Here is a 118,120-nt window from a genome sequence, read left to right as displayed (position 1 = left end):
CCAGCAGCAAGATAGCAGCCGGTGGTGGTGGGTAATGGTGGGCATTCCTTCCCCAGCCTCTGCTCATCTCTACTCATGCCCATGGAGGAAGCAAAAATTGCCCTTCCCTTCTCGGGTGGGTGGGCCTGGGCTTGGCAATAGAGTCTGGCTCCCTGCCATATGCCAGGTGGGCTGGCCAGCCCCACCCCCCGTTCCCAGACAGGATGACATGGTAGGGCATATTCCCGCACTCTGCAGCCCCACGGGTGGGCTGGACACAGCGGAGTGTGGTTCAGTCCCACCCAAGGCTGGGGCTCCCGTCATTCCTGGCTTGGTTTGGGGGCACAGTTCCTTCTGCCGGTTGGGGCGGCAGGGCAGAGAAAGGAAGTCCGAGAAAGACCGGCGAGACCACTGGGTTCTCTTGGGGCATGGCCTCCGGGCCACAGCATGCAGCCCTGCGTGACCACTGCCTGGAGTCCAGCCAACCACGAGGGATGGGCGTGCGCCCAGGGGAGCTGTGCACGTGTGCGTTATCCCCGTGCTTCAGGGGCTGTGACCTGCACGAATGGCAAGTGGCAGACGAGCTGTGCTCCCAGAAACCATCTGCCCTCCTGTCACCCGTTACAGGCTGTAGCTCCCGTAGGAGGGGGTAGCTAAGGTGCTCGCAGCCGCATGGCACGAGCCCTGGTAAAGTGCCTGTAACGCAGCATGGGAAAGAAATCTTCTGCTTAATGGCCCTGTGATTGATCTGGAGGGCTCTGGCCGCACTCATCTGGTGCTGAGCAGCCAGCGAGGGGGCGGGGTGACGGTAGCTGTGGGCAAACTACCAGGCTCCACATAAGCTAAAAACCCAGAGGTACCACACTGAGCTCCATGGGGTGCAGCCTTTGCTGCCAAGAACGTGGGGCTTTGCAAGGGTGAGAGCAGAACAAAGCGATAAGCACCCGGGGGCCTGAAACTGGTAGTGAGAGCCAGCCTGGGTGGCCTGGCTATGACCATTTAATGCACTGCTTGCCAATCTGCCCTTCCCCCCACCACCCTCAGCACTCCTGTCAGGCCAGCCGTTAGGATAGCACCAGCCTCAACCAGCAGGGAAAGGAATTTCCATTGCTTAGCAAAGACACTGTGTCCTCCGTAAGTCCACTGTAGGCTCCTTGTTGTCTCAACTGGGTCTGACCACACCCGACTGCCAGGCAGGAGAGCTAGAGGAAGGACAGCCAGCCAGCCCGTGCCAGCCGCTCAGAGGAACAGAAAGGAGGCCTTACCAGTATATGCTTGGGCCAGAGGGAAAGTCAATGGGGGAAGTCAGATGGTTTAGGTGCAATGGGAAGGATCCTTAGAGACGGGTGTGAAGCTAACATGTGAGGCCCATGCAACCTCCCTGCCTCCAACAGGCATAACCATCATCCCAGGCCTTCCCCTGCCCCATACCCCTTTTTTGTTTGTTTTGCAGGCCCCAAACAAACCCCACTCAGCCTCATTTGGGCAATGACATGGGGCTGTGGCCAGAAGCTTCACACTCCTGCAGCCTGTGACAGACTAGTGCTGTACAAGGACACACAGACAGCAGAAGTCAGCATATAGCAAGGTTTCACTGCCAGTCAGCGGATGCCATTAGTACTTTATTATTACATGGCAGGGGAACCGCAGCCCCCACTGAAGTTGGACAATCTGCAGCGGCTGCATCCAATACAAAAACATGGCCCTTAAATACAAAACACACATTGCTCTGGTGTTCATCACCCAGCACCAAGCTCTTACCGCCTGAGTTATATATTAATATTCCAACTATACAGTATTTATAGCGAGAAGAAGAACCATTAAAAGAGAGGCAAGAGTCAGTCACAAAGGTTAGTTGTACAATAACGAACGAACAGAATGGAGCTGGTGTGCATTAGAGAAGAGAAACCGTTTGTAACTGGTGAAACGGACCGTTTCCCCTGCCAGTGGGTTTTGTTGCTTTCCCTGTGGAACAACGTCAAGTCATTTGGGTCCCGAGTTAAAAAGAAACCCTGTCAAGTGCATATCACTTTCTGTCCCAGACAGACTCCTTACCACCTTGGAAGGGGAAAAGGGAGGAGAGAGAGAATCAGAGGGATTCTTGGATCAAGCGTGCCGGCATTCTAGCGCAATGAGTCGCCGTTCACTCCCACCTGCAGTGGCGTGAGCATTGCTTCTTTGTGGGGAGGGGATCAAAGGGAGGTCTCGTGTCCATAACAATGTGGGCAAACTAGGTTGTACTGGCTCATCCCTAACCATCTTGTTGACTAAAATAGAACTAACATTGCACACTTGAGGGCAAGTCACATTACCATGCTAGTGGGGCAGACTCCACAGAGCAAAGTTATGGGACCACTCCCATCACAACCCCACCCCATGGTCATACCCCATTGGCCAAGGCTTTTAAAGCTTCCCTGCCCCCACACAATAATTTGCCAGCACGTTTTAGGGTGTCTTCGTGGAATGCCGGGGGTGTTCTTCACCTCCCGTGCCCAGGCAAATGGAAGTCTAACCCCTCAGGCTTGCTAAACCCAGCCCGAGGGAGATCGTGGGGCTGCACGATCTCATCCCCGGCCATGTAACAACGGTCCCCTGTGTACAGCTCAGACAGTACAAGGACAACGGTGAATGCTGTGAGACTTGGACCCATCAAACTCACATCCAGTTTGTTAACGTGGAAGACCAGGCTCCCACAGGAGGCAGTGGGGATTAGGACTGGGCCTTAGCAAAACGTGCATCCTCATTCATCGGTCCACCCAACCCTGTGCTGAAAGCAAGGGCAATAAAGATTCCCTGTACCTGATCAAATAAAAGGCACTGACCCGGGTGAAAATCAGCACCCAGAATAAAAGAGCTTCCTGCCACACGTGGCCGTCCTTAATTCTACACCCAAACAACAGCATCCATCTGACACGAACCAACTCCTCAGCCTATCGCTGCCTGCGTGCCACGCAGCGAGGTGCCTCTCCCACACACTGTCACATCCCCGGCAGATGTGACACCACACACGGCCCTGCAGACACTGCACCAGCTCCACCCTCACTCCTTCTCCTACGTTCAGCATCACCCTGCTCGCTTCAAGCACCACCACTCTTGTGGCTGAGGCCAGTCTCTGGGCCGAAAGGCTGAGCCCACAGTCAGTCCGGCAAAGGGAGCCATTACCACGTCTGACTCTGGTCTAGATGCTCCCTGGGTGAGCTTGCTGTATGGACTCCCCAGCTCCTTTCCCCAGCCCCACAATCCTCACGGCAGGCGGGTGATCGTGGGATTGCTCTCTCCAGCAAGCTCCTCGTTTCTGCAGGCTGCTCTACAGAGCTTTAGGAAGGAGGCTGTCGCGGCCTTTCAGCCAGTGACAGGCATCCTGGAAGCTGGAAAGGATGGCTTTTATTAGGCCCCTTGTGCCCAGGAGGACACGCCAGACACAGCTCTGTAGGTCCCTACTGTGTACGGGGAAAAGGGATCCCATGGAGATGAAGAAAATCAGCTCCTTTGGGGTTGGGGGTCGGTTCCATGGAAGGTCGCGCTCATGTGCCTGGGAAAGCACCAGCCCCACACAACCAGACGCCAACAGCCTGCTGATGGCCAGGTTGCCTCTCCAAGCTTCACCCCACCTTGTCTGGGAGGTTCACGACCCAACAGGAGAAAGCACCTTCCAGTCTCCTCAAATCTTCGTCTCAGAGACACAAGGGTTGAGCACGGGGAAGGAATCTCGTATCCTTGCCAGCTCCATGGCACACAGTTGTCCAAAGACCTTGCTGTACCACTCGGGAGACCGGCCCCTGCAGGGAGAAGAGTGCAGAAGGAGGGAGTGATAAGATGGAAGAAGTAACTGTCAAATTGTGGAGAGAACATGGGTTTCCATGAACAGCAGGGACTGTTTCAGGCTAACAGGGACCTAGGCAGGGTCTTATTATTTCCCAGCTAACTGCACGATGCAGTTAGCACCCGCCGCACTGCAGCCTGCTGGTGTGCCTCATCCCAGGAGTGATGGGATGGGATGCCTGGAGCCAGCAGCTCCCAAGGAACTGGCTTGGAATCCCCCAGCTTCTCACACACAACCACCTGGGCAGCCATCTGCTGGGACCGACTGTGGGTCAAGAATGCTCCTGGAGAGACTGGAAACCATGACCCTGCAGTTACTTGTCTGTCCAGCACCCTGAGGACCTGCTGGGGAAAGCCAAACAGCTGGAGGATCCCCTATAACCTTTGAGGTCCTACAGAACTCTGACCCTTCCTACTTTCCACCCTTCCTATCACAATGGCAGTGCAGGGTATGACCTCAAGGTCCCATTCTCCCACCACCCTCTCTGTGCCTTCTACCATGCCTCCCCCTTCTGAGCTGGGTCACCTGCGCTCTCTCACCCATCAAATCCCTCTAGACGAGGCTGGGAAGTCACACACTCTTCCTGTCTGTAGTGTCCAGGAGCGTGTGTCTCAGCCATGACATGGATTTTATCCATGGGCGCTAGGGATGCACCATCCCCGATTCACGGATGAGGGAAAGGGTAATTAAGGTCATACACAAAGGCTGGGAATGGATCTCCTGGGTTCTAGTCCAGGGCTCTTATCCACAGCCCACCCTTCTTACCCTAGGCGATGAGCCTTCTCCACCCTCTACCACTCCCACCCTTGTGTTCTGCTGTACCATGTCGAAATTACTCCTGGGGCAAGGATCACTTTTTGTTCTGTATTTGTACAGCACTAGCACAATGGGTCCTTGCCGTGTCTCCTAAGTGCTACTACAGCAGAAGTAACAAAAATGTTTCTGCCTGTGAGCCCTCTGGCGTGCTTCTGGGAGGGGTGTTAAATAATCACAGCAATTCATGGAGGGGTAGGGAGGACTAGCAATGGTGCAGGTATATGGCACTGTACGGAAAGGAATTACACCTCCCAGCCCCCTTGCAGGTAGGGGAGTTTGCTCCCTGTTGTGCAGATGGGAAGTTGAGCCTGAGAGGTCACAGTGAGTCACTGCCAGAGCCAGCACTGGTACCCGCAGGTTCTTGTGCTCAGCAAACACCTCCCACCAGACCAGCCTTGAGCAAGGAACAGATTCAAAGGCCTGAGCAAACGTTTGCCTTTACCTGAGATCAGCTCTGCAGAGGTGGGTCACTTTGGAGCGACCCATCCCACATGGTTCAATCAAATACTGAGAGGTTAACACCACAGCCCTGACCCCTCCTTCCACCTGCAGCATCCCGTGCTCCAGCGACTTGGAGGCCAGCAGGCAAGCCCCTTGCGGTAGGTCCGTGCACCACTTCCTGGTGGGAGACAACGAGCAAAGCCAGGCAATGATATGCCCCACAGGGACAACAGGGCACTGCACAGCTTACTCATTCACTCACACAGCTCGCTGCTCACACAGCCCTGAAGGTTGGCGGCGCCACCACTCACTTGAGCCCCCGCCCGCATCACCTTCCTCAGCCCTGCCTCCGCCCTACGCACAGCTGGTGATGGCATCGTTATTCACACCAGCTCTGCCATTTCCCTCGCTCCCCCCCTCACCCGTCACTGACGGACATTTGTAGGCAAGAGCAAATGGGACCATTGCCCACTTTGGTACACAGATCAGGATGACCAGGACAGAGCTTAGAAAAGGAGCCGGCGCAGACAAAATGTGGCATCAGGCTACGGTAAGCAAAGCCCGTCGTCGGAACTCCAGACCTGCCCCAGCCTGGAAGAGGCATCCAGGCAAACACACGAGCAGCTCGGCACAACCCTCTGGGGTTTCACCTGCCTCTTTCAAGTGGGCGGTGTCATGGGGCCCACGGGGAGGATGACAGAGCCGTGAGGAAACGGCTGTACAGCCACGTGGGAAAGCTTGGCTGACCCAACTCCTTTGCAGGCCCTGAGGCCTGCGTTTGCGACAGTCCGGAGTGTCTGTGCCAGGAAGGGAGAACTTTTTCAGGCTGGGGCCATGGACCCACAGAAAAATCAGCTGGAGACCCACAGGCTCCCCACATAAGGGGTTTAGTGCATGGGAGGGGTTGGGGTGGGGAGCTGGGGTCTGGGCAGGAAGCAGGTTGCAGGAGTGGAGCTGGGCTGAAGACAGGGTGCAGGAGTGGGCTGGGGGTAGGGGAGGTCTAAGTACAAGGCAGGTGCAAGGGTGGGCTGGGCCTACAGGGTCTGCATGGGCTGTAGGGTGTGGGAGCATGCTGGGGGTGGGGGATCTGGATGGTGGGGAGGGTGCAGGAGCAGGTGGGGAAGGGGGGTTTCAAGGTGTGAGGTCTGGAAGGGAGAGGGTGGAGCAGTCGGGGGTGGGAGGGGACAGGGGTGCAGGTGCCCACTTGGCTCCACGTAGCACCACACAGCTTTGCGCTCCCCACCTCTCTCATTGGCTGCGATTTGGTCAATGGGAGCCCTGGGGAGGGCGGAGCCTGCACTGAGATCTTCCCCGTAGCTCAGAAGCTGCTTCCCCCCAACTGGCAGAGCCCGTGGGAGCCTGCTGGTGCCGGTGCTCCAGGCTTGGTGCCCCCCATGTGGCTGGAGTGCCAGCATTGGCTCATGCCCTGCCAGGGGGTGGGGCCTCAGTCCAGTTCCTCACCCCGGCCTACAGCACACAACACACCGCTGCGAGCAGGAGGGCTGCCCCAGCGAGAACAGGGAGCAGGCTGCTGCAGCCGCCCTCACCTTTACCGCAGCGGGGCCGCCAGCAGAGAAACGCTTCCCAGCAGGAAATGAGCCCCCTTGATCTGTGTCTGCCCAAGGCACGTGCAGGCTACCCAGCCCCCAAGCACAGTATGCTGTCTCTGACAGAGGGAGCTCCCCCAGCCACAACCCTCAGGGCAGCCGCTCCTCAGACCTCCAGGGACCTGCCCAGGGCTGCAGTCTGCTTGGATAAACTGGGGGTGGGCACTGTGACCTCCCTTGCGTATAAAGGCCTGGGACAGTCCACTCCAGGCCCAAACAGCTCTCTGCATGGATACGGAGGCTGGGAGCGAGGGGGTCTAGGCCAGCATGGAGGAAAGGTGCATTCTGCCCAAGCGCTGCTCCTCCCCTCCTCACCTGAGCACAACGAAGTCCCTGCGGGGATGGGGCGCCATGCTGTCTGTGACATAGTGATAAACCTCCATGTTCTTGTCCAGGGCCTCGATCACGTTGCCTTGCAGCAGGTCCTCGTCCCAGAGGTGCCGCTCCCGCAGCACCCGCTGCAGCACCATGGCGGGAGGGGCCTCCATCTCTGTGGAGACCTTCCACAAACGCAGGGGGTGCCCATCCCCAACCTACAGAAGCACCAAGTCGAGGAAGTCAGGCAGGATTTCAAACCAAGAAACTCACCGCCCTTCTGTGGGGCAGTGGCACTGACTTATGGGGGCTGGTGCGTATGTGCAGCCTGCCCACTACTGGATGCAGCAGGAGAGGCCCACTCAGGCATTAGCAGCTCACTGGGCTGGGTGAGCCAGCGGGGAGAATCCATCAAAAGGCCTATATGTCTGAGCAAGCTCAGCCGCAGTGAGCATAAAGGGGATTCTTTACTGGGACTGCTGGCACAGAGCACCCCGCGCTCGTCTCGTTTCTCCAGCTCCCCAGCTTCTGCTAACTAGTGTCATCACAGTGGTGGTCTAGAACAGGCAGCCACAGAAGGCACTGTTGACTACAACGCTCGTCAAAGGGTATGAGGTCTAGCTGACTGAGCAGTTTAGCTGGCAGCCAGGTCGTGCGTATCAGTTGCTCACAACAAAATCTATCAAGGCACAGACCGATCAGCCTCCAGGTCACTCCAAATACACCGGCCCACGAAAACCTGTCCGGCAGGGATGTTACCTTTTTGCAAGAGAGCTCTGTGTTCTGGGGCCCTGGGGTGCTGAGCCACCCTTTGAATCTCTCCGATGACTCTTTGAGGAGGGTCTGCATGCTGTCTTCCAAGGAACCCTGGACATTCTTGCCCTCCCCCTGCAGACTTTGGCTCATCAGCTCAGCCAGGGAGAGTGGGTGGGTGTCTGCTGCCACGTAGGAGTTGCACAGCTGGAGCATCATGTCTTGGGGTATCTAGAAAACGAAGATGTGATTAGACTTAGGAGCTTAAAAACCCAAGAGCGTCTGCTAGGAATTGCCCACCCACTGGGCCTCCTGAAATCTCTGTGCAACAAACCTTGAGCTCACCCCTCTGACCCACCCTGTGCTCACACGCCCATACCAACAGCCCAAATAATGCTACACACCCACCAGCACAACAGACTGGGTCCAGTGACATCAGAGCTTATTGGGTGCCTTCAGGCCTCCCCTACCTATCAGCTGATATACGTAATCCGGCCTGGAGTGCAGGGGACAGGACTAGACCACCTACTGAGGCACTTTCCAGTCCTGCACTTCTCTGATTTGATGGCCCTTCACAGAGTTTCCACAGAGCAGTCCATGAGTAACAACAGTGACTGGTTTCAAAGGAGAATCTTGGCTGGTCCCCGGTGACCAGGTGCCGGTGGGTGTCTGGGGAGGGTTACACGGGGATGAAGGCAGACTCCATGGGGCGAGCTGAATACCCCCAGAGCAGCATTCTACGCAGACCGGCACCCTGTCTGTCGGACTGGCTCCTGCGGTAAGCCAGCCCCCAGAGCACACAGGGAAAGGGCAATGGCACCAACTACTTCTACACGCCTCTTCCCGGAGCCCTTCCGCAGTCATCTGACTTGCCGAGAGAAGGGTTCGGGCATTACCTGATCATAGGTGAGAGAGGAGCTGCCGCCGGCTTGCTTCTGAACAGCAATGGCAGACTGCCCAGGGCTCAGAACTCAGCTCATTCCCCCACCCAGCCAGCCACGGGTCTGCTGCGTGACTTGGGGCAGGTCACTTTATCTACCGTGGGCTTCGCCTGTACCATGGGGAAGGCAGCGCTGCCCTACTGAGCAGGGTGCTGCGAGGATAAAGTCTGGGTTTGCTTATGCTGTACAGCGACGGGGAGCCAGGCGAGTGCCTAGACAGAGCAGTGTCGTTCACTCCAAGCTGCAGCCACCCACCTGGAACAGCTTCTTGCAGTCAGTGATGATGTGGGAGAGCCCCTGGGTGGCAGCCATGTTTTCATTCAGGTCCTTCTGGTCGGGCTTTCCCATGGTGCCTCTCTTCTGAATCATCCTGCCCAAGAGGAGGCAGACGAGTGAGACCCAGCAGAGAGAGACAGGCCATGAGGGAGCTAGGAGTTGGGGCTCAGCCAGGGGAACCCCATGCATCCTTGGAACAGGGAGTGGTACTGGCAGGGGAGGAATCACCATATTGTACTAACTGCAAGGATGGAGTCCTAAGGAGAGTCCTTCTGACACCTAGTGGTGGGATAGCAGTACTGCAGCATCCGGGGCCTGTCGTTTTCCATCAGAGCTGGGCTCAGTAGGGTCCCATGCTTCCTGCCCTCATGTTGGCAACCTCCCGCCCACTGGTGAGCACCTGTGGCTATACTGCGAATGGCTGGCTAAATACAGAAGCAGCTTCCCCTCCCTTGGTGTGCACACCTCCAGATCAACTGCTGGTAGTAAGCCTCACCCTTGCTGACTGAGCTAACCTTGTTATCCCCACCCTTGCTCTGGCTTATTTATACCTGGCCCTGCAGATTTCCAGGACCAGCATCTGATGAAGTGAGTCTGTGCTCACGAAAGCTCATGCTCAAAACTTTTCTGTTAGTCTATAAGATGTCACAGGACCCTTCGTTGCTGTTACAGATCCAGACTAACACGGCTACCCCTCCGATACTTGTGGCTATACTGTCACTGTGGTGACTATGCTGTCCAGTGTTTTACAATCCGGGAGGAAGATTAGGCTGCAAGCTGCTTGTGGCCAGCCCAGGCTTTATGTCTGTTGTGCCTATGGTGGGTCCCTGACAGTGCAGTCGCCCCTGGAGTGACTGGCAATTCCTGGTCTTGAGAGTTACAACCTCGGCTGGAAGGTCCTTCTCCTTAGTGTGCCCCTTAGGAGTCCCAGGCAGCACTTATGAAGAGCACAAGCAGAGGGAACCCACTGGGAATACAAGTCCTTTTCCCCTTTCATCTGACCCAGCCCTCGGTGTAGGTGGCACAGTGAGTCCTGTCAAATGTTAACTGAGCCAGCCAGGGTAGCCCTCAAGCCATGTCTGTAGTAAGGAAAACAGAGAAAGGGGTCGTGGAGGGGAGGGCTGGGGTTCTGAAAGCCACATTACCTGGGTGAGGTGCTCTCCTTCTTAGACACGTTGAGGTGGAAGATGGATGGGGCCAGACACACCGCCAGGTTCCCGGATGTCATCTGGTTCTCCTCAGCAGATGCAATGTCACTCAGGAAGTACAGCAGCGTCTGCAGCACCTCCCGGTTCTCGTCTGGCATCAGGACGATGGCGGCTTGGACAGCTTGCAGCCTCTGCTCTTTTGGGACAACTGAAAGCAAAAAGAAGGGGCCTGTGGTCAGTCAGACTCGGGGACCCTACACCTTAAGGGATCCTCTAGACTTGGCTGTTTGGACCAAGAGTACTCTCTTTGCCTCATGCAGAAGCAGCTGTCAAGACAAAGGGCCCCAGAGCACCCAGCCTCTCAATGTGGGGAGCTGGTCACAGCAACATTTATTCACGAACCATTTCACAGGACAAATCTCCCCTGGTGACATCTCTTCCCTAGAAGCCTGTTCAGAGTGCCTGGGACTGAGTCTCTACCACATATTCCTTGGGGGTAGCACTGAGTCACAACTCAGAGCTGTGCAACCACATGCCAGCCACCACATGAAAGGTGCCAAGCAGTGGGGCCTGAGGAAAGGGCCCAGCTAGCGCCCTGATTGAGGTCCCATGCTCTGAAGCGCCCCTCACTGCTCTGGCGCGGCACCCTTGTCAGGGACCGATCCTGGACCACAGCCAGTTTTACTCTGCCACTCCTGGCAACATGTTTGGAATGGGGTGAGGCAATACCTGTGGGAAATCCCCCAGGGAAGCAGAGGTGGAACAAAGTAAAATGGAGGCTGAACCCAGCAAACTCTCTCACTGACTGTCTCTTCCCTCTGCCCCATCTCTCAGGCAGACTCCTCTTCCCTGATTTCTCTCCCAAGCTAGGCAGCCCAGCAGCCAGCTTGTACCACCTCCTGCTGTTTTCACTCAGCTCCCTGCTGAGCCTGGACTTGCTTCAAACCCTGGGGCCCTGCCTGGCTCTGCCCCAAGAGGGGCCTTTGGTGGCACTTACACTGATAAATCTGCAGGAAGGTGTCCGTAAGCTTGCTGGTGAAGATGGGCTCTGGCAGGTCCCGGAAATATTGCTTCAGCAGGTCAGCCACATCATAGGCCGACTGCCCTTCGTAATTCACATTCTCGGGGGAGGCTTCATTCATGTGCCTCAGTGCCTGGATCCGAGACTTCACCCCTGACTTCCGGAAAATGCCAACCTGCCCCGGAGAAACACAGAGTCCAGAACAGCCAGCCTAGGCGCCCCATGCTCCAGCCAGGGGGCGTAATCAGCTCTGTCCAAGGCAGGGGCTGACAGTCTCAGCACAGCTTCTGCTCCCAGTGAGAAGTTGGGACAACCCACCCCAAGGAGCCTCAGTGGTGCCCATCATGAAACAACTTCCCAACAAATCTGGGCTCCCTGCATCCCGGTAAGGAGGCCCTGAGCAAGGGAGGGTTGAGGCGGCAGCAGCACCTAAGGGCAGGGTCTCAAATCACTGGCTCGGTGAAAGGCCATGAGCTCTGCTCCACACCTGATGACAACAACATTGTTGCCCTTCCAGAGAGGTCCACTGCTGTGCGTGTGGGAGGGAAAAAGGGGGGACCGGCACCAGGGGAAGCATCTGGCTTGGCCGGCAGAGACAGAGATGAACACAGGGACATGCCCCAGTTTATGGCAATGACCCAAAGCTCATCAGCTTTGCAGGCCTTCTGAGCATGTGCTCATGCCCAGCCACCTTCAAGTATCCCCTCAGTGACCAGCCCATACCCCAGTAGGTGGTGCTGGGGGAGAGGTACCAGCTGAAGCCAACACTGGCTCCTTAAATAAAGTGCCGTCTTTCTGCACCATTAATAGAGCCACAGCCCAGGGCAGGGGTTGTGGGCAAAAGCAATGAAGCAGCACAGTTCCAATGCAGCAGTAGGCTCCTATGACAAACACCTCTGCCTTTCCCCCTTATGGTAATTGGAAGGCACACGCGCAATGCCCCCCGGAGCTAAGCCAATAGGGCCAAACCCAGGGGTTGCCTCCCTCCCTCTTGCACGCTGACAGAAACACAGAGCTCCCCAGAGAGCAAACAGCACGATGGCCACGCCTGCATCTACTGCAGTGCTTTGGCTGCACGGCAAGGTCCCAGCCTGCTGACACAAGGTCACACGAGGGCAGCTGAGGAGCGGGCGCATCAGGGCTGTACTGCAGAGAGCTGGTCCTCACCTGGTCCAGGCACTGGCTCCGGATGTAGCGCATGGCCTGCTGGATGCTCTGCGGCAGAGGCTGCCCTGTCCTCTGCACGTTGATGATTGGAGGGACTCCAAAAACCATTTTGTCCCTGTAGTCGGGGGCTTTGCTCCTCTTCATGAACTTGGGCACAGTCCTGTGGGAATCAGGGAGATGGAGGGCAGACGAGCCTGTCAGAACACCCTCCATCTGCCCCGGGCAGAAGCTCCCAGCAGCAAGCAGGAGGCACAGCAGGAGTACATATGAATTCATCACATGCACACGCACACCTCATATGAATAGGCACACACGCCGCAGGCACACACCCCAATGCGCACAGGCCTACAGACCACATACGCACCCATGTGTTCCTATACAGGCAAGGCTCTCTTGTAATGATACTCTCAGGTACGACAGAACCTCCCCCTGCCCCCGCCCCCCCCCCCCCCCACACACACACTATAGTCTCTGATAACAAGAAGTCCTGTGGCACCTTATGGACTAACAGATATTTTGGAGCATAAGCTTTTGTGGGCAAATTCTTTGCCCACAAAAGCTTATGCTCCAAAATATCTGTTAGTCCATAAGGTGCCACAGGACTTCTTGTTGTTCTCGAAGCTACAGACTAACCAGGCTACCTCTCTGATATAGTCTCTGGCGTTTCTCTCGCACGCTCAGTCCCCAAGTGCTTCGCAAACTAAGCCCGCTCAGCGCCACTGAAATGCAGCAGCCAGGGAAACTGCCTACAGCAAGCTCCTCAGGGAGCCCAAGCAAGCAATGTGTCATGTCCATCCGGTGTAAGGAGGGCTTCCCCCATCCTCACCAGACCCACCCGGGATTCGCTGTCTGCCACAGAAGGCTGAAAGGCCGAGTCAGCCCTGCTGGGATCTGAAGCTCTGGTTTCAGAGAGTTCACGCTTGGCCCCACTCAACCATCCTCTCAGTTTCCCTTCCCCACCCCCGTGCTTCCCCCCCCACTCCCCGCTCACCACGCCCAGGCCTGCTTGTGCGGCACAGAGTACTTCTCCATGATGGCGGTGAGGCGCAGCAGCGAGCACTTCTGCAGCAGGTTGAGCTGAGCAGAGGACTGGCGGTTGATCTCCAAGGAGGCGGAGTTCAAGCTGGGCCGATGGGAGTTCTGGAAACTGTGCCAGCGTAGCTTCCTGCAGGGGACAACAGGGCGAGGGAGCGAAAGGCCGCACTGGTAGCCATACTGCTTCCCCAGGAGAGGAGGAGGCCTGCTTCCCACGCTGCCCGGCGCTCCCAGGAGTTGAGGCTGGGTCCAGCCGTGGGCACCCTCCTCCCGCAGGGACTGGAATGTGAACTACTGCAGGCCGTGGGAGGGAAGGGCCCGTTACAGTGTCCAAAACAGCCTTTCTGGCTCATATGAACCTGGCAGGGCAGTTCCATGAAGAACCCCAGTGCTGCTGAGCCCAAGGATTTGCAGACCTACTGTCCTGGGGAGCTAGGGAGGAGCAACGGTGGCACGGATTGGAGGCCAGGAGCTACTCCTTCCCCTTTCCCCTCAGTGAAGTAGACAACACTGGCAGAAGAAAAGAGCCCCACTAGCTACACAACCCTACCTCAGCAAAGCCACCACTCGCTACAGCCACCACCCAGCTCATCAGGCACAGGGAGCCTGATTTCCACAGGTCTGTACAATGCCTCGTGGCAGAGCCAAGACCAACAACTATCAAAGATGATCTAGACGGTGCTTGGTCCTGGACATAAGGGCAGAGAACTGGACTTGATGGCCTCTCAAGGTTCTGTCTAGTTCTAGTATTCCATGATTCTACCACCTAGCCATCCTGCCAGGTATTTATACCACAGCCAGCGCCGGGGTACCAGCGTCGAGGAGAGCAACACAAGCCGGCAGGCCTTTTGCAGAAGCCTGCATTTGCTTTGGGTGGGACACTGTGTTGCATTACTGTGAAGCAACATCCCCATTTGGCCCTGCATCTTCCCAGAATGCTGTGAAATCAGGGTGGCCCCCTTCCTCCCTGCACGCCGCTCACTTTTAGCAGAACAATGGCAATCAAGCACACAAACCAACTCTCTGTAGGGAGCTTGCTGGTAAGCGCCACACCTGCTGCACTTCCCCAAGTCTGTATCATTCTGAAAGGCCCCAGGGCATCCAACAGTGCATCTGGTAAATCTCCAAGAACCAGGGGTGTGAGTGACTTGCTCTGCTGACTTGACTGCAGCTCTGTTTCCACACTCAACCCCCCACCAGCAGAGGATCTACCCCTCACTATCAAATCACACAGGTGCCAGTTAACTCAGAGCAACCAGGAAAATGAGCAGATAACAAAGCTGTTCAGAGGGATCTTCTTTCTAGCTGGCCAAACCAGCCACTCTAATCTGTTTAAAAGCAAACCTATGGATAGCAATTTCCTGGTTTCATATTATTTCAAGTCAAAGTGACAAAGCACATCCTTCTGTGTTTGACACTGCTGAAACTGCCCATATGAAAGTTGTTTCTCCTCATTGGCAGTAGCAAAGGGTAGCTGAGCATCCTGGACCTTTGCAATGCTCATGGTGCTTGCCTCAGGCCTGCAGAGGGCACCAGAGACTCAAGCGGAGTTCTCCAGCTCTCCTTCGGCACCCAAAGTTGGTCTCACGCAGCGGCAGATGGAGCAATGGCTTCTGAACAAGGTCACCGTTTGCTCCATGCTGGCCCTGTACAGGTTGAACCGCTCTGATCCAGAACTCTCTCATCCAGTAACGTACATAATCAGGCATGATTTTAGTTAGCTGGACAACCACTTATCATGGGTGTGGCCAAGTTTCCCGCAGTCCCATAAAGTTTGTTGACAGACACCAATCCTGTTATTTAACTCTACTTTACCCCAAACGTTTTCCACAAGCCCAGTAAACAGTGGAAGCGTTGGTAATGTGCTACACGATATTGACCTCCCATAGTTCGGCAAATTCTTTCATCCGGCACCAGTCAGGTCTTGAGGGTGCCAGATTAGAGAGGCTCAACCTGTACCAATGAAAGCACCCGTGCCTGCAGATGTCACAGTCAGTCCATGCCATCCTGCCTATCTCGGGGACCAAGATCACGGTGACGTTTCCTCCTCCCCCGAGTGCCTGTGGCTCAGGCGAGCTGGGCAATACGCAACCATCAGGGTTTACCCAGACGATGACACTCGATCGAGGGTTAAAGGGGGGCTCACAGAAGAAGCAGAACCCCTCACACTGTTCTCCAGTGGCCTCTTGTGACTGACCTACGTACAAGCAGTGCTGAGGCAGCGGATGCGGCTCGCTCCCAGCTCTGGGGAAGACTGGATTGCAAACTGCAAGCAAAGGCCTGCCCATATCCTCCCAAGGTGAAAGGCTGGCAGCACACTTAAGGCCAGCTGGTTGTGCCCAGGGAAAGTATGCTCCAGGACTAAGCTCTTCACCTGATATGCACCTGTTGTTACAGGGACACTGAGCTACCAGGGATGGGGGTGTCAGAGGAGTCAGCGATGCATCCAACCCACCTACCTGCAAGGTCTCGTGAGGGACGCTCCCACACCGGAATCCCTGCGCTCTCTCATCTCAGTCTCCTCCGTCTCGTTCAGGGAGTTGCCTGTGCTGTCGAAGTCGCTGGCAGAGGTGCCCACGTCGGACATGGACTGCTCTTCAAAGTTCAGGTTGGAGGGGAAGGCAGGCTCCCCTCCTGAGTCTGTCTCCTCCTCCCCTTCTCCCTCTCCCTCCCCATCCAGATCAGGAGTGAGCGCTTTAGACCAGAGCTCCACCTTCCGCTGCAGTCCCCAGACGTCCTGCAAGACGTCATCGAGGTTTCTGTAGATCACTTCCCTATCCATGCTGAAGAGATCTTCGCTGCTGCCAAGCTCACGCATGTTGTCGTACACGCTCGCCTGGCTGCCCACGGAGCTGCACGAGCCCCGCCTCTGCCGGCACGCAAAGCCCCGTGGGGAGGAGTCATCCAAGCTGCTGCTGCTGCTGCCACCCACACCACGCCCAGAAAGTCCCACCGCTTTGTTCCCAGGTTTCCAATGGGCCAAAGGGCTGCCATCGAGTGGACACAAGCTTTCAATGGAGAGAGATTTGGGGAAAGTCCCCGGCTTATGGTCCCCAGGGAGGTGGATCAGGCAGTCGCCCTTGTACACGTGCCGGTGGCCCAGTTCTCCAGCAGCCCAGTTGGTGCTATTTTTGAGGGCCGTTTCATAGTCCTCCAGATAGACCCCACCACTTCTTCCTTCAGAGCCCGGCTTCCTCTTGCCTGAGTCTGACTTGCGATTAGTCCTATATCCCATTGAGAGAAACTGTCTGTTGCCGTGAAAAGAGGACGAAATCCCTCTTTTCGGGGAGGTGGTCATGGCAGCAGTAAGTACTCCATTGGCAGAATCCCACCCTGGTTTGGTCACTGTCCCACCACTAGTGGCATCCTTCACTTTGGAGCCAGATTTCTCTTTGTCCTTCCTTCGGAAAGACTCGATCCTTTTTAGGAAGCTACGGGACCTCCACTTCCTGGGCTTTTCCTTAGAACGCCCATTCTTGGTTGGGGATTGGCCTACCAAGGAGTGATCACTCAAGCTTTGGCTGGATTTGGTGATGTTTGGAGAGTCCCGGCTAGGTGACACGTCAGGCGGGGTGACCGCAGTGCAAATTGTGCCACCGGTGCTGGTATTGCTATGGAGCGAAGTGGCTTCCAGATTGGTGCTGAGGTCTGTAAGGATGCTCTCCCGGCTGGACGTCTGCCGCATGCTGGAGTTCAGCATCTCAGGACTCTGGGAGAGAAAGTCGACAGAGCCAATTCTAGACCACCTTTTGCTTTCCCTCTGGAAGGCCCATCGGTTGCTGATGGCACAAAGATCTTCTTCCTCTGAGTCTTCATTCTAAACCCAAAATACGGATCACAGAGTAAGGCACAATCAGCTCTTTCACCCAGTCTGAACACCTCTCCCTGAGTTTTGCATGCCTCCTCACACCCATCCCCCATTAAGGACAGCACAACTGATAGTCGCATAACTACATCTTCTCTTGATGGGGACCTGTGCTATGCACCATACACTTTAAGAGACCCAAGAAACACACTCCTCATTCTATGCAATTGCTCTTCATAGCAGAGTCATCAAAGATCCATTAAGTCTCATTTTGTCCATTGTCTGGGGGCTAGCACAGGGTTGTTGTCTACAGGAAGCTCTTCAGAGCTCTGTCCATGCCAGTTCTACATCTTTACTAGGGGGGGATCCAGCCAGTTCCCAGGGCCACAAAGCAGGGGGGAAACCACTGACTCCAGAATTTGTAAGTGGCCTGATGTTCTGCCTGTCTCTCTCCTGCCAGGAGTCAATGGAGCAGCATCTCAGCAGAAGCACACCACGGTGCTGTCATTAGAAAGCACTGGCATTTCCACGCAACCAATCCCAGGGCCTTTTACACTTAGAACAGAGGGTTCCTTGCCACACAATGGAATGAGTCCTACAAAGGACAGACTGCTCCGAGTACAACAGCGGGAGGGGACAGATGGAAGTGGCTGCTTTCTAGATACACTGGCTGGTGTGAAAAGGGTTTCTGGGGTCACACACCCAGGGCTGGGATTGAAAGGCTCAAAGCCTTCCCAAGCCAACATACAAATCGGGGAGCAACGGAAGCCAGTCTTCTAGTGTCCTCCCAGCAGCTGTTACATACGCTAAGTTTTCAAACTGGCCTGCGCTGCTTCGAGGGATGGGAGGCAGAACGTGTTCTTGGGCACGGGTGGGGTTATGAGAAGCTGCTCTGCCTTCAGAGCTGGGCACTGGAGAGCGGCAGCTCCTGGCTGGACACCATGACATGCCACCCTTACTTCTGCAGTGCAGCCATCAGCAATGTGGCCTTCAGAACTGAGTGCCCATTCAGTAGCCACCACCGTTGGCTCTGCCTTCAGAGGGGGCAACCATGCATGTACTTCTGTGGTGGGAGGGGTGGAAAGAGGGGGCATGAAGGACTACAGACACAAACAAGGGAGGCATGACCACACAAGTTTGAGAACCACCAGTCTGAGAAGCGTTTCCTGTAGTAAGGAGCACCGTAGAAAGCACTCAGAACACCATGGACCTGTACTCACACTGAGACACCAAGCACGCAACATATGCTACAGTGGGAAAATTGAAACAATTTAGTGTAAGTCCTGCTCCAAAAATAGGGAAAAGCAGGCCAAAATATTTTAACCATTTCCTCCCAAAAGCCAATAGTCACAAAAACGTTTACCAAAACTGTTACCAGTTTTAGCTGAGTGGTAACCACAGCCACCCAGCAACAGAGGGCTATGGGGCTGGGGGTATGTTCTGAGTTAATAGCAGCAATGTCTCCTGAGAGGGAATGCCATGGCAATCAGGTGCTGTCAAAGCCTGTATTGGAAGTACAGTTTGAGGGACAGCCATGATTTTTCTCCCAGCTCCACATACTGATTTCTTGTTCTGGTAAATCATGCAACATCTTTACTAAGTCCCATTAGATCTATCCCCAAATCCCACTGTCCAAGTGACATTCTATTTTTAATGCAGCTACCTCACTACTTAGCGCTTAGCCAAGCTAGCGCAAACAGCTTGAAGCTATCCACTCAGCCCTGACCTTCTTTCCACCCTCATTTTCTCTTTTCTGTGTTCTGCAGAACCAACGATCCGGACACTGGAACAATGTTCCAAAAGCAAGACCCCTTCCTGCAATTCTGGACAGGTGGGGACCTTTGGCATTGAGGGGCAGAGCCTGCAGCTGCCACAGAGTGCAGGTGGGAATGAAAAACATGAAACCACAATAAACAATGTTTTAAGAGAAGCATTTTATTGTCTGAGACACATGGATAAGTTTTAGTCCGTCCCACCCCTGCTCCCTGAAGGGAATGTCCTCTCTAGGGTTATATTTCTTCACTGATCCATTCTACCAGACACTTGCTTAAGGAAATCCCTTCTAGCTCATGTTTAACTCAACGGCACTGCATTATGGCGGGTCTGGAAGCAGCTGCAACCAGACCTCACTGATGATTACCAGATGAGGTATCTGCAGTAAGTCTCCTGGTGCTGGGAGCTCACCTCAAATCAGGGGTCTCAGATTGAATCTGCATGACCTCACATAAGAGGCTTGCTGAAGCAGCTGCTCCAGTGGTCTGAACGGATACAGTATGGATCTCATAACGTTATACTGACACATGACAAATGGGGAACACAAAACTGGCCATGCACAAGGACAAGCATTCAGCAGAACAAACCAACAAAGGAGGGAGGAGGAAACGGGAAAAAAAAAAAATCAGGAATTTTCCCCATGTAAGCCTCCTTCTGGCATCTGGAGTATGACGACAAAAGTAGTTATTCATATATGAGAAGCAGAAGCAATGCTGGCAGGACCCCAGAGAGCACGATTTGAAAAGACAGCCTGAGCCACACGTCCCTCAGTACCTGCTACAGCAGGGTTCTCAAACACTGTCCATGCAGGAGTGCACTTGAATCTACTAGAGAGACTGTCTTGTCAGCCTCCCCCCACACAACACACACACCCCTGCAGGGAAGGAGACCACCTCCTCGGCCTTCCCAGGACTTCCTCTTCCCCCATTCACAATCACAGAACAGCCTCATGGAAACGACAGTAACTTGCTTGCATAGGTACCATTAGGAAAGACTCCACCCGAGATTTTCTTCAGTGTCATTTAGTAGGTGTAATACAGAGGCTCAGCATTGTCTGACAAACCACAGAGTGCACACTGACCCTAGCCTTCCACCTCTACCCTGCAGCAAGCAGGCAGGAATTCTGGACAGCTGTGCTCCTCCTGTCTTCCAGGCTAAGCACGAAGACCCAGGACAGAGCAGAGAAAGGCACCTGACCCTGGAATGATCCACGCCTACTTGCATGAGCAGTCAGTGTTGGAAGAGTTCGTTTTTAAACACAGGCTCACTGCCCCGTTCCTGTGCATTTGCTTTCCCCACAATGCCCCGTAGCCTTCTTAATACCCTAGAATCCTCACCGCTTACCTGTTTATGCTGAAAGTGGACTTCCAGCTTCATAGAGGCACATGTGTTCAGTGTCATCAGCCTCCTGCGAACAAACAAAAGACCTTTTTGTCTGGTTTGGTTTTGGGCTTTTCTTGATGCAGTTTTTTCTCCCCCCATTAAGGGCTCTTGTTGGAGCTTTGTCACCTGTCACCAAACAGCTGGGGAGCAAGCGGATGCCTGCAGCTTGCAGAAGGCCCCAGATCATTTCCAGCCAAGTGCACATTCCACAGCTGCAGTGCTTAATTTGTGCCAGAGCTTGCCAGGGTTGAGTCCCGGCACCCCTGGGCTTGGCAGTTCATAGACCCTGCACCCCTGGGCTCGGTGCCTCAATTATTAATGCAAAAAACCTGCCTGTGCCCCAGAATCTCTTTCTTTACAAATTGAGCACTGCTCAGTGGGCGCAGGATGGAGGGTCTTTATGAATGGGAGGAAGTTTCTCTGGATTCCTTCTTTGTCCCATTTCCCAAGAGTGAAACAGAGCCACATGTGCCTTGGCATCTCCCCTGAAGAGTTCAGACCACTTCAACATGCCCGTGGCCTGAGTGCTTTAACCTCTTACCAGAGCTATTTCACAAGTACCAAAGCCAGAGAGATGCCCCACTCCCTCTTGGTCCACGTCCCTGGGCGCTCTGGCCAACTTACAAGTACCTGCAGCAACTCTGGTTACACCCAAGCTTTCTATCCCTGTGGCCAGCATCAGATTCAGCACTCACAACTGACTACATCTACCACTGCTTCCAGCTGTGCATCGCTCCCCTTCCCACGACTGATTCGTGTGGATCATGGCTGCTTTCTACTTCCTTTTTTGACTCAGGTACCAGCAGCCACTTCCTACTCTGTTTGAAGTTTCTTACCCTTTTCCTGGCTAAAAGTCAACCCAACCCCATTCACTGCTGCTGCAATGTGGCTGGGCCTCAGAGCTGTTCTCGATCAGGCTGGTCCAGGCAACTCTGGCCATGCCAGGGAGGGCAGGGGGCTGATTTATGCAGTGAGAATATCAATATGTCAGTGTGACAGTGAAGGGATTACAACCCTTAAATACACAAAACAGCCCTTTCCCCACAAAACAAAACAAATCCACCCTTTGACAGTCAGAAGAGCCCTTCTCCAGCAGCACCGCCGAGCCCGGACATCACACTGATTTTCAGATTCCAAATAAGAGGATTTAGAAATAGGAACCTATAAATACCTGCAGATAAACATGCGTGAGTGTGAGTGGGGCGTAGGTCAGTAGGTCATTTGGTTTAGTGCTCAGGCCATTTTTACCACCAGAGCCCTCAAAATCTTCAGTCCGTCCCTAAACATGTGTTTAGCGAGCAGGCAACCTGTTCTCTTCTGCTCCAGAAGACTCCAGGCCCGGAGTAACAGGGCGTTCTGCCGAACATGATTCAGAGGCACTTGTTGAGCTTTGGGGAACAGGTCAAGTGCAGCACACAGGGAAGTGACTTGGCAGAGGTGTGTGGAAGGGAAAGACAGGGATGTGGCATGCTGGGATTGAAAGGCAAGGGAATAAATGGAATAGCACGAGATGTTGCAGCTTAGGATGAAGGCACATCAACAAAGGTGGGCAGGACCCAGCTCGGATGCTACAGGTCAGGAATGAGGTGAATTGAGAGGGTTTCAGAGCACAAGACTATGTAGTGTGAGTGACGGTGCAAACCAGGAGGCAGGTGAGTTGGCAGCATGTCCCCACTCCAGCTCGGTGTCCTTTCCAGTTTGCTTTCAACCTGTTTGCTCTGCCCCCATGATGACCTCAGGGTGGGATTCCCTCTAAGACACCCAGGTAATTTCTGCCCTCAATCAGGTTTCTGGGCACATTCCTATAACCCTCAGAAGAGCTACAAATCTGTCAGCCTCACTGAGCAGCTGGGAACCTATCTGCTCCCACTGAAGGACAAAGGCTAAACTTGGCAGCTGCTTGGCAAGAACTGTTAAGCTCCAGGCCCAGGAGTGACTCGCTAATGTGATGGAGAGACTGGAGTACACGCTGCAGTTTGTCAGCTCAGGCAACGGGAAACAGATTTAAATACAACACAGGGCAGCTCCTTGAAGAGGGGTATAGAAATCCAGACAGAGTCTCACCAGGTGGGGACATAAGCTGCTAGTGTGAACGAGAGCGCCCATCACGACCCTCTTGCAGCTGCTTAAGCAGCGATGCTACAGAAGCTGGACCCCTCTGCCACAGCTGGTTCCTCCAGAACAGTGGGGAAAGCTGGCTCAGCCACTGCCCCCAGGGTACCCGATCAGAGGATACTCAGAGAACTCCAGTTTCCACGGCCACAAACCCAACCCCTTTCATCTGCAAAGAATGGGACGAAAAATAACCTTCTATTTAAAGGGGAAGGAAGTGGCAGCAGGAGGTGAAAGGAAACAGCAATGAACTGCGTCCCCTCACAGAGCGGTTAATGAAATGCTCTGAGGAGGGGGAAGAGAAGAAGCTGGCTGGTTTGGTCTCCGTCTCTCCTCACATGACCCTCTCGCCTGTTATTAACTTGTTCAGAGCAGTCAGCTAAACAGCTCTGACATGCAGCTGACAGCGGATTATGCCTCACTCCTTTTCCCTATTGTTTAGATTCTGGGCAATTTAATAACAGTTTCCCCAAGGAAGCTAATCCTATAATGGGCAGTGTCCAAGCAGGGAGGTAGAGAGAAAAGCCACCAGGTGGGGAGGCAAATCCTCATCATTAATTTAATTAAATCTCTGCTGGTCACTATTCAGGACACCTGCTCCCTTATCCCTCTGCATTTTCAAGGATCCTGAGAAGAAGGTAGGTGTCTATAAAGCACAGTGCAAGGGAGACTCCCAGAGCTCCCTGGGGAAGGTAGCTAGCCACCCAGTACTGAAGGGCACTAAAGTGCTATAGTTTTAAAGCGGTTTCCATAACAAAAGCTACGAACCAGCCAATTTATACTCAGTCTGTATTGTACACATGGAAATTTAGAAGCAGGGACGGCCTTTGTAACATAATCAAAGGGATCCGAAGGGGGTTACATGTGCAGATTCTGCCAACAGAGGGGAATTTGACACTGAACATTTGATCCTGAAAGAAATGCAGGCTATTCAGCAAAGAAACACGAAGTGACTGTGCCAGAGAGAATCAGAGCTGGATCAGAGCTCAGGAGTCCCTGGCTTCCACTTCTGAGCTGAAACCAATGGACACTGCACCTCCAGGTGAGACTCTGGACAGGAGTTAACAGATTGCCAAATTAACAAGAGTTCATTAGCACCTCTATCAATACTAATATACATGGTACACCAAGGGCTTGTCTACACAGGGATTTTTCTTTTTTCCTCCAGAAAAACCACTTTTTTCCCCGGGGGCGGGGGAAGCGGGGGTAGAAATAAAACTATGAGTCCACACAACAAAGCTGTTATTCTGGAATAACAGGGCATTTAACTCAAAATAATATCTCCACCAACTCAAATGACTTTTGCCAACCCCCACCCCTCCCGCTTCAATTTTGAAATTGACTCAATGTGTACTAAGCAGAGGTAATTACGACTTAACTGGCCTCCAGGGAGACATCCCATCATTGCTCTTATTTCAAAATTGGGCTCTCTAGTGCAAATGCTCAATTTTGAAACGCTCTTGTAGCGCGAACGCTCTTTTCAGAAATAACTTATTTCGACATTCTAACATTGAAATAAGTTATTTCTGAAAAACTCTGCTGTGTAGACATAGCCAAAGGTTCCAGGACACAATTGCTACATATTCGGCAAGGTAACTCAGTCGCATGAACTATTAGCTATCTCACTGTGAAATCCTGGTGGAAACAAGGCTCTGTTGTTTTTACCACACCTTAGTTAGGAGAGATCCACAATAGGCAAGTGATATCGGATTGTTCTCTCCCAACTGTCTCCTTGTAAAAACTACAGAGCCTTGTCTTAACTTGGAGCTGACAAGCAGAAAGCTAACAGTCACTACTTATCCCGCTGTTCAAACCAAACCAAACCAAACCACCAGGAAAACACAGGCAGGCAAATGTTTGTGGTTTCCCGTAGGGCTCAAACTCGTATTCAACTGATAGTTCCAAGGGTTGGTTAAGACTGGAACAAACATTCACTGAAGTTTTCCTCGCGGGGCAGAAAGTCTGTGCTGCAGCATGCTGAGGGACAGAGACAGAGGCTGTGTTCATCAGAACATAATGATTCCACGTATGAGGAGGAACATCTTCTGCAACGGCCTTCTTCCAGGGCAAGGGCAAAGGGATCGACTGGGCACTTGGAAGCACAAGCAGTGGTTTTATCCCAAGCAGGCAGCTGCGGTGCCAGACGCACGCCTGGCCTGTCACCCATCTGGAAATAAGCCAAACAGCCTTTTGCTTTGTCCCTTGTTGGCTGGAGAAGAAAGTTCAGAAGCAAAGGGACTGAACTGAGGACCTTTTGTCGGCAGGAAGATGAAAGAGAGCGGGAGCAGGAGGGGAGCACACATGTTATGGGATTTAATTTTATCAGAAAAGCTACTTCATTTCCTTTTCTGACCTAATCAGCTAAATGCTGCCTGTAGCCACCCTGCATCCCCCAGAGATTACTGGATAGCTTTGGAAAGCTGGCGCCAGGCAAGCCTGTCCAAAAGCCTTGGTTCTGCTCATGCCACCCACCTCGTGCTCCCTTCCCAAAGGCATTGGCAATGATGCAGGCTCCACTATGTAAAGCAATCACCTGAGCAAGCAGAAATGACCTATCCCAGGTTATCAGAGCGAAACAACTCCACAAACTCCTCAAGCCACCTGAATGCTAATCCATAGCTGGAAACAAAGAAACATAAAAGCTCTCACAGGGCTGGACCGTCACCCAGGAACTTCAAAGCTTTCATACAGCCTCCAATGCCCTGGCAAGGAGAATCAGCTGTGATGCACTCCCAGGAATCACAATGGGGGAGTCCACCCTCCCCATTACATTATGGTAACAGCCTAGCAGAAGTGTCTCCATTACTCCTGTGAGTGAAAAGGCACTGACCATCCCCCCCACTCTCCTTTGCAGGTACGGGGTCTCGGCAGGGACCCAGCTATGGAGAGGAGCATGGGAGCTAAAAATCCTGCATCAGTCACAGTCTTGGACTGGACTAGGCATTTATAGTCACAAACCACAGGGGATCTGACAGCCCCTCTCCATTAAGTATTCCCTTTGGGTCATCATAGTGGTATTAAGAGTGTCCATCTTAAGAGGGGCCAGGCCACCTCCTCTCCCAAAAAATGTATGAACATAATCCAGTGCTGCTATTTTTGACCCTGTTGGTATAGAGAGGGAGAGAATGTGTTTTGCTGCAAAGGACTCTTTGAATCATAGAACCCTAGGGCTGGAAGGGACCTCAGGAGGTCATCTAGTCCAGCCCCCTGCCTGAAGCATGACCAACCTCAATTAAATCATTCCAGCCAGGACTTTGTCAAGCCAGGACTTAAAAACTTGTTGGGATGGAGATTCTACCACCTCTCTAGGTAATGCATTCCAGTGCTTCACCTCCTTCCTGGTGAAACAGCTTTTACTAATATCCAACCTACACCTCTCCCTCTGTAACTTGAGACCATTGTTCCTTGTTCTGCTGTCCATCAATACTCTAAACAGCCTCTCTCCATCCACTTTAGTGCTATCAAATCACCCCTCAGTCTTCTCTTCTGCAAATATGGCCAAGTCCATCAGCCACTCCTCATAGGTCATGTGCTCCAGCCGTCTAATCATTTTCATTGCCCTCCACTGGACCCGCTCCAGTGCGCCCACATCCTTTCTGTACTGGGGGGCCCAGAAGTGGATACAATACTCCAGATGTAGCCTCACCAGTGCCAAAGAGAGGGGAGTAATAACCTGTCTAGATCTGCTGGAAATGCTTCTCCTAATGCACCCCAATATGCCGTTAGCCTTCTTGACTATCAGGGCACACTGTTGACTCATATTCAGCCTCTCATCCACCACAATCCCCAGGTCAGTTTCTGCTGCTCTGCTACTTAGCCAGTTGGCACCCAGCCTGTAACAATGCTTGGGATTCTTCTGTCCCAAGTGCAGGGCTCTGCACTTGTCCTTTTTTAACCTCATCAGATTTCTTCTAGCCCAATCCTCCAATGTATCTAGATCACTCTGGACCCTTTCCCCACCCGTCCCCTAGCTTAGTGTCATCCGCACTGTAGTTTCTCTTCCCTTATGTTTGGGAGGGGATGATGATGTTAATCATGTAACCTGTACCAACACTTTTTCAAAAGGAAATTCTTACTCAGAGCAACCAAACTGTTTATTCAATGAAAGAAAATTAATCTACTAATAAAAGAACTCAAGAGAGACAAGGTGGGTCTAATCTTTGATCAGACCAATTTCTGTTGGAGAGAGACGCACATCAAACTGCAAACAGCTCTTTTTCGGGTCTGGGAAAGGAACTCCCAGCCCCAGGGCAAAATTCATGGTGGAACAGAGTACATGGTAACCACTCAATTAACTGAAGAGAATCTACTACCACAGAATAAACCCACCACTTCGAGATCCGCTGCAGAATGTATCCACTTTCTCAAAAGCCACTGCGAGAGACAGCTGACAGGATCTGATATTCATGTAGCATGTTTTATTTTTCAAAAGCTCAGTAAATTACACATTGAACATTTTCTTTTATTTATCCAAGACATGTACGAGTCGGCCAGGTGAAATTCTGCTCACAGATGGCGTTCCTGGTGCAAGCAGCCCCGTCATGAATTCAGTATAAGTCGAATAACAACAATGAACAACCCCCACTCATACCCTACAATCTGTAGAGAAGATTTTCAAATAGTCTTCAATTGTTAGAGAAAGTTACAAAGCACTATTAGTGTAACGAAAACGGAAAAGTAACAGAGAGGAAGCTGTGCTAGTCTATACACTATCAAAACAAAAAGCAGTCAAGTAGCACTTTAAAGCCTAGCAAAATAGTTTATTAGGTGAGCTTTTGTGGGACAGACCCACTTCTTCAGACCATAGCCAGACCAGAACAGACTCAATATTTAAGGCACAGAGAACCAAAAACAGTAAACAAGGAGGACAAATCAGAAAAAGATAACCAAGGTGAGCAAATCAGAGAGTCTGTCCCACGAAAGCTCACCAAATAAAATATTTTGCTAGGCTTTAAAGTGCCACTTGACTGCTTTTTGTTTTGATAAACAGGAAAGTGTTTCATTTCTTTGTGGATCCCTTACTGCACAGGGAGAAACACAGAGAAGCTAATGGCAACAGAGTAGACAACAGACAGATGGTTCAGACGCAGAACAAATTCTTCCTTGAGCCTTTGGCTATTTTCACATCCCAAGCCAAGAGGAATCTTCTTGAAAAGTCTTGAGACCTTTGGTTAACTCCTGTGACCACTTGTTTTTCACCCCAACTGACTTGGTGTCATTTCTGCTCCCTTTTGCATCTGGGCAGAATGGCAAAGGGAGGTGGCTACGCACCTCAGGCATGAGCACTCCGCACACTCCCTGGCCAATTCTGAAGTCCCAAAAAGTCAAGCTAAGACAGAGAGACGTAGCCAGACACTGAGGTGCTCACCCCAACTACAACCTTTCGGGATGGATAGCCAACGGCCAGACTCTGCACGTAGCACTTGTCTCCCTTTCAAGCACAGCCACAAGGCCCTGGGATTACATAGGCACAGAATTAAAACATTGATAAACACACTAGACAAATCTAGTAAGGGTTTTGATGGGTTTTTTCCTGAAGATGCTTGTACAAATGGAGAACGTGAAGCTGAAAGAGACCGAGTGACTACAGTAAGTCAGTGTCAGAGGCAGGTTAGAACCTAGATCCTCTGACCCCAATAGGCCTGTGCTGTCTCCCATCTATGCTACCCCTTTCCAAGAGGGTCTCAGTCAGCTCTCAGATTCGGATGAGCCCTGGGGCTGGCACAACACAACACAGGGCAGCAGAGACTGGGGGTCCCTAGGGCTCCTCTTTTCTTTGCACGGGTTAGCTGAGTGTGGGGGAAGCTTTACCTGCAAAGGGATTTGAGGGAATCCTGGTCCAGAAAGCTGTGGTCTCTCTTCACCGATGCGATATCAATAGGGAACAGTGAATCTGAAGGGGAGAAGAGGGGGAGGAGAATTACTGTCATATCCTCTGCATCAGCGGTTCTGCCAGGAGGCAAAGCGGGCGTATGCGGGAGAGGAGGGAGAGAACACAAAAATGGTCACACTGGATCCAATCAAAGGTCAATGTCGCCCAGTGTCCTGTCTCCAACAGTGGTCTGTGCCAGGTGCTCCAGGGTGAATGAACTGAACAAGGAATCATCAAGTGTTCCATCTCCTGTCACCTATTCCCTGCTTCTGGCAAACAGAGGCTAAAGACACCATCCCTTGGCTTGATAACAGCCATTGAAGGACCTGTCCTCCATGAATTTATCTAGTTCTTTTTGAATCCTGTTATAGTCTTGGCCTTTACAATATCCTCTGGCAAAAAGGTCCACGGCTGGACTGTGGGTTGCACAAAAAAAATAAAATACTTTTTTATATTTGTTTTAAACCTGTTGCCTATTAATGTCATTTGGGGGTCCCTAGTCCTTGTGCTGTGGGAAGGAGTAAAAGAACACAGAGGAGGTGTGACCTGGAGAAGGGACGATCAGGGAGGAGAATGGAAGAAGACAGTGAGCACCTGGTGAGAGACGGGATTAAAGCTTGGGTGCTCCATTTGCATGCCACACAGAGCAACGATGCCATGGGACAACCTCTGGACACTTCCTGGGATGGTAGAGTACGAGGCATAAGAGCACTGCCCTTCCCAGAAGGTAGCAAGCACTGCAGCACTGTGTCACAAACAGCCTCCATCTGCTGTGAGAGCTCCAGATGGCCGGGGCTCATGGTGCACACACCAACAGTGCAGGAAGGAGGCTGGACAAACATTCCCCACTGAAGGGACAACTTGCGGCTTCACATTTAACAGTTCCTTGGAGGGCGCCGGAGAAGGAGAAAGGGGGACAGATCCAGAAGCAGAAGAGGGGAGACGCAGTTGTGCATAGCTGCCACGGGGATGGGCAGAGGAGAAATGCAGAGATAAAAAGGATGAGTTAGGTAGAGATGGGGCAGGAGCGAATGAAAGCTGGCAGAAAACGAGCGGGTGGCACCAGGGAGATGACCCACAGCACAGAGGTATAATAAGCAGTCAGAAATACAAACCCCATTGCTCAGCAGCCGCCCATCTCACCTGCTTATTCTCAGACAGACAGTTTCCTCCCTGCAGGGCAAATACTCCACGGCTAAATGAGCCTGACCTGAGCTGCTTGGAGCCGAGCACACCTCCTGAGGAAACACTTTCCTTTTTTTTTTTTCTTTAAGCTCTCCCATCTGATTATACTGACAGATCCGCCAACAGAGAGAGACAAACACCAGCCTGCACAGCCCTCACTCACCCACCCTGCTCTTCTCTCCTGCACCCTACCACATCTGGAAGGCAGCCCGCGGCCACACCCCTCAGACTGGGAAGTTCTAGCACCGCAGAGGGTCGACCTCTCCCTGTACAGGGTCTGACTCCCTGCTGGCACCTGGCCAGCTTTCTGAATGTGCCGGAAGGATGAAAGCAGAGGGGAGAAGAGGCCACCAGGAAAGGGGTGGGGGAAATGGGTTACTGTATCCTACCCCTCTTCAGACAGCCACTTCACGCTTAATTTGTTCAGCCTTCATATTCTTGAATGCTTGGGTATTCGTTGGAAGCTTTATATTAGCAGGTGCCTGTTATGTGTGAGCACTCAGGTAACTGAACAGCTTCCCAGCGGCTACCCAAGGGAGGGGGTTGGAAGACAGGGAGTTATTCCAGCTCAGGGCAGGAATCACTGATGTTCTTGGACTAGTTTCACATAGCAATGGTAACCACAGCACTATTCTCTCTCTTCTTGCATGGGAGGATCTCTCACTGCGTGAGCAGTGGAGGAATTATAACCCCTGCTAAGTGACTTGCCCAGGGTCCCACAGTGTGCCTGTGCCAGAGCTCAGAACAGAAGTCAAAACCCCCGACTCCTGTGTATGTCAGTATTGTGAGCTGTACCTGTTAAATCACACTCTCTCAGAGTACACAGAATAAGAATATTTTTACTACAGGCACCTGCCTCGAGAGCACCACTGTCAAGGGTGAGGGAGACACAGAGATCTGGACATGTTTTTTGGTGGGTGGCAGATAACCCAAAATCACCTGTTAAGCCTCACGGCACACTGCCGAACAACCAACTTTTGGAGCCGGACAAGAATGGCTCAGGCAGCAGAGCTTCACTCTGAAAACGCACAGCTCCTAATTGTTTCCAATGGGCCAAATCGAGACCAAACCCAAACAATAAGGCCTCTGTTGCGTGTAGAACACCCGGCTGTTTTACGTCTAGTAGCCACTGCAGTGATGTGACACATCAGGACTTCCTTGCAGCCTGCATTTGGAAGGGCCCCCAGCTGAGAGTGACTAGCGTGAATCTCTTTCATCAGCGTTCACAGCGGCCACAACTTTGCCTCAAAAGAAAAATCCACATCTCCACCCACAGGAAGGAAAAGAGCAGAGAGCAGTGGGGAGGGCTGGGGGAGGGAGACTTCATAGCTGTGCAGCAAACTCTCCGCCAGCTCCTCTCCCACTGCTAACCCACCAGGCTTATGTCAAGCAAGTGGTATGGAATGTGCACAGCAGCTCCAGGACCTCATTCAGCCTCCTCCAGACCCAATTCAAAAGTCGTGAGTCAAGTCTCAGAGGACAGACGAGCTGGCTGGCATCCTGGCAGGGGGCGGAGGGAAGCTAGCAATGCATAGAATAGTCATGCCTTTCTTTGTCACGTCTATCACGAGCGTCATCGCTCGTATCTACAAGCCTCCCAGGTGGACTAGACCTGAAGGTCCTTAGAGAGCCACGTGGGAATTCTCTGCTCCTTTCCCACTTCTAGGAAGCTCTGCTGGGGACATGCATAGATACGTTTACTCTATTACTGCGGTGTCCAATACATTTACCACTTACCACATGTGGCAAACAGGATACCGCTCAGTGTGGCAATTCCAGCCCTGGAGCCACATGAGGTTCTTGGAGCCTTTACATTCGGCACCTCCTAGTGCCACACGCAAGGAGTGTCATCTGCCACTCTGCGTACCCGCTCCACCGCTGGTGGGAGAAGTGCGTGGCTGCAGCAATGGCTCCAGCCCCAGCTGCTCCGGTGGTGGCCCCAGCTGCTTTGGCAGTGGCGGCGAGTTGCTGGCATTGATTTAGAACGGTGGGGCCGGGAATGCCTGGCTCTGGGGGAGAGGGAGGGCATTTATTTAGAGCAGGGGGTAGGGACTGGCGAATATGGAACGACAACAACCACAAGTGTGGCAATCCTTGAATTACTATTGGACACCTCTGCTCTATTAATCGTGAGGCCACAAGCCTGGCTGTAAAAGAAGCTGTGGAGGTTGTAACACAGGGCTGAAAGGAATACTGAGCCCCCAGGAGCTGGAAGAAGTAGAGAGAGAGGAAAACCAAGAGAAGCTGAGGAAGGATGTAGAAGGCTTTGTTAGACCAGCACTGAGTTTGGACTGTTTATTGACAAACGCCTGTGTCTAGAACTCAGGTCTTGTCTCCCTGAGCACAGGCAATCGGATCTGGGCCCAGATCCCAGAAATGCGGTCAGTCTTTACACTTGGAGGCATACTGAGGGTAGCCTTAAAATAGAAACTAGAAACAAGGCGGCAGCCTGTAAAGCTATCAGCAAGAAGGAGAGAGCTCGTTTTGTGTGTGTATGTTGCTGGGAGGGGGCAAGTGGAAGTGTCCCAGCTGAACAATGGCTGGCTTTGCACACTGCCTGGAGGCCAGGCTTCCAGCTATTGTTCTAGCCTCCTCCTTCCTCAGGCTAAGCTGAGCCAAAGCTGTGATTTTTCAGCCTTGAATGTCTCCAGAGGGACCACTGGCCTTCACCATGTGTGTGAAATACACAAAGCTGGGCCCAGAAGCACACTCTGGAAGGTATCGGAGGGGTAGCTGTGTTAGTCTGGATCTATAACAGCAACGAAGGGTCCTGTGACACCTTATAGACTAACGGAAAAGTTTTGAGCATGAGCTTTTGTGAGCACAGACACACTTCATTAGATGCTGGTCTTGGAAATCTGCAGGGCCAGGTATAAATAAGCCAGAGCAAGGGTGGGGATAACAAGGTTAGCTCAGTCAGCAAGGGTGAGGCTTACTACCAGCAGTTGATCTGGAGGTGTGAACACCAAGGGAGGGGAAGCTGCTTCTGTATTTAGCCAGCCATTCGCAGTCTTTGTTTAAGCCTGAGCTGAGGGCGTCGAATTTGCAGATGAATTGTAGCTCAGAAATTTCTCTTTGGAGTCTGGTCCTGAAATTTCTTTGCTGTAGGATAGCTACTTTTAAGTCTGCTACTGTGTGGCCTGGGAGATTGAAGTGCTCTCCTACGGGTTTTTGTATATTGCCATTTCTGATATCTGATTTGTGTGCGTTTACCATACCACAGTCACTCTAACTCAGGGACCAGTCCATGCAACAAACCTCGTTGCCAGCTCTGCCCACATATCTACACCAGCAACACCATTACAGGACCTAACCAGATCAGCCACACCATCGTGGGTTCATTCAGCTGCACATCTACCAATATAATTTATGCCATCATGTGCCAGCAATGCCCCTCTGCTATATACATCAGACAAACTGGACAGTCTCTACGTAAAAGAATAAATGCACACAAATCAGATATCAGAAATGGCAATATACAAAAACCCGTAGGAGAGCACTTCAATCTCCCGGGCCACACAGTAGCAGACTGAAAAGTAGCAATCCTACAGCAAAGAAATTTCAGGACCAGACTCCAAAGAGAAATTTCTGAGCTACAGTTCATCTGCAAATTCAACGCCCTCAGCTCAGGCTTAAACAAAGACTGTGAATGGCTGGCTAAATACAGAAGCAGCTTCCCCTCCCTTGGCGTTCACGCCTCCAGATCAACTGCTGGTAGTAAGCCTCACCCTTGCTGACTGAGCTAACCTTGTTATCCCCACCCTTGCTCTGGCTTATTTATACCTGGCCCTGCAGATTTCCAAGACCAGCATCTGATGAAGTGAGTCTGTGCTCACGAAAGCTCGTGCTCAAAACTTTTCTGTTAGTCTGTAAGGCGCCACAGGACCCTTCGTTACTCTGGAAGGGTTAATTTGCAAACTATACCACACATGGATGTGGGAAAACCTACACCTCTGAGCAATGCAGTTATACTAACCAACCTCACAGTCTGGTTGGTGCTATGCAGATGGAGGGGCTCCTCCCCACGACACAGCTGCTGCCTCTTGGGGAGGTGGGTGAACTACTATACTGAAGGCAGCAGCTCTTCCTTTGGCATATGTAGCATCTGCACTAAGCCAGGGGCACGGTTGCACCAGGGCAGCTGCATCTCTGCTACATTGCACATGGACAAGCCCTAAGAAACACTCAATGTCTGAGACAGTCAGCTAGACTCATCCAGCCACCTCTCCAAACACATCCTTCCTTCAGGGACCTTGCAACAGAAGAACGCAGCTCCCAGCTCAGGGAGTACTTTGCTTCTGCACACTGAGGCTACGTCTACACGTGCAGCCAACATCGAAATAGCTTATTTCGATGTTGCGACATCGAAATAGTCTATTTCGATGAATAACGTCTACACGTCCTCCAGGGCTGGCAACGTCGATGTTCAACTTCGACGTTGCTCAGCCCAACATCGAAATAGGCGCAGCGAGGGAACGTCTACACGTCAAAGTAGCACACATCGAAATAGGGATGCCAGGCACAGCTGCAGACAGGGTCACAGGGCGGACTCAACAGCCAGCCGCTCCCTTAAAGGGCCCCTCCCAGACACAGTTGCACTAAACAACACAAGATACACAGAGCTGACAACTGGTTGCAGACCCTGTGCCTGCAGCATAGATCCCCAGCTGCCGCAGAAGCAGCCAGAAGCCCTGGGCTAAGGGCTGCTGCCCACGGTGACCATAGAGCCCCGCAGGGGCTGGAGAGAGAGCATCTCTCAACCCCCCAGCTGATGGCCGCCATGGAGGACCCAGCAATTTCGACGTTGCGGGACGCGGATCGTCTACACGGTCCCTACTTCGACGTTGAACATCGAAGTAGGGCGCTATTCCTATCTCCTCATGAGGTTAGCGACTTCGACGTCTCGCCGCCTAATGTCGAAGTTGGTGCCGCTACTTCGAAGTAGCGTGCACGTGTAGACGCAGCTTGAGTGAGAAAAGGGCATTCATGACCAAAGACAGTTAATTGGCGTGAGAAAGAACTGTTCACTAACACTCCTGTGCCGTGGCCAGTTCAGCTGTATGTGCCTCCCCACCTCCAGCAAGAACTTATTAAAATATCTGGAGACACTGTCATCTAGTCCCCTGTCTCTTCCTGGCTGGGTCAGGCATCTTGGGAACTTTCTAGTAGTGCTGCCTGAAGGCCAGAGGTTCAGGAATGCAGAAAGGCTGATAACAAGACTAGCCTTCCAGGCCTCTATCAAGTTGGAAGGCTTGAAGTCATAACATATAATCAGACAATTAACAATCAGCCCCCTCCATCTCTTCCTCGGTGTTTCAGGTCGGCTCCAGCACTCTTGAGAACTTCCCCTGCAGTTGCTATCTGCCTCTAGTTAAGACACACGTCAGGCATTTTTGTGTCATCCAAACTGGAACGACGAGGGGAAGCCTGGCATGAATCGCCCACGGTCTGCTCAGACCATAACATCAGTTCGACTCCCCATCCCAGGCACCAGATAGCCAAGGCTCTAAGCACAGCTGTCAAAGACACCATTTTCATAGAACACAAAAATCAGATAGTCACTACCTCAGTGACAATGAACACAGAGCAGCTACTGCCAAGATAGCAGCCTTCCCTGACTGCACGTAAGGCTGCTGTTCAGACATCCCTCCAGACCTAATCAACCAACCGCATTCAATCTTACCCTGAAGAACATATCTTGACAAGGAGCAGGATGATCCTCTGGATTTTCTCTCATGTCCCATTCACCCAAGGCTGATAATATAAGGAACTCGTCAACACTGCTTCGAGCACTGACCAAGGGAGCTGTGCACAGTCTCTCTTTGCAAGTTAAGTGCTGTGTCATGGGTTCCCTCAGTCTTCTGACTAATGGAGCCAGGATGGCAGCTCAAGACTTGAATCCCAACCTGCTGGGTGGCAGAACTGGTGGCCTTTGTGCACACAGTGCAGAGCTGTTTTGAACAGCATGCTCTTAGAAACACAAGGGCACTCTCTTTCCTGTGGCACTCCCCCAAACCAGAGGTGACACTTACCTTCATAAAGTTGTGCATACTGAGGAAATCCCGCAGCACGCAGCCAGTCACAAGCTTTCTTGGCCTCGACTTCTGAAACAAAGCAAATAACCAGTTTGAGGATCTCAACTTCATTAACTCCAAAGTATGGCAACATGCACTAGGGTTTGGGCAAGTCCAAGCACTCCTGGGCTTCTGAACATCAGAACTACATCTGGATCCAAGCCTGGTGGCCTGAACCCATTTTCAATGCACTCCAGCCAAAATGAGTATGGGTACATGACATGCAATACGTAAAACCTACAAATCCCACCTTGGGAGCATTCATTCCACAAGCACTAGCTAGCACCTATGCCTGGGATGGGAGGGCTCAGGAGATCAAATCTACCCAAGCATTAACGGATTCCAAACTAGGGTCTACTCGTATAGCATTAGAATAAGGTATGCAATGAGAAGGACAGTGGACCCCCATCATCCCGTTTCCACTTCTCTGCTGCAGAAAGATGGTCTTCTCCCATTCTTCAACAGAACTTATTCTCCCTTAGCTGCAGCAAAGAGAGGGTGGGTAGCTGACCACGGAGTTTGGCCATCAGGACCGGACTGCAAGAACTGCTTTAATCTCCTGCTGAAATATTTGGTTTCTAAACTCACCAAACTGGGAGAGACTTTGCCAGGAGAAAGGAAAAATCTTTAAAAAAAATACAGCAGGGCTCATTCAGCTTTGGGGGCTGTTTGCCGAGTCCCCAGCAGGCTTCCACCACAAACGTCTGGAAAAGAAAGTTTGTCCTTCAGCAGCCCCTGGTAACTCTCTCTCCAAAACCTCTGCATCTCGCTGTCCCTACTACTCCTGTCATAGGCTTCTCCTCAGCAGAGAGGGTCTGTAATCCTCATAGGTTTATGGAAACATGCCCATAACAGATTACGGAGCTACCTCTGTGACTGGCTGATCAGTACTTACTCACACAAGCTGTCCCACTGAACCCAAAGTAAGGTTCAGCGAATCCGTCCCAAAACTTAGATGGCCGAACTCTTCACTTAGAGCCTAATTACTTAGAGGGGAGGACTATCTCAATAGTCTGAGCACTGCCCTGCTAAACCCAGGGCTGTGAGCTCACTCCTTGAGGGGGCCATTTAGGGATCTGTGGCAAACAGATTTAAAAAAAAAAAAAAAAAACAAACAATCTGTCAGGGATGGTGATAGGTCCTGCTGTGTATGAGTGCAGGGGACTGGACTTGATGACCTCTGAAGGACCCTTCCAGCTCTAAGAGACAGGTATATCTCATGAGACTCAATGGGATGCATATCTCCCATTCCGCCTCAGGCTGAGTAGGACCCTACTATATTAGCAACCCTGCTGGAATCAAGGGGACCAGCTATGGAATTAGGTGCCACTTAATGTGAGCAAGGGGGATGGAATCAGGCTTCTGCATTTAGTATGTATGGGGCATACAAATTCTGACCTCCAGACCCCCACTTAAGCTCCTGGCCTGTGATCTGATTTTCACAGCCCCAGATACCTTTAATGGGAAGCACTCAGAAGACATGAAAATTATTGCACAGAGCAATACCCCAGAGCACCACCAGCCAGAGAGCATTTGTCAAACAGAAATCAGGGCAGCCACAAGGTTCTCACAAAGCTCAGTAAAGGGCCCAGCTCTGAGTGACTAACAGTGCAATGGGTATTTCCTTATTCATGGCTTGAAAATCCCCTGGGGAACCAATATAACAGCTGACACTCTGTGTTCCAGGCAATTTGTAGAACCTTCAGAACTTGAGGTTTCTCAGTCACAATCCCCTGCAGCTCAAGGAAACCGTTGTCTGATGTCAGTGGTCATCAGACTGCTGGGAAAGACTGAAGTTTAGGATCATGACCAACATTTTTCACAACAGAAAAATCTGACCAAAAATTCACACAAATGTCTTCTGGCCCACTTTTCCCTTAACAATGTGTGTGAAACTTCATAAGAGGGGGCCAGCACCATCAGCTGCTTGGTCTCAGGTTCATCCGTCTCATTCAAAATGTTGAAATATGTTACTGTTTTTAGGTATGTTTATTCACATTTATAATCCCGATAAAGTTTTTACATTCTACACAACTCACTTTCTTATACATGCCAAATTTTTTTTTCATATGAACTTAACCAAAATTTCTGTCAGCTTGGATTACGTTAGACAGGATGAGATGCCTGCTAAGTGCAGGGATAAAAAGTGGGGCCCAACACAAAAAAATTGCTCACCCCTGCTGTAGATGAACAGTTGAGGTGAGAGGAACTTGAAATGAAACACCCCAGGGCGGATAAAAGTGAATGACTTTAAAAAAATGGATTTTTTAAATTTAAATTGGATTTTAAAAATAAATTAATAAAATACTATGTCTCATTTAAAAATGAGTCACAATTAAAATGCATTATAAACATGCTAAAACTACCCTTGCAGTCTTATAAAAATGATTCATTGTCTCTAGTACGTACAGCCTAACTACCCAATCTTACTTCTTGAAAATTCTGGGCTTTCAATGTCTGTTTCTCAGCAGACTAAAAGTACCACGTGCAAAGAAAGACAGGAACTGCATGTGATTGTTTTTGTTCTGTGCTTATGTGGTAGCTGACCTTGATCAAGCACAGCAGAGGAGTTAGTTAAGACATTGTTGTAAGACAACATAAAGGAAAGGACAGAGACAGCACAGAAAGGAACAGTGGAGTAAACCAGAGGGAAAAATGGAAGATGTTATTCAGCACAAACACAGAGCTTCCTATATTCCCCCACTCTTTTGCCACAGAAAAACTGCCATGGCTTCTGGGCAAAGGAGAGACTCCATCTGGGACTATTTTAAAGAAATTTGTTCCATGGGTAATAAAGGAAAACATGTCAAGTCTAAACTGCACAAGAGGATGATGCAGGGCCAAGTTGCAAGAATAAGAAAAATTGGGAGAAAACTTTTTCACTAGGAGGGTGGTGACGCATTGGAATGGTCTGCCCCAGGAGGTGGTGGAGTCTCCATCCCTGGCAGTGTTTAAAGTCTCGGCTCGACATAGCCCTGGCTGGGCTGATCTGATGGGTTTGGTCCTGCCTTGGGCAGGGGGCTGGACCTGATGGCTTTTTAGGTCTCTTCCATGTGGATGAAGACATGGATATGGCTGAGTGGATCAACTGATTCGTAACTGAAATAATTCATTTTGCAATGCATCATTCTTCAAGACTGTCTCTATGCCTTTAGTATACGTGTGATTTAACAAGCAAATTCCCAACCTGTTTGCTGTGTTGGATGGTGCTAGATAAAGAAAAAAGTTTAGGTTAGATAATACTTATGACTTAGGTAATACCTATGGCTTGTTTAATTAGTTATCTAGGTTCAGAATCTATCACCCAAGTATGCAATACAGAAAGCTGCAGTAAGAGAAATCTAGAATCACCAGTTGCCACTGTCATTTTCTTGCGTTATATTACAAAATACATAGCCCTTATTTTGGAACTTGCCAGCCACAGATCATAATGGTGATGCCGTAAATCTAGTCCCTATTTTACTTTAGCATACCTCAGCTTTTCCTTGGGGAACCCAATCCTATACTTGTTTTCTCAAAAAACAGAAGTGCCAGTGAGTTCAACGGGGCGTACTCCAAAATCAAGTGCACTCTAAACTCAGTCAGTCTTAACTTTTTTGGTAACGTAATTTAAAATCAATCTACCCTGAGCCCAATGACATCAACAGCTGTGCAGAACCACTCAATACATTATTATAGAGCCGTGGGGGTGGGGAGCAAAAAATACACATTTCCCTTAGAGAATGAATGGACTGAACTGGACCCAAATTTTGCAGCTGCTTGTAACATTGGGGTGGAACCAAAAACCTGAATTCTACAAGAATCAAAATCCAAAAATTTTCGATCTAGATTGGATTTTTGGCACTTACATCCAACTGTCATTTGAATTAAGGTAAAGGGTCTATGGAAAAGTTGTTATTTTAATTCTGGGAAGGTTACTCTGGAAAACACGTTCAAAAGCATGTATGACTCCTCCAACCCACATCACTCAATTGTAAACTGTATAGCACAGGAGGCTTTAAACAGCAGCCCAAGAGCAAAATATAAAGTACTCGGAGAAGTTTTCTGACCACTCCTAAGGACCATGCAGCGTGACTTCTGCTCCCCGCCCTCTTGCACTGGAGATATTTCCAGATCTTAGGGAGGACAGTAAATCAGCATTTTATGTCCTGTTTTAAAAGGAGCAAACATTTACCAGCAACCTAAGGGCGCCATGCTTAGCTGAGCACAAGCATTGGGAGGAAAGCCATCAGGTCACTCCCAGTTTAACGCAGTTCATGCTCCAAATATCCTACCAACATGAAACCCTTGCCTGCCTTATTGCATATCCCATCCAAAATTGCAAAATAAAGAACATTTCACCTCTTTCCACTGCAGGGGGAAGAAGCTTTATAAAAATGTGAATTTTGAAACTCAGCTGCAGAAAAACACCCATGACCCATTTTCTTCTCTTTTAAAGTCACCATGCTGATAGCTCTGGAGAATGAATCTCTCTTCTAGCCACCTAAGAGCTGCAGCCCACATACCTCCTTACCCAATACACTTTACTCTGACTTGGAAGGGACCCCTATTAGCAGTGAAAGAGGAGCTCAGCCTCTCATTCAATCAAGCATCCCTCTGATGAATCTACTAACAAGGGGGCTAATAAAAGTGGCAGGTTTTGTGATGGCAATATCTCGCTACTAAAAACTAGACTGAGACCCTCCAAGCTCCCCGTTCATCAACAAACAAGACTATTGGCACTTATCGATATAAAGACACCTGATCAAGGAGAGATTATTTCCAAAAAGAAAAACCAAGAAGCAAACAGGATCCACAAGTCATTTTGTGGACCCTTTTTTAGGGCACTTTGCTGTGCTGCGCTTACCCCTTACAGCAGACAGATTGAACTGATAAAACAGCATTGCAGGACTGACGCCGGGCAGGTCTGATCAGCTATCCATGTAATCTCTAGGACTCGCAGGATGAAAAACAGCCACACTACAGTGTTTCCTTCAAATGCTATTCGAGCTGCAGACACAGGCAGGAGAAGGAAAGAACATGGAATCAAAGGAGTCTCTGCAGACCAAGGCAGGCTCCCTCCTGCCCCTCCAGAAAGGCAAAGAATGGCACACATTCACTATGCTGATCTGGAATCCAAATGAACTGTACTTCACATTGCCAATGAAAACGTGAAGTCAGAGTGTGACATTTCCTTCCCTTGTACTGCAGTCAGTCCAACATGCACTGGGAGGAGGAGGAGGGAGAAGAGGGGGAAACCTGCCTTCTAGTTTGCAAGAATGGAGCAGTCTGTCATTTAAATTGCTCACCCAGCGATGGTGCATTCTTTGCTTCCCCCCAGACAGTTCCTCTAAGAACGTGTTCCCAAGATCTGCTGCATAGGAACCAGGGGGATCACAGCTCCACCAGCCTAATCACCTACAGTAAACTCCCTGTCTCCATCAGCCCCAGCACTGAGATGGTTCCAAATTGTTTCTGTTCAAGCCAAGTGACCGTGGTCAATTTCCTCTTTCCATCCCACCCTTTCCATGAAAAGTACTTTCCCACGGAAATCCTGAGAGGCTCTTTCCGAGCCACAAGAAGAATGGGTAGCACAATAGTTATGACAATGGATTCCAAACTTCTGACCACAGGAAAACAACATCAGAGCAGCTTTCAGGGAGATATCACAGGTGAACACGCTACAGCATCAACAAGGATTGTGAGACTTCCTGCAAGTTTTCCAGACACATTTGTCTCTCTCACCCACACTCTACAAACTCTGCAAGTGTCTTGAAACTACGATCATCTGAGCAGCTCACTGTCACCAGGTCCAAAACAGGGACAAATTCTTATCTTCATTACACCTGAGTAAAACCAGAATAATTTCTCTGGGCTTCAAGAAAGCCAAGGGAAGCATTAGTGTCCAAGGCTATGTCTACACTAGACATAGAAGTCAACTGCCAATATGCAATTTTAGCTGTGCCAGTTGCGTAGCTAAAAATCAATTTATCTGCAGTCAATTTCCATGCCTGTCCACATGGCAGAAGGTCGATAGGAGCATTTCTCCCGTCGACCTTCCCTATTTACTTGCCTTTCGCGAGGAGTATGGGGGTTGACATCAACCCCTGGAAGCGTCATTTCATGCATGTGTGAAATGAAACCTTGGAAGATCAACCCTCAATCTCCTGCTGTAGTCTGGCTCTAGCCTAAGTGAATACCCTTCAATCCAAGCAGCCCAACGCCTGCTCTGCAAGTCTCTCTAAAACCACGGTGTCCAATACACATGCCACTGGCCACATGCAGTGAACTGGACACCGTGGGGTGCTGAAATGCAGCTCCTCAGAGCCACACACGTGGAGTGGCCTCCCCTCAATCCACACATGCCCCTCATCACTTGGCGGACAAGTGCATGGCGGCAGTTGCAGCTCCTCCTGCAGCCACCGCCTGGCATGCATGGTCCCTGCTGCGGCACAGCAGCTCTAATGAGCCACTGGCAGTTTGCGTAGGGCGATGCCTGGAGCTGGGAGAGGGAATTTATTTTGGGCTGTGGGGAGGGGGTGGATCCTTGAATTTCTATTGGACACCAATGCTCTAAAATATCCACTTATTCCACAAGTCCCAGAAAAAAAAAAAAAGGAGATTCTGATTTACAAGAGAAGCCATATAAAGAATCCCATTTTTGTGATTCCCAGTGCGTCCTGTTTTCTGTAAGCCCACATCCCAGAGTTCTTGATGCAACCTCTCTCTTTATTTTGGATACTACCAGGGCTGAAACTGTGGTCCGGTGCCTTCCAGTTGCTCCCAACAGAAAGGAGGCTAGAGAGAGACACGGAGACGGAGTTCTCCAAGTCAGACAATGGGTCCAGTTTCAGTACGTTACCTATGTCACTGATGGACGTGTCAAATAAAAGCCCTGCCCAAGACCCTCCACTTCCTTGTAAACAAACAATAACTTGTTAAGTTATACAAAAATATGCCTGGATTTAGTCCCATTTTACGTTTTCCTGGTACCTTTTCCATTTCAATTAAAACAGAGGTTTTATTTGTAATTCTTCCCACTAGCACACTGGGACTCTAAACACAGCAGCACCAACCTACTGAATGAGATGCAGTAAGGGAAAGCGACTGGAAATAAAGTGCCCTGTTAATATAAAAATCACTTCTCAAATGCAGCACAAGTGACCTGAGAAACGCCATTGTAATCACAGTGGTTATCAGCAATGGAGATTGATCTTTTTTGTTTTGTTTTGCTCTTGGCAAACAGGAATTTCATGTTGGCGTAATCCACTGGGAGATGTGTGTCACACCCACAGCTGCAGAGCTTAGGTCTTTAACTTGAGCTGTAGTAGTTCACACATTTACCTCTGGAGGGCCTCAGTTCAAAACTTGGAGGGCTAGCCATGACAGTGCACATCATCCTAACACACGCACTTGACCGGCACAAAGAAAAAATACACTGAGCGTGCACAGAGCAATCTTATTACCTCTCCTCGCCAGCCTTCTCTTGGTAGGATCAGTTGGAGATGCAATATGAAATTTAAGGCCCGCATCTATACCTCTGGGAGCTGCAGAACATAAGATACAAACCAAGGCAAAGACTGGAGCAAAGATGGCTTTAAATCACTTTTGCATCTTTGGGTTCTGGGCAGCTGTGGGCCAATATGTCCCACACAGAAATTAGAACAGCCACACAGGTTGCTCAAAATTACAGCAGCCTTAAAGGGAAGTCTTTACGTTGTAACACTCTGCAGAGTCAGGCATGAAGGAGACATCACTTCCCCTGGCCCATTCACTTTACACTGGCACGTACAGGAAGAGACGTGCAGAGCTAAATATGCAGCAGGGCCTGCCTAAACTGTGCTTATACTAAGACAACTCTTCTCTAGCCACTGGGTAAAGTAGCAAATACCAGCCAGAGCAGGGGGCAGACTCTCCCCCTTAGTGTGTTTGGGAACCATGGGAAACCCCAAGCTACAAATGACTACTCAGCCCTGTCACAGAGAGACAGCTTGAAAAATCAAAGGGATACAACAAATGGTGGACTGATCTAAAACCAGCAAGTTACAAGCAGCGCAGGCAGATTTAATTACTGCTCGAAAACCATTTCCCAGAGCTCTGCACCTCCTCTCAAAAAATCCCCAAATGACCACGGTTCCAGAATTTCAGAGCAAGTTTCCAAATTCCTCATAAAAAAACGTCTCACACAGGCAATTAGTGTGTGAACAGAAAACCACATCACAAGATGCCCACAATGGAAAGCTATGAAATAAGATGCTGGACAGATGCAGAAGGGAATGCAGGCTTTTTCTATTAGACTCCGTCTCAGCTCCAAAGTTAGCATGTGCAGCACTTTGGGATGCATTTTCTTTCCGTTCCACTTTAAAATAAATGATTGCATAATAAGTTAAACATGCAGAAGTGGAACTTAATTTCTCTCCCTAGTCTATAAATGCCTTCCAATTTATTATGGAACCTACAGAAAAGTCTGGTATGTCTGCTGGGCCATGAAGAACACAGCTGTTTCTTAAGCAGACTGGGCTCTAAAAAAGCAATTTCACACATAGGACTCAGATCCCTACTTATGCTAAACAAACTGGGACAGATTCATCCCTATTGTGGCTGAATTTTGCCTGTGATGCCTAGTTTGGTTCTCACTAATGCTGCTTCAATCTCATGGAATCTGACACTCATTAAATCACACGGGTATAAGAGAGAACAGAATTTGGCCATTTAAGTGCAGAATGCATTCATCTCTCCCCTTAATATGGATGGTGTGTGTGTCTGGGTGTGTGCGCATATATTTATAAATAGGTAAACTGGAGAAAAGCAATACAAGACGTATCATTTGGAACAATCCCAAGCTGGCTCCTAGGAATGAAGTATATACATTTAAATAGGCATTTTTCAGCAGTAATGCCATCAAGGATAAAATTCAGGTAAACTGAGGTTCACCTGCTTTTCATCAGCAGAATGTGGCTCTTAGCTTAAATTAGTTAATCCAGCCCAGGTCTTTATTTAAAAAAAAAAAAAAAACACACCATTGTGTTTTCCAGCTTCAGTTTCTATAATTCTGTGATGCTATTCCACAGGACTGACTCTCCTCTTTCATACAACAGTGTTACCCAGTGTAAGGGAGAGGGGAAATCAGCACCTATGACTCTAGGGCACAGCAAGAAGTGAAGAGGAAGCCAAGCAAATTGAATTATTCCATCCCTTCCCGTCAAAAGCATGTAACATAAAGCAAGTGAATAGTAACGCGAAGTCTTGTTGCACCTTACAGACTAACAGATTTATTGGAGCATAAGCTTTCGTGGGCAAAGACCCACATCATCAGATGCACAGCTACCCCTCTGATAGAAGTGAACAATGATATTCTAACGCTACATACTTCCAATCATGTTCTAAGCCAAGCAGCTCCCTCTCTGTGCTCTCACCCCTAAGGTTTGCAAAACCCAGCTCTCATACAAAGCTGTGTAGCGAGGAGTAATTTTTCAGAATGGCAGAGGCATGCCAAGCTTATCCACCAGCCCCACCTGAATCGGAGCCTCTGCAGCGTGGCACACATCACTGACTTTGTGATATAATTGATTTTGTCTATTTCATGTAACTCCCAGTACAATCGGCCAACCTCCTAAACGTTAACAGCTGCCAACTTGGATAAGAGTATGGAGACAGGAGTGTGAAAATCTACTACTGGACACTGTCCCAGACATGATGGGTTTCCATAATTAACTTTCACAGTCATTAGGCCTTGCAAGCTTTGGAAACTGCCCTGCTGCGCTGCCAACAAGGGATTGTTCGGATGCCTCCACCGCATTCAAATCTTGAAGTAGTCCGCCTGTTTTTTGACGGCACTGATTCTATCACAACCGAGGAACCCCCGAAAATCTAAAACACTAGCAGGCAGAAAGGCAACAGAGCACAGCCACAGCCTGGGGCCTGACTGGGAGCTGGAGCTGGAGCAAAGGAGGAGAGTTCACAAGTCAATGACAGCCCCATTTGAGACAGTTTCTCAATGGATCACCTTACTGTTTACATCCCAGACATTTACTATACGGTGCAGTATAAACAAGAAGCGTGACTGAAGGGAAGGACTGCTCTTTGAGTCAGTTGAGGATAAGAGCAATCTAACTAACAGACAAGTGTGTGTGTGGTGTATGTATGTGCCTGTTTGTGTCATAAGCACATTCATCTTGCGGGGAGGTGAAGGAGGTCCCTCCTTCTGCGGGACCCTTATTTCCTTCTCAGCATCCTTCACTAAGGTCCCAGATTGTAGCTACACATGTTCCAGGGTGCAGAGGGTGCATACTGCATTCTCCGAAGATTAGCCTCACCGACCTGTAGTCAGACTGGCCACGCTACTCCCTGTGATCTGCAAACTGCAGAGGCACGAGCCTCTTTCTTTGCAGCTCCACTCGGGGGCAGATGGAGGGGATGATTAATCACTCACCAGCTCTTTGATTTTCAGTCAGCGGAAGACTCATCTATTACAGCATGCAAGCATCAAATGACTGTTCAGAGGCCAAAGAAACTTCACCCCAAAACTCTAACGGTGCCCAGTTCCTGGGCTCTGTGGGTACAGACTCAGAGACCTTACAGGACTCTCCATATAGCTGGCACGCTCTCCTCTGCACAGAGAGAGTAGAATGAAGGATCCTACCAAGGTAACAAGCTCCTGTTCGGTTATCAAAACAAAACTTTCCAGAAAGGACAAGGTACTTGCTTACCCACAACCATCTGCTGCCACAAGTGCTTGGCCGGACCTTGCAGACGTTCTGTTCCTCTCTTGAAGTGTTTGTTCACCAGTTATGTGCACGTGCCTCCTGTTTGATTCTTCCATGCCTCTCATGTCTCCTCTCAGTTGCAGGGGTATGTTCATTTGTTGTCTCAGTCTCACACAAGTCTTTGCGAGCTCCGTGCTTGTTACCATAACGCTGACATTAGAAGTAAAGGGTGATCTCACTGCACTTTCTCTGCATTAGTCTCCTCACCTGTATAACAGAGGACTACTGTGAGGCTGGAGAGTGCTCAGCATTATGGGCTGATCACATTTGATTTGGAAATGCAATTCTGCCTCTACACAGAACACTGTTTCCTCCACATGCCCAGGCAGGCAGGTGCAGCTCCTGTCACTGAAGCCCTTATTTCACTGCATGGCTACTCACTGAGTTTGCTGTCCTCTTTCGTCGTCTTTTAAAAGGAAAGGATGTTTTGCACAAAAAGCGAATGTTATCATGAAGGTAGACCTCATGTCTTACAAGCACTGAAGTCACAGTGTGTTATACTAGTGGGGACTATGAGATATGCAGAAATATATAATACAATGGCCACTAAGACCAAACTCTGCCCTGCTGTGCAACTCAGTGCCATAACTTGAGATTTCCCACGTTGTGTGTTTAAAATCCCAACTCCAGTGATGCATTAGACTTTAACTATACAGTAGTCCTTTGAACATCTGGCACGTCTTACACTAATGTGCCTCAACAGCCTTTTAAGCCATAAGGGCCATATTTACCTTTGTGGGTGCAGCTCCCATTGATGTTAATAGGAATTGCAAGTATATTTTTCCAAGGGCAGAATCTGCCCCCTCCCACAAATAAGTTAGCTCACACGCTAGACCTTTGAGAGGTGGATGTATGCTGTGTAGTTCCTCCTTGTTCAATATTTGACTCACTGAGTCAGTATATCTTAATATTCACCTTGACTGAAGCCAGTGTCTTCGTTCTGCGGCACTGAAGGTCATGGGAGTACTTATATCAACTAAACGGCAGAAACAATGAGGCTATGGCCTCACAGCTAGATGTGGTGGGGTGTGTGCTGCAGAAGTCCTGCTTTGAGGGAGACAGAGACGGAGCAGCTGTGGGCTGCCTTCAGTTAGGCTTCCTTTTAGCTGCAGTTATTTTCAATCTTCTTGTTTATTAGCTAAAGGAAGGAGGAAGTGGCCGGCCAGGCAGATGAGGGCGGGGGTTACGTCTGCTGTTGTGTGTTTTCACTTTACAACAGAGAACACACAGTGGACAAGGACAGACACTGCCAGACATGTATTTAGCAGGGGAGGTCATCTGCATAGGGTGAAATTCTATGGGGTCCCTCCATCGCAGGTAATTATATATACACATATCTCCCTCCCACCTATCCCACTTCCGCCCCTTTGTGCATTTTAGCTCTTTTACTCCACCTTGGCCACTGTCGGATGTGTCTGCTCACAAGCCTCAGCTTGCACCTGAGAACAAGAGTGTGGTGGTCACTTGGGGGTTAAACGTGATGTGCTTAAACTTTGCAGATGCCTAACAGATGTCTGGTGGAAACAAGGGAGTCTGAAGGGTGGTAATGGGGAAAAGAAAGAGGGGTGTACAACAGGCAAGACCCTGATCAACCCTTCTTTCTTCCTCCCCTTATTCAGTGCACCAGCTTTTCTCATTGAGATGTATGAAGCACCACGACAGAGAGACAACACAGATACCTCTCCCCCTGCCCCAAGGATGACAGACAATTCAAACCTCAGCTATTCTGAGGAGGGGTGTTTCCAAGGACCAGGACAACAGGACCACTGTGGTGCTTGGGACGAGTAACTAGAGCAAGGCAAACTAATAGTACTGGAGCCCCTCTGAGCTTTGGTTTGGTGGGATCATCCACCTCCTGCAATGCAGGATGTTTACATTTGCCTGGATGTAGATCTTGGGCCATGAAGTTATTGTTTTTCTTCCTCACACTTCAAGCCATCCCCTTCCCAAATCTTATGCTCAAGTTATTACACGGAGTCATTTAGGCTCTTTTCTAAAAAGTTACCTTGACTCTTTCAGTAAAAATAAAACACAAGTTTCAAAATGAGTTTGGTCAGGAAAAGAAAGAAAAACATCCAGCTGGGTCTAACCTAACCTACAACTCACACAACTCACTGCATTTGTGTCTCAGAAGAGATGAGCAACCCACATACCTCACCCCCCTCCAGCTTGCAGGCTCTCCCAGGTGAAAGTGGAGTGACGCACAGACACATTAACCGACTGGAGGGAAAAGCACACAGACACACACCAACTGTTCAAGTTCTGCTCTGGGTCGTGGCAACCACACAGATTCCAAGAATCCCTAGAACTGCGACCCTCACTGACTCTCTCCTGCTAGTCTCCATCAGATAGGAAGAGGTGCAAACGCAAATAGATTTAGGTAGAAATGCTGGAAAGGCATTGGAAAAATAAGGGTGAAAAACAACCTTCAGATGTGAAAGGAAATTACTATTCCCCGTTCATGAACCCGGAGGAAGCATAACCACCACAACACCCCCACGCTATCTACAGACACAAGAACTTTAACAAAACTGACACACAGTTGGCTAGACATAAATGGCACATGCTTTTCAAAATGGCCTCTAGTTTCTACCCTGCCACATACATCCCCCTTCCCCCACCCCACACACAGTGATCTGCATAGTCATCCACAAGCAGAAATGGCAGAATTTGGACTTTTTAGTATCCAATCTGGAGCCACTACCCTGTAGTGAGGCACCTTTGTTGTCATTTGACCCCACAACCCCAATGCAGACACATTACTGCACCTGCTAAGTTTTAGGTAACATTCACAGCGCTGACCAAAAGAGCAGAATCTTTCAAAGTGGAAGTGATGCCAGGTAACTCGAGGTACCTTCTCTCAAGGTTTAAGAAATAGCAGTGCCTCTGTCAACCTGACTCCCTTAAAAATTACACACCAAGGAAGGCATGAATACATACCTCTGATTGCAGCAGCTCCTCTACTATACACATCATGTATATAGTTATTTATAGTTAACTAATTTCTATACCTCTCAATACAGTATAAGGTGGGTGCTGTAATTACAGAGATTAAAGGCACAAAAGAACAAAAGGAGCTCCTGGAGTACTACACAAAACAAATGCACCCCCAAACTGTGCTTTTTGGAATTGCTCCCGCACTCTCCTGTCAACTGTCCTGCTGCTGGCTAAAAAGGCTTTGTTGGGAGTAAAGGACCCTACCCAGTAAACTTGGGGAGTTCCCTCATCTCAATGCTGAGATACTTGCACCTGAAGCACTTTGACAGTGAGATGATCCAGGATTGCACCACGGTCACTAGAGTTCAACACCATACAATCACCTTCTCTATGCTAGCAAGAAAATTAAACCCATAACTCAAACCACTTCTACCAACAGGAGCCACGGTTCAGACGTGGGGCAGGAAATTGTAATGCTCAGACAATCATTGGACCACACGTTGGAAATAACGCCTGATCCCATCCGAGTCTTGTTCACACTGACCCTCTCAACCTGTCTACACAACCAGTGGGGCTGCACCAGTGGTGATCATTTTTGCCAGACAGCATTACTGTATCCTATGTGGAGTCAGGACAGCGAGGATCACGCAAAGCCAGCCTGTGGGGGAGAGTCAAATCCAGGAAAATGATTTTGCTAGAAAGTCCAAATGAGTGGCGGCTCTGATTCTGGCCAGAAGTCATTGCACAGAACCGCTATCCTCTCTGTAATATGGTATTGTCAACTGCTCTGGCATCAGCAGAGCCAGGCTTCATACCAACCAGGCACACTATTTGAAGTCTCCTTGCCGTACTAAAAACCAACTGGCTTTTCTCAACACCACTGAAAATCTGGCACATTGAACAACTGCTTGATATTAAAATCCAGATATTAAAAAAACCAACCTGCTATTTCCCTCCATTTCATGCATTTGTTTTATTATTTAGAAAGTCGATGTTTGTTACTGAGAGAGCCCCATGGAGCATTAATACATGGCTGAGTTTTGACAGAACTGTAAAACAATCCAGTTTCTAGGCAAGCAATGTAAAGATTCCAACTAATTCAACAGGTGTTGAACTTGGCTCCAGAAGAGCTGCAAACCCAGATCACTATTTGCCATAACCAGCTGCTAATTTAAAACACCTTGAATGTCAGTATGGTTATCCAGATTCCATGTGGTCAATATGCTTTCGACACGACAGTGCAGCTGCTGGTGCCAGCATGAGCTGACTGTCCCATATATGACAACAGCTACCTAGACACACATTAGCCAGGAGCAGTGAAAGCTACATTCCCCACAGAGGAACAAGGGGCTACTTTAGGGTTCAGACCTGAAAAACAGTTTTCTCCCTTTAAAAAACAAACCAACAAGCAAAACAAAAACAAAACAACGTGCTGCCACTAAAGAATGTCTGCTCCAAATAGTTCTCCAGCTTTTTGGAACAATCTACCTCTTATCTCACCCATCCCTGCACTTCAGAGATAGAGGGTTTGCTTCAAAGAACATTCAGTTCATAGGAAGCAGGGGTGGGACTTCTTCTTCTTGCAGTAGCCTGCTACAGATGGCCTGTCTGCACCCTGATGACGTGGTTAAGACATTTTGATCTACAGGAAAACCTCAGGTTACGAATCCCAGAATCAGCAACTGACTGATCAACACACACTTCATTTGGAAACAAACATATAACCAGCCAGCAGCAGAGACAAAAGAAAAAACTATGGTACTGTACAGTACTGTGTTAAGCATAAACTACCAAAAACCCAAAGAGATCGTTTAACAAAAATATTTGACATGGTATGGAAATAGTTTCTGTGCTTATTTCATTTAATTAAAGTGATAAAAAAGGAGCCTTTTCCTCTGAATAGTAAATTTTCAAAGCCGTATTAAGTCATTGTTCAGTTGTAAACTTTTGAAAGAACTATAACTTCCAGAGCAATGAACAGCTTTCATTCCCAAAGCGTTCAAAACTCTGAGATTCTGCTGCCATCCTCTTTCAAAGGGGACTAGAATACAGCACATTAATTAATAGTTAATGAGCATCAGCAGCGTCCACACATAGTTTGCAGGAAACTAGCACAAGGTAGAATCACACCGGAAGTTGTTGTGAATTAACTTTTCACACAGACAAGTCCTACAATGTAACTCCAAACCCACCCCCATTACTTCCAGTGAGCTGTCCTCCAGTAGCCCAGACTGGCACTTCCATTGTCCATATCTTGCCTCCATCAGCTCCATCTGACTGTCACACCTGTACAATGGGAGCTAGGTGAAGAAATTTACCCCCAACTCTGCAGAGATTTCGGTCACTCCTATGCTACAAGCTTAACCTCACTCAGAGGTGTGAAAAAACGTGCTGCATGAGCAATGTAGCTATACCAACCTAAGTTCCAATGTAGACAACGCTGTGTTGATAAAGGAGTTTCTCCCGCCAACATAGGTACAGTCTCTCATGGAGATGGATTAAGTATGCCAACTGGAGAAGCTCTCCCATCATACAGTAGCGCCCACACTAAAGCATACAGCTCTGTGGCTACATCACTGTATGGATATTTAAGTTCTAGGACACAGGCTCAACTGCTAAGCGTGTGAGTAATCCCATCACGATGAAGTAAGATGTTTGCAGGACTGAGGTTTAAAATCATGTGTGCATGTTTAGCTAGTTACTGAAGCTTACGCTATGTCTACACTAGTGCAGGGTTGATCTTCCAGGGTTTGATTTCTTGTGTTTAGTTGGGATGCACAAAATCAACCTCTCAGCGGTGGCAGACGATCCTGTACTCCTCGCGAAACACAAGGAATAAGGGAAGTCGATGGGAGAATCTCTCTGGTCGACCTTTTTTAGTAGGGACGGACAAGTAAACCAAGCGCAGATAGGCTGAGTCTAGCTACGCAACTGCTGTAGCTAGAATTGTGTATCTGTGGCTGACTTACTTTGCCTAGTGTAGGTATAGCCATAGTCTGCCAGCAGCAAACACTGAGAGCAGAAATGCTTTCATTCCCTATAGGGGAGCCACACAATAGACTGCCTTTCAGAAGGTTGTGCTGTACGGTCTGGGAAATCGGCCAATTCTTCAGCATTAGCAGATGATATTTTAAAGTTGCTCAAAAATGGATTCCTAGCTCTAATGTTGACAAGTATCAGAGAGGGAGCTGTGTTAGTCTGTATGTTCAAAAACAACAGGAAGTCCTGTGGCACCTTATAGACTAACAGATATTTTGGAACATGAGCTTTCGTAGGCAAAGACCCGCTTCAACAGATGCATGAGTGGGGGGTGGTTTTCAGAGGGGTATTTAAAGAGTGGGGTCCCAGTAGAAGGGAGGAACAGAGCTGACAAGGTCTATTCAGTCAGGGTGGAAAAGCCCCATTATACTGGACTGCTGTTTTGTTTTTATCAATAGCATGTATGAAAACAGGAAAAACAGGTCAGATAAGATAGGGGGGATATGGCCCATTGTCAGTATAATGTGGAGATGTTAACACCTAGGGCAGAGAAGCTCCTTTTGTAAGCTGTGAGCCACTCCCAGTCTCTGTTTAATCCTTGGTTAATGGAGTCAAATTTGCAACTGAATTGCAGCTGAGAGATTTCTCTCTCCATTTCATTTTTGAAATGTCTTTGTTTCAGAACTGCCACCCTTAAATCTGCCACTGAATGTCCAGGGAGACTGAAGTATTCTCCCACAGTTTTCTGCACATTACTGTTCCTGATGTCTGATGTATGTACATTTATTCTTTTACCTAGAGAATTAATGGACATAAATCAGACATCAGGAATGGTAATGTACAGAAACCTGTGGGAGAACACTTCAATCTCCCTGGACACTCAGTAACAGATTTAAAAGTAGCAGGCCTAAAACAAAGACATTTCAAAAATCAAATGGAGAGAGAAATCTCTCAGATGCAATTTATTTGCAAATTTGACTGCATTAACCAAGGATTAAACAGAGACTGGGGGTGGCCCGCAGTTTACAAAAGGAGCTTCTCTGCCCTAGGTGTTAACATCTCCACATTAGACTGACAATGGGCCATATCCCTGCCCCGGCTCCCCCTTATCTGACTTGTTTTTTCCTCTTTTCATACATACTACTGATAATGGGCCTTTTCCACCCTCACTGAATAGACCTTGACAGTTCTGGCCCTCCCTTTTACTAAGACTCCACTCTTTAAATACCCCTCTGAAACCACCCGCCACCGCACTCATGCGTCTGATGAAGTGGGTCTTTGCCCAGGAAAGCTTATGCTCCAAAACATCTGTTAGTTTATGAGGTGCCACAGCACTTCTTGATGTAGCTCTAATGTTGCACATTGCTGCCTTGGCGCCTGCAAACCAAGGGCTCTAGCAAACACTCTGCCACTCTTTCGATCAGTTCTTTCTGCTATAGCACCCGATTGCTAATCTCAGTTTAAGGGATTCCCCAATACCCTTCCACAGATGACCAAGAGAAGGCTAGAAACCAAAAGGTCAACGTCAATTAAAAGTTAAAACGAGCGACAGAGGCTACATCTACACTATGGGGCTATAGAATTGTACTGTTCAGTACCATAGATATGCTGGCAGTACCCTGTAGTGAAGACGCAGAGGACAGCAATGGAAGGGGTTTCTGCTGTTGCTCTTGGAACTCCAGCTCCCTGAACAGTGGCAGCGAGGATGACAGAAGTATTCTTCCATTCACCTAGCTCGATCTGCACCAGAGGCTGGGTTGGTCTATTGAGTGGATTTTTTAATATCACTGAGTACAGTCACTATGTTGACCTAAATGTTAAGTGTAAACCAAGCCTAAGAAGTAAATGTAACAGGACAATTCAGATAATGGGACAATTGAGGTGATTAAAATCCTGCAACGTGGATGGAAGGAGACCCACACATTAGATTTCATCTCCCTTTTTATTTAGGCACTTCAACATGCTCCGTCCCTTCTCAGGTCTTGTGTCCACTTGTATTTTGTGTCTACTATCAGACCATGATTTGACAAACACCTAAGCATGAAAATAACTTTGCTTATATAAGTAGCCAAATGTAATCAGTGGCCCTACTCAAATAAGTAATATTGCTCATGCGTACAGTGAAAGCATTTGTAAGATAGTAAACTCCCACGAAAGTACTGTGAGCTCTCAGGGGCAGGGACTTGGACTTCCTTTAATCTGAAAGGCCATTATATAACTGCAGCACTACAGAATTAATAATTAATCATCCATCTTCTCTGGCAATCCTGTGGATGCACCCACTTTGTTTGGATACCATCAGCATTATTACTGCATCGGCCACTAATACAGTTGCTTAATTCTGACAGGTACAGCAGTTCTCATTGGCGCTGAGTAGAAATGAATCCCCTTTCCTCCTAGCTTCCTGCTCCCGTAACTGTCCCTCTCTCTCTCCCTCTCATTTCAGATGTTAAGTTTTAAAAAAATAAATCTTCCTGGTCTATAAAACTCAACTATGGCATAGTTGGCGCTGCAGTTATTTCTAAGGCTTTCTGCCAACACCAGCTCTTCTCCCTATCTGCTCCCTCTGCAGGAGGGAAAGGGGAGGGTCAGAAAGCACAGACAGTCATATTGGCATGCACACAGGAAGCAGTAAAAGTTTAGTAGAGCTGGCATGCGAAGGAATCAATGACCTTTTTATTGGTTGGGTTGACTGTGTGAGAAAGAAGTCCAAATATTAAAAGGTCTAGAGAGTCTTGAGCATGGAGGAAAACTACACACAATATAACTTTCATTGGATATGTTCTGTTGCTCCCATACCCACACCCTGAATTTTAGTGCCTCATTTTATCAATTTTTTTCAGGACTCACATCTGGTGCAGCAGCAAGCGGCTAATCGTGGCCCGTTTCTTAAAAGAGTATGCGTGGCAGAGGAAGTCATCTTGCAAGGCAGCAGCTGTAACTTGTTTCAAGAAGAGCAAATTTGTTTTTCCAAAAAGGAAAATTGTAGCATAAAAAAGGAATTAAATCTCCAATCCTTCCCCTACCTCACAGCTAAACACCACAATCAAACTAACAAGCAGCAAGAGGAAAAACTGTTTCCTAAAATGCCTTTTGCAGAAAAAAGGCTCATTTTACAAACTATTTCACCTCCACCTTTGAAAGCTGATTTGCAAGCAGAAATCTTTACAAGGGTGAATGTGCAAAGCTCAGGCACAAACAGACTCACCAGGGTTGAAATTGTTAATCCTGGCTTTGTTCATTGGAAACTGCAGATTAAATGAAGAAAATAAGACAGCATGAGCACCATTCCCCTTCATCAGCTCTTGCACTCAGCCTGCGCACCAGGCATGGGAGATGGGAGGGTCTGCAACCCAAATTCCTTCCTGAGGGCAGTAAACTGGAGATCTGTGTTCCCTTCCACCCAGGCCTACAGTACTTCACTAATATAATCTGGCCTTGCTGACCTCATTCACACTGAGCGCCACCTTGTTGGTTCTAGGAACTAATTGGATATCTGTGGCTTGTGCAGTCTGTGGGCTGAACTGTTTAAATAGCAGGGGCAGGAGTAGGAGAGAGAGAGAGAGCCAGAGCATATGTGCGCGTGTGCAGATTAACCATTTCAGGCTCTTCTCTGCCTGTGTTGCTTCCTCCTACAGCAATTCAAAGAACACACAGCTTCCTGGCATGAGGAAGTCGCTGCAGTAGAAAGCAAGTGTGCAGTGCAGCAAATAAATAAGGTGCCTAGAGACATGTCACATAGCAGGGGTCAGCAACCTCCAGCACAGGTGCCAAGAGTGGCACGTGAGCTGATTTTCGCTTGCACCGGAGGTGGAAGCTCAGCTCAGCCCCTTCTTCCCCATGCAGCCAGCTGCTTGTTCTAAACCAGGGGTCTGAAACTGCAGTTGTGGAACCACATGCGGCTCTTTAAGGACTTCTTTGTCACTCCTGACACTACAACTGCAAATTAAATAAAACCCTTCCTGATTATTTTTGATATATGGTGAACATCTAAAAGCCCAACAACGAACAACTCCTACCTAAATAGCAAACGATATGGGATCCTGACATGCTGGATAACTTCCCCTTTAAATGCGTTGTGTTTTGTTTTAATACGTGCAGTTCATTGTGGGATACAGGACCTATACATAGAATGCTTCCACCGCTGTGCACAGGCAGAAATTGTGGAAAAGTGGCATCACTTACCCCATAACCTCAGACAGACAGAACACAGCGCCATCAACAGCCTCAGAAACAACTCTGACATTGTCATCCAAGAAGCTGACAAGGGAGGCGCTGTTGTCATTATGAATAGGACAGACTACCAAAAGGAGGCTGCCAGGCAACTCTCAAATACCACATTCTACAGGCCTCTGTCCGATTATCCCACTGAGGAATACACAAAGAAACTACAGCATCTGCTCAAGACCCTCCCTATAAAAACACAGGAACAAATTTACACAGACACACCCCTTGAACCCAAACCAGGTTTACTCTACCTGCTAACCAAGATCCATAAACCTGGGAATCCCGGACGCCCCATCATCTCAGGCATTGGCACCCTCACCACAGTATTATCTGGACATGTGGACTCTCTACTTAGACCCTATGCAACCAGTACCCTCACCAGCTTCCTCAGGAAATGACAATCTATTGGTGACCTTCCTGAAAACACCATACTGGCCACCATGGATGTAGAGGCTCTTTACACCAATATCCCACACGAAGATGGACACCATACTGTCAGGAACATTATCCCTGATGAGACTGTGGCACAAATGGTGGCGGAGCTTTGTGACTTTGTCCTCCCCCACAACTATTTCAGATTTGAGGACAAACTATACCTTCAAATCAGTTGCACTGCTATGGGCACCTGCATGGCCCCACAGCATACCAACATTTTTATGGCTGACCTGGAACAACGTTTTCTCAGTTCTCGCCCCCTAGCACCCCTCCTCTACCTGAGCTACACTGATGACATCTTCATCCTCTGGACCCATGGGAAGGAGGCTCTTGAAGAGTTCCACCATGATTTCAATAGTTTCCACCCCACCATCAACCTGAGCCTGGACCAGTCCACACAAGACATTCGCTTCCTGGACACTACTGTGCAGATAAGCGATGGTCACATAAATACCACCCTATTCCGAAAACCCACGGACCGCTATGCTTATCTACATGCTTCCAGCTTCCATCCAGGGCATACTACACAATCCACTGTTTACAGCCAGGCACTAAGGTACAATTGTATTTGCTCTGATCCATCAGACAGAGACGAACCTCTATAAGACCTTTACCAAGCCTTCTTCAAACTCCAATACCCACCTAAGGAAGTGAGGAAACAGATTGACAGAGCCAGATGGGTACCCAGAAGCCACCTGCTAGAAAACAGGCCTCGCAAGGAACACAAGAGAACACCACTGACCATCACATACAGCCCCCACCTAAGGCCTCTCCAACGCATCATCAGGGATCTGCAATCCATCCTGAACAATGATCTTTCATTCTCACAGACCTTGAGAGGCAGGCCTGTCCTTGCCTACAGACAGCCTGCCAACCTTAAACAAATCCTCACCAGCCACTATAGATCACAAAACAGTAACTCTAAGCCTGGAAACAATCCCTGCAACAACCCCACTGCCAACTCAGCCCACATAGCTACACCACTGATATCATCACAGGACCTAACATCAACCATACCATCAGAGGCTCCTTTACCTGCACATTTACTAACATAATATACACCCTCATGTGCCAGCAATGCCTCACTGAAATTTACATTGGCCAAACTGGACAGTCTCTACATAAAAATAAATGGACATAAATCAGACATCAGGAATGGTAATGTACAGAAGCTTGTGGGAGAGCACTTCAATCTCCCTGGACACTCAGTAACAGATTTAAGGGTGGCAGTCCTGGAACAAAGAAATTTCAAAAATCAGATGGAGAGAGAAATCTCTCAGCTGCAAATTATTTGCAAATTTGACTCCATTAACCAAGGATTATACAGAGACTGAGAGTGGCTCTCACCTTACAAAAGGAGCTTCTCCGCCCTAGGTGTTAACATCTCCACATTGGACTGTCAATGGGCCATACCCCACCCCCAGCCGTCTTATCTGACCTGTTTTTTCCTCTCTTCATACATACTACTGATAATGGGCCTTTTCCACCCTGACTGAATAGACCTTGACAGTTCTGGCCCTCCCTTTTACTGGGACCCCACTCTTTAAATACCCCTCTGAAACCACTCATGCATCTGATGAAGCAGGTCTTTGCCCACAAAAGCTTATGCTCCAAAATATCTGTTAGTCTATAAGGTGCCACAGGACTTCTTTTTGTTCTCAAACACTGTATTTGTATGTTGATCATGTTGCTAATAAAGTCGTGATTTTAAATAAGAAAAGGAAGCTTGCGGCATTCTGCTGTGAAATGTAACATGCATTTTAAGAAAGAAAACAAATTAAAAATGAAGTAAAATTGGCATAATTAAAGTGGGTTTGGGCGTGAAAGTCAGGAAGACAGTGGTACAAACACACATGTAAAGTGTGAGGAAATAGAATATATAAAAAGTTTGTGAACGTCCAGCAGTAAACATGTATCTCATTACAAATCATCATGTGTGTTGTTCTTAAAAAAGTGGTTACAAAAAGTATTGTTTAATGTTATTTATTAAGGACCGTCTTGGATTCTCATACATTATGGCTATTGAACTTCTGAGTTTTTACCAAATTAAAAAAAACCAGGCTCTTGCTACGTTGTTTGCTGACCCCTGTTCTAAGCCAGGCCATCTGTGGATTAACAAAAGACCAGTTAATGCTGCCAGCCACCACCTAAATGGTAACGTTTTGCATCTTAATTTATTTATGAATGAAGGTGTTGTAAGTAGGACTCTCAATGACTTCAAAGAGTAACCCCAGCACTCAGACTGTAGACAGAGGTCAAAAGGTCAACTTTGGCACTCCACCTCAGAAAGGTTGCTGACCCCTGTTACAAAAGTTGTCCTGTATTGGCCATGGGCATGCACTAGAGGAGACCTCACCAGGCTTTACCAGGTCCATGCCCTACTGGCAAAATTTCAAACCTGAGAGCTTAGACATGGTAGTTCTATCTCTATCAGACACCAAAACGTAAGTTTTCAGAAGTTCTGAGCAGCCCTAGCTCTCATTTTTCAGACATGCCTCCCCCTCTTCTCTTCCCCTTGCTCTCACCAACTTGCAGCTCCCTTACGTGGAACTGGCCTGGGAATCTCCAATGTTCCACTGTGCCATAATCAGGAGCAGGCATATGAGTGGAGACACAGAAGTCTGGCCTATTTAACCAAAGACTGACTAGATAACTCTCTCACCTCCACTTTCTGAGTGGGTTTTATTAGGAGAATTTGTGCTTTGAAAAGGAAGGGAGGGGCAGTAGAAGCCAGATTCACACCTAGAGACTTGGGCTGTGCCCACGCAGAGCACATCGCAGTCTGGCTCCCTGAGCATGCACTTCTGCACAGTGGTAAAGGGAGGTCAATCCACCGAGGGCCACAGTCTATGAAGGGCGGATGATCCAGCAGTTCAGGCACTAGCACCTGGAATTCAGAGACCCAGGTTCATTGAGTTCACTGAAGAATTTACGTGTGACCTCTGGCAAGTCACTTAATTTCTGTGCACCTCCATTCCCCACCTGTAAAATGGGAGTGAAAGCACCTCCCTGTCGCCTGTGGTGTTACGGGATACATTCTTAGAAGATGATGAGGTGCTCTGATTGTACAGTGAGGGTGGCCAGATGAGTGTTTTAGAGTGACTAAAACAACAGATGTGGGAGGCTTCAACGGAGATGAGATTCAGTTGGGTAGCAAAAAAACGTATTCTTTGCGACCTCTGATTCAGTGTTTCTGGCATATACAATGTACAATAGGAGTTAAACTATCGACCATTTTGTGAGGGGCACTATGGAGGATGATGTGGGACAGGCTGGGCTAAGGTGTAAATGTATCTGCTCTTCAAAGGGACGAGAATGACCCCATCCAGCACACGTGGCAGCAAAGGACGTCCAGTGAACAACAGCAAAGGTGGCTGAGCAACAGTCCACGTTGCCAGGCACTAAGCGTCATCAAAAGTCAATTCCAAAGATGATCTCATGTGCTTGCAATGTAAAGAAAGTGCAGGGTTTTAGGCCATGGCTATACTAGTGTTGTTACACGGCACAGCTGTGCCACTCTACAAGCATTTGTGTAGCCACTCCATGTCAATGGAGGACTGCTGACCCATCGACACAATAATATCACCTGAACATGCAGCAGTAACTGTGTCAGTGGGAGAATCTCTCCCAATGGCATAATACTGTGCACGTGGGCACTTACGCTGTTCAGGAAAGTGGGTTTTTCCACTTCCCTGAGCAACACACATTCTGCAGATGTAAGTGGTAGTGCACACATGGCCCTAGAGAGAGAGAGAGAGAGAGAGAGAGAGAGAGAGAAGCTAGGACAACCCATCGGTCTCTGACTGAAGCCTCAATGATAGACAACTATATTGATAAAGTTGCTTAAAAGGAATCAGTAAAGCTACTTCATGGCTTGTCCATTTCAAACTAACTACTCCTGATCGACTCTACGTGTGAGCACCCCCCTTCTGAAATAAGATTGTCCACACATGCAGCTGGTCAGGAATAGCTCTTGTTCTTTAAATCCACAGCCTACCTTAATCCTAATTAACTTTCAGGTGTAGACGAGGCCTGAACACTGTAGGAGATGGGGATGAATCTCTGAAGTAAGTGCTCTTGATCCTGTTACGTCTGCTAATACAATCAGTCACTAGCAGGGAAAGACGACCAAGTCCCTTTACTGTCCCACTTGAAAACAAGCCAGGAGCAAAGGCAGCTCTCTCACTAGTAACAAATAATTATTATATTTAGATTTTACAGGGTTAAGAAAAAAAACGTCCTACAACTGACATGCAGTCAGCTCTGGAGGGAATGTGACCTCTGTTAAACAGTACACAGCGCTGTGGTACAATAGTTAAGGGCAGGATGTGAAAAAAAAAAAAAAAATCTACATCCAGCCAACAGTGCAGGATCATTTGACTAGACAGATTGACAATCAAACTGGAATTTGGCCAGGATGCTGGAACTAGGAGCATCCACACCAGTGTACAAGATTAATTCTCCGTGTTCAGCACAAATGGGGTAGGTGGAGTGGGGGGAGCATGTACTGATGGCGATATGGGGGGAAAAGGTGTGTGTCTAGGATATTTGTGATCCTTTCCCCCACTCCGTAAGATCTCAGAACAATTCTTCTGAGGAAAAGAGCCTTCCATGATTATCCCAGTCGGACCTTCCTGTTGTTCGTGCTCCAGTGGCGCCACAGAAGGAAACCAGACCGTAAATTTCCTACAACGAATGACAATCGGCTCCCTCCTGGATGTGGAGTCAGCCAATATTTAGGGAGGGGAAAAAGCGAGGAAAGAATCTTTCCTGGCTCCAAAGATGATGGAAGAGACAGTTTGTTCATTGGCCTGGAATGAGCTGAAATATTGCCCAGAGCGGAGAGGACTGAGTGGGTCTGGGAAGCCCAATGGCTCCTTCTCTCCGGGGGAAAGGTATAGAGTGGCCCAGACGCTGCTGCTGTTCTGCGGGGATGGAAAGGAGGAAGAGAGGAGCAGAGTGGGTGTGGGCATAGGGGAAAACAAGGCACAGAGGAAAGACAGCTAGTGGTCTAAGGCCTCCTGAGTGGGTGAGGCGGCAGCAGTCCCAGAGGAACCCCACCAGGAGGCCAGGGCACCCAGAATTCATTAATATGGAGAGACGGAGGAAGGCAGAAACAAATATTGCAGGATCCGAGGCTGGGCTTCTCAGCGGGCAGCCAGCCCTCCTCAATGCGCTCTCCTCATCTTGCAAATCTGGGTGCCTGGCAGCAGCACAGAATGGTCCTACTTGTGTCCGAAGTCACACGGTGAGTCATTCAGTCCTCCTGACTCTTGGCCACTAGACCAGGTGCCGGAGAAGACCAACATCTGCTGCCACAATCATCATGGAACCCAGAGAAGACAGAGAAGCTGGTGAGTGGCACCTGCTGCTGTATGTGAAACGATGCCAAATCCTCAAACAGGAATAAGACTTGGGCATTTCATACTACTGGCCAAGAGCTTTTCCTCACACTTTCATTCCACATCTCCACCAACTGTGCCAACCCCTTCACCCCCTACAGATACAGGCAGAGAGTATTAACGTATTGAGCCAACAGACAGTAATCCCCCACAAAGTCTACAGTTATCTATCTGTTGGTAATTACATCCAACTACAACTGTCCAGCAGGTCTCCATTCCCCTAGACCAGGGGCCAGCAACCTCCCCCAGACGGAGTGCTGAAATTTCACCTTTTTTACCTCTGTGAATGGTCCAAGTGCCAGTGATTCTTTTTAAAGTCACTAATAGTCCTACTTACAACAGCTTCATTCATAAAAAAAAAAATGAAGGTGCAGAGCTTTACTGTTTAGGTGGTGGTTGGTAGCATTAGTTGGTCTTTTGTTAATCCACAGGTTGTGTGGCTTTGAGCAAGCTCCCAGCTGCACTGGGGGGAGGATGGGGCTGAGCTCCCGCTTCACGTGCTGATGAAAATTGGCTCATGTGCCACTCTTGGCACACATGCCAGGGGTTGTAGGCCCCTGTCCAAGATTGTAGTGGTGATACTAATGCAGTGAAGAAGGCAAAACAGCCCCCATGCTTTTGGAGTGTTAGATGATGACCTGTGGGAAACACAACGGGATTCCAACATCCCTAAAAGACACATCAAAGCACAAACAGACAGATGCACTGGGTTAGTTTTCCTAGAGATACAACACCAGACCCCATGGATCACTGTGACAATTTTTGCGTATTGCAAGCAGGGAGCTAAGACTCTGCAGGCATTAAGGAGGCGAAAAGTGTGGAAATGTGGAAGCCAGAATAAAACCTTGAACCAAGGATGGCGCCCACTGAAAATGGATTGGAGCTTTACATCGTTGAACGGAGTCAGATTTGAGACCACAACCCTTTGTCTCCTTGCTCTATTGGAAGATGAAGTCTTGGAAAGAATCAAACACCAATGCTTCCTTTCCGTAATGGAGCAAACAGCTGCCCCTGGAAAACCAGGCCAAATGGCATTCAAAAACTGGCTCTGAAGGGCGTCACAGGATTTCAGAAAGATTCAAGGGTAACAATTTTATTTTTAATTTAAAAAAAAAACAGAAGCCTCCCTGCCAGGAATGCGGAGAACGTCAGGGAATATTCCAAAACAGGATGCAAAGAAAAGCTGCCCTCAAGCTCTATTACAGTCTCATCTTGGCCCAATTATCAGATGCTGAATTCTAATGGAAGCCTTGGAAACCAAGGACTGAGCTTAGCTGGTTGGACTCTGACTTTTCTTCTGATACACGAGAAATCAGCAGAACATCCTCTGCTCTGGTTAGTTTTTGGGGGGGGGGGGGGGAGGATGAAGGCTCTCACCATCCCCTGCCCGTCTGGCTTTCCGCTATCATGACCTTACCATACAATACATAATATTCTTTTATGCCTCTAGTGCCTTCCATTTAAAGAGCTGAAATCAAACAGGCCCCTTGGAAGGCTGTGCATTGTTCCTATGCCCATCCCACAGATAGGTAAAGTGAGGCACTGGGCGGGGACAGGACTCTCCTGTGGTCACGCAATGAGTCAGTGGCACACCCAGGCACAGAATCCAGGAGTGTTGAATCTCTACTACCCTGTTCTAACCATTAGACAATGCTCCTCAGTGCTTCAGGCAGCTTCCTTTGCCAGCTTTGCTAATTTACCAAGTATATGTATGCCTTCTGCGACTTTTACATCCCCTCCCATCTGCTCAGATCTGCAGGGAAGTTCTAGCACTTAAACTGGCATTTGAGGCCCTCCCACAGCTGCACACAGTTAAGTTCAGGGAAGCTACGAACCAGCAGGGTCAGGTCTAAGGAGAAGCCAACTTATAAAGGGGCAGGAAGCTCTTATTTGACACAGCAATATCCTGAAGAGCAACACAGGCAACTGAGACCAATTACTGGCACAGCAATGGCCTTTTGGCAGAAAGGAGCATGTTTTTTTTCCAGCTTCACCTCTGCCAGTAAACCTCTCTTTAAGTAAAAGAAGCTCCTTTTCCAGGATTAGATGTGTCATGTTTGGAGACTTATTTGGGGGGTTTTTGCCCAGTGGAGCATCAACAGGAAAAAACACAATGGTTTTGCCTATTCACACAGCATAAAGGGAAGCAGGTTGCATATGGAAAGAAGATGAATTTTCTGTGGTGAGACAAGGGCCACTGCATGGAACTCAGGGCAACAAGAATTTCCACATTTATTGCTTAACAGGGGTTACCTTCATAAGGCCTTGATCTTAAAAATCATGAGGGAAATTTCACTCAGTGATACCACCTCTTATCACTGGGGTAATTATAGGCCTGTCAGGCTGACATTGAGTCTCAGGCAAGATAATACAGGGCTGACACAGGATTTGAATAAAGAATTAAAAGAGGGTAATACAATCAATGTCAAGCAATATGGGTTTATGGAAAATAGATCCTGTCAAACTAATATAATATATTTTTGATGAGATTACAAGTGTGGCTGATAAAGGTAATAGTATTGGTGTAATACACTTCAACATCTGTCAGCTATTTTGAGTACTGCATGACAATTTGATTAAAAACTCAGAAAGATGCAAACTTAGCATGACACACTAAAGGGACTAAAAGCTGGCAAACTGATATGCCTCAAGATAGTGGTGTTTCTAGCACGGTGACGCAGGGATTGACATGAACACAAACTAAAAAAAATAAAAAATATATTAAAAATCTGCATAAAGTTTTCAGATGGCAAAAACATTGGGGGGCAACAGCTGGAGTTAGTGCATAGGAGCTACCTGGCATTGGTGGCCATAGAATGCAGGAAGTCAGACTGTATGACCTGATGGTCTGCTGGATTCTATGTCTAAATAACAAAGAGGACAGGTCCCTGATTCACAGCTTGGCAACCCAGGCACAAGCAAACAGCTCGTATCTTAATGCAGCTAAATGTAAGCATATGTCATTGGCAGCAAAAAATGTTGGTCACACTTACAAGATGGTGATTCTAACCTGCGAAGCAATGATTCTGAAAAAGATCTGAGGGGTCAGACTGGATAATCAGCTGAACATAAGCTTCCAGTGCTGCGCTGTTGCCAGAAGTCCTCATGTGACCCTGGGATTCATCAAAGGGAATCTCAAGTAGGCATAAGAAAGGTTATTTTACCTCTATATTTGATACTGGTGCAAACCACAGCTGGATGACTGTTACCAGTTCTAGAGCCCACACCTCAAGGAGGCTATTGACAAACTGGAGCAAGTTCATAGAAGAGGCAGGAGAATTATTAAAGGATTAGAAAACCTGCTTTATACTTATCAGCTTGAGGAACTCGGGCTACATCTACACTACCACGGAAGGTGGACCCATTCAGGACTGATCTTCCAGAGTCGATTTCGTGCATCTAGTTTGGACATGTGAAATCGAGCGCTTGGGAACTGCACTGACTCCTGTACTCCCCACAAGTAGTAAGGGAGGTTGAAGGGAGAAACTGTCCCATCAGCCTTCCCCTGTAAAGACAGACAAGTTAGCCAAGCGCAGATAGGTCGATTTTAGCTATGCAACTGGAATAACTAAAATTTTGTATCTGCAATCAACTTTCTACGTCTAGTATAGACATAGCCTCAAACTATTTCTCTTAACAAAGAGAAGGATAAGGAGTGACTTGATTATTATCTATAAACACCTGCATGGGAACCAGTATTTGATAATGGGATCTCTAATTTAGCAGAGGAAAGTATAACTTGAGGCAGTGGCTCGAAGATGAAAACAAAGTCACACTGGAAATGAGGTGTAAGGCTTTTTTTTTTTTAAAAAAAACAATGAGGGCAACTAACGAGAAGCTTATACACCTCTGGCAATTTGAAACTCAGGATTTCTAAAAAAACCTAATCTGGGAATGATTTGAGGGGCTACAGGAGCTCAGACCAGATGATCACAATGATCCTTTCCAGCCTTGGAATCTATGAATCAACAAAATTTCTTCTAGCAGTGGCCATAAACGAAGCATACAGAAGCAAAATCCTGGATGCCTCAGGAGGTCTGGGCCATCTCATGGCAAAGGGAGACACTGACAAGGCGGATCATACCTACCGTTAGAGTTTTGCCGTGGATCAGTGTAAGCCCTGCTAGAGTTAGAAGACTGTTTGTGAGGACCCCAAGCCTCCCTCCAACTCGGCCCCTGGACTTTCAGAAACATTTTTGTAAGTGACGGGTTTTTTGCTCAGGACTGGAGAGTTCTGGCTGCCATACATCAGAGTGGCAACACTCCATGAGAAGGGTACATGAAAGCAGAACAGAAAATGATCCATCTGAACAGCTATTCCCTTTTGTTTCCATGGCCAAAACTTGTATTTCCTTTTACCACCCACCAACATCTCTAGCCCATCTGCTCCAAGGTAAAAATGAGGCACAGAGCCCAATAAACACTGTTGGATCAAGAGAGCTTGGTATAATCAACAAATACAGGTTGAACCTCTCTCGTTCAGCACCCTTGGGACTTAACCAGTGATGGATGAGAGAATTTGGTGGACAATGGGAAGTCAATATTTTCTAGCACATTACCAACATATCCACTGCATACTGGGCTCGTAGAAGACATTTAGGGGTAAACAACAGCTAGATAACAGTACAGAACACCGAGAACCAGGACTGATGGCTGTGAACACACTTCATGAGACCACAGGAAGCTTGGTCACACCCATAAGTGGTTGTCCAGCTAACTAAAATCATGTCAGATTACAGATGTTGCCATATAAGAGTGCCAGATTAGAGAGGTTCAACCTGCATAGCCTTTTTAGCCAACTGGGGCTGCCAAACAGCCTGTGATAATTAGAAAGTTGGTCTCTTCCATGCTGCAGCTTGGCAGGATTTGACAGAATGCTGGCAGGAGCAGCAGCATGTTACTTGAAGAGGAGGAAACTAGAGAAAAAAATTGTAATTCTGGTCTCATCTAGTTCCCACTGACTTCAGGATAGACTGAAAACAGCATTTGCATCGTAATTCCTGAAGACAGGGACCATACCTTCTTATATATATTGTGCCTTGTTCTGTTCGATACCAGAGCTATATGAAGGATCCCAACATTTTTCCATCATTGAAAACAGCAGTACTCCCAGTACAGAGCCTTCCAGTGCTGCTTTCTCCTTGCAATTAAAGGGTTTCCACTGAAGCATGTTACACAGCCATACCTGATCTCATACTGAGATCATTTTTTGCATTTGTTAGGCCAGTATTTTAAAGAACCTTCTCTCCTATAGCAAATTCCATTCTTCCGAGCAGTCAGTGCTCATGGGTTTGTGCTCAGTGACACTACTGAATGGAACTCTTCATCTCAGGAATGTGGGACGCAATGTTGACACAAAAATGTAATTTGTGCTCAAGAAATCAGTCCTGCTTCAATTTAAATGACATCTGCAGCTACTTCAATTTAAAAAAAAATAATCACTGAATTCTTTATCTCTGTCCTACTTACAGCCAAACTGGTGGAGATGGAGCAGAATTAGTATTACTATGCAAAACTTGGGATAAACTGGAATTTAACACATAATTTATTAAACTCAGTCATGCTTGTGCTTGGGGAATAGCTGAAAGCTATTTGGAAGACTGGGAGAGAATTTGCCACTCATTCTGCCTTTTCCTCCAGAATTACAAATTTTGTTTTTCTTTTAATGCTTTGCTGTACTTTAGCACTAAGTGCTAAAGTGCATTGCATTCAGATGTAAAGTTTTAGGTCCTTGCTCAGCTCTGTGTCCCTGTCTACTTTGAATACCATTACAGGACCAGTGAGACTACTTGACTTAAATCCTTGTACTCTGAGGGGAGTATAAGTCATCTACAAGTCTCCTCCACTTCACTCTGTCTCGGGACAAAACTTCTAGGTGACTCCAGGAGCACTCTAGTTGTCCTTCAGTTTCAGTAGAACTTTTTCACACTGAGTTCTTTCCGTTTTCCTTCTGGGTTTCAAGTGAGAGCTTGACAGACTATGTTGGATGATGGTTTTCTGAGAGTGTGGTCTAGCCATCCCCACTTTTTTCTCTTGATTTGAACATCAAGTGGTTCTTGTCTTGCTGTTCCAAACCTCCTCATTTGTGACAAAGGTTTGCCATTTGATGCAAAGGATGTACCTCTCGCATATGTTCATGAATGTCTGTAGCTTGAGATTTGAAGAAGACTTTTTAGCAGGCCAGTCTCACGTGCATGCAAGAGCACGTTCTCTACATATGTAGAGAAGATCCGCAGTTTCATCCTCACAGATATTATGGGATGAAGAGTCTTGACTGATTTCCCCATCCCAACACTGATATCCTTATCTGTTCCTCCACCTCTGGTCATAATACTCCCCAAATGGGTGAAATACTCCACATCTTCCAGGTCACCCCCTCCCAATGCGATAGTATTGTTGTTGAACTGGCTGATCCTCCCTGTTTTGGTCTTTCCCTTGTTAATGCTCAGTACAGTCACTTTAGCAGTTTTGTCTAGTGTTGCAACCTTTTCTTCCATGCTTTCATGTCAGTGTGAAAGGAAGGTGACATCAGCAGCAAAATCAAAGTCATGTTTGAGAAATGTCCACTGAAAGCCCCACTGGTGGCCATCTGTTATCCTGCTCATAATCCAATACATTGTGACCAAGAACAGGAGAAGTGACAATAGACACCCTTGTCACACTCCTGAGAGCATGCTGAAGGATTCTGTCAAGACACCATTGTGAACAACTTCGCATGTCAAGGGTTCACACATTGAACGAATCAAGTTAATAATTTTGGATAGGATGCCACAGTGTTGCAGGAGTTTCCACAAACTGCCTCTATCGACACTGTCAAAGGCTTTTTAAAGTCTATGACGGTTATGTACAGGAGGGAATTCCACTCAAGTGACACATGATCACTCTGACAATTGCTATTTGGTCAGTACAAGATGTCTCACTTTGGAAGCCAGACTGTTCTTCCCTCAATTTCTGTCTTCATTCTCTCGAAGAGAATCCTCTTGAACACAGGTCCTGGTACAGACAGTAACATGATGCCCCTCCAGGTCTTGCATTCCTTCCGGTTGTCCTTCTTTAGAAGCTTGAAAAGGCAGCCATGTTTCCAGTCTTGTGGGATCTCCTCAGTGTCCCAGATTTTCCCAAATAGATTATACATCATGTTTACTGATATCTCACCACCTGTCTTGATTCCTTCTGCGGGGATGTTGTCTGGATCAGGTGCTGTTTCAGATGGGCAATAGCTTTTCTGATTTCTTCTTTTGTAGTCTGTTGCCGTTAATTTGGAGGTGGTAACTCCGGCGGCTCCATGTGGGCAGGGCAGTTCGGTAGCTCTTCAAGATGTTCCTTCTGTCTACTGAGCTGCTTACTTGGGTTTGTTAGCACATGCCCCTCCTTATCCTCTACTGGCTGATCCACTGGATGTCATGACCCAGCTAGCTTCTGTGTGATGTCATACAGCTCTTTCAAGTTTCACCATCCTGCATCTTGTTCCACTTGTTACACAAGGTTTTCCACAAAGTTCTTCTTGTCCTGTTTTACAGCCTTTGTAACTTCTCTGTTGGCTTCTGAATACCATCTCTGAGATTCCACCTTGGCTGCTCTTGTTTTGCTGTTGTTGTCTGTTGTTTTTCTGTCCTTTTGTTCCTTTGCTTTTCTCAGAGTTTCTGCTGTGATCCAGACTTTGTGACACCTGGTCATCTTGCCCAATGTTTTATCAAAGGTCTCTTTCCAGGCTGTTTTGGTGTGTTCCCAAATTTCTTCCACAGCGGTTTTATTGACAATGCCTTATTTGCGCCTTTGGAAGGCCTAACAGAAAGTTGCCTCTGCTTGCCTTCTGCATGTATGTCTTATTTGCTGTATCAAACAGATGCTTTAAGCTGTTTCCAATATTAACCTTCCTCTCCTCCTCTTATAGATGGGGAGAAGTTACTGCATTATGGCAAGACATATAGTATATTCAAACAAACACCAACCAGTGGGTAAGAGAGACAAGAAAATAGAGACTAGTCATTAGCTACAGACATTTCCATCTCTGCTCCCTGGCACCACACTGAAAAAACCCTTCAAATTACTGAATCGATCTGAACCTCGGACAATCTTGCAGACTTATCCTCCACCTTCCCATTGTAAATGGAGGCTCATAACACAAAGTTGTGTGGGCAGACCCTACCTGCCCCTTCCTTGCTGGTCTTGCCCAACCCTCAAAGCAGGATTCAACCTCTCTAAATGCTTTTCTTAGCCAGTCATCTGGCTAGCAGAAACAAGCTTCAGAAGAATTATATCTAGACTTGCTGCTTCTGCTGACCATGAGTTTCGTAACTACCCATCTCCAGAGCAAAATGGAGAACAGACAAAACTTGAATGAAATTGACAGGAAAATAAAGCCAAAAAAAGTGACAAAGCCATTATTGTAACATTCAGAGCCCCAATCAGCTTACGAGCCTGGCAAAGAAACAAAAGTTCTTCAATAGTCTTCAGAACACATAATTACATAACATCCCCTTCTATCTATCTGCCTATCTACGTATGCCACACTGCCAAGAGCCATTTACAGATATGGACTCTGTTCAATAAGTGACATGTAAGATTACTAGTAGGCAAGTTTGCTGAACGAGCTGGTTGGGTGTGTAAGCAAAGGAACAGGGATAACAAAGTGCAGCCCTTGGGAGTTCTGCAGTGGTGCCTTTGTCTCTAGTAGGCAGACGATGTCCGGAGACTAGAGGGACCAGGATACAGTACTCTATCTCGAGCTGGGCACCGGAGACCCTACCAGTCAGGAAAGCTGGAAGTGTCAGGATAAAAGACAGTTAGTTCATGGGGTGCATTGCTCAAGAGAGACCAGGAAGGAAGAACACCAAAGCACAGCACTCTGCCAAACCCTTGCTGCCGCTGCTGCCTGCAGCATCCCTCAGGAGTTTTGTGGGGCTGAATAGGTTTATTGCACAAGCATTTATTCTTTCACTTAAACCCAAAGGAAAACTTGGAGAGAAGCGAAGCATGCAACTTCTTTCCCACGGGCTGCAGCTGGCAAGAGCAAAAAGGTGTGCTCAGATCACCAAGGCTGAGCACCATCAGCTCTCCCTTCAGAGTGGTTCAGTTTGCTAAGCCACACCCAGTTCCTTTAAAATGCAGCGGCCCCAAGCCTAATGAAAGAGAAATGTAACCTGCAGAAATGTGCCTAACTGGACAGCTGTTTGGCAGCAGAGAACTCTGCCAATCAGGTAAGCCAGGACCGGAAAGGGCAGAGAGCATCTAAGTCCACACATGTCCATCTGCATGAATAATAAACTCTGCCAGTGTAATTCCCTTGCAGCTGCAATGAAATGTTCACCAGCAGCCAGCCAAAGGGTAATAGCTTAAGCTTCAGCTCCCTGTATTCAGGCAGTATCACTCCTAGTGTTACTCTTGGGCCCACATCCAGAATCTCTCCATATTCATGGAGGGGGCATGCTCAAGATGCAGTCCTGCGGGTGAAGAACCATGGCAATGTAGCCAACCCCAAGCACTTTCAAAAATCACAAGATGCGATTCTGAAGCCCAAGTGATATACTCTGGGTGCTTTTATGTCCCTTCTTATGCGTCAGCCTTTAGAACTTCATAGCTTTTCCCTGAAACCACTTTAAAAGAAAAGCTGAGTCTCATTTATCCACGTCTCCAGAAGCTGGGGCTATCAGAATACCAAATATCATGAAACTCACGCTAATATCAAGAGCGCTGGCAATACTGCAGCATGGTCACGTACAACAGTAACTTCCCTTCTTTGTGCTTTGTTTTACAAGACCCAAGTCTACCCTTTGATGGCCATGGGTATTTCAGTCCAAGCAAATTCACATCTGCATAAGCTTACCAGCTCATTTCCACTCCAAGAACTGCTCGTTCCCAATACACAGCAAAGCAAGCACTCAAGTGCTTTGCTTCATTAAAAAGCCCAAGTCTCACAGAGCCAGACCTGAGCAGAGCAGGCAGCATTCGGCAGTCCCTCTGGGACAAAGTGACGGCATTTGTAGATGACATAAGCCAGACCACCGCACCTCTACATTTACACCTTTCCTGGCTTGACTACAGTGACTACAGCAATCGGCTGTAAAGAAAGAAAAAAAGGATTTAAAACCTTTTTTCCCCGTGAGCTGGGTCATTACTTTAGCAGTGACCTTCAAAGGTCAAGTACCAAATTCATCCAGCTTTACCAACATGTGCTGATTGCCTCTAAGCAGCTTGTTCAACTTCTTACCATTCAGACAGTGACTTCATTTTCTTCACTTCTTATTAAGGAGTAATGTGAAGGACCCAGGCCAATGTTTTGCAGCCATCTGCTATTTCCTTGTAACATTACTGGTATTTTGTATTTAGCAGCAACAAGTCGCATTTAAAAATGGGACTGTGCTTCAATGTTTCTCAACAGACCTCCTTCCTATGGTAGGATAAGATCACACAACTTCATAAACACAATAGCTTTATTAACTAATAAGCATATATCCCTTTCAATGCAAGCATTTGACCCATGAAGTCCACCAGGAGGTCATCCACCAAAGAAAAAGTACCATAAATGAACAAAGAATAATTCGCAATGAATGAATGTATTGACTGAATTCAGCCTCTCATGTGGCGGGCAGCTATGCTGAGAGCAGATCAGAGTTTTCTCAGATATGTGCGCCACTCGAGCGTATTGCAGAAAAAAACCTTTTCATGTTTTGTGCTGTACAGATTGATTGCAAATATTCCAAACTTGAACTCTGCTGCTTATTTGAGACTGAAAGCAAAGGGGGCGGAGGGGCACAAATACGGCCAATGCAAAGTCACTTTGAAACTAAAACGTGGAAAGTTCATTGTTTCATTATTTGCTGTGCTCTAACAGAAATCTGTTGATAAGTAATATGCATCTAGTGAGCATTGTGCAACCATGCACCTGCCAACTCCTTTCTTCTTCCCCTCCATTCTTACGATAGGTAATTTTATTCCCTGGCACCACACCTTTCCAGCCAATCTGGCCTCTACTACCCAGTCCTGGGAAAATGTGATAAGACTATAACTAATCTGAGATAACACCACTTCCTGTTTAAAGATATACACTGATGTACAGCTACTAAATACTCACTTCCCAATGTAGGATTTTCCATATGCAGAAGAAGCTTCTATTGCTACTGAACCACGAGGTCCTTCCCCTGAGTGTCAAAAAAAATACGAATCCCCACTAGAGCAAGCAAGACTTTGCCCAGAAAGCTCAGGAAAAGTCCCTATAATTGGAGCGAGCTCTCTTCCCGGAAAAAGACACCCTTTCATGAGCAACAGCTCTCTCCTAGGCACACCTTGGACAGCCTTCTGTCTTTTCTACAAGTTCCACATTGGACCAGTCTTCCCTCCGTACAGCCTGAAGAGATGGCCTTCTTCTAACATCTCCTCCTATGAGCCCAGTCACCAGCTGCTATGAAGAGCACGAGGGGTGCATGTGGTGTCTGACATGGAGAAGGGTGTAGAATGAGGGATGTATAAAACATTTGTGAACTTTTATTAGACGACTAGTTTATTTCACATACACAGCACATGCAGTAGCCAGGTTGGACTGAACATGAGCTCTGTGTAGCTTGAAAGCTTGTCTCTCTCACCTATAGAAGTTGTCCAGTAAAAGACTTTACCTCCCCTACCTTGTCTCTAGTTTCTTTCAGGCCACTTGATGGACCCAAACATTTGCTTTCCATTAAACTTCCATGATATAACAGTTTTCACACAGTAATGGCCCAGATTTCAAGATATCTCCCCAAACAAACTTTTAATTTAAAATTCACATTTAAAGATCTTTGCTCAAAAAACAGGATTATTTCTGAGAGAAAATGGCCCTAATTTGACATAAAATTGAGTTGGGAAAAACTGCAAAATTCCACCAAATGAGAATTTGAAGTAGTTTGCAGAAGTATCCCAACCCCACTATCGGTGGTTGCAACTAACTGAAATGCCCCTTCTCAGAACCTAATAATAAAACAACTGCAGTGACAGAACCTAGGGAAGTGGTTCCCAGGCAGTAGAACCAACAGTCCTGATACCTTCAAAATCCTCCTTGAAACTCTCCTCTTCCAGGATGTGCTAAGACCGCTGCCTCTGGTGTTGATCAACAGTGTTTCATTGTCTCCTCATACTGCTGGACAGCATCCATCTGACATCTTTTTACTTGTGTTTATTCAGCATTTAACACAATGGGGTGCTGGTCCATGACTGCGACTCCGAGGTTCTGACATCATACAGGCTTCTGTGACTGGTATCCATATTCCCCCATTTCTGTGATGCACTTAATCCCACATATCTGTGCTGAGCCCCCATGCTTGTCTTCCATTGAAATGCAAGTGCTCTCACTCACAATGCAGAGTGTGTAATACTTGTATGTGAAGCCTGGTGGGTTACAGCACACATAATTTGAGGGAAGACAGCTGGCACCAGCTGTTACAGGCAACACCTTATCAAATGAATTGATAGAACTGCCGGAAAAGGTTGACAGCCATTATTCTACAAAAGAGCCAAACGGAGCCTACTGGCCCACAATAAAACACACCAGCCTTTGAAATCCGCACAATGCCAACATCTCCAGCCAGCCTCAAAATGTTTTCAAAACGGCATCTACCAAGTATCAAATGTTCCAAGTTTACTTCTCATCCCCGGTCAAATTTCCATGGTGTTGGACCCCAGAGTTTAGTTGTGCTGCCATAAGCCCTACAAGACATAGGGCTGGGAGCCAAAACAAAACAATGGAAGCCATTTACAGGGCAGGAAACAGCATCTGCAAGATGAAACGCTATCTTCAGACAAGACGTGTTTGGATAACGCCAGTTTCATAACTCGCTGCTTCCGAGGTTAGGAAGTCACAGTAATACAAACAAAACAAATGGGCCTGTGCAGGGGTGGACAATAATTTTTGGTGGGAAGCCACTCCAAGAATCTGTAAAGTGGTCAAGGGCTGCACTCTTCCCCTGGAATTAATGGAGAAGGTGTGGGGTGTTGGATGGAAGTGGGGTGAAGGAGACGCTTGTGACATGGGGAAGGGACTGAGGTGCAGGGGTTTGGGTTGTGACCTGAGGCAAGGGATTAGGCTGCAGGGTCTGAGAGGGGTTACAGGTGCAGGAGGAGATGCAGAGAGTTTGAATTATGTGGGGTGAGGCAGAGGAGTTCAGGGAGTGGCTGGGGTGCCAGAGTCAGCCTCTAGCTAGGAGACTTACCTAGGGAACTCCCAGCCAGCATCCCAGCCAATTTTGCAGACAGGCTCCCTGCCTGCCTAGCCGTGGAAGGGGCCATGTGCATCTGTGATTACCTACAAACCTGAGGAGAGCGGGGAGGTTGCTTCAAACAGGAAGCTCCCATTGGCCGGAAACCAGCCAATGGGATTGTGCTGGGGATGGATGAAGCATGAAGCATCTCCCCCCTCGGGCTCACAACAGGGCCCTGAAGCTGCTTTTCTGTGAGCCATGCAGAGGGTGAGGGAGCAGCACAGGCAGGAAGCCTGCCTGAGGCTCTCCAACACATCCATGGGCCAGATTTTGCCCAGCCCTAGGCACATGGAACAGTAGAAGACATCTCAGAGATTACCCTTTCCTATTGACCCATACCCACAGGAGTGGTCCCTACTCTCACCATCACCAACGGACTTCAGTGGGGCAGTGAGAGCACGGGCCTCCCTGAGCATCACAAGTGAATTACTTAGGTCTCTCGTGGCCTCACTCATGATATCTTACGTAACCCTTTAAAAATGGATGAAACTGTCTCTCTTTGCAGGCCAGAGTGCCTTCTATCATCATCACCACCAATGTCCTGGGTAGGAACATTGAGGGAAAGGAAGTCAGGTCAGCTGCATGGATCACCTCTTAGGGTGAAGGAAGCTTATATGGCTACTCTTTGCTATTCCAAGAGTCTTCGGTCCTTCTGTTCTCTGTATTTATACATAAAATGGAGTGATCCTCATCTTACAGATACTAAGGTAGATAGATGCTAGTGGCAAGAGGCTGGAGAGAGAAACTATTTGACAACTGCTTGTAGAGTGCACAACCAAGCTACCGACGTAGCTGCTTTCTACCGTCTTAGGCCTAGTGGGAGCATGACTTGAACTCCTACCACTGCACCTGCATGAAGTGTAAGAGTTTACTTTAAATGTATATCATTCCTGAGAGTACCAATCAAACTGTGATGTCTATGTATGTATTTGTGTGTGACTTCAACAGGGTTATAAAACAGAAAATGAACAAAAAAACAGAAAGGACCACTGTGCTCACCTAGTCTAACAGAGATATACTTTGTTTTTAAGCTGGGCTAATTACTTATGTTTCTCTGCAGACAATAAAATACACCTATACTCTTTCACTGGCACTCCCCACAGTAGTTGAGTGCGCACAGCCCGTTGCTTGTGAGCAACCTACAAGAAATCAATGAGCCCATGGAACTAGTGACACGATAACAAACCAGTACTCAAAGCACAGGACTCTGAGCAACTCTAGAACACCAAATCCATCTGCCACACAACAGCAGCAATCATAGATAGGAAAAATGTGTGCATGCACAACAGAGAAGATACATTCCATTTAAAACATCAAAGGAGAAAGAGAAAAACATTAATACGCCATAAATTGCGGGTGGATTTTTGCCCCTATATTTTTAAACACTGAACATTTACATGTAATCAGTGTTGTAGCAGTTTCCACAGTTGCTTTCCCTGTGTGTTTGGTCTGATCCACCCGTGCAAATGTGTATTTTGGATCTGTAACACTCTGGTGTGTACTATTGTTCACGCAAATCCACAACAGACTCAGAATGGCTGGAATCCTAAGGCATGTGCCGTGGGAGACGGCACATGGATGCCTCCCCTGCCAAGGGGTCCCACTCATACTGGTGAGCTAGCCTCCAAATTCCTGTTGCCACTGTGTCTAATTTTAACCAGTTAAGAAAAGGGGCCAAAGATTAGATTCTTCCACGCTTTCCTCCTGACCCCTTTTCACCAGCCCCTCTTCCCACCTCCGTCACCACTCCAAATATAAACTTGCTTTCAGGAAATGCCTTTAAAGAAAATGGCACCTCCCTGGATCCTGAAGAATGCCCAGAAAATAAACTGTCTCTGGACATGAAGGAAACGGCTTTTTTCAATCACACTGCAAAGCAGACTTAACCCCTTCTGTCCCAGCTGCCAGCACACTGAGGTTATGCCTATACCGACTAGAAGATCGACACATTCGATCCCGTGTGGGGCTGTGCTAAGTTGAAATATCAGGGCGCCACCGTCGACCTCCGCATTGTGGGATCTGGACTCAGCTCCTCTCTCAGCCAGAGGGATCGAAAAACATCCCAGTTAAGTGAGGGAAAGAAATTGAAGGTGAACACCCCTCTGTGGGCACAGGAAATCAGGGCGCTGAAGCTCCCCTCAGTTTCATGCCAGCCACTTGTCCCACTGCTGCCCAGGGGCTCTGCCACCAGGCTCTCCATGCGGGGTCCCAGCTGCTGGCCCCAGCTCTAGGAGGCAGTGAGGGGCATAGACAGGGGAATACAGTTCAGCACCCACTCCAAAAACCACTCCAGAGCCTCTGCGCACCTCCCTCCTCCAACAGTTTAAGGCAAAATTCAAAGTTCTCCCCATTGGCGCCAGGTTGCAAGGAGCTGTGAGGCATCCCCACCAAAAATCCCCGATCCAAACCCTCCTGAATGTCAGGAACACACAGGTCCTCATGCTGGTATCATGGTCTAGGCCCAGGTCTAACTTTAGATGCCTCTGTCATCCATCGCCATAGCACCTGAGCACTGTACAGCCACAAAGGGACACATGCACAGCTTTGGAGTGATCATCTGCAGTGGGCACAGATGGGGACTGGGGGTTGCATCTGTGTTTTCTTTTCTCTCTCCCCTCACCAAAAGCACTTGGGCTTAAATGGCCTGGTCTGAAACACACATCTCCGCAGCCAGGAAGGGTTCCCCTTGGCAGAGACGCCTGCATGAAAACAGAATCTGAGCCGAGCCGCTGCTGCCCGTTCTCCTGCTGAAGTCAGAACACTCCTCGGAACTGCTGTCCACAGAAAACTGCAGGGAGGTCCCAGAGGATTCAGTCGCGATATTTGGTACTTAATGAGAATTTTACATTTCCAAAGCGTTTTGGGAGCAATGGGGAATGGATCACTTCATGATTACCTGTTTGGGCTCTGTCAGAAGACAGGACAATGGGCTAGATGGACTTTTGGTCTGACCCAGTGCGAGTGTTCTTAAGCTTTATGAACCTTAACTAATCGGAACAGCCCCACACCTGCACGTGAGCTGAATCGGTTCCCTACCCGTTTTATGAACAGAGATGGTAGTTCAGGAATGTTCAGATACTGCAGTGAGGAGTGTAGCATAAAGCCCTAAGGCAGAAACAAAGGGCCAGAGAGGTGAAGTGAATTGGCCAAGCCCCACAGCAAACTGGTGGCAACGCTAAGACCAGAATGCAGCACCTAGCAGCACCTGTTTGCTCCAAGTTGCCCCATTTACTCCAGATGGAATCTTAGGAAGCCGCTGGTCCTCTTTTCGCACCAATGTTCTTACTTGAAAAAAACATGAAAGGAGAAAGAAAAGGTAAAAAGAAATCCAGGAAATCCCAGCCACAGAGAGGAAATGGTCTCTAAATAGAACTCATCTGAGGGTTTGCAGAAGGTTCTAAAGAAAGTAGCTCAGCATGAGGAGAGAAAAGGTCACCTCCTCTTCCTGGCTACCGCTGGGCAGGGAGAAGACGGGGTAGTGCTCTCTAAGCCAAGAGGCACTTATACAAAGCCATTTGAAGACCAGCTCTTCACCCTTGGGGACACAGAGAAAGGAGGTGCATTCACTCTGATGACACCTCACAGATACTAGCAGTTTGGTCAGAATTATAGGGCTGTTCTGCAGTCCCAAGCCCAAAGCAACAACAATAAGTTATCTGGCACAAAAAAGGCAAGTAGTACAATAGCTACTCAACAAGGATCCGTACTGACACTTCCTCCTACTTTCCAGCCATCAATATCAAAGGGCTTTAAAAGGTGGGAAAGTTTAGCTATTCCCATTTTACAGCTGAGTAAACTGACTCAAAGACCTCCCGCAGGCCACAGAGTAGGCCATGGCAGAGCCAGGATTTCTGTATTGCCAAACTACGGTTCTTTTCACTGGACTGCACTCCATCCCTAAATGTGACCCATTAAAATGTACTCGGGGTCTCTAATCAGGTTTCCAATGCACAAGATGGTCCCATACGAGTCAGCTTTTGCTGCGAAGTGCCCAATACGTTTTTGTTTTGATTACCAGCAGGGACACTAGCACAGCAGAGGTGGGGAAAGAACTGTATTGCCTGATCACCTGCTCTGAGAATAATCGTATGGGTTCCAAAAGAAACTATCTGGCCTTTCTGAACCCCAGGTAGGACAAAACTACTGTTCCATTATACACCAACCACATTTTCTATCTGGCGACTTACATCATATAGCACTCAACACTGCAGAATGAAAGCCTGCATAGTAGTGACATGTTTCGGATAATAGCAACAAATGTCGGAGATTATTGTAGGAACAGGACAGTCTAGTAATTCAAGCATCCACCAGGACACAGAAGATCTGGATTCTATCCCTGGCTTTGGCACAAGCAAACTATGAGACCCAGACCATGTCATACAAGTTGTGTGTCTCAGTTTCCCTCAGTATAAAATAGCAATATTACTTCCCTGCCTCCCCCAAGTGTTAATAATTTAACCTATCAATTGATATTTCTCAAGCACATTGGTTTATTCAAGGGGAAGGCATCGGAGCAAAGAGATGTGCTGTAATTAATAGCAGGCCCAAGAATTCAGTGGACATTTTCTTCCTAGCTTCACCTGCATAGTTTAATAGCTGGGCAGTTCATAGCCCTGAGCTGGGACTCTAATACTGACAATTCTGTTGGGGAAGAGGAAAGTAAAAAAGAAGAAGTAGTAGTAAACACACATTCTCCAGCTTGATGAATGCAGCAGTAGATTATCCAGCCTCTCTACAGATGGAGATCACTGTTTGCAATGTCATTGTGCAGATACCACAACGGAGGCCTGGTGAGCTGGAGATAATCATTTTGTTCCCCACTGAAATGCAAGAAATGCCTCACAAGGAGAAGAGTTGCAAGGTATGTCCTGCCCACAACAACTGATTCTCACAAAGAAGATCTGTAAACACACAGCTGCACTTACATCTGACAAGGGCTTCTAACAATGCCTCAATTAACTTCTCAAGGGAGAGAGGACCCCAGACTAAAGTCCTCCAGCCCTCAGAACTTTTGCATGCATAGAACACAGCAACCTGATAAATATTTACTTCTTCTTACAGCCCTGAGAGACAGAGCTGAGACATACCTAAAACCCCCATCTGCCAGAGTGATGGAGGGTGTGGAAACATCAGGGAAATGGGATATCGTCTATTGTTATTTGCGGTGCTGCTACAGTCATGTTGGCCTCAGGTTATTAAGAGAGACAAGGCAGGTGAAGTAATCTTTTATGGGCCCAGATTCTGTGGGTCTACAAGACAAACCTTTGAGATTACACAGAACTCTTCTTCAGCTCTGGGCAAGCTGGGTTCAATTCCTGACTCAGCCTGATCTCAGGAAAGTTACTTAGATCATTTGGCCCTCAGTTTAATCTTCTGCAAACTGGGTATAATAACATCCACTACCTCATAGCTGTTACATGACAGAATTCATTACTGTCTGCAAAGGACCGAGATGCTGAGATGGAAAGCATGACATATGTGTAGCTGTCTTTCTCCAAGCACTGATGCAGCAACCACTAGCAAGGGGCACTCATGTACAAGAGGGATATGCACTCCAATATACAGAAACTGGGTTTAATTATCCAAGGGCTGTGTCTGCTCCAAACTGTCAATGAAAGTTCAGAGACATATGCAACAGACTAAAGACACAAGTAGGTACAAATCTGCAAGCTAAGCTTACTTCATTAGGAAACTGCAAGCTGATATGTTGTTGCTCACAGTTTCTAAGAGATGGACACAACAATGCCAAATGAAACAAAAGCAGAGCACAATAGAAATGCTGCAGGAGGACCCACTGGATTGATTATGGCCTCTCTCTCTCAATTCAAAGTTCACTCCTATAAACAAGCAGAGGAATACTCTCGAGGAAAGGAAGGCCAGGAGGAAGACGGGGTTAATGAAAGGAATCCCAGCACCCCCAAATACTTCAGAATAATTGGCCTACCTTCCCATATGGACTGACTTAAGAGACAGGTCTCAGGACTGTATTTTTTTAAGCCCTATATTTTAAATTGGGTGGGAAATCTGCTACTTCCCAAGCATTCCTGCTATCCTGGTGCTGCTAAAATTCAGTTCTTTCCCTTCTTGCCCCCAACTCAGCCACAGACCACACACACACACGCTTAGAGCTGGTCTACACTACAAACTTATGTCTGTATAACTGCATTGCTCAGCAAGGCAGCTACATTGACCAAACCCCCAGGGTAGACAGGGGCATGTCAACGGGAGGGCTTCTGCCAGGGACACAGATATTGTCTTGCAGGGAGCTGGATTACCCATGCTGGCAGAAGACAAGCACCCACTAAGTGCTGGAGGGGTGCAGCTGCATTGGCCAATGCAGACAAGCCCTTTGGCACTGCAGGATCTTGCTGTAGTTTTTCCACTAGATATCGTGACTAGCATCTTGCAGGGTTTCCTGTGTGCTTGAAAAATATCTCTTTGCAGAGGTGGCTCTTTTCAGCGTTCCCCTTCGCTAGTTTAAAGAGGCGGGAAAATGGGAATCTCAGGCCTTCATTCCATGCCAAGTACTCCAGACCCACACACATAGCTCAAGGCATTGGGATTAGGCTACAGAGAGCCTTTAATCTCTAGGTCGCTGAGTTCACATCCAGCTTAGGTCAGCAGGAACGATGCGTATATGCTGTCTTCTCTACTACGCGCAGAGAGACATGCACAGATGGGTCTCAATCTAGGTGTTAATAGACACCACTGGTCCCATGCTCTGAGCTGGGAAGCCAGGCAGGAGTGGCTCTGATGGGCAGATGTGAGGGAGGTTGCTCTAAGATAGGGCTGGGGGTCAGCCTGATGAACAGCATGGTGTTGATAGAAGAAGATGGGGACAAAGGGAGCATTTAGGAGGCTCTCAAAGACTGGCTTTGAGGGGAGAGTTATTATTTACCTAGCAAAATTAAATGCAGATGTAGGATCTGGTTACCCAGAGGCTCTGCTTTCACCCAATTACACAGATGAAGTTAAGAGAGGCACCAAGAGGGTCAAGTGAACTTTGAGTCACCATTCACCACAATAGATCAGTGTCTTGGCCTGGCCTTGTGACCCTCCCACCTCCCACAGTCCTCCCAGTGCTTTGCCTGCCTAGATCTGTTGCATGAGTCATTCTGCCTCCCACCAACACTGAGGTCACTGTGGGTGCAATACAGGGAAAGAGTGAGCTGCTTTCACACCTGGCTTCCAAACAAACCAAGAACCGCCACCTCCCAGTGCATGCAGCCTACTACACGGGGCACTACACAGCAGGGCAGCACTGGTTCACCTCAGGGGAAGTATCTCCACTCATTAGCCCAAGCGAGCATTTTGTCTTCTTGTTCCACCACACCTCACTCACTGAGTCTTCCCCCCAAATTCTTTCTAAAACAAGGACACTGAACCAAAAACTAATTGTCTTCTGTATAGTTTTCCCTTCAATATTCTCTCCACACGTACCATCTCCTCCTGCCTGATCAAACCAGAATGTCATCTAAGGAACAATTCCCAAGGGGCGACACACAGCAGAACACGTTATCAGGAGTTATTTCCTGAAATGATCTCTTCCTCTGGAACCCCAAGGCTTCCTACACTGTCACTGACACAGTCGTGTCATTACAGATCCTGATCTTAAAAGTAAAGCTGCTCTCCTGGGGGTGAGAGAGAATTACTTCCATCCTTTCACAATCCCCTGCCTGCATCAGACACATGCCACCTACCAGCTCTGCAAAATGATCACTTTGAAGAAGGGGTAATACTTTGTTGTCGTTCTGACAAGAAGCAAGGAAGGAATCAGAGCATTTTGAACTGCCCATGAGAAAAATAAGCACATTCAAAAGTCGCAGTGTGACCATTTCACCCTCAACTAGAGTCAATCATAGAATCACAGAATTCTAGGGCTGGAAGAAACCTCAGGAGGTCATTGAGTCCAGGCCCCTGCCCAAAGCAGGATCAACCCTAACTAAATCATCCCAGCCAGGACATTGTCAAGCCAGGATTTAAAAACCTCTAGGGATGGAGATTCCACCAGCTCTCTAGGTAACACACTCCAGTGCTTCACCACCCTCCTAGCAAAATACTTTTTTTCTAATATTTAATTTTTTCTGAATTCTCGTGAATTTTATGTGAAAAATTCCCATATCTGCATGTAAAATATATGCAATGTCAATGATCCACCAATCTATAGACACACACACACACTCTCTCTCTCTCTCTCTCAGGATATGCGCACTAACTCTTTCCATTAGCACATCAGGAAGTAATTCAGACACTGAGGGCTGAACACACCATTGAGAGAATATCCATTTTCCTTTAAACCTGGCTTAAAGCGTCCATCCTAAAAAGCCATGAATGTATGCATCAGGGACCACTCCAGGAGTGCACAGGACAACGGCAGACAGAGAAAGCTGTATCCTAAACCTGCACACATGTTGCAGTCAGAAGCTTTTCACTTTCAGAGCAACAAGAATGATCAAAGGTCTAGAGAACATGACCTATGAAGACAGGCTGAAAGAATTGGGCTTATTTAGTTTAGAAAAGAGAAGATTGAGGGGGGACATGATAGCAGTTTTCAGATATCTAAAAGGGTGTCATAAGGCAGAGGGAGGGAACTTGCTCTTCCTTGCCTCTGAGGATAGAACAAGAGGCAATGGACTTAAATTGCAGCAGGGGAGGTTCAGGTTGGACATTAGGAAAAAGTTCCTAACCGTCAGGGTGATCAAACACTGGAACGAATTGCCAAGGGAGGTGGTAGAATCTCAATCATTGGAGCTATTTAAGAAGAGGTTAGATAGATGGCTTTCAGGGATGGTCTAGAAAGTGCTTGGTCCTGCCATGAGGGCAGGGGGCTGGACTTGATGGCCTCTCGAGGTCCCTTCCAGTCCTACTCTTCTATGATTCTATGACTTGTTGAGATAAACAGCAGGAAATCCCCAGACCCTACCTTCACTCAGGCTGTATGCTGGGTGCCAGCAGATCTATCAGTACAGCATCCTGGAAGAGACTGCTGAAATTCTGACCCCAGTTAAGCTGAGTATGGCTCCATCCATGCATAGAGCCCTTGGAAAAGATGTCCAGATTTTCAAAACCCTTCAGATGGCTCCAGAAGCAGCAGCTTGTAGGTGCCATTGAAATGGAACATCCTTGTGCAATGTGTAGGAATTGAGTGCCTGGTCTTTGTGACTTCCCCTCCTCTATTGACCATCCCCAGACATCTCATTTAAGCAGGTCACCCTGCTTTGAAGCTGAGGAGCCAAAACAGGAGGGAACAGGGGGAAAAGCCCAGATGACCATCCCTCCTTTGATCATCTTGCAGGAGCAAGACTGGAACAGCAAATCTTACACTTCTGTCTTCCCAGGTGTGTGTTCTCAAAGGGTCATTCTCAGTTCTACAGGAGTTCAACATCCCAAGAGAAACGGCCTTTGTTTCATCAGAGTTCATGGAAAACAGAGAGCACTGGGCTAGACCAAGCAATGTATGGGCAGGAGTTGAGCAAGGCTTTCTATGCAACTCTACCAAAGTACCTCTGTCCTGACCTGCAGGGTTCCCCCCTCCACCAAGTGCACTTCAATACTTTCCTGCGCCATTCCCCAGTGAGGTCAGAATTGTACGGCCTTGCACAACCCTGCCAAAGAGCCCTTCCAGCCCTGTTATTACAAAAACCAGCCCCTGACCGATCTAGCACTGCACCTCCATCCTGACCTGCAGCATTCCCAGAGATTCAGCTCCCAGGCCCTACAAGCAGCTCAGCCAGTGCACCTGCACCATACAATCTTTAATTCCTGATATGCCCTTAGGTGGCACCAGCAAACACATGTAGGTTTTCTGACATGGACAAAGAGTTCTTAGATCCACAAGACAACACAGGGGGAGTAATGGAAAGGAGTAATGGTGATTGTATTAATTCCTAAGAACCTTAAACTGGCAACAAGCCTAGGAGCGGCTTGGTGTGAAGCCACCCAGCCCTTTGGAGCCTTATCCTCCAGATTACAAAAAGTCACTCAAGCCATTTTGTTCACCTAGACCCTTTCCAGACCTGTCATTAATACCTCCCTCCATTTATTCTGCCTGTTAGCAGCACTGGATGGCAAGCAGCCTTTACTGATAAGGAACCTGTAAACGGGCTAGTTAAACAGCGCCGTTGCTGTACATTCGATAAACGCTCATGGCACACGCTGCAAGGGTAATAGGTCACTTATTAACTGGCAGCTTGGCAGCATTTGCCTTGCAACGGGAAGTGGGGCAGAATCAGAAGTGAAGAGACTCATGCCTGAGATATACACAAAGGCCTGGAAAGAACAGTGTTTAGAACCCCATGGGTACAGAGCCATAGTCTGGTTCCTCTGGTGCAAATCCAGAGGCACTCCCCCGACTGCCATGGATGGGCTGTAAGTTTACAGCAGAGCAGCCATGACTAGAAAAGCCAGAAAAACAAATGAAAGGCCCCAAATTACATGGCATCAAAGTTATTGTCTTTGCTATTTTCTAGCAAACTTAACAGAGCAGGAATATGAGGGGATCTGGGAGAATATCTGAGAACAAACAGCAGGAGGGTGGAAGCCCAAATAAGGGCTCTGGTCTTCTATCTGGAGACAAACATACTGCATCATCCGTGTCACTGTGACTTTGACACAAACTCAAGAATACTGCTCAGTGATTTGAGCATTGGCCTGCTAAACCCAGGGCTGGGAGTTCAATCCCTGAGGAGGCCATTTAGGGACTGGGGCAAATATATGTCAGGGATGGTGCTTGGTCTTGCTGAGAGGGCAGGGGACTGGACTAGATGACCTCCTGAGGTCCCTTCCAGTTCTAGGAGATGTGTTAAGTGTCCTGTTGGAAACCCAGGACACTTTAAAACAATCCACACGCTACTTGTATAGGATGCAACAGAGCTATGGAACTGGAGGCCTGCACAGGAAAACAGGCAACTGGTTTGGTACAGGCTAAGGTTTAAAAAGGCGCATGAAAGAGCTTACGCACAAGTAAATGCCTGATTTGCCCCTGCAGTCATGTTAGTTTTCCAGGCACATCTGGTAGCTGTAAAATAGATTGTAAAATACAAATGCAATCCACCAATTTCCACATGCTCAACTGCAGTAAATGAATACAAAATTCAGAAAACAACTCAGGCCCTGGCTCTGTATTTACTGTCTCATACATATGACAGTTTCATTTTGAAAGTGTGCAGAAAGAAAAAGACTGTCTCTTTAAGGCTCTGCACCCAGCTCCTACAGCCTAGAAAAGTTAATATAATTATCTGTAGGTGACTTTCAGAGAGACTTAGCACAAGGAGGGTTATTGTGACTCAATCATTAACTGAGTTGGGGGGACCTCTGGCTTTATCGGAATGTGGCCTCACTGTGCTGCCAACATTCGTCATCAGAGAACGTGCTGGAGCTGGACACAAAAGTTAATTAATGCCGTTTCAGCTCCAGCATTAGCCTCCAGCCATTAAACCTCTGGGAAGGCTCCCTCCCTCCAGCATGTCTCTTACACCGCTGCTAGATCCTGCCAACCAGATATGCCTCTCACTTTCCAAAAGAGAAGAAGTGATTGTGTATGGTTAAGGGACGGGACTGGAAACTAGGAACCCTAGGTTCTAATTCTGGCCCTGTGCCTCTTCCCTTTGTGTAACTCGCTCACTCTGTGGCTCCGTTTACTGGCCAATAAAATGAAGACAACATTACCCATATCATAGACTACGCCTTCGTTCGAGTAATGGTTGGCAAGGGAGTGCAACCACACTATGAAATAAATCTCAAGTGTCCATGTGCACACTCCCACTGCGCTCACTCATATGGGACACCAAGATTTGGGGGGACATATACCGTGGTTCCTAGGACCGCCCTAATCTGAGGTGCTCTATGAATTCTTCCCTAGTGAATTGTGGGAGACCTTGTCTGTCCCTTCTGGACACATGGGGGTGTGGCTGGCTGCATGGACAGGAGCTGTGGGAAGGCCTTGAAGGATTAGCAGCACCTGACCGATGCTAGCCCTGCATCTGCACTGTGGGGTGGACTTGTTAGCCTCTGGTGAGCTGTGGGTACTGGAAGTTTTAGCCTACACTCCTTCTTAGGCTGGCCAACTCCAGAGCACAGCACCAAAGCACTCGAGGGAAGGGTGTTTGTGTGTGGATGAACTCATGTGAGGGGCACACTGGAGTCATAATTCAAGTTAGCTCTGCAGTGGAGACAAGCCCCTTGGGGTCCGTGTAGTTAATTCACTAATATTTGGAAAGTTCTCAGAGACCTTCATCCAGGAAGGGAGAGCAACGCTAGCCAATATCTTGGGTGTTCCTAGAGCCCAACGTGAAGCTGCCCAGAGTTGCTGTGGCCAGGGACAGGCACTCCCTCCCGGGCCAGGCCTAGCCCTGCCCTAGTAATGGCACAGGTGCTGCTCCACGGCTGTGTCCGCTGGAGCTACGGCGGCCACGGAGAGGTGCCTCTCAGTTGGCTGCAAGATGCTGCAGTGAGAGAGGGTGGGAGGCAATCCTCTCTCTCCCCAGAGGAGCTCTGCACCCTAAAGCCTCATCCCTGGCCCTGCCCTGGGGCCTGCAACCTCAGCCAGAACTTGCATCCCAAACCTCTGCCCAGCCATTTACCTTCTCCCACACCCCAACCCCTCAGCACCACTCCCACCACACACTGTCCATGTGCAGAACTACTTTTATTATGTGATACATCCCCTCCACATTGGTGCACATAACACGTGTCCCTCTGCACATGGACATAAAAATTGAAAGGGACACTGATCAGGTGTCAGGCCCACAAGAGCTCTATAAAGACCTTTCCTTACAACCCTAACCTTGGCCCAGGCTCATCACTCATGGGGCACTTCAGGGATAAGGACCAAGCCGGGTTGCAGGGGAAGCCCAGTGTTTTCTCTCCTCTTGATTCCACCAGATGCTGGACAAAGATTGTTGCTTTCTGCTGAGTTTTGGGTTGAGACCCTGGCTTCTTCTGAACTCGCAACGCAAAGCAAAGAGGGACCCTTGCAAGAAATGAAATGGAAAGTGTCTGCAAGAGATCCAAGCCAGCTGCACTCCATAGGGCTCTCCAATACCACCTCAGTCCTCACTGTCCTCGCACCATTCTGATGATGCCTTTTATAGCAGTAACCACCAGCACTGCTTTCACACCTGGAGGGTGACACGTTTCACCCATGACCCTTCAGGCAAGAGAGGGATGCCACTGAACCTTTACCAAAGTACGGGGACTGAATGGGAAAAAGCCCTCTGCTGTCAAATGAAATTAATGATGACAGTGAGATAAAATCCCTGGAGCAAAGCACACATACTCCCATACACCAAGGGAACATATAAACTCCTGGTAACATCAAAAGAGCACCACCCAAACACAATCACTCACTTCCCAACTGATGAGGTGTGGGGTGGGATATATTTTGTTGGTCTATTTAAAAGATGTTACCTCGCTCACCTTCTCCAAAGAAGAGAGAGCACTGCTACAACTATATTGCATAGGTGGTAAGGACGCCATTTACTGCCATGCCCATGCCATGATCAAGAGCCCCCAGCAAGCTTCAGATAGTAGATAACCCCAACCCATACCCACCCAGGTATAAAACACTAGCTGACTTGTACAAACTGCCTATGCGCTTATTCCACTCTCTACTTGCGTGCCCCATCGTTCTCTTGTGGAAATAAATGGGTTATGTTGAGAGAGGGGGGCTTGGTCTCCACCCAGTTTGGGCAAGGGGCAGTATATTATTCCCCACACTGCCCCAACTTCAGCTGGTGGATGCGCTGCTGGTGTGGACAGGCACCACTTACAGGAGGGTCCTGTGGACAGTGCAGTCATTGATGGATCAACTTCTCTTTGTAGTGTGCACACAGCCTTAGGCACAAAGAGGTCAAGTGAGCAGCCTCCTAATATCGCTAGCTCAGTCCAGATTAGCCCCTCAGCCCTGTCCTTTTGCCAATGGGCCAGCCAGCAATCTCCAGGAGCTACCTCTTGGGCAAAAGGCACTCCAAGCTCACCCACCCATCAGCATTTTCTCTGAAAATCCATTGTCAGAATCACAGTGCTGTCTTTAAATGCCACAACCATCCAAGTGATACCCTGAAAGCTTCTCAGCACCCTTTTCCCTGAACCACAGTCACTTTTGTTCCTTTATAAAACTAAACCACACCCAGCTTCTGCTCTTCACATGTGCTAAAGTGAGGGACTAACTAAGACAACCATTTTTAAGTTCATGAACAGTGGGTATTTTTATTTTTTATCAAAAGAGTTTATTCAAAGAAGCGAAAAGCACATTACATATATATGCACATATCCTTTTCCCCCCTGGGTTTCTATCTGAGGTTTATCTCATTTTTAAAAAGCCAAGTTCACTCAGATATAAGGATCTGATCCAGCTCCTGCTGAAAAATTCCCATGGACTTCAACCAGAATTCGGATGGGCCCATAATCTTTGCATATCCCACCTCAAACAAGGAGCAGTCAATGCTGATATACGTGGGTAGCAGTGCTCCCCGTAAGGCAAGCGATAGGGTGGCCAACCAGGAGAGATTCAGGTGCTGCCCAGCTCATTAATAGAGAGCCCCCAGCCTCATGCAGCTGGCAACAAGTGTTTCCACCGGTGGTGCACATCAGTACATACCTCAACGCATATAACATTTATTCTGCACATGTATGGAAAGAAATTAGAGAGAACATGGGTGGGCAGAGAGGAATGAAGATATTTTCTGTGGCTTTCAACATTATTTCAAAATAAATTAATTATATCAGGGATAAAAGGCAACATTTTACATTCAGGTATAAGAACAGCTTGCACGCAATTAACTCCGCCATGAAGCCTCTAGGGGTCCCATGCTAGTTACAAGCCTGGGGAAGGGAGGAGAGTTGGTCAAGTAAGTGTCGATGCGCTGATCATAAAACACCACAAATGAAATCTGATGCCAGAATGACTAACTGATAAAAGATGCCGGCTTGGACGTCGCCCAGATAAACAAGGTCCGCACTAGCCATCGAGCGATCAGGTTTGGTTTGCTAACTTGGCTACCAAAAGAAAATTACAACTAATACAAATAATATCAATTGGAACTCCACACTGGATGGGGAAAGATGGAAGGAAATAGCGAGGGAGGCATCAGACACCAACAGGCACTAAGCCCTTGGTTGTGGATGATGATGATGATGAAGAAAAAGATGCAGGTGACTGGCAATCAGAGTTTCATATAGGTCCTAGTCTGTAACCGTATCATAACAAATTCTAGAACAAAAGAAAGCCACGGGAGAAAAATAAATGAGAAAACCAAGCATGCTGAGGAACATTAGCATGGGATGGAATGGGGACATTCCAAGTATATGCATAAATCAGCCAAAGAAATCCCACCACATAAACCTCCTTGCTAAATTGTTTTGAGAGCCAAGTTTATCATCACTACATTTTAAACTACAACAGACTGGTGACAAAGAGATCGGCTTCTCTCCAGCGCACAGAGGTCTCCAACACAGGGCAACAGATTTAAAAGTATGTAGGTTTGGAAGTCAGGATATGGGGGAGTTTAGCTTTGCTGGTCCTTCACTGGGGTTTGGATCAGCCCCTTAGACTGAAGTGAAGGAAACAGAATCTATCCCTTAACTTCACCGGAGCCTAAATCCGAGCGTTTTCAGTCGCCAATAAAATTGCAACCAAAATAGATGGCACCAGCCCCAGTTGGAGTGAGGCAGTAGCCAGAGGAAAATCCACGTAGCCCCAAACAGGCAACCAGCAACACTCTGGGACTTCTTATTTTAGGGACTGTTCTGCTGTGACTGACAAGGTCAATTGCAGAACAAGTCAAAAAGCCTTTTGCACATGGAACCTGCTAACTCCAATTTGAACATACACACAGTGGTGATCAGAATGAAAATAGGCTCTCTAGCCCAATGCACTCTGCCATGACTCAGCCTGGGAAATCCAAAATTCAACAACAGGTCGAGTACGGCAGGAAATCCCTGCCCCTGCTCAGAGAGTCTCTCTTTCCCCCAGACATTAACAACAGCTTAATTCTAACACCATCAATCAAGTTATTTGGATGTGCATGTCCCTTAAATAGCAGCTACGGAACAACAAATGTTCTCCCTGACAGCCCCTCTCTATTCCTGGAGGCACTGTTCTATGAACAGCATTATCTGCTATTACATGTAACAGATGACTGACACATGCTGCCGTACAAAATAATTCACATCGCACACACAGACGCGCAGAGAGAGCCACACTGAAAGAAGGGAACAAGCAACTGTTGAAATCCATATATTTGATTTACCTTGAGGTTGCGTCGTGTCTCCTTCAGCTCAAACACGCTCCGTGGGGAACAGCTGCCTAGTATTAGCGAACAGAAATGTTGACGAGCAAGCAGCTAGATGGTGAAAATCCTTTAACTATTCACTCACTTTCTTTATTGCAGCAGGAAGATGACAAAATGAAGCTGAAGAAGTTATCACTTTCAACATACACACAAGGCTTTTTGCTAGCTAAGGCGCTGCTGCTCCTTAACTATTGTCAGCATAAGTCAGTTTCACGCTCAGGTGGCCAACTGTAGGTTCTTAAACAGCGACTACCTCCGCCCTCCACAGCCCTGGCCAATCACTGAAAAGTAAAACCATCTGGGCTCTCTGGAAAGTTTTTTTAAAGAGGCTTTGCTTTTCCCTCACGCCACTCACCCCCCAAGCCAATCCTAAAGCAGCCTCTTCGTTTCACAGCACTTGCTTTCAGATCCCACATGGTAAGGCACAGAAGAGAAAATGAACTTCAAAACATCATCTCCACAAGTAATTCTACCACCAGAGAAGCGGTCAGCATATCTGGTTTGGCTAAACTAAAGATTCATTGCAGCCGCTGAAGACGAAAGCATCCTGCCAGATATTCACACTCCACTGGTGGTAAAACAGATCATCCACACAGACTTTGACTTACTTGACTTAAACCCTGGTACCGGGTGGAGCATAGGTGATCTACAAGTCTTCTCCACATCACACTGTCTCAGGACAAATCTTCTAGCTGACTGTGCAGATTGCCAACTCCTCCCAAGACTTGTGTAGTGGTCGGTTTCTTTGTAGATGTTTCTTGGTTTTTGTGGATAGGGTTGTTAACCCTAAGCCAACCCCTTTCGCCTCAGGGAGAGGTGATCCAAATTGTCTGGTTGCTACCCTTTGATCTGTCCAGTTTGGGTGACCCTTCTAGGAGCTTGTAGCTCCCACTGGCATAGCTCTCCGGGTCACTGAGACACACAAGCCATCTCACCATAACAACGAATGGACCGTATGGTGGTCCAAACAAATCACACACACAATTACAGGGACTGGCATAATGAAGGCAAGTACAGCACAAGCTTCCTCCCACAGCTCTGCCAATGCTTCTCACTTCTGGCCTCTGGAACCCCCCAACTCTTTCAGCAACAGACTCCCTTCACATAGTTCTGCCAACGTCCCTCACTTCTACCCTGCAGCAGCCCCCGCCAACCCATTATTCTAGCACTGAGGCTAACACTGCAGGCTCAAACTCTGCTGAGGTACCTCAGTCCTGAGCACCAGCACAGTCAGGTTCTCAGCTTTATCCCCAGCAGAGGCAAAGCTAATCCTCATTAATGCTACCAGACTAGGCAACAGTGCTGTCACATGAACACATCCATCAGGGATTGTGCTGCGAAACAGTCTTTTTACACCCAAGGGCCAAGACAAATACAAATGCAGGTCTCCAGAGGTAGAAAGCAAGAGCCAGCAGCTCACTAACATACCTAAATGTCATTACTGTCGGGCCAAACCAATGTCCAGGATCCAAAACTTGGGACCATTCCAAACCAAACCCCAACTTCGCAGCCTGACCCATCTCTAACCCTATGTTCTAAGAGGCCACATGGAGTGGGAAAGGGTTCAAAGGGGGAAGAGCCCCTCTCTCACCAACCATGAGCGCAAACGCACAAACAGCTCCCCAAACTGCCCCGCTGACCCTAAGACCAGGTCCTGGTGCTGCTGTAGCCAGGAGTTCTGAGTATCTGATGAGCCAAAAAGCAACACCAAGCACCCCACCAAGGCTCTGAATGCCTTTAGCCAGCGGGCCATGACTAGCTTCGTAATACAGAATGGGATCTCCCCCCGGCAGGTGTGAAACCACCAAACTGTCTCATTATTATACCCCCGGAGAATATCAGCTTCCCACACCGCTATTTAACACTGTACAGGTCCAGCTTTGTATTTTCAAGCAAGTGTTCATTCAATGACCCTCCTTCCCCCTATCCATCTGAAAAATGGCAGTAACAACTGTAGCTCCCCCGTTTCCTGTCCTGTGCCCAGGTTTGCATGTGGATCGCTTCATTTCCAGGGGAAATGGACACTCGGAAACATGAAAGGGGCTGGGAGAACTCCACAGCTTTGGAAAGCTAGCAGCAGGCAAAGGACAGCTGTAGCCTCTCAGTGCTCCTGTCTGACTGATAAATAAATGCGGCTCATTCCCTTTTCCCTCCTAAAACAGCCCCTGGACGTTCCTTGGACTGAAGACAGACTAGTCCCTAACTCTCCCTTCCCATCAATGCTAACAGGCAACCTGGGAAGGGATCCCAGCAAGGCGAGACAGAGCCCAAGAAGCTGTATTCAAGTTGAGTGTTTTTTTTCCATTCTCTTTACCACTCTGGTCGCCGATGAACTTTCTTGGCTTGGTATTGGTTATTGTGCTGTGTGCCCTCCATGAGGGACAGGCCTGACACTACTCAACCAGAGGTTCCCTCGCACTTTCAGGGCACAAAGAAGCCTGGAATTACCCTGTCCCAGGGTGGACACAGCTAGACTCTGTTCTCTCTAGAGAGGCCAGAGTCTCCCAACCCATTGGCACTCCAAGTACAATGCAAAGTGTAAAAAGCCAGTTGCCAGAGTGTGAGCAGCTCGTGTTGGGGAAACCATGAAGGAGGCTGTGGAACACAAAAGGTATTTAAGAAGGGATGTAGGGGAGGGGCTTTGTCCCAAAGGAAATGGACAATAGAAGGTGAGAGCAGGAGGCATGTAGAGCATGAGGTGGGGAGATGATAGCAGGAATGGAATAAGGGCAGAATCATGGCAGCAGAGATGAGGAGCATTGACTCATACCTGGGAGAGAGAGAGCACGGGGATTCTGCAGAGAGAAGTACCAGGGCCGGAACAACAGGAAAAGTCCAGGTCAAGAAACCACAAACCACCTCCTTCCCTGGAATTCTTGACAGGACATTGAGGGTTACCTGAATGCCCTCAAGCACCCAGAGTCTTAACCACCCACTTTCAGCTGGCTTGTTTAGTTTGCCACATCCTCTCCAGCCTTCCCAACCCCAAACTCCTTCCAGTCACCGACCCCATCCTCTTACCGAGACCCCCACCTGCTCTGCCCCTCTCCAGGTGGGAGGAAGTGGAAAGGTTCCCAACTCCCACTAAAACCACCTACATAACTTGCCCATATTCACACACAACCTGTCTCACAGTAGCAAGGTGGCTTTCTTGGCAACAGGTCTCCTACACTAGCATTGTGCAATGCATCCCCTTACAGGCCACAGACCACGGGTATGGAGGTGGGAAGGAGAGGCCGGTGGCTCCTGCTGAAGGACCCTGTGGTCTCCTACAAGACAGCCTGTGAATGCTGCTTCCTCTCAGTATAAAGGGGCTGTCTTGGTGGGGGGGCGTTTATCTGTGGGGGTGGAGGAAATTATTGGAATTTGTGAGAGCAAGATGCGAGAGGTAATTCTTCCACTCTACTCTGCGCTAGTTAGGCCTCGGAGTATTGCATCCAGTTCTGGGCACTACATTTTAGGAAAGATGTGGAAAAATTGGAGAGGGTCCAGAAAAGAGCAACTAAAATGAGTAAAGATCTAGAAAATATGACCTATGGAAAAAAATTTAAAAAACTGGGTTTGTTTAGTTTGGAAAAAAAGGCTGAGAGGGGGACATGATAGCAGCTTTCAAGTACCTAAAAGGGTGTCACAAGGAAGAGAAAAATTTTTCTCCGTTGCGCCCGATGATAGGACAAGAAGCAATGGACTTACATTGCAGCAAGGGAGGTTTAGGTCGGACATTAAGAAAAATTTCCAAACTGTCAGGGTGGTTAAGTACTGGAATAAATTGCCTACAGGAGTTGCAGAATCTCCACCACTGGAGATATTTAAGAACAAGTTGGATAAATGTATATCAGGGATGACGGTGTTTGGTCCTGCCATGAGGGCAGGGGACTGGATCTGATGACCTCTTGAGGTCCCTTCCAGTTCTAGTGTTCTATGAATATTAAAAAAAACCAAGGGTTATCTGAAGGCAAATCCAAGCACCAAAGCTTCCTGAAGAGGCATCAGCACAAAGAGATGAGGCTTGAATACAAGAACACCTGAGCTCCGATCCCAGTCTCACCGCCGCCCTCACAGTGAGGATTCTCACTCTGCCTCCTCTTCTCCAACTCTAAAAATGCAGCTTTTCCACCTCCCTAGGATGCTGTGAGGAGGGCCATGCGTGCAAAGCTCTGCATTGCCTCACTGCTCAGGAGGATGGGAACAAACCAGTTCAATTCCTTCTTCAAACCATGCTTTCTCAGCAAAGCCCCCCAGTGCTGGCACCTGAATCAGGAGAACCCATTAAAATTAAACACCACAATGGACCTCCACCACACACCCAACTGCTCCTCTACCAAGGTGAATGTTCAGTCTTCTAATTTATGGAGCATCTTCCCCATGTTCTGCAGGCCCTAAACAGCGTTCCCTGTAATCAGGCAGCCACCCAGCCGATTAGCAGAGTGCCCACAGCCACCCACAGGGGGCAGCGTGTGTTTGTATTGGTGATGCACATCCACACATGCCTTGGTGCACGTAATAAAATTTAGTTTGCCCATGAATGGAAAAAATTAGAGGGAATGCTGGCTCCATGCACCACACAACAGCAGCCACGGATATAATGGCTGATAGCAGGTGCACAATGCACATAAACTGAAAAAACATCATCATCAATAACCGAGGGCTCAGCGCCTGTTGGTGTCTGATGCCTCTCTCACCATTTCCTTCCATCTTTCCCTGTCCAGTGCAGAGTGGCTTAGTTTCTGTAGACTAGCTCCACACCAATCTAGCCATTCTCTGTGGGGTCTGCCTCTCCTACTCGAACCATCCATTATGCCGAACACTAGGGTCTTGATTTTCGTTCGTCGTTCATTCTGCAAATATGCCCAAATAGTTGTAGCTTCCGTTTTATAACCTTCTGCAATAGGCTCTCTTTTGGCTGTAACTCTCTACATAATTCCTCATTGGTGACCTTTTGCATCCATCCTATTCTCAGAATTTTCCTACAACTCCTTTCGAACGCCAATATTCTTCTCTTTAAATCTTTCATTATCACCCATGTCTCGCATCTGTACAACATGCTGCTGAATACACACGTTTTCAAGACGCTCCACTTCATTCTTAAGCTAATTGCTTTACTTTTCCAGATCTTCAAACTCGCTCTTGCTTTGGCTATTCTAGTGACTACTTCCCTCCTACAATCTAGATCATACGTTATTTTGCTCCCCAGATATGTGAGCTTCCCTACATTTTCTAGTTCAATATCATTGAAACTGACCTTCCTTCCTATTTCCTTATCTCCAAATACCATTGTTTTTGTTTTATCAACGTTCATAATCAGCCTGTACCGCTTCCCTTCTTCGTTTAGCACCTGCACCATTTTTGCCGCTTCTCCTCATCTTCCTCAATGATAACTATATCACCCGAGAACCTCGAGTTAATTCTTTTCCTGTGCACAGATACCCCTTCTACCTCTTCCTTGATCTTGTCCATTGCTCTCTCCATATGTGCAATGAAGATACTTGGAGATAGTGGATCTCCTTGTCTCGTACCTCTACTTGTTTTAAACCAACTTCCCAACTCCCTGCATGTTCTCACCGCTGCCTCCGCATTGTCATTGATATCCTTCTTCAACCATATCAGTCTGCTATCCCCTCCATATGACTCCAGCACCGTCCAAGTCACTTTCTGATCTGTTGAATGCCTTTTCAAAAAGGATGAAGCAAGTGTATATGTTCTTGTTCTTCCGTCGAGCTTTTTCCGCTATCGGTCTTAGTGCCAATATCTGCTGTAAGGTACTTCTATCTTTTCTGCACCCCACTTGCTCGTCTGCTGTATGTTCCTCTATCTGCAATCTTAGTCTCTCCGTCAGTATCATCATCAGCACCTTGCCTAGATGACTTGTTAAGGCAATCGTTCTGTAGTTCTTGCACTCCAATGTACTTCCTTTCTTAGGTATTGTCACTAGTACAGATCTTGTCCATTCCTTAAGCGCCTTCCCTTCTTTCCATGCTATATTACATAGTTGGTGTATTTCCTGAATCATGCTTTTTTCGCCGTGTTTGATCATCTCTCCCGTGATCTCATCATTTCCAGGGCTCTTGAAAAAACATGGGCGCTCCTATTCCCTCTAGCTAAGCGACCATGGAGTGACAAAAATACACATTTGCAAGTACCCAGCTGTGCAGCTGATTGCTTCTGTGCCCTCCATCTTGTGAGCCCCCCAGGTAGCCACGTGAATGATCACAACAAAAGTGCCTCAGAATTGAAAACAGAAAGACTGACTGAACACAAGGCACTGAATTACAGGGCCACACCCTGTCACAGTCATTCAAATCCTCTCAGGCCTCGCTGGATGTCCCTTTATCTCAAGGAAGGGAAGTGACACACCCAGTGCTTGCAATACCTTCTGAGTGGTCATCAGTAAGGACAGGAGCTTCAGACATACCAGGCAGCCATACAGCAAACTGGCTCTGGCCCCACATCCAAGGTCAGCAGCCAGCCCTTCCTAAGGTGCTTCCATGAAGGCCTTTCCTGCTCAGAAAACAAGATTCTTATGGAGTGAAACTCTACAGCATGCTCCTGATAAGCCCGAAAGTGGCCCTAACAAGATGCCCAGCCACCCAGCAAGTTGGCACAAGTCTGTGAGCACAGTCGGTACAAACAGCTGAGGCCAGCTGTTACATTTCTAGACTCTCTGACAGCCACAGCAATTCCACACAATGTCATGCTGTAGAAACAGGTGCCTGGAGAATGGCAAAAGCCCAGGAAATCCACACCATCCCAGCTCAGATGATTAGGTAAAGACGGAGACTGTCAGGTGTGGTGCCTTTAGAAAGTCATGGAATGAATCAAAGATTTGGAGATATGCGCCCCCCCTCCCCTTTTCCAGAACCACTGACACCGAAGAGAAACCACACTGGACAGGGTTAAAGGCGACTATTCAAATATGGGAGAACCTCCAAGGGGCTTAAGAACATAAGGGCAGAGATGGAAAAAGTACCCCAAAAGTTACTTGAGTAAAAGTACAACTGCTTGGGGAGGGATGTACTTAAGTCCAAATCACCAGTGTCCGCCTGGAAAACTACTTGAGTAAAAGTACATGCACACATTGGGTCTTGATTGTACTCCAGTATCCAGATGTGAAAGCAGCTGCACTTTTATTCAAGTAAATTTTGGGGTACTTTTTCACCTCTGAATAATGGGTTCAGCCTCACAGCCCCCTTGGAGGGGGCTCAACTGACAGATCAGAAATGAAGGCAAAGTCACCTGTCAAAGGTCACGCTACTGAACAGCAGCAGCACTGGGACTGGAGCACAAAGCTGACTCCCAGCCCCGCCTTTCAATCACAAGATCACCCTCCCTCTCTTAATATTAAGAGATTCGCTTTCCCCAGGCCATATGCGTAAGGACACCAGAAGCAAATCTTGAACTCAGGGATTCCGGCGTCCACTCAGTATTCCGACTCCCACAGCAGTGTTCCCTGTAAGCCGAGTGCTTGGGCAGCTGCCCAGAAGAGAGTCAGGTGCCCCCCAGCTGATTGGCAGAGCTCCCACAGCCAGCAGCATGTGTTTCTACTGGTGGTGCACCTCTGCACATGCCTTGGTGCACAGAACAAAAATTATTCTGCGCATAGATGGAAAAAATTAGAGGGAAGATTGATCCCAAGTTGCAGGGATGTGGAATGTCAGAGATGGGATGAGGGGGAGGAGCTGATCTGTGCTTAACTCCGGTACTGTAGCCTGTGAGGAGGGGGAGGAAAGGCTACACCAGCTCAGAAATGGGTAAGTGGGATCCACAGGTAAGATGGGGGAGAGGGAAGACCTGCTCCAGCTCTGGCTGGACTGTCACCACAATCAGGAGAAAAAGCATTTCGTGGGTCCAGGCCTGCAGCAGATGGTGGAGGCAGGAAAATGTAGCCACTATTCGTAGCCTAGGCGGACTCAGTGAGAGCAAGCACAGAGTGGTAAAGCCTCACCACAGCCCAAGGGGAGCTCCCTTCGCTTCCTGTCCTTCCATCTTGCATTCTAGGATTGATCCACTGGGCCCAGCCTGGCAGAGCGGTAGGCAGCACGCAGGATTCACACGAAGAAAGCTGAACCCCCCATGCTTTGCTTCAAACTTCCTCAACCAAAGTACAGGCCTGGAGCCTTACGCTTGCACCTGCCCTGCAGGTGGGGGGTCTTTATAGGAACTCAGTGTCATTCTATAGCAGTCAATTTGCTGAGCAGGAAATCTCCTGCTGGCTTCCAGACAGTATTCCAGCCATCAGACCCTTAATTCCCTCCTCCTATGCCCCAAGTGCATCATCCCACATGAAGAACACCATTCCCAAGGGGCAGGGCTTACACACCCCATCCCTCGTGACAGGCTGCCCTTTCGCGTTAGCGTAACAAACACTCCTGGGCTCCAGCCACGAGGCTGTTGAAATGGGCGCCTGCTCCCGTCAGCTCCAGGACCTGCCAGCTACAAAGGCCAAGTGCCTTGAGCTGTCCCACAGATGCTGCAGTGCAAACAACCATCATACATACACTCAGCGGCCGGGGAAGCTGGGACTCTCCTACTCAAACAGCACATGGAGCCTGATGGCTCCGGACTCCAGTGGAAAAAGTGCTCGGCCCAGAGGAGGATTTCAAACTTTTTCCACTCCTGTTCTCCTTCAAAATGGGACCCACGGGGGCGGAGGAGGGGCAGGAAATATCTCTGAGACACCAAACTATAAAAAGGAAGTGAGGAGGGGAGGCGCCAAACCAGCCAGCTCAACACACACCCACTCCTGTTTGCATTGCAGAAGGCCGGCCTCTGGGATGCTACTGAGGTGAGATGCTGGGAAGAGAGTGGGGGGAAAAACATACACCGCACGCTCCCCCTCGCCAGGCCGATGAATGGGCAGCATTGAGAAGCCTCACGCACAGGGCGATATTAATAGTTCATAACACATAACTGAGGAGCGGTGGCAAGCCCCAGGGCCCTGCCTGGGCCAGCCCTGCTGCTGAAACAAGGAGGCCAGTGTGCGTGTGTGCGCACACACAGGGGGCCGGGGACTCAACAACGCACATGGCTGGAATTCCTTCAGCTCCCAGAAAAGGGATGGGCGGGGTTGGGCACAGATGTGGTGGACAGACTGGCGGGGGCACGGGAGGAAAGGAAAGAGAAAGCAAACTTGAGGCAGCAGCAGCGAAGGAGCGGGGGCTGAGTCCAATAAAGAGCTATATGGATTTGAAAGGTCTAGGCACCGAGGAAGGTGAGCAGTTGTTCAGAGTGCCCCACAGGCCTGTCACTAGAAACAATGGGTAACACTGAACAGCTTAGGCTGAATTCTGCTGAACTGTCCCCCAAATGGTAGGCGGGAACCACATGGCTTGAGACAGTCAAAACTAGACAGAGTTCCAGCAGATCCGCTCCAAGGCTACATCTCCACCCCAGCACTTTGCCTCCCCATCACAGCTTTGATGTAGCAGTGAGAGCAGGGGACTGGGAATCAACCTGCTGTTCATTCTTTGTGTGCCTTTGGATGAGTCATCTTGGTTTTCTAGGTCTCAGCTTCCCACCTGTAAAATGGGGACAGACGCAGACCTGCATCCCCAGGGGCTGTGAGGCATAGGCAGTGTTTTAAAAGCATTCCCAGATCCTTGGGAGGAAGGCACAAGTGATGTGCAGAGCAGTAATTATCCAAGGAAGGTTTGAACCTCGGTCCGAACATCCCTAAACTTTGGGGTCGGGTCACCATCCAAACCCAGATAGGGATCTCAGTCATGTAGCTGGCCAGACTACGGTCCGACTCAAATACCGCTGAGCTTCAGAGCGAAGAGGCAGGGGGCTTCCAAATTTGAATCTAGGAATTAATCCTGTGTCTCGGGCCCGTCTCTGTTACTAATAAAATAGAACAGTCAGGTAGGGGATGAGCATGAGGCTCAGAGAAGTCTCCGGATCCCTAAGAAAAGGTTATGGAACAGCTGATGTTCTCACAGGGAAGCCAAGATCCCTTTCGGGACTGTATCATTGTGCAACAACAGCCTGTGCAGGTCAGAAATGGATCTGCGGGAACTGCCTAAAAGCTACTCCACTGAGGGAGGCCAAAAGTATCTATACAACGAGTTAGCAGCAGCCTGTCGGGCACGTAAAATATAACGGGCAGGAAGTCCCATCCTGTTGATCCCACTTGCAGTGCGGGGAGCTCTCTTTATCACAAACCTTGCCGCTGTCCTGGCTAGGTGTTTGGAACGATTGCCTACAGGACTAGAGAATCGGATGCCTGGAGAAATAAAGGAAATGCTTTCCAATGAAGAATCTCACAGCACTTTACAAGTGTTATTACTTGAGGCTGCCACCTTCTCTGGGAGGTACATCAGTAACACTAGTTCCACTTCGCAGACTGACAAACTGAGGGACAGAGATGGGGCAAGGCATTTACCCAAAGTCACATAGGAAGACAGTAGCAGCAGAGGCAGAAGTACAATGTGTGTGTCCCAACTCCTACTTTTGTGTTCTAACCACTGTCAAACTCCTCCGCCCATCGCAGAAAGGCTTCCTGCTGGCTTTTAGTACAGTTTCTACCAATAACTGACCTTCAGCTTCCATACGATCAAGGACAAATTCGCTATATTCAAAGGAGGACACGGTCATTATATATCCTGCACATCTAATCCCATTGTCCAGTCTCACTTCCAGTTTTACCAACAAAAGCTCATGACCTAATCAACTTGTTAATCTCTAACTTGCCACAGGACTTCTTATTTGTGAAGCTAGACTTCCCCTCTGAGACTATTTCCCAGTTGACAAGGACACAGTCATGAAAGGGTGCCCTCTTCTGGCCAAGATGCATAATCCGCACTAAATAAAACAGCTGCCAAACACAGAGGTCACAAACAAACAAATCAACAAAAAAAACTTGACGTTCCAGGGGAACCATATCTTCACTCCACTTGGCCACCCACCTTTACAAAGGAAACCAAAACCCATGCTGACATGACAAACCACCCCCCGTCCTGGGAGTGTCATTATCTGGCTTATTTCCTTCTACGGTCAAGGGGACAAAAAAAACACACTACAAAATGTTCAGTCAGGCGTACATATAAAGTTTGGCCACGCGAGATGAAAAAGCAGAAGTGGGTGTTCTGGGCTAAGCTGCTCCACGGGCATCTGTGTTTGGCCTTCATTTACTAAGTAAGCACTACATTTCTGCTGTTTTCTTCTGTTGGAGGACAGACTCACACAGCTACCTCTGTTACTACCCAACAGTTCTTATCATTCATGTTGTGCTACAGGTTGAGCCTCTCTAATCCAGAACTCTCTCATCCAGCAACATTCATAATCCGGCATGATTTTAGTTAGCTGGATGACCACTTATTATGGGTGTGGCCAAATTTCCCATGGTCCCATAAAGTTTGATGACAGCCACCAGCCCTGGCCCTCAACGTTCTGTGCTGTTATTTAGCTGTAATTCACCATTAAGGCTACATTTACACTACAGAGAGCTTTCAAAAGAAGCTCTTCTGGAAGATCTCTTCCAAAAGAGTTTCTTTCGAAAGAGCGCGCCCACACACAAAAAAAGCAGTTCAAAAGAGCAATCTGCTCTTTTGAAAGAGAGCATCCACACGGCCCCCCTTTTTTGAAAGAATGGGCCAGGAATCGAAAAGTCAGGTGGCATGAGGACTGCTCTTCCGAAAGAAGGGCCTCAAGGAGCATCTACAAATGTTTTCTTCCGAAAGAAGGCACTCTTCCTGAAGTGGGGGGGACGAGAGCTTTCAAAAGGAGCGCCGCATTCTTTTGATTTACTTTCAAAAGAATGTTTTTTGGATGTAGACGCTCTGCAGGCTCTTTCAAAAGAACTTGCTAGTCTAGATGTAGCCTACATGTCTTCTAAGAGCCCAGTAAGCAATGGTAAGTGTTGGTAATGTGCTGCATAATATTGAGTTCCCATGGTCCAGCAAATTCTCTTGTCCAGTACCCTCAAGACCTGCCCAGTGCCAGACAAGAGACGTTCAACCTGTACTAACACAGAACAAAGAGTCTCGGAGGGGTAGCCCTGTTAGTCCATAGCTTTACAAATAACAAACAGTCCTGTAGCACCTTAAAGATTAACAAATGTATTAGGTCACGAAGGTAATGAGCTTTTGTGGTTAAGATCCAGTTTTTCAGCTTAGTGGGTCTTACCCACAAAGCTCATTACCTAATATATTTGTTAGTCTTCAAGGTGCTAGAGGATTGCTTGTTATCACAGAACAAAGAGGGTTTCAAGAGAATCCCTGTGTCAACAGAAGATCTAAGGAAGCACAGTTGTATCTGGGCTCCAGTGCTTGTCAAGGCTGCATATCTCCCCCTTCCCCACCCATTTCTGTCTTCCCCCTCAGGGATCTAACTACTGTGCTTAGACATTGCTTAATTTCATTTGCAGCCACATACATACATCTCGTCCTTCTACTTTCCACTGTACTAGTCCCAGTCACAGACATTTCAGAAGCTGGCTTTTCTTTACAAAAATCCACTACGCCAACTTTTATTGTAGCGGTTCCTTGGACTTTTGCATGTCTCCAATAAAGCCAAAGAGACAGACACAGCTGCAAGTAGCCAGGACCTGGAATATAGATGGTCAGGTACATGTGTCACTCTGTACCTGCCAATGGCAGTGTGGCTGGGAAATTTGTTACTGCAAGGGGGACGTGTCTATACCGCAAGGGGGACACAGATAATGTAAGTACCCAGACAGTCAGAGCATAGTGGAATCTGCACCACTGGAGATTTATAAAAGCAGGTTAGATAGACATGTATCAGGGATGATCTAGACAGTGCTTGGTCCTGTCCTGGGGGCACAGGACTAGACTCACTGACCTCTCGAGGTCCCTTCCAGTTCTAGCAGTCTATGATTTCATAGGCTACTGTTCACAAGCAAAGAATGTAAGGAGCCTGCTTGGGTATCATTCAGTTACCGGGGCTCCTAAAAATAGAGTCTTCTACAGCAGGGAGACTTGGAAGCCGGGGGCTTGCTAATAGGATCCTGTGAAATTAACTGGTGTACAAAGTCCTAATCTTGTCCCTTTCTAGCACACACATGAATACCAATGATCTCTCCTGACTTTGATAAGCTCCAGCTCCTCTCTTTTTCCAAACTCTCAGGTCTGTGCTGTGCAGACAACAATATACGTGGGTGTGGGAGTGAGGGGGAACCACGCTTCAACCGAGTTAGTTTTACAACAGTAACGTTCTGCACTTCTACCTCTCAGCGAGGTGGATTTACTACAGTGTCGGAAGAACCCCTTCGATTGGGGTAGCACGTGTCTACGTTACAGAGTTACAGTGGCATCATGGCAAATGGAGCATCTCTAAGGAAGCTATACCCCTAGAGCACCCCCTTTCAATTACTCTCTCTCCTTGAGAGGTCCTCCCTTCAGATACAAAGAGACAGCTTTCAAAGCATGCAAGAGCAATGGGTTTTGCAATACACACTGGCTTTTGTAGAATGACAACATAACATTTCCTTCCCCCAAAAGAAAAGGAAAAAAGGGCAAGAATTAGATTGGGATGGGGAACCTTTTTTGAGTCAGGGCCGCTGACCTGTGGACAGGTCAGTCAGGGGCTAGGGCTATGGGGGCTTGGTGGTAGTAAGGGTGCAAGAACAGGCTGGGGGTGGTCTGGGCAGAAGCAAGGGTGCAGGAGTGGGCTGAGGGTGGGTGATCTAGGCAGGAGGGGGAGTAGGACAGGGGTGGGGTCTAGGTGGCAGGAAGGGTGCAGGAGGGTTTGGAGTGTGGAGCCTGGAAGGGCAGAGGCAAAGTGGGATGGGGAATCTGGGTGACAGGAGGTGCAGAAAAAGGGTGTGAGGTCTGGGCAGGAGAGACGGGTCAGGGAGGGAGGATGTAGCAAGGCAGTGGGAGTGAGGGTCTGGATGGGAGGGGTGCAGGAGCAGTCAAGTGGTAGGGGGTTTGGACAATGGGGGTGCACTTGCTCACCTCTGGATGAACATGGCTCTGCACCTCCGCCCTCTGCTCCCAGGCACAGCCCTCCGTTGCTCTGATTGGCCAGAATTCCAGTCAATCAGAACGACGATATGAAGCCTTTGAGCAGCTGCTATTCCTCTCATCCCCTCACCCCACCCCATCCCGCTTCTTGCTTCTTCAAATTTCTGAGCTTTCAATTTCTGTTTCTCCACAGACTAAAAAGTAACATATGCAGAGAGACAAGCTAGACAGAATTGTCTTTGTTCTGTGCTTATGTGGTGATGGACCTGGGCCACACTGTTTTAGTTAAGAGGAGCTAGTTAAAACATTGTCTTACGACAGACATGCAATGTATAGGGAAGGATAAAGACAGCATAGAAAGTACCAGTGGAGTGGACTAGAAAGCAAAAGGGAAGATGGTATTCAACACACACATAGCCTCCTATATTCCCCCACCCTTTCACCACAAAACATGTGTCACGGCTTCTGGGCCTCAATGGGACCTTATATTTGGGACTATTTTGAAGAAATTTATTCCCTAAATTAAAAAGGAAAAATGTGTCAAGTGTAATCAGCGCCAGAAGATGATACAGGGTTGAGTTGCAAGAAAGAAGCATCATAAGGGAGAAAATGATGTGGATGAAAATATGGATGTGGCTGAGTGAATCAACTGGTTACTAACAAATAATTCACTTTGCAATATATCATGCCTCACGACTCTCTCAATGCCTCAATGTATAGGCGCGATTTGACAAGTAAATTCCCAAACTGCCTGCTGTGTTGGATGTTGCTAGACAAAAAGTTTTAGAATAGGTAATCCTTATAGCTTGTTTAATTAGTTAAATATGATTAGAATCTATCACTTGAGTATACAATACAGGAAGTTGCAGTCAGAGAAATCTAAAGTTGCCAAGCCACTGTCATTTTCTCATTTTATATTACATAATACACGCCCTTATTTTGGTACACCATGGCCACAGATCATAACAGTGATGCCATAAGTCTATTCCCTATTTTACATGAGCCTAATTCTGTTTTTCCAAGAGAGCACCATTCTGTAGTTTTCTCAGAAAACCGAAGTGCCAATGAATTCAGTGGGGCTTACTCCAGAATTAAATGCACTCAGAGCATAATCTTAGCTTTTTTGGTAAATTGTTTTAAATCAATGATTTTCAGGTGATTTAAATCAATTATTTCAATTGCTGTAATCTCACTCAATGCACCCTGACTGCCACTAGGCTCACAAACTGTCCACACAGCAAATACATAAACATAGCCCCTGCAGCAAACAACAGAAGAAAGGAATATTTACTGTTATTTCTTCAATGCTGTAGGGCCAAACTCATCCGTGTGGATTCCAGGGATCAGGCATAAATTTGATCCATTCTATCTCAATTTAATAGGCACCAGGTTCATCCTTCAGCAGTACTGATAACTGCAGAAGCACACCAGGCAGGCCCAGTTACCTTCTTACTAGGCCCAGGGTATTTTGGTGACATGAGGTGATGGGTATTTCAGTGAACTCTCATTGCCATGGCTTAATATGTTGGAAATTCCAGCACTTGCATTTTGATCCCATCCATCCATTTGCCTCCATCAGGAATTAGTCAAGAATCAATTTCCCAGTTTCCACTAGAGTGAACGGGGGAGCGAGGAGACAGACTTACAACAGCATCATTCATAGGATTCAGTTTCATGTAAAAAGGGTCCTGTGTCTTTCGCAGCACACAAGGCAATTGAAGAGCAGCCGTGGATCTCAGCAAAACAGCAGGAATTCAGCTGGGGAATCTGGATTATGCAGCCACTACTGAACCAAAATAAAGTGTCCCCAGCCACTGCAAGAGGGACAAGCTACTGAGTAAAGAGAGAGGAAGCTACTAGCTCAGCCGTTCCTGTTTCAAAAGGCTGAGTGTTTAATTCTGCTCCTGTTCAAATCAAGGGGAAGGGAGATGCAGCCGAATTCAGTGCAAGCTGGCCCTGAAATTCAATACCACCAATAAGAGTCCAAAAGGACTACCAGAGCCTCTAGGCAAGGGGATGGTAAAGAAAAAAGTCCTGTCCAGGAGGCGGGAATTTTGGGAGGGAGGGAAGTTGAGATGAATGTATTGTTCCCAAGACAGTGGGGGATGGCTTACAAGTCTAAGGCAATGTTTGTCAAGCCTGCTCTATGGTCAGGAAGCAGAGTCCATGTTTACCAAGATAAATGAACAGGAACAGCCACAAAGCAGACAAGATGTTGGCTCATCCCACAAAAATCCTTCAGTGGGTGCCGTCTGGTTTGGGAGCAGCGACAGCTTCTGAATACCATATCCTTGATACTGAGCCCTGAAGCACCAGCGCTGAGGTCGTTCCAGAACATGCTCCTGCCCTCTCAGTGCCCCCTCATCACCAGCCAGGGTGGCCCTCACTCCACCATATCATCAGCAGCACCACCTCACACTGAGATTAAAGTCCTAGCACTAAAAAATGATGGGAATCCAACGACTGCAAGACCAAGACTGGAAGTTGCAGGAAAATCAAGGCCTGTTTAAAAATCCCTGTCCCACAGCTTGTAATGCTTTGTCCACTGCTGATAGCCATGTCCCTCACTGTGGGTGTCTGACACACCTCTGGGCCTACACAAGGGGAGCATTAGACCTGTGACACACACGGGATAAATGAAAACATTCTTTCAGGGTCCAGGCACACCACATGCACAGGTTTTATGGATTTGGTTATTTCAATGCATGACTCTTCAGGATCTCCTTATTCTCCTTTCCCATAGCAACTAACAGTTCTCTCCAGGTAAGGAGATTTGCATTCAGTCTCTACCAGAGCATGTCTATGCCATTACCTGAGGGAGTTGCTTGATAGCAACACAAGTGGCTCACTCTCCCCGGGGCTGCAGGGGCAGGTACCAGACACCGACTAGTCCCTAAGCACTAGAGTGCTTGAGAAACAGAAAATGATGTGGAGAAAAATTTCAAGAAGTCTTTCCACTGCACAGGGATCAATATTCCTGTCAGGTTTTGGCAAGTATTTCCCTTGAGTTTTTACCAATACTTTTATTCCAATAATTTTCAAAATCGTCATCAATGGATTTTCAAAACTGTGAGTTTTATTTAAAGGAAAAAAGAGCAGCAGAAATGTACCACTTTAAAAACTACCAAAAATGATTTATTCAGTGATGAGCTTTTGTGGAACAGACCCCCTTCTTCAGATCAGTTTCAGGTGAGTTTTATATATTTGTTTTACTAAAGAATAGGCTTCTAACACACAGTTAAAATTATGTTAAGGGGTTGATAAAAGCTACCTAAAAAAGTCATCGACCATTTCACAAAATACAGATACAACATTGATACTGACAACTGATATTCTAGCAAGTGTCAATTCCAGCCTGGAGCTAACCACATGACTAATGGGAACATTAGTAAGTTTGATAATTTGCCATTAATCAATTAAATGCTCATCCCATACTTGTGATCACTGCAGAAGTTTGTCTCTTTTCTTTCCTCTGCTCTGACACAGAAGTAACAAAGATGTCACAAGAGTTTACAACTGACACCTTGATTTTTATGGAATCGTATTTCAGAAACCATTTACGTGAGTCACATCAGGTTTTCAATACAGCCCCTACACTCAGCCCAGATGTAACCTATGAACTTGAGGCTCAAACAGCTTATTGAGGGGGAAGGGCAGGAGAAGATTTTTGAGCCGAAGTTCTGGGTGCCAACTCCAATTTATTATAAACACTATTCAGCCTTTGCTCTGGAGCAGCTGCCATCACTCCATAGTTATAGCACAGACTCAGGCTACATCACAATGGATGTATCAACCTGACAGTTACGGGAAACTCATTCTAAACGTATTTACAAATGAACAATGTTCTGAAATCCCTCACCACCTAGCACAAGGTAAAATCTGTCACTTCCCACCACCAAACACCTCGCAGGTCACAAGCTGTTTATAGGACAGAGACAGCTTAGCAAGATCAGCCTCCAAGAGAGATTTAAAACCAAACCACAGAATCCACACGCATCTTACCCCACCCTCCCTCTCCCCAGCCCCTTCTCTACCCGCTCAATCACCAGAAATTCTGGGACTTTTCTTTAGATTTTCCTTTCCCTACCGCCTCCCACGCTTTTCAGATGGAAAACATATGGAAATGCGGAGCATGTCCATATCAGACACGTGGCACAGAGAAAAGAGAACAGCTCAAATAGCCTAAAGTCCCTGTCACAGTGGAGGGCCGGGTGGCAGACCCAGGGACAGAGAGAAGAGCAGAGGTAGATAAGGTAGAAGGAGTGAAAGGAAACAGAGATCTGGAGACTGAGTAAGAGAGACAGGGCTGAACTGATGCTGATATGATCCAGAGAAAGCAACTGACAGACAAAGATTCTCCTAGGACAGAAAGAAGGACAGACTGCCATGTAGGGATAGGCACTGGGACAGGAGGAAGGATCAGGCAGATCCTGAGGGATGGGGACAGAGAGACAGACAAGCAGAGTCAGGTAGCTTCTGAGGATGTGGGAGAGTCAGCACACAGAGGGGTTAGAAAGTCCCTGAGGCAGGGAGGACAAAGAATCAGAAAGGGGAACAGGGAAGGACAGACAGATGGCCGAGGAAGGCAAATCCTGAGGCAATGGGAAGGACGGACGGACAGACAGCGGAAAAGTTCAGACAGACATACAGGGAAAGGCAGATCCTCGGGCAGCAGCACATTAGACACTGTGATGGAGGGAGGGACAAGCAGAGAGTCAGGGAAGGCAGGTCATGGGGCAGCAGGAGGATGGACAGATTGGGAAGGCAGATCTCAGGGTTGGGGAAGGAAAGACATGGGGGAAAATGGACATGCAGACGGCGAGGGCAGGTCCTGAGGGCAGGGGAAGGAGGGACTGGCAGACAGAGAAGACAGATCCCAGGGCGGGGGGAGGACACACACACAGAAAGGGAAGGCAGATCCCGTGGCTGGAAAAGGACAGACAGATTGGGAAGGCAGATCCCGGGGCAGGGCAGAGTGTGGACACACAGAGATGGGGAAGACAGGTCCCGGGGCAGGGGGAGGACGGACACACAGACAGACGGGCGAGCGGGCGGGCAGGTCCCGGGGCAGGGAGAAGACAGACAGGCGGACGGGCAGGTCCCGGGGCAGGGGGAGGACGGACGGACACACAGACAGGTGAGCAGGTCCCGGGGCTAGGGGAGGACGGACACACACACAGACAGGCGGGCGGGCGGGCAGGTCCCGGAGCAGGGGGAGGACGGACGGACAGACAGACGGGCAGGTCCCGGGCCAGGCCAGGCGCCGCGCGACGGACAGACGGAAGCACGGACCCAGGACGGGCGCAGCGGGGCTCACCTGGCGCCGGCTCTCGGCCGCCCCCTCTCCGCCCCCAGGGGCAGGGCGCCGCGGCCGCGGCTCTCTGGAAGCGCAGCCGGAGGGAGCGTTTGCTCCAGGCCCGGGGTCGCTCGGGCTCAGCCCGCAACCGGCTGGGGCTCCCCATCGGCGCCGAGTGCGGGCGGGCAGGGCCGGCCGGCCGGCCCCTCCCCTGTTGCTGCTGCCTCTGCCCACGTCCTGCCGCCGCCCGCCAGGACCCGCCCTGGACCCGCTCGGGCGCAGCCTCTCCCGCAGCCCCAGCGCCCCACGCAGCTCCCCGGGGGCGGCCCTGCGCTTAGACCTGAGCAGGAACCGCGGGGGGCAGGTCATGTCCCTCCCCGCCCCCACCGGGCCCGGGGCGGCTGCAACACTCCCGGGGGCCGGAGAGCACGTGAGCCGGGGGGCCAAGCCAGTTCCCGAGCTCCCGCCTGAGCTCGCCACGTGGGCGGGCTGCCAGTAGCGGACTCCCCAGGGCGGAGGGATGGGGGCAAACGCCTGAAAGCACCGATAGGGGGGCACCGTTCGAACTCCCCGTCCAGCCGCTGGCTTGTAGCCCGGCCTCAGAGCTGCGCTCGGGCCCCGCCCTTTGCCTGCCTCTCCCTGGCCCTGGTAACTTGCAGTCGCTGGTAACTTGCAGCCGGCTTCTTTTTTTCCCGGTGTGCGCCCTCAGGGCTGCTGGTGCTTCCTTCTCACTGCAGGATCTCAGCGGGGGAAGCCGAGTCCCGGCCCCCCGTGGTCCCGGCTGTGCTTATCATGGAAGCCCAGGGCCGGAAGGGACCTCAGGAGGTCCAGTCCAGCCCTCTGCCCAAAGCAGGAGCAACCCCAAAATAAATCATCCCAGCCAGGGCTATGTCAAGCCGGGATGTAAAAACCTCTAGGGATGGAGATTCCACCACCTCTCTCAGTAACGCATTCCAGTGCTTCACCGCCTGCCTGGTGAAATAGTTTTTCCTAATACCCAACCTACACGTCCTTGTCTGTAACTTGGGACTATTGCTCCTTGTTCTGCCATCCATCACTACTGAGAACAGCCTCTCCACAGCCCCCTTTCAGGAAGTCGAAGGCTGCTATGAAATTGCCTCTCACTCCTCTGCAAACTAAACAAGCCCAGCTCTCTCAGCTTCTCCTCATAGGTCATGTGCTCCAGCCCCTTAATCATTTTCATTGCCCTCTGCGGAACCTGCTCCAATGCATCCACATCCTTTCTATACTTCCCCAATGCCTCCTCCTCCCACATTGCAGTCAAGCTCTTGCTGCAATCCAATCTCCCCACCCCCACCACATCCTTTCAAGGTCGGTCCTGGTTATATGGGCGAGAGGCTCAAGGAATAGTGAAATGGGGTCAGACTGCATGAGCCAAATACACTGCTCCCACATCACCTCTGCTCCGGCCAGGTCAAACAAGCCGTCATGTAGCACCTTAAAGGCTAACAAAATAATTTATTAGGTGATGAGCTTTCCTGGAGCAGATCCACCTCTTCAGATCTGGAGATATGCCGGGTCAGTATGCCAAGCAAGAACAGGAGTCAAATCCAAATTTTGCAAAGGGCAGCCTCAAGCAAGCATCATGGGGCCACCAGAACAGTGCAAATGATGGATTATTTCTCTTATTATCTCATCCATCTCAAACGGTATTTAACAGTCTTTGAGCTTCTCTGGATACATCCCCACAGAAATTTTAAAAAGTATATTTTGAGTTTAGGGTAACTCAGATTAACAAAACTGTTATGAAACAGCAGCTCACCCTTTTACTCAAGGCAGCAGCAACCCAGACTGAACCCATCTGCATTATCAGTTTGAACTGAGTTGTTAAACCAAATTAAAACACAAGTTGTTATGTTTACACTGCTATTTTAATCTGTGTTTGCTAACAAGTTAAAACCCCATGCATATCTGCAGTGAAGACATATGCTAATATCGCCCTGAATACCAGGAAACACTTCCCAATGCTGAGCTCTCTTAGCCCACTGATGCCTCTCCCAAGGGAGGGAGGGGGAGTCCCAACACTTAGGACATTAGAAACTGGACAGAATACCTTTGTTGACAAGCAGGAGGAGAAGACCAGTTTGGAGCAGATTTTAACCATGTCTGCTGGAATGTTATGGACAACTTTCCGTGGGTTCCATCTTTCTTCATTTGCAGACCCCTAAAAAAATTCAAATGGAGGAACAGAGCCATTTGGAAATCTTAGCCAGAGTCTGTGGAACCCCCAGGGGTTCATGGGCCACAGTTTGAAAACCTCAGCTCTAGACACAAACCCTGCAGTACTACAAAGAACTCTAGACCTGCCTGCACAGCTGCAGGCCAATGTAACAGAGGTCTAACCAGAGAGGAGACACTGTGTTTGTTTTACATTTTATGCAGATTATTTGTGGAGACTCTTACCATAACAAGCATAGGCATAGCTCAATTTCTTTGCCTTTCAGTGCATTCCTTTACTGCTCATTCCCTGCACATAGAGAAATGCACACACATTTGCCTTATGGTCCTTTTGGTCTTGCACAAGCTGTCCACAGGAAGTACATGCTTCTGTACTCTCTAGACTGCAATTTCTTTTCTGTTTCCTTGAATCACTCCTTTGCTGCCTTGGAAAATTCTCATCTCCCCTAAGGACTCAAAGGGCAGGGGGCGGGGGCAGGGAACAAAAAGGAGATATTCAGAATTGTAGTAAAGTGGGACTTCTCTAACTCCTCCCCTTATAACTGCCTTGGAAAATCCCTTACTCCCCATGACTTCATGGAAGCTACAGTCCACAATACCCATTCAGGACCATGAGACGGCAGCATCTGCTGAGAAGTGGTAGGACAGTGCTATCTTTCTCTGGCTTGCCCTGCACATTTATGAACACTGTAGCATGGAGATGTGGGTTTCCAAGATCAGCTCTGATAATATATTTTAGCTGAGCAACATATAAAGCACACATGGATAAAAACATCCCTGGGAGACAGGCATGAAATATCAGATTTTATAAATCATGGACTGTACCGAATGGCCCAAATGCAGAGTCCCCAGCACGAAATCACCATGCATAATGCAAAGTGCTTGGAAGTTGAGATACAACCAGAGGCTGCTTGTGGTGCAGAAAGAGGGATTTCTAAAGATCCTAACACTGAGGAGACACTGTCTCCAGAATCTGAATGAATCTGGCCACTGGTTTGCTCTGTAATTGCCTTGGCACAACAACTGTTAATGTATATAGTGTTAAAAGTGCTGATTTACCTCCTTAAGACATTCAGGCTATTTACTCCTGCTTTCCTGTGTTGTTTGATCATAGCTTCTGCTGATGGAGTTCGGGTGACACCAGAGAGCACTGGGAAGCAGAGCATTGTAATGTGACAGGAAAGGGGCCACTTAAAAAGCAGTGACTCTCCACCCCAAAATAACAAAGCAGAAAATCCAGAGAAGACCCCCTCTAGTGATTCAGTCAGAAAGATTCAAAGATTTCCCACCCCAGCTAGAAAGTGCCCAAGACAGCACAGGAGCAAGTGGTCTTACCAGGAAGGTCTTGTTTTAGGTCGGACTGAAAGACAATAGAGGGGGTCTGGAAGTTTCTTTTTTAAGAAAAGGTGCCAAAAGTTCAGAATGACTCATCAGCTGAGCACAAGGCTGACCACACAGTTTGAGAGAGACAGAAGAGGAAGGAGAATGGAGATTCCCTGCCATCACATGGCTAGTCAAACAGCAGCACCAAAACCACTAATAATCACATTCAACTCATTTTTTCCCTACCTCTGCAATTGGAACGTGGTCTGATGACTGTATTTTCCACTATGTAACAAGCACCATCTTAAAAAAAGTTGTTCAAAAGTCCAAATGGAAATGGGCCATCATTTCAAAGGGTTTCCATCCCCTGTGATGGAGTGGGGGGAGTGCATGTGTGTCTGAGGCAAGCAGCAGCTCCCAGTGGCTAAGGATGACCCTGGGGCTACAACTGGCAGGTAACACCTCTGCCCTGAACAAAGAGGAGGGAGGAGCCGAGCTGGGTTTTGAATCGGGGGGCAGCAGTTAGGAAGCTGGGGAAAGAGGAGCTGGAAGGCAGCCAGCCGGAGGAGGGGAAAAGCTACACCCCAGAGGGGCACCCCTCGGGGTCTTCTCCCCAGGACGGGTTGGAAGGACTGTCTCTGGCCGCTGTGCTGTCGCTTCTGTGAGAAACTGGGCATCTGTTGCCTAATAAACCTTCTGTTGTACCTGCTGAGTGAGAGTCAATCCTGCCAGCAGATGGGGTGCAGTGCAGGGGGACCCCTGAACCCCATCACACCCCCATATGTAATGAGTTTGTTGGCTCTTTTCAGTTGACTTTGCCTTTTGTGACATTTCAGTTGCTACCTTGGCTTTCTGGTCAAAAGCACTTAAAGTCAGAATGAGGTCTAACCCCGTCCCATCCCGCTTTTTTTTTTTTTTAAATTGCTTACCATGCCAGTACAGCCACAAACAAATCTTGTTGCCACCAGGATCTTTTGCTGTGGTGCTTTCAGCATGTCTCTATATCCAAATTACATTCTTTTCACAGGTAGACTAATGCCCAATCACAACTCTGCCTGGCTCCCTTCAACCATCACCCAGTTGCATCCAGCGTGTGCCTTGGTCAGTGGAGGTAGGACCTCAAAAATGCAAATTTGGACACAAACACCATTCACTTTTCCCACAGGCTTGAGCCCAGTCATAATCTATTCTTAGCTCCCTGGTCAAACAATGACAGACCAAATCCCAACCACACTCCTGACAACTCAGCTCTGTAACACAGCTATCGAAATGCACAATGCTGCAAACTTGGTCAGGGACGAAAAGAGAAGGTCCCCACATCTGAGCCAGAAGGCTCGGACTCCAGAAAGCTCACATATGAATATAAAGCCAGTGCATCCCAGATATGATGACATATAGCCAACTTTTTCACTGAGCCATCCTGGATTGCCAAACACTGTATAAATACAGCTCTAGTCCAGCAACACACATACAGACAATCTAGCCCCATGTGTGTTATCTCAGAGAGCTCAGCCGATGTAGCACAGTTTGGAGAATCATTGCTGCTTGACACAATTTTAAGACATAAGATATTGTGTTGTCATCAGCTGCTTAGCAAGCTACATTGAGGCTGCTATTCATTGCCTCTTGCAGAGGGCAGATAGGAATTATCCACCCTGTAGAGAATGCTCCCAAGCCTCCTTTCTTGCATGAAAAACTTTGTATTTGTGGGCAGCATATGGCTCCTGGGTAATTCTTCCCCGCTTGTTCTTCCCAGAAAATAGGTGGAAAATTTGGTCAAGGTCATTAAGGAAGTGAGGGGGTGGTAGGAGACCTATGCAAATACAGCCTCAGTCCTTGAGCAGCATCTGGCTGAAAGGATAGGCTTGATGTTGGGGAGTATTCATGTTTTGTGCATGAGAAACAGGGCAGATCTGAAGTGTAAGATGCGAACACATCTAAGTAAAGAGACAGACGGAGATTTGGACAAGATGGGAGCTGTTGGGGATGGGGCAAAGAGGTCTCTTGGTGGTCACTCGATAATGAGTAGGACACTTTCATGTTACCCTCCTATCTGTGATGGCTGATCAGTCCAATTTTGGAGACACAGATCTTATCACCACAGGGGCAGGTGTTGGTAGCTGTTAGAGGAGCACAGGGTGGTTTATGATGCTCTTTTCTTCTCCGCCTCTCCTCACCTGCACTGCAGCGGGACCTCTCAAATTGGCCATCCCCTCATGGATTACCACTCTCCACTGTGGAGAGGTTTGGGTAAAAAGTTCTCCCAAGTGTCAACACTGATGCTGCACTTTTTCCATGTGTGCCTTCATCATATTCTTATATCGCTTCTGCTAGCCCCCAATGCTCAACTGATCTTCCTCCAACTTGGAAAACAGAATCTGTTTTGGGAGGCACTGATCAGACATCTGAACCACGTGATCAGTCCAACAAAGTTGTTGATGAATGATAATGGCTTCAATGCTGGTCATGTTTGACTTTTCCAGGATGCTAGTGTTTGTGCGCCTATCCTCCCAAGAGATTTTTAGGATTCTTCTGAGGCAGCATTGATTATATTGGTCAAGTGCCTTTAAAAACGATGCTTCCGTGTTGTCCAGGTTTCATGTGCATACAGTAGCCTTGGAACAACCACTGCACGGTATAAAAGGAGCTATGTCTTGGCATGGATGTCCCTGTTCTCAAACACCCTTTGTCTCAGGCAGGTGAAAGCAGAGCTTCTTCAGCTCAGACGATGCTGGATTTCCACAGCAATTTCGACTTTAGAAGAAAGATGGCTTCCAAGATATGGGAAATGCTCCACATTTTCCAGCAGTTCTCCATTGACTTCAATAGAAGGTACATAAGATTGTCCCATCAGCGAGAGTTGTTGAAGCACCTTGGTCTTTCTGATGTTCAATGTGAGGCCAATATTCTTGTATGCTTCAGCAAAGGCACTTCAGATGGTTGAAGGGCTGTGAGAGAAAGATCACCAACCATGTTATAATACGCGTACTGGAGCTCCATGATCGACGTTGTGGAGGTGTTGCTTTTAGCCTTCATTCTCTTGAGACTGAAAAGCTTAACCATGCATTCTATAGACAATCTTCATGCCATCTGGAAGCTTGCCATCAATGAATTGAAGGGTCATGGCAATGAACATGCAGAATAGTCATGAAGCAATGACGCAGCCTTTTTTGACTCCCGTTTTGACCTCAAATGCGGTCACTTTGGGATCTGTTGTTGCTCAATATTGTGGAAGTCATGTTGTTGTGAAGCAGCCTCAAGATGCTAATGAATTTTTTGGGGCAGCTGATCTTTGAAAGGACGGTCCACAGGGCACTATGATTCACCTAGTCAAATGTTTTGGTCAGGTCAATGAAACTCAGGTATAAGGCTTGGTTTTGTTCATGACATTTTTCTTGCAGTTGCCAGCTGGTGAAGATCACATCTGCTGCTCCTCAGAATGGTCAGAAGCCACACTGGTATTCTGGGAGAATTTCTGCTGAGGCTGGAGCCGCCTGACCAGGGAAGATTGACCCACTCAGGGTCGATCTTCCAGAGTTTTGTTTTGCACAAAACAGCACTTTCTGGGGTCAAAGTCAACCCTGATATTCCTTGTGAACAATGAGGATTAA

General features: G+C 48.2%; 1 protein-coding gene across 6 annotated transcripts; it reads right to left on the bottom strand.

Annotated features, from left to right (window-relative positions):
- Window positions 1-1,553: 1,553 nt before the first annotated feature.
- Window positions 1,554-111,137, bottom strand: STARD8 (StAR related lipid transfer domain containing 8). Of its 6 annotated transcripts, XM_075008205.1 has the most exons (15): window positions 40,815-40,940; window positions 40,373-40,515; window positions 35,485-35,556; window positions 28,207-28,288; window positions 20,245-20,308; window positions 15,782-17,139; window positions 13,279-13,452; window positions 12,288-12,447; window positions 11,097-11,295; window positions 10,097-10,307; window positions 8,931-9,045; window positions 7,741-7,965; window positions 6,982-7,199; window positions 5,061-5,237; window positions 1,554-3,758 (listed from the first exon to the last, which is right to left on the bottom strand). In XM_075008205.1, the coding sequence occupies exons 2-15, from the start codon at window positions 40,407-40,409 to the stop codon at window positions 3,641-3,643; spliced, it is 3,210 nt and encodes a 1,069-aa protein (XP_074864306.1). In that variant the 5' UTR covers window positions 40,410-40,515; window positions 40,815-40,940; the 3' UTR covers window positions 1,554-3,640. The 6 variants fall into 6 exon arrangements, with proteins under 6 accessions (XP_074864306.1, XP_074864304.1, XP_074864308.1 ...); XM_075008203.1 differs by lacking the exons at window positions 40,373-40,515; window positions 40,815-40,940 and adding an exon at window positions 111,009-111,133; XM_075008207.1 differs by lacking the exons at window positions 40,373-40,515; window positions 40,815-40,940 and adding an exon at window positions 91,731-91,998.
- Window positions 111,138-118,120: the final 6,983 nt, after the last annotated feature.

Source organism: Carettochelys insculpta, chromosome 13 (assembly GCF_033958435.1).
Source record: "Carettochelys insculpta isolate YL-2023 chromosome 13, ASM3395843v1, whole genome shotgun sequence".
Lineage (NCBI taxonomy): Eukaryota > Metazoa > Chordata > Testudines > Carettochelyidae > Carettochelys > Carettochelys insculpta.
The sequence above is the reverse complement of the archived record's forward strand: the minus strand, read 5'-3'. Positions and strand labels throughout refer to the sequence as shown.

Bases quoted from the DNA above. Each gene is read 5' to 3' on its own strand.
- STARD8 (XM_075008205.1), bottom strand. From the start codon at position 40,409: ATGCTGTTTTATCAGTTCAATCTGTCTGCTGTAAGGG. The intron at 9,046-10,096 runs GTAATGTGGCTT...CCTCTTGGGCAG, and splicing joins AAGGAGAGCACCTCACCCAG to GATGATTCAGAAGAGAGGCA. The intron at 7,200-7,740 runs GTAACATCCCTG...GTGCTTCTGTAG, and splicing joins CAGAGCTCTCTTGCAAAAAG to GTTGGGGATGGGCACCCCCT.